The sequence below is a fragment of the Dendropsophus ebraccatus genome, chromosome 6 (genome assembly GCF_027789765.1).
Source record: "Dendropsophus ebraccatus isolate aDenEbr1 chromosome 6, aDenEbr1.pat, whole genome shotgun sequence".
Lineage (NCBI taxonomy): Eukaryota > Metazoa > Chordata > Amphibia > Anura > Hylidae > Dendropsophus > Dendropsophus ebraccatus.
In genome coordinates, this window is record NC_091459.1 from 124,046,999 (window position 1) to 124,177,404 (window position 130,406).

At 43.3% G+C, this 130,406-nt stretch overlaps 1 protein-coding gene across 2 annotated transcripts; it reads right to left on the reverse strand.

The window, feature by feature from the left end:
• Positions 1-224: 224 nt before the first annotated feature.
• On the reverse strand, positions 225-54,123 carry OPN5 (opsin 5). Of its 2 annotated transcripts, none has more exons than XM_069974006.1 (7): positions 53,916-54,123; positions 26,664-26,815; positions 10,131-10,250; positions 6,218-6,388; positions 4,360-4,694; positions 2,458-2,684; positions 225-950 (listed from the first exon to the last, which is right to left on the reverse strand). In XM_069974006.1, exons 2-7 carry the CDS (start codon positions 26,791-26,793, stop codon positions 881-883), a joined length of 1,053 nt encoding a protein of 350 aa, XP_069830107.1. In that variant the 5' UTR covers positions 26,794-26,815; positions 53,916-54,123; the 3' UTR covers positions 225-880. The 2 variants fall into 2 exon arrangements, with proteins under 2 accessions (XP_069830107.1, XP_069830108.1); XM_069974007.1 differs by lacking the exon at positions 53,916-54,123 and adding an exon at positions 51,483-51,552.
• Between the last annotated feature and the right edge of the window lie 76,283 nt (positions 54,124-130,406).

Here is a 130,406-nt window from a genome sequence, read left to right on the forward strand (position 1 = left end):
ACATGCGCAGTGAAGGGCGACACCTAGTGAACATATGTATAATGTTGATTTAAACATTTAAAAAAAAAAGAGTATTTTGCAAAACTGCTTGCAATCACAACTCATTGATTTATTTAAAAAAAAATAATAATAATAATAATAATAATAATAAAAATTGTGTCAGTGTCTCTTTTATACGTTATTGTGGCTACAGACCGAACACCATAAACATTAGATCCCTATAACAGAATTGAGTTTTATTTTTCATTCAATCACACAAATATATTTTTTTTCTCAATACAACTAAACAATTAAAAAAAGACTTTATAAATATAAAAAAACCTTATATGGCTTTCTTTAAGGAACAAGAAAAAGTAATGGCTCTTCAGGGGCAGGCTTACAATGCTCCAGAAAAGTAAACGCTGTGCTGTGATTGGTTGCTTTAGGAAACTAGGACTTTGATTTTTAAAAAAAATAAAACATGGAGGAGATTCCACCATGCAGCCAATCAGGTCTCATATCATAGTGTAACCTGCACAGGAAGGGTAAACGAGACAATCTGATTGGTTAGTGTGCAGAACTGCCCCCACACTTCCCCAGTTCTTTTCTTCCTACGTGACAACTACTGTGATAGCTCAAGATTATCAGCCACAAAATGGAGACACATAGGGGAAAAAATGTAATACTCAATCACAGTCAGTGCCGGACCCCGGCCAATGGATGGACTCGGAGTTAGTGTGCAGGTCTTCAGATGGGAACCTCCTTGTGATAGACATCAGGTCCAGTGTTGAGACTGAAGAAAGGACAGATCTTTACTGGGCGGTACCCCGAATCTAGCTGCTCCCCCAAAGGCAACGCCCTCTTGCGTGACTTACTCCTCTTCCTCCGACACAGATCATGGTTACTCGTTCCTTCTCCCGTTTTCTTCCACTGATGGCAGCGATCTTCCGCATGAGCTGATACTATACACCCTGTGACACAACGAAAGGTCCTTAGAATAGGCAAATATTCCTGGACACCAACCAGCCATTCTACAACTATACTGTCGGGGCCGCATAGGATGAGATAGGTGGAAAGTACCACGCACAATGTTGGAAAATGAAAGTTCATGATGGCTTAAAGGGGAACTCCTGGGGAAAATATTCTTTCAAATCAACTAGTGTCAGAAAGTTATATTATATATATTTGTAATTTACTTCTGTTTAAAAGATCTCAAATCTTTCAGTACCTATCAGCTGCTGTATGTCCTGCAGGAATGGGTGTATAATTTCCAGTGTGAAACAGTGCTCTCTGCTGCCACCTCTGTCCATGTCAGGAACTGTTCAGAGCAGGAGAGGTTTTCTGTGATTTGTTATTTTTTTTTTTGGACAGAGGTGGCAGCAGAGAGCACTGTGTAAGACTCGAAATAATACACCACTTCCTGCCGGACATACAGAAGCTGATAAGTACTGGAAGATCAGATTAAATTAATGTAAATTGTAAATGTATATAACTTTTTTTGCACCTATTGTTTTGCCATGACCTACTGCTAGGGAAGGTGCACTAAACTAAATAGGCTGACACTATGCTTTGCTGATGTTGTATACAGTACACTATAATAGATGGCTTTTGGAAGAAGATGAGATTACTGATGCACTGGATTTACAAGGGCTATGCGAGCAGAAAGGAACGAAACAGAAGCAGCACAGCAAGGAAGAGGTTAACCACTGAACTACTGCTGCTGAGAAGCCAAAAGCAGAGGGAGGAAGGGAATTATACTACAGCACTATAGCCATACATCAGTGGCTACACTGGTATTTTAATAATAAAAAGCTGCCCTGAATTTAATAGTTGGTGAGAAATGAGGAGGAAGCCTTGATTTACCTTTCAGGCACAGTGTGGATCACTTTGAGCAGGCAAACTAGCTCAGCTTGTGAGTACAAAACCCTGACTCTGTCCCTCTCTCCTGCAAGTAGCACAGGCTATGCCCTGCTCTCATTTCCTGTAATCTGTACTGATCTAGCTGTTACTAAAGACAGATTTCCCCTCACAATAGGCAGTGGACAGTAGATTGCAGTGCAGGGAGACACATAGTGGCCAGGACTTCAGAGACTTTTCTCTGGGGTAAGGAATATTTTTTAGTAAATGAAAATAGAAACAATTAGACACAATAGCTCATTCAACACCGGATTCTAAACTTTGGCTGCTCTTACTGTAAAGAACCCATTCCTATATTTATAACAGAACTAATGTAGATACTATATAACAGGACACTGCACTGCCACATGAACATCTGACATTCCCCTTGTTGCTTCAACACTACCACAACGTTTCTATAGCAGGCTGCACATGTGACATGCATCTTCTTAAAGGGCCAGGTGCACATTGGGTGTTTGTCTAAATCTTAATAAGATCTCCTGAGAGCTGAACAAGCCTAGATTCATAAACCCTGCATATAGAGATAAAGAGGAAAAAAACAAAACATAAAAACTGCTATACCTGGAATTGGATTTCTGCAGAGTTTTTTCTTGCCGGCAGCATGGGAACTTGTAATCAACCACCTGATAAATAATTGGATTGTACATAGGGGAGGATTTAGCCAGCAGAGTCGGTATCACGGAAAATTCTATTGGAACAGAATCAGGTCTCCCGAAAGCCGACCAAATCGACACAACTGCATATGGAATCCAGGCAATAAGGAATCCTGTACAGATCAACATTGCCACCTAGTGGTAAAAAAAGGAAGCACAGCTGACACCCTTTTTAAAAAAAAATATGTATAACATCAACATCTTCTGCAATAGTGAACATTACGTTACACATCTAGCACCATAGACAGCAAGGACAGACATATGGTATGTGCAACATTTGCAGCCATTTGATACCTAGGCACCCTCCTCTTTGCAGGTCAAGTCAACCAATAATGTCCATTCACATTAATGGACAACAATGGGGAGCCATGAACAAGGTGGTCTATGGCTAGCAACCCACTGTCATCACAATAGCAGCTGTCTCATTGATAAAGTCATAGAGCCCTAACACTGGAGTCCGTCCCTGAGTAAGCGGTGTGGTCTCGCAACAGTGTTTCAATCGCAAATGTCCAGTTATGACATCACAAACATCTTTCTGGTATGCAGCTGTGACGTCACAAATGTATTTCTTTCAAGTAAGTTGCTTTGAAATCACAAGTCAACTGATGCCAGGAAAGCTGCTGTGACATCACAACTGATTTTGTGAGCTATGCTGCTGTGACATCACAGGTGAGTTTAGGTTATGCAAGTTGCTGTGACATCACACCTACATTCTTTGAATTACTGTGACATCACTTAGGTTTCCGTTAGGAAAGTTGCTGTGACATCATTAGTGAATGTCTGCAGGTGAGCAGCTGTGACATCACAGGTGGAATGTCATCACGTTGCTGTGACATCACAACAGGCTTTCTATCATGACATCACACCTAGTTTTCTTTAGTTAAGCTGCTATGACATCACAACTGTATCAGGAAGCTACTGCACAGTGACATCACATGGGTTTCAGCTAAAAAAGTTACTGTGACATCACTGGTTTATTTCTGCAGGTGAGCGGCTGTGACATCACTCAAGTTGCCACAACATCACACCTAGTTTTATTAAAGAGGTACTCCAGTGAAAAATTATCTTTTTTAAAATCATACAGATTTGTAAATTACTTCTCTTTGAAAATGTCAAGTCTTCCGGTACTTATAAGCTGCTGTATGTCCTGCAGAAAGTGGTGTATTTTTTTCCAGTCTTACACAGCCCTCTCTGCTGCCACCTCTGTCCATGTCAGGAACTGTCCAGAGCAGGAGATGTTTTCTATGGGGAGTTGCTACTGCTCTGGACAGTTACTGACAGCAGAGAGCGCTGTGTCAGACTGGAAAGAATACACCACTTCCTGCAGGACTTACAGCAGCTGATAAGTACTGGAAGACTGGAGATTTTTTTAAATAGAAGTAATTTACAAATCTGTGTAACTTTCTGACACCAGTTGATCTTAACAAAAAAGGAGGTCCGGTGTTGTAAGTGCGGGAGTGCCTCTTTAAGCTGCTGTGACATGACGACTGTATCTGTAAGCTACTGCACCATGACATCACATACATTAGTGAATTTCTACAGGGGAACAGCTGTGATGTCACCGTTGGGTTTCCATCAAGTTACTATGACATCACAAGTGAATCACAGCGACTGCTAAATCATGTGACTTTTAGTTTGGAAAGTTTCAGTGACATCACTAGTGACCTTCTGTAGGTGTTTTTTTCTGTTCTTCTCCTCCCTGTTGGCGCAGGTAAATGTATATATGACATTATATATAGATCTTGGCTCATCCCATTGGCTTGTATCAGATTAACCCTAGTCACATATATAAGACCGGGGGGTCCATCACCTTGGTCAGCTTTATTTCCAGCGTGTGGTTATTCTGGTTCCTGGTATCAAAGTGCGCCACCTCCTCGGCAGACGACTTGACTTTAGCGATGATCTTTGCATATGAAAAGACGATGACGACAGTGGGGAGGAGGAGGCAGAAGAGGAAAATACTGAGTACAAACATCTTCCCCTTCAGTGAGGCCTGTGCCAGCCACCAGTCCAGAGTGCAGGTGGTGCCGAATGGCTCCGGGGCATAGTTCCCCACACCAACCGCTGGAAGAGTCGCCCAGAAGGATGCATAGGCCCAAACAATGAACAAGCTCGTGAAGGCGTGACTTCTCTTAAGCCAGGTACCTGCAAAAACGTGATAGACAGAGGGTGAAGACTCCATTGTCCAAAGAAGAAATCTATTCATCTATTCTATTCATAAGTTGTTCCATAACCCTCTACCTCTCCCAACTCCCATCAGTCACTCTGAATCCACTAATAAAGTCCATATAGCACAGAGGAGCAGGATTTTCCTCTTCACTGAGAGACCAGGTTACAGCTCTCTATAGAAGTCTATGGGAAAGGGAAGGAGAAAAAGAGATGTTGGTGAAGGCTCTAGTAAGTATTTTACTGTTTCCCCCAGTGCTGGATGAACAGCTCCTTACTGCTGTATAAAGGAAGCTACTGATTGTCAGAACTGTGGTAAGCCAGTAAAACACATACAAGAGCCCTCAATAGCATCTCTATGCATCTGCCTGAAGTAGCTCCCTCCAACTCCCACTTAAAGGAGTACCCCAGCAGAAAAATCTAATCAACTGGTTTCAGAAAGTTATATAGATTTGTAATAGACTTCTATTTAAAAAAAAAAAAAAAATCAGTCTTCCAGTACTTATCAGCTGCTGTATGTCCTGCAGGAAGTGGTGTATCTTTCCAACATGACACAGTGCTCTCTGCTGCCACCTCTGTCCATGTCAGGAACTGTCCAGAGCAGGAGAGGTTTTCCGTGGGGATTTGCTGCTGCTCTGGACAGTTCCTGACATAGACAGAGGTGGCAGCAGAGAGCACCGTGTCAGACTGGAAAGAATCCACCACTTCCTGCAGGACATACAACAGCTAATAAGTACTAAAAGACTGCAGATTTTTAAATAAAAGTAACAAATCTATATAACTTTCTGACATCAGTTGATCTGAAAGAATAAATAACCGAGTACCCCTTTAACTCTATAACTAGCATGCAACCGATGCCTCTTTCAGGTGGTAATCTGGCCAGTCAACATTTTGCAGTGATTGAATGTAAGTGATAGGCATATGAGATCAGAGAGAGGGGGGGAGGGTTGATAAAAAGGGAAAAGAGGATTTTTTTGTTCCGATAAGATTCATTATAATATTTCTTATAGTCAACTATAATATTAATTTCTTTAATTTTTCCTGTTGCTTTCAGGCCAAAAAACAGGTTCACCCCCGTATGATTCTAATAGATGATATTAAGATCATATGATTATCTAAATCCGGTTTACTAGACCATGAGACAATGGGGGAGATTTATCAAACATGGTGTAAAGTGAAACTGGCTCAGTTGCCCCTAGCAACCAATCAGATTCCACCTTTCGTTTTCCAAAGAGTCTGTGAGGAATGAAAGGTGGAATCTGATTGGTTGCTAGGGGCAACTGAGCCAGTTTCACTTTACACCATGTTTGATAAATCTCGCCCAATATGGCCAAACTGACCTTATGTCTGTCAGTCATGAGATGGTAAATCACTTAGCTTCCATATTTCGACAAACCAATTCCATTACAGATTACTATGGAAAATTACATATCGCATAGACAAGCCACACGACAAACTCTACTGTGCTACATCCAGCACTCATGATGTATCTGTGCGCTTACCATATCGCATATGGCAGATCTTGAAGTATCTGTCCAAACTGACCACCGTCATGGTTATAAGACTCCCACAACCGAAGAAGAAGCTAACCCATCCGTACCACTGGCAGACGCTCCAACCAAACACCCAGCGGTGGCTGAAGAAGGACACAATGGCGAATGGCTTCCCTGTCACTGCAATGAGAGGCCAGAAGTCAATGTAGGGTTAACAAATACGTTTTTCATATTTCCTTTTTTATATATATATATATATATATATATATATATATATATATATATAATATATATATATTTTTTTTTTCCCCAGTAACTTTTTTGAGCAGCAACTGTATATATATATATATATATATATATATATATATATATTTATTTATTTATTTTATTTTTTTTTTCAATATAAACAGGTGTCAGATTTGTAATTTCCTTCCATTTAAAAATCCCCATACTTATAAGCTGCTGTATGTCCTGCAGGAAGTGGTATTTTATTTACATTCAGACACAGTGCTCTCTGCTGACATCTCTGGCTGAGACAGGAACTGTCCTGAGCAGGGGAGGTTTCCTATGGGGATTTGCCATTGCTCTGGGCAGTTCCTGTCTCAGCCAGAGATGTCAGTAGAGAGCACTGTGTCTGAATGTAAATAAAACAACACTTCCTGCAGGACATACAGCAGCTGATATGTACTGGAAGACTTGATATTTTTAAATAGAAGTAAATTACAAATCTATATAACTTTCTGACACCAGTTGATTTGAAGGAATTTTTTTTTCGCTGGGTAACTCGTTTAATGGGGATTGCATTCAGCTTTACCCCTTGTCCTGTACTACATACAGAAAATACAGAGCAGGATTGTATGTACAGAGAGGACTGTGTCTGGAAAGTGTCCCCTGGAAAGTTTGGCTCAGTAATGACTGAAGACGGGAAAGGCTTCGTCCGCAAAGGTCCAAAATAAGGACAGTGACATTGTCAGCATGTGATTCCTCTCATCACCACTTGATGGCAGTGTTGTAACAGTGAGTCACTACATCGCTCTCTGATATAATCCTGTATAATAATCCAGTTTTTTTCTACAAGTGAGCCGTGTATTATGTTCCAAATATAGAAGAGATAGCTGTGGTACTAACAAGGCTCGGGGGACTGTATTCCTGGCCGGAATAAATCTTTAAGATATGTAACATGTCAGTAACTTCATGACTTTTGAGGAAATGAGCGAGTCTGAGGCCTAATGCATAGAGCCATATCATGCGTCCATGTGGTATAGATACATGATGCAGTGCCAGTGTTATCCCGTGGAGGTTTCTGTACTGTCATGTCACAGGATTTTTATAGGATCATGGCTTAAAAGGGTTATCCAGCGAAAATCTTTTTCTTTCAAATCAACTGATATCAGAAAGTTATATAGATTTGTAATTTACTTCTATTAAAAAATGTAAAGTCTCCCATACTTATCAGCTGCTTTATGTCATGCAGGAAATATTGTTTTATTTTCAGTCTGACACAGCGCTCTCTGCTGACATCTCTGGCGGAGACAGGAACTCTGTCTCAGTTTTCTATGAATCCCCATAGAAAACCTCTCCTGCTCTGGACAGTTCCTGTCTTGGCCAGAGATGTCAGCAGAGAGCATTGTGTCAGACTGAAAATAAAACATTATTTCCTACAGGACATACAGCAGCTAATAAGTACGGGAAGACTGGAGATTTTTTAATAGAAGTAAATTACAAATCTATACAACTTTCTGACACCAGTTGATTTAAAAGAAAAAGATTTTTGCTGGACAACCCAGCAGCAGTTTGAAGTATTATATGAGGACACCGATACAATATGTGATGAATCAGAGTTTCAGGCCCTAGAGCTGACATTGACATTTTCGGTCTCGGCTATAACCAGATTGACTGAATCCATTAAGACTTTATCTGATATGAGGAATAGATGTTTCCTGATGGTCGATATTGTTACAACAATCAGACCAGAGCAGAAAACTTCATGAAATAGCATACAGCACAATGGATATTACCGACACCCCTCACCACCCTTCAGACCACTCCGGATGTGATGTGATATAATACATGTAGAAACTAACAAAGAGCGTCTTCTGCCTTGGAGGACCCAAAACATCCATACAGGACATGGACATCCTACTGATTATAAAGACAACTGTGTAATGCTCCATTTCCCCTGTGGTGGCGCTGTAGAGGAATTTAACACTTGTGGGGAGATTTATCAAACATGGTGTAAAGTGAAACTGGCTCAGTTGCCCCTAGCAACCAATCAGATTCCACTTTTCATTTCTCACAGGCTCTTTGGAAAATGAAAGGTGGAATCTGATTGGTTGCTAGGGGCAACTGAGCCAGTGTCACTTTACACCATGTTTGATAAATCTCCCCCTTGCTGCCTTGTTCCCTCCAGGTGGAACACCCCATAATCAGGAGAGCTTAAAGGGAAACTCTGGCGAGAGCTTTTTCTTTCATATAAACTGGTGCCAGAAAGTTATAGAGATTTGTGATTTGCTTCTATCTAAAAATCTCCAGTCTTCCAGTACTTATCAGCTGTTGTATGTCCTGCAGGAAGTGGGGTGTTCTTTCCAGTCTTGAAACTCAAAATATGTCCTGTACTGTGATGCTGTATCCTAACACTCATAAGACATAGCCAGGGGTACACTGCAGATACCCCTCCTATGTTTCATACCATACTAGCCTCTATATACCTTACCTAGCTGTAAAGAATGGGTGATGTCTGCAACAGGAAGACAAATAGTAAAGCCCTGCAGGAAGTGGTGTAATCTTCCTAGTCTTACACAGTGCTCTCTGCTGCCACCTCTGTCCAAGACAGGAAAGGTCCAGAGCAGGAGAGGTTTTCTGTTTCAATCTTTTTATTAAATTTTTCATATAATAAATGTCAGAATTACAACATCATATTAAAGTTGCATCAAAGATATTTGAGCTAGGTTTTCTATGGGGATTTGCCACTTGCTCTGGACAGTTCCTGGCATGAACAGAGGTGGCAGCAGAGAGCACTGTATCAGAATGGAAAGAATACACCACTTCCTGCAGAACATACAGCAGCTGATAAGTACGGGAAGACTGGAGATTTTTAAATAGAAGTAATTTACCAATCTATTTAACTTTCTGATATCAGCTGATTTGAAAAAAAAAAAAATATATATATATATATATATATATATATATATATTTATATATATATATATATAAAATTCCCAGACTACCCCTTTGATGGACCACAGTAGACATCCCCTTTAACAGGGTTGCCGATAATTGGTGTGAAATTAGAAATCTTCTTTATTCCTCCCAGAGAAATCCCTGTCTTGTAGCTTAACAAACTGAGCAAATTAGCTTGTGTGCCTCGGGGACACTGAGATACACGCGGCTCTCAGGAGCCAATATCTCTGGTTGATGGAGATGAATACTGGATCAATAACAACTACAGATCTTCTGGCTTGACCTCTGGCAGCTGAAACAAACACGGCCATCCCCGGCTTCCCATGTCATTCACTGCACGACACCAGCGCTGAATTCATTAAATGGACTTAAAAAGACAATACAGACAAAATGGAATAAAACAGGAGTCTATAGGGCAAGGACTGCTCTGCGGAACAACCGTGGGTCAAATAATACGTACCCAACCCCCTAAGCTGCCAGTCTTTAGCAGAACGGTATAGCTTTAAATGGATTAAAGGTGTTGTACAGGCTTAGAAAAACATGTCTGTTTTCTTCCAGAAACAGCACCACTCTTGTACTCAGTTTGGGTGTGATATTGTATCTCAGTTCCATTGAACTGAATGGAGTTGTAACACCACACACAACCTGAGGACACCACACACAACCTGCACCTGTCTCAAAGCGTTTACATTGCTCTGGATCAGCTATCTGGATTGTTTAGAGGGGAGCTCCATTTTTTTACCTGAAATTCCCAGGTCACAGATGGCTAGGTTCACCGTCATTAACTCGGCCGGCCTCAGCTTCTTCTTTCTTCTACACGCCATATACAGGACATAGCCATTGCCAACCGTCGAGAGGACACCTGAAAGGAAAAACAGGTATAATCACGAAAAGGTTATTGAGGCCATGTACAATCAGGGGTGGAGCCTAAGATTCATGTGCTAAAAGCTCCCCATGTATTGTCTTATAGACAGGCGGCCTTCATGTAGTGTCCCTGTACGGGTGCTTCAATAAGTTGGTAAATGCCTTTGTGAACGTACCTCTGTCAGGTGCCACACCAAGAGCTGGGAGCTGGGAGCACTCCGGCCACTAGGTGTCTCACCTTTCCCCCTGTGCAAAGCTGCAGTATATAAAGCTTTAGCTTAAAGTGTACCTGTCGTTATAACTTTCAAAATCTAAATCAACAATAGATTTGATATAAAGCAAATTTGCAATTTACATTAATTACTTTTTTTTTTAGTTATCATGGAGAACACGGCACTTCCTGTTTTCTGACTGTTTTTTTTTTTTTCTCATAAAAAAGGAAAGTCAGAAAACAGGAAGTCCTGTGTATCCCAGGCCATCTGAGGGCTCACAGAGAGAAGGGAGTCATGTGATTGACGGACATATTGAGCCGTGACTCTCTGTACTGGCCGCAATTCCTGTGTTTAGTCTGGGTTTTTTTAACCAGCAAAATCTGCCTTCAGGAGACTGGACCTGGATTTCTGGTAAGTACAGCTTTGTTTTACAGCTTGATAACAACAGCAAAAATAATGAATGTGTATTGCAAACTTGCTTTATATCACATCTACTGTTGATTTAGATTTTGAAAGTTATAATGACACTGACACTTTGACTGTTGTGGTGACCAATCACAGCTGCAGATCTTCTGCTTTACAGTCCTATAGGGGAGGGTTTCCTGTTTTAGGTTCAGTCTAGTCGGGAGAGAGAGCAGTTCAGTAGAGAGACTGAGACTATAGTATGCAGTGCTACATCCTTAAAAGTGGGGTAACCATGAGCATGATAAACACATGTTTACGCCTGGGATCACGCTTATTGTCAGCACAGTCACCCCCTAAATAAAAGCAATAGGGATTGATCCCCAGTAGGACAAAGTTGCAGATAGCCAAAGTATCCTACTCACTACACTCACTAATGCTTGACTACCTGGGGAAACCTTCAGGAGGTAACTCTACCTAGAGACAGAGACGTAGGACTCATACTACCCAGCCTGAAAGTTGACAATCTGGTAGGGCAGAAGCAGTCATATATGCAGAGCTCATATATATATATATATATATATATATATATATATATATACATACTTGAGTACAACATTTTTCTTTTTTCAAGTTTCAAAATAGCCTAGGCCAAACTATACCCCTCCGGGACAGAATATACCCCAGGGTATAAAATAGCCTAGGCCAAACTATCCCCCTCCGGGACAGCATATACCCCAGGGTATAAAATAGACTAGGCCAAACTATACCCCTCCAGGCCAGAATATACCCCAGGGTATAAAATAGCCTAGGCCAAACTATCCCCCTCCAGGCCAGAATATACCCCAGGGTATAAAATAGACTAGGCCAAACTATCCCCCTCCGGACCAGAATATACCCCAGGGTATAAAATAGCCTAGGCCAAACTATGCCCCTCCAGGCCAGAATATACCCCAGGGTATAAAATAGCCTAGGCCAAACTATCCCCCTCCGGGCCAGAATATACCCCAGGGTATAAAATAGCCTAGGCCAAACTATACCCCTCTGGGCCAGAATATACCCCAGGGTATAAAATAAACTAGGCCAAACTATACCCTCCAGGCCAGAATATACCCCAGGGTAAAAAAAAAATCCTAGGCCAAACTATCCCCCTCCGGACCAGAATATACCCCAGGGTATAAAATAGCCTAGGCCAAACTATACCCCTCTGGGACTGAATATACCCCAGGCTATAAAATAGACTAGGCCAAACTATACCCCTCTGGGACTGAATATACCCCAGGGTATAAAATAGACTAGGCCAAACTATACCCCTCTGGGACTGAATATACCCCAGGGTATAAAATAGACTAGGCCAAACTATACCCCTCTGGGACTGAATATACCCCAGGATATAAAATAGACTAGGCCAAACTATACCCCTCTGGGACTGAATATACCCCAGGGTATAAAATAGACTAGGCCAAACTATACCAGGGGTATATTCTAGCCTAAGCCACTTTAACCTCAGGTATAGTCTGGACTTGGAATATACTTTGGCCTGTTATGTCGGATAGACCCAAGCGTGCTCAAGTTTCGCACATTTCTAATCTAGACATATGATATTGTGCCTTTATAGTCACATTGCGACAAAGATTGTGCCCTCCTCCCCCAGAGTACCACCACTCTCTCCTTGCTTGCATGATTTACCATCCTTAGCAGGAGATGGGGAGAGGAGGATACAGTATACATGGATGAGCGTTGTCTCCTATATACAGCCGCACACTGATCTTTACTTCACAATAGTTTCTTTATGCTGCACAGTTTTGTCTTCATCATGGTAATTTCCTATCATTTCCCTTCCCATTATGGAGCTATAAAAGTCATCATACTGTAGTAGCAGGCGATGCCGTATGGCTAATGCTCACATAACACACTGGGAATAGACTCTATATTCTACATGTTTACTCAAAGACAAGAGAGCAGAAACCCTGTCATCTCCAATGGCAAGAAGTAATGTGCCGAGTATATGGGGGGATTGGAGATTATGCCTGTTATGATTGGGTAGCTGGATGTCTGGGGAAGCCGGCAGAACAAGAACACAGCCAGGACCAGAACATCACAGAACAGGGGCGCAAAGGGGGAGGGTAAGTATGGCTCATTTATTGTGTAATGCAAGGGGTAGGCTGTAGGAGACCTCTAGAGGGGTACTAAAAAAAAATGCAAAAAAAATCAACTGGTGTTAGAAAGTTATATACATTTATAATTTACTTCACTTTTAAGTACTTATCAGCTGCTGTCTGACACAGTGCTCTCTGCTGCCACCTCTATCTAAGACCTAGTTCACACTGAGCAAAACAGGCAGAATTTCGAGCGTAATCCGAGTAAATTTTCTGCCCACTCTGTTTGAAATTCCACCTAAAAAATAGCTGCAGATTGATTTCCCATTGATTTCAATGGGATTTCCGCTGTACTGTTCACACTGCGGAATTGCACAGAATTCCGCGCAGAAAATTCTGCCGCGGATGCGCTTTCCGTCCAAAAGAATTAACATTTCAATTCTTTGGGCAGATTCTAAATGGAGATTTAATTTTTCGCCTTGTAAATATTCAGCGTTGAATTTAGCGCTATTTAATTTTAAAAGGATTTCACACTGAGCAAAACAGGCAGAAGTGAAGAGGAAAGTTTACTGACTGAAATTCTGGCGTACTAATTTTGCGTCTAATTCTGCTCAATTTTTGCACGGAAATTGCGTGGAATAACGCACAAAATCAGTACGCCAGAATTTCTGTCAGTAAACTTTCCTCTTCAATTCTGCCTGTTTTGCTCAGTGTGAACTGGGCCTATGTCAGGAACTGTCCAGAGCAGTAGCAAATCCCCATAGAAAACCTCCTCTCATCTGGACAGTTCCTGACATGGACAGAGGTGGCAGCAGAGAGCACTGTGTCAGAGTGGAAAGAATAACGCTTCCTGCAGGACATACAGCAGCTGATAAGTACTGGACGACTTGAGATTTTTAAATAGAAGTAAATTACATATCTATGTAACTTTCTGGTTCAATAAATTTTTATTGAAGAAAGATTTTTTCAAAATTATTTTTAAACACAACAAAAATGCAGAAAGAGTGGCACCATATCAAATACAAGGCAGTACAATAAGCATAAGAAATGCAAGTGCTAAGCTATACAGAGAACATGAAAGGTGCAGATTAAACGCCTAGCCAGATGGTGTAAAAGCGATGCAAGCAAACACACACACAGACATGGACATAAACACATGATAGTAATATGCTGAATATTCCGCAGTGGGGAATGACTTAAAAAGGGAAGTCACAACTATTGCGAATAACATTAAGCCTAAACATATAACCAATGTATGTTAGAGAATCTGCAGTGAGAGTATTAAAAATAAAGAGCTAGATACAATGCTAAGTGATGATGTGACAGGGAATATACATAAAAGAGTATTGTTTTGCCATACATAAAATCCCTAAAGACCAAATGCCAAATATAAGGTTGCATTCACCCACACATGAATGAAAAGAAAAGAAAAAGAAAAACGTCGCGGCGTAGGCAACAAATAGTTAGCCAATACGCCGAGAAAAGAATGGTAGAAAGGGCAAGCAGTCCAGCCCAAGCCATGAGAAGGAGAGAGTTTGTAAACCTTGTTTGAAAATAAGTTTAGGCAGAGTTCCATGTGTCCAACAGACGCTGTCCATCATCAGGGCTAGTGACATGGTGATTTGCGTTCCGATACGAGACCAGTAGATGAACAGAGTTGACCCATTTATATGTAATTCGTCTCTCCCTGAGGAATTTTGTAACATTGGAGAAGGCTCGACGGCTTTGTAAAGTCTCTGGTGACAAGTCAGAGAAAACTTCTATTTTCTGACAATCCTCAGGAAGATACGCTGTATTCCTCATCGCTGCCATGAACCGCGATTTGACATAGGAGTAATGAACTCTTGCGATCACATCCCTTGGAGTATCAGAGGTCAGGTGGCTAGGTTTTGGACGTCGCTTCACCCAATCCAGAACAATATCCCGAGAAGGACAATCGGGCAACCTCTTGGCCATAAAAGAGCTAACAAACGCTGGCAGCTCAGAAGGGCCAATGGATTCTGGCACATTACGGAGTTTGACATTCTTACTCCTATGTCTGTCCTCCGCCATCAGAAGCTTGTGATGCAGGAGTTTGGTTTCAGCCTCTAGTCGTCGACACGTGTCCATCAAAGAGTTATGTGCACCCACGACCTCTCCAAGTTTAGATTCCGCTAATAAAGCCCTATCCTCCATCTCTCTCACCGAGGAGGACAGGGAAGTAAAGATGTGGTCGATTTTGCACAGGAGTGAGTCTCGTAAGGCTAAAACCATGCCTTTGACAGCATCTACGGACAGTTAAGCAGTATGCATAAGGAGATAATGAAGCCGATTATCAGGGTCACTGTGTACATCAGCCAGCATAGAGGGAGATGAGGCATCCACAGTATTATGATCAGGCAAAAGGGATCCCCGGTGGTATGGGGACGCCACAGGAGTGTCACAGTTATTAATAGAGGAAGGTATAGGAGCCGCAGCACCCTTCCCCTGACGGCAATGAGCACCGCTGACAAATACTGGTGCAGTAGGAGAGAGATCGCTAGACACCAAGCTGGCCGGAGGAGTCAAAGTATCCTGTCGCAAATCCACTGGTTCAGTAGTGCAAATACAGTCCGGAGAATTAACAGTGGTAGCAGGCATGTCAGTGGCGAACAGCGCAGGGAGGCAGAAATCCGAGCTGGACAGAGAACATGAAAGCTGTTCCCCTTCTCCCACCGTGCTCCCCGTATCTGCTTTGACCGCCGCTACTCTGAGCTTCCTCCGTCTCCTCTTAGCTGCCTTAGAAGAAAGCGGTATATCTGGGCTCACCGTCCGGTGTGTATCCAATGGTTCCGATGCTGAAGAAGCCTCCCACGCCGCCCCAGCATCCTCCCTGAAAGCTCGAAGAAGATAGTCCAGATGTAAGCCGGCACCATCTTGAATCTGTGGGGCCGTAGGGGGATAGATTCTTGCCTTTCTCCGTGCGGCCGCAGATGATTTCCTGGACGTGTGCCTCATCTCAGAAGAGTCCAGGGAGGTTCCGAGAGGTCTCAGGATGAAGGATATGGAGAAAATAGCTGGTGAAATTGCTGAAAGAAGGCTGTAAGGACGGAGCTCCTGCCCGACGCGTCCGCTCTCCTCGGCTGCAGGCCACGCCCCCCTATGTAACTTTCTGAAACCGGCTGATTTAAAAGATTTTTTTTGGACAGAGTACCCCTTTAACCCCTAGACGACCCTGGACGTACAGTTACGTCATGGAAGTCTGTCACCAGACGACCCTGGACGTAACTGTACGTCCTGGGTGTTTCTCCCGCTATGAAGTCCCCTGTCACTTACCGATTGGGACAGTGTGGTCCGATCGGCGCTCTGGTCACTGAGCCAGCACAGGCAGGCTCAATGAGCAGAGCGCCGATAACAGAGCGCCTATGGCATAGCAGTGATCAGTGTAAAAATCAAACAAATGTATGTAAAAGTCCCCCAAAGGGACTTCAAATGTGTAAGAAAAAAAAGTTAAAAACACTATTACACTACCCCAAATCCCCTCCCCCAATAAAAGTTGAAATCACCCCCCTATCCCATTATATAAATAAAACATATAAAAATAAATAAATAAACATATAATATACTGTAGCGTGCGTAATTGTCCAATCTATTAAAATATAACAAGCGTCATTGCCAACGGAAAACGGCGTACACGAAAAGAGGGGGAAAAGTGCGCTGATTACCGATTTTATGTTACATTATATATAAAAAAATTTATAAAAGTGATCAAAACGTCCGATCTTCACAAATATGGTATTAATAAAAAACTAGAGATCATGATGGAAAAATGACACCCCATACAGCCTCGTAGGTGAAAAAATAAAACCGTTATAAGCGTCACAATAGGGCTATTTTATTAATAACTAATTGGCAAAAAAAAGGATTTCATTAAAAATATATATAACATTAGAGAATCTGTGTAACCTGCATATGGTTGTGTTCGGGCTGACCTATAGAATAATGGTATTATGTCGCTGTTACCATATAGTGCATTACGTAGACACAGGAGCCCCCCAAACGTTACCATATTGCATTCTTTTTTACGATTTCATCTGTTTATATCTTCATAAATAATATATTTGGGGTTCCATCATACATATTATGGTAAAATGAAAGACGCCATTACAAAGTACAACTATTCCTGTAACAAACAAGCCATTACATGGCCCTGTAGATAGAAAACTGAGAGTGCTAGAGCTCTTAGAAGGGGAGGAGGGAAAAATGAAAACCCTAAGATTAAAATTTGCGCGGTCCACTGGGTCATTTTGGGCCTGGTCCTCAAAGGGTTAAGCTTCCCCCAAACAACCACTTTTGCTGCCCCAGACCACAAGAGATGTCAGCACTAACCCTTTCACTGCCCTAGACCCCAGTTGCTATTCAAGCATTATATTCCTATACACCCAAGGAATACGCCCTGGGCACTCACTACATCTTTAAGAGGCGTACAATTTAACACTGTAAACATGAGATAACAGAGATCATACTATCCTTAAGGAACCTCCACCACGTAGCTTAGGGCAGTGACAGGCCAGTCATCTGAATACATTTACTTCTTCACTGATTTACTGACCTCAATTAAAACATTTTATGGTATATAAATGCTAAGCAGGGTATGACGTCTTATGGCATTCTTTAGAGTTCAGGGATTTATGTGATATTACAGTATTGAGGCTATTTAGAACATTAGAACCCTACCGGCCCCACATCTTATTTCCCAATAAGGAAGTAAATGGGTTTCGACGTGTTTCTCCTAGTCAAATGTGAAATCATCAGGGGACAAAAAATAAATAAATAGAAAATATTACTGATATAAAATGAATTCCATGGATGATAACAAGCACCATTAGGTCAGTAAATACCGATAGGGACATTTCCAGAACCCATGCTGATGATGGCGAGGAGAGAAGTATGGTAGGTACATACAAAGTGACTGTATCATGCACCAATACTAATATTAACCCTCTTACTGCCCCAGACCAGTGTGTATGAACAGCTCAGAGGCTGCAGAGGTAACTTCATCCCCAATGTCACATGAGAAGATACCAGTATTATAGATGTGTTGCCCTGGTACAGACTATGCATTGTCGCCTAGAAGCCTTATGTTGCGCCTCTGGCTGCAACTACCATTGGTATAGGTCAATTTTGCAATCTCAGACTAACTAATGGTTAAGAGGATGATAAGCGATCAAAGAGGGAAAGAAAGGACACATCTCATCCTGTGCTAATCTTTTTCCTATGAATGGAATCACAAGACGATCACTGCTCCTCCCGGCACACCACAGCAATGCGTTAGTGTACATGTGAGAGGAAAAAATGTCTTCTCACTTATATACTGATAAAGCAAAGTCTTCTCATATGGGGCAGGATAAAAGCACAACAATGGCTTCTGTTATTCTGAAGTGGGATCCAATATAACCAACAGCAGAGAAACATCTACAGTTTAAAGAAAAACTAAAAACACTGCGGAATCTGTTGGCGCTATACAAATAAATATTATTATTATTAATATTATTATTAATTATTATTAATTAATTTATTTAGTTTTTTTATTACAGTTTTAGGCTGCGTTCACACTACGTATATTTCAGTCAGTATATGTATATTTCAGTCAGTATATTTCAGTCAGTATTGCAACCAAAACCAGGAGTGGATTAAAAACACAGAAAGGATCTGTTCACACAATGTTGAAATTAAGTGGATGGCCGCCATTTAATGGCAAATATTTGCTGTTATCTTAAGTCTACAAACCCACTTGGCGGGTCTGCAGCGAGTCTCCTTGCTGCGTTTTTGCAGCGAGACTCGCTGCAGATCCCAGCCCTATACTTTCATTAGCAGAGAAACTCGCAGCAGGGATGTACAGGGCGCCACAGCGAACTGATTGGCCGGGCGGGCCTTGAAGACACCGGGAGCCCCGAAGCAAGCAGGGGGGGAGGGGGGGCTGCAGACAAAATGTACATCCCTGCTGCGAGTTTCTCTGCTAATGAAAGTATAGGGCTGGGATCTGCAGCGAGTCTTGCTGCAAAAACGCAGCAAGGAGACTCGCTGCAGATCCAGCAAGTGGGTTTGTACCCTAAAACAACGGCTGTTATATTGAAATAATGGCCGTTATTTACTGTTATATGGCGGCCATCCACTCAATTTCATCATTGTGTGATCAGATCCTTTCTGTGTTTTTAATCCACTCCTGGTTTTGGTTGCAATACTGACTGAAATATACGTAGTGTGAACGCAGCCTTAAAGTGGTACTCCAGAGGAAAGAAAAATTCTACTACAAAAAAGTTATACAGATTTGTTAGATATTTCTTGTTAAAAATCTTGCCTTCCTGTACTTATCAGCTGCGGTATGTCCTGCAAGAAGTGGTGTATTCTTATCCAGTCTTTCACCTCTGTCCATGTCAGGAACTGTCTAGAGCAGTAGCAAATCCTCATAGAAAACCTCTCCTGCTCTGGACAGTTCCTGACATGGACAGAGGTGGCAGCAGAGAGCATCGTGTCAGACTGGAAAGAATGTATCACTTCCTGCAGGACATACAGCAGCTGATAAGTACTGGAAGACTTAAGATTTTTAGCTAGAAGTAATTTACAAATCTGTAAAACTTTCTGCCACTAGTTGATTTGAAATAAATTTTTCTTCGGAGTATTCCTTCGAGTTACTGCCAGTTGCCTGAAATTGTTATTATTATTATATTTATTTTTTATGTAAGTTAGGTAAAATCTCGTTACATCCCATATTTTAAACAGCTTTTCTATAAATTTCAATGTACATAATAGCAATATTGAAGTATATATGAGAACAGTACACTCAGGTGACACATCACAAATGAAATTTATGGGGCTGTATAGAGTCGAACCATCAGGATACGGTGGGGATCAACACAATTTACTGCTACGTAAAGAAATGGAACTGATCATAAAGACAGAAGCCTTGGGCCCACGAGGCTTAAATGAACAATCTGATATAAATATAACTGCATAAATCTTGATTCTATTTATTGCTTCCCTAGAGATTTGCAAGCTCTCTCTATATGTATCACATATGTATGACTTTATATATCACATATATATGACTGTATATATATGTTTTAATTTTCACATATGGTTTTCCTGTTTATGGGTGTATGTACCTTTAAGAGGTTTTGTTAAAAGACCAGGTGAAGGATATGACATATAGGCTATGACAAAGCGCGTTTGTGCGTGAAACGATCGTCGCCTTTCTGTGCATCTCTTTATTATATGGCTGAATAAATAAGTAATTTGGATCGCATACGAGTGCCGCACTACTTTTTACTTCAATATTGCTATTCCAAGGACTTTTCCCCGTGGGTTGCTGAGCACCGTGGATCCAAGCATTGTGTCCAGGTGAGCCAGATCTGACTGCTTTACTCTGTTGGTGGGGAGACAGTGCCGTGTCTGTAAAAAAGTTCCTTATTGCAATAGACATGGACTTAGTTTCTGGAGCACAGAGCACATCTCAAGCCATGCTTAATGAGGATATGGAAGTATTGGCAGAGGCTGCGTCCTCCCTGGACATTCACTAGAATACCAGCGCCATTACACAAGATAGAGATGATGCAAACAAATTTTTTCTACAATGTGATACAAAAGATGAGCTGCAATTGCTGGGTGTAAAACCATTGGAGCAACGTATCCAGTCCTTGGCAGACAAAGAAGTGAAACTATTTTGGACAGTAAGTTCCCTAAAATCGTATATCAACAGCAACCGTACACCATGAGGTCTCCGTGTGCATAAAGACATTTCACAGTTTAATGATGATAAGGAGTTCCTGAGGGACTGGAATCAACTCCACATGCAACATGCGTCTAATTTAACCGCACTAATCCTCAAGCGCACATACAAAGAATATGTGAACGTTACAGAAAATCTTATGAAATCTAAAATGGAACTTAAGACACGTTTATCTGATGTGGACTTCCAAGCGTTCCTTAAAAAAGTGGAAAAACGCATTGCTCCTGTTCAGACTGAGATTAAGGAGCGGAAACGCATCAAATTTTTGCGAGATCAACAAGATTATGCACAGGATAAAGTGTTCACCTGGAATCAAAAGGGAGGAAGACGCCAGAGACGCAGGAGAAATATACAGAAAAAGGACTATTGGACAACCGACTCTGGGTAGGATTCGAGCACTGGAGATGATGGACGTTCCCAATCGAGAGTTACTCGTAACCCCAACACTCCAGGTGGAGCAAGAGGGGGAGCCCCTGTACAAAACGCACAAGAAGGGGTCGCAAGACCCAAAAACGTAGGTGTGAAGAGGAAACAGGTCTCTTGGAGACAGTAGATGACCATGCCCTCTGCAACACCACAAGTAAAGAAAATTCAGATTTATGTACTTCATTCAATCAAGTGGGGGTTACTGCTGATAATGTAGAAATTCTTAATTTAACTGATTATGTGCTCTCATCAGACTGCATTACACTGCTTAAGAAGGGGCTGAATTATTGTTTGTATCAGGAGTTCGATTTTACTGAATTTTTCATAGAGCTACATAGGGGCATCAGGAAGCTTAATCTTAAACGTTTTTTTGCTATGAAAGAGAATAGTGAGGAAAAGGATAAGCTAATAGGGGAGGAACCAGTAACTATTGGCCCATTGGGCTTCAGTGTATGCCCCTCTTTTAGCAGTCAGGACTATCATATAGTAGATCTCCTAATGCAGCTACAAGATGGAGGTGGAACAGAATCTGAGCAAGAATCGACACCTTTTGTGGGAGGTATTCCGTCTTCGTTTAATCCTCCCTTGCCCGCTGGTACCAGTTTAGATGTTTTTGTTTCCAATGTCCTTAGTGAGGTACGGGTTCTTATCTATCCCGCAGATAAACCCAATCTCACTAGGGGTGAACAACAGGCACTTTCATGGTTAAAGAGTAAAGAGGACATTGTGGTAAAACCAGCGGACAAGGGGGGTAACGTAGTGTTGATCCCCCTTCAGTACTATTTATGGGAGGAAAATCGCCAACTCAGTGATGAAGTTACATACATGCACTTGCAAAAAAATCCCATGTTAGACTACAAGGAAAATGCACGGACACTACTCAGAAAGGGGGTGGAGCTAGGAATTTTTTCCCGTAGGTTTGCAGAAAAACCTTTGGTTGAGTATCCAGTGAACCCTTATTGGTACTGGATCCCAAAAGTGCATAAATCGATTGATCGCCCACCTGGGCGACCGATCGTAGCAGGACGGAATTCTGTTACGGAACCTATTTCCAAGTACTTAGATTGGGTGCTCCGCCCACTCCTTACTACTATTCCTTCATTCCTGAAGGATACGAAGGAGTTGTTGAATATTCTGGAGATGTTTCCGTGGGACCCCTCTTTTTCATTAGTTAGCATTGATGTCGAGAGCCCTCAGGATGCGGGTGTACAGGCAGTGCGACATCGATTGCTCAAATCGGATTCACACAATGCGGTTTTTGTGGACTATATGGCAGATTTACTTCATTTTGTTTTATCCCATAACTCATTCCAGTTCGCTGGCAAGTGGTACTGCCAGCGAGGTGGAACTGCGATGGGTACTCCGGTAGCCCCCACTTTTTCAAATATTTTTTGGGCCGAATTAGAAGATGAAAAAGTTTTCAATGTGAAAGGCCTTTGCAGCCTATATATCTCTATTTTTGAGATATATAGACGACATCTTGATAGTCTGGTCTGGTGATAAATCGTGTTTTCTACAATTTCTAGATTATATGAATAATAACTCTCACAATATGCGCTTCACTCATGTATTTGGAGGTCATAGATTGGAATTCCTTGACGTTAGCCTAGAGGTGGTGGACAATTCGCTCCGTATCAGCGGTTATAGAAAGCCTACAGCTACTTATTCATTGCTGCGATACGATAGCTACCACCCTAGACACGTCAAGGATGCGGTACCGTATGGGCAATTTGTCCGCATCAGAAGAATCAATAACACAGATGCACACTTTGAGATACAGGCAAAAGAACTAAGTGACAGACTCATTGCCAGGGGCTACCCCTCAGACTGTGTGAATAGGGCCCTTGAAAAAGCAAGAAATCTCACTAGACATCAACTTATGTGCAAGTCTTCTAGAAACAAAAAACAGCATAGATGTGTGTTCAGTTTCTAGCATAGTCCGATGAACCAAATAGTCTGTACAGCTTTAAATAAAAACTGGCATATTCTACAAAAAGATGATATACTGAACCGGTTCACACAAGAGCGACCTTTGGTAACGTTCAAAAGGTGTACGAATCTACGAGATCAGTTGGTCCGGGGACGAATAGAGAAAGATAAAAAAAACGCCAAGTGTGAACTGGTTCAATAAACAACCCATGTCAGGGAATCACAGATGTGGACACTGCAATCACTGTGCCCATTTATATAATGTGAAATGGATATGTTTAGGAGGTTCAGAAATCAAAGTAAAAGGCTTTATTACATGCAGAACACCCTATGTAGTTTATGCAATAATATGTGGCTGTGGTTTATTCTACATAGGGAAAACGATTAGACCCATGTGCAAAAGATTTGTGGAGCATCAAAGATCGGTCAGAACAGGCAAGGGTTGCCCACGACTTATAAACCATATGAGAACAGAACACTCAGGTGACACATCACAAATGAAATTTATGGGGCTGTATAGAGTCGAACCATCAGGACACGGTGGGGATCAACACAATTTACTGCTACGTAAAGAAATGGAACTGATCATAAAGACAGAAGCCTTGGGCCCACGAGGCTTAAATGAACGATCTGATATAAATATAACTGCATAAATCTTGATTCTATTTATTGCTTCCCTAGAGATTTGCAAGCTCTCTCTATATGTCTCACATATGTATGACTTTATATATCACATATGTATGACTGTATATATATGTTTTAATTTTCAGGAGAGGGAATCCTGCTCTTCCATGTCTTACCCTAAGAAGCCATAACAGCATTGGGGACATTATAGAGCAGCAGTGAACAAACTAAACTGTGGCTAAATCCCCAGAGTGAGATCTCTTACACACAGCTAACATTGGTGTAGTAAATTCTTTGCAGTTTCTCTGTGTATTTTTGGGGGGCTTCTTCACTCCACTTTGCATCTCCTTTTTCCCCTCCCCTCTTCATAGACTTGTATTGACAGCTTGTAATATGATCTCACATGGAGCTACAGGTCTGTCTTGTAAACACAAGACAGAATTGAGCTGTTTTTCAGGGTGAATGGCAGTAGTAGATTGGGGCAGAGGAAAGAAGCATTTTCTCTGATAAGATGTATTATATAAGTTTCCTTTTTCCACTTCTACTACTGCACATAATTGAGTTGATGCAAGATTCCACTTCTATAAGACCATAGATACCCAAAGAAGCAGACGTGGGTGTTATAGGGTCACTGGTCCCAGTCTCAAAACCTGAGCAAGACTCCCCTCGCTAAAGGAATTAGAGGCAATCAACTCTATAAAATGGGGAAAAAAACACAATCATTACTCCAGGTCTCCCAATCAGATCTATATATACATTGTAAAAAAAGAATTTACTTTACCAAATTAATGATACAACTAGAGATGAGCAAACTGAACTTTACAAACCAAGATTAGTTAGACCAGATCCAGCTTTTCCCAGCACTTGGAAGAAGAGCGGCACAGTGTGGAAGTGAGTTATAAGGCAGCCGGCTGATGAGCGGATTGCCGAGATAATAGAGCGTTTAGCGTCATAATTACTGTAAATTCGCCCATCTCTATTGGTAACTAATCTCAGTTTGTAAAGTTCGGTTCGCTCATCTTTAGTTATATCATCTGTAATTTATATTATTTTAGGGGATTAAGCCACTGCATAAAGTAAAATTTCTGTATGTTAGATTTGTATTATTATTATTATTATTATTATTGTTGCTTTCTCCCCCGCCAGCTTCTTTTGTATATATCTTCTTATCACAGCATATTTGCATTTAAATGTTGCTTTTTTCTTTTTTTTTTCGTTTCTGACAGCAACATTGGAACAAAAACATGCTCTTTTTTGTGCAGTTCAAGGCTAAGTTCTGATTAATCCGAACTTTGCTTCAAAGTTTGGTGAACCTGCCGAATAGAACTTCTGAAAAGTTTGCTCATCTCTAATTCCGACACTATCATACAGTTGACCACCACGTTACAATGGTCTCACATTGCAATATTTTTGACAAAATTGACTCCCTTCATTACAGTGGGTATTACATTTCTCTATTCTTTCTGGCTTTTATACTTACTTTTTATGTGTTTTATCATTTATTCCCGCTTATTGACAATTTGGGGGTTCACAACCAATTTTTCATAAAGTGTCGGTCTTTATATACAATATTTTCATTGTATATTTACATTGGTCACCCTGGAACCAATTCTTATTAGAACTTGAGATACCATTGTATTACATGGCAGCCGGTACATTCCACCCCCTTTGTATCCAGGGAAGGCTGATACACAACTTTTAATCATCTTTGCAATATCCGCATCCAACCGCATCCAACTATCCAGCCAGGAATCCCTGGAGGAAAATTTATTTCAGACATGTTATTTTATGACCGACTATAAATATATATATATATATATGTATAGGCCAAAGTAACAGTGAGAGCCCACTGACACCATATCCAACGTGCCGCCTCTCGCCAACCGGATGAAAGTCGTAAATAAAACTTTAAGCCTCTGGCAGAACAACATCTTAAAAAAAATATAAAAATAACCGAAAGGATTTAATAGAATAAATGATGAGAATTCACAAACAATTGTCTTTTATAGAAGTTTAACATCTATAAAAAATTGTTATGGCGCTCTATGATAAACATTGGACATGTTTCAAATGAACAGCACACCGTGTGGCGAGGTGAGGAACTGCAAGGAAAGGCCCACTTTACTCACTCAGACTCACTCCCTTATAAGCAACGTGATTGAAATGTATTGAATTGTAACTTCTATCATGGTGTGTCTATAGCTCAACATTTCCCTCCAAAATTCCTTAAAGGGGTTATCCAGCACTACAAAAACATGGCCACTTTCTTCCAGAGACAGCCCCACTCTTGTCTCCAGCTTGGGCGGGGTTTTGCTGCTCAGTTCCATTGAAGTGAATGGAGCTTAATTGCAAACCGCACCTGAACTGGAGACAAGAGTCGTGTTGTCTTTGAAAGAAAGTGGCCATGTTTTTGTAGCACTGGATAAGCCCTTTAGGGTATATTCACACGGACGGGCTTGCAGCGAGATTCTCGCTGCGAGCCCGGCAGCTCCTGGCAGTTCCCATACACTACATACTTGCTGCGGTCTAAACGACCGCAGCGAGTATGTAATTCTGCCGCCCTTAACCCCTTCTGCTCCCGCCCGGCTCCCCCGCTGTAAGCATACTTTACCTGTCCTTGCTGCACGGGTCCGGCGTCCTGCTCTCCCGTCCGGCCAATCAGTGGCTGCGGCTGGGCAACACACTAATTGGCCGGACGGGAGAGCAGGACGCCGGACCCGTGCAGCGAGGACAGGTAAAGTATGCTTACAGCGGGGGAGCCGGCCGGGAGCAGAAGGGGTTAAGGGCGGCAGAATTACATACTCGCTGCGGTTGTTTAGACCGCAGCAAGTATGTAGTGTATGGGAACTGCCAGGACCTGCCGGGCTCGCAGCTAGAATCTCGCTGCGAGCCCGTCCGTGTGAATATACCCTTAATCTATATTGTGCTTATGAGCCTGTACAGTGCATAGAGCTACCAGACAGCACACTTACCAATGACCAGTAGGTATAATCCAGCAATAATATCCGCTTCCTTAGAAAGCTTAGATTCAAATAGATCTCCTCCCCTGTTGAATAATGGAAGAATGCCCTCACCGTCGAAGACGCTTTTGTTGGTTGCCATTCTTTTTACGTGTCATTCGTGCCTGTGAACAAAACCAACATGTCAATGTAGTCAAGACCATAACTGAAGCAATATAACAGAAAATTAAATTATATCACCTATCCTGTACTGATCCTTAGTTACATCCTGTATTATACTCCAGAGCTGCACTCACTATTCTGCTGGTGGGGTCACTGTGTACATACATTACATTACTTATCCTGTACTGATCCTTAGTTACATCCTGTATTATACTCCAGAGCTGCACTCACTATTCTGCTGGTGGGGTCACTGTGTACATACATTACATTACTTATCCTGTACTGATCCTGAGTTACCAACCAGATAATATTAGACTATTCACTGTGTACGCCATCATTGGCTATGGTGTTCAGTTCAGTATCTGATGCTGTTTTGTACATTGTTTATATTGCGTGAAATAATGGAAGCAGATTGGATGTATATTCCTTCTATAACTGGGCTCTCTATATGCTGCACTATATAATTGTGTTAATTAAATTCTTCAGATTCAGTAAAAACCTAAAACGTCCCGGGGCTGTCAATTAGAATTGTAAGAAGAACAAGAACTCAATCATTTTAGCCACACGGAGGTCCTATAGACTTTCCAATGTTTCCGCTCAAGTTATCAGGTATTCTTCAGTCACTGTAATTCCATTTCTATTTAATAGGTTCCTTTCACTTATAATTGTATTTATAATTTAATATATAGTGCATCTCTATGCAGGTCAGGTCTCCTGTAGGAGAGTCCATGCTCTGTTGCCTGGTTAACCCCTTATAAGACTGTGAGCCAACATTTAATTATCAGGATGGGAATAGGAAACTGCCATATACACATAGACAATGCTTTATTATTAGAATTATTGATATTGGGGTCTTCAGTGTGTGTCGTACAACTAAGCCATAGTGACTGTTCTCTGGTGTGAAGCCCAGCCATGCCATGTAGCCGATAACAGGGGTAACCTGGATAGGTACCTGGTTCTTAGAGGGAGCCCAAGAAGAACAAGAAGTATTACCAGCCCCTATGTATTGCTATGGGCTTCTTGGGAGTCTAAGATGGCACCTAAAGTGGCCACATCAGTCCGTGACTACAAGGCAGGTCAAGGGTGAGTACTTGGAAGAAGGATATGCAAAGCAGCTCTATGACACCACGTGACATCAATAAGAAGCCTTAGAACATTGCTGGAGAATTAAGCCAAGCCAGAAACCTCTCTAAAAGGAGAAATTACCCATCTGCAGAAAGCTGTTTTAGGGTTTTTGCCCCTCATCATTACAGAGAAGGGTCAAGAGAAGGGTTCAATCCCCCCAAATTTATCATGTGTAGTGTCCCAGTACAGGTGTGCCACTAACTTGTTATTGCACCTGGGTAAAGTAACTCGGTTCAGGTTCTCACAGTGGGATATGGTCAGAGGTGTTCTGCGTTTTCCCCACTAGGTGTCACTACTGTGGTTTTTGTATGCCTTGTTCTATGCACAGCTGAAGGAAACGTTGGGTTAGAGTAGCTTCACACATACTGGATCCGCAGCAGATTTCACGCTGCGAGTTTGCAGCGAAATCTGCTGCGGATCCTGTAGTGTGAAGCTGAATGGGTCCCATTCAGCTACCTGATTGGCTGATGGGGAGCCAGGGGAGGTGAGAGCTTCACACACAGCCGCTGCGCCAAGCAGGTAATGAATGCTTGGGGCCGGGGCTGCTTGTGGCTGGCGGCGGGGGGGTTAAAGGGGCCGGGTCCCATACACCCAGCAGATCTGCTGCATGTATGGGACCCATTCAGCTTCACACTACTGGATCCGCAGCGGATTTCGCTGCAAACTCGCAGCGTGATATCCGCTGCGGATCCGGTACGTGTGAAGCTACCCTTAAACTGTATATGTCACATAGTTGTTTTCCTCCTGTCACAGATGCAGGTCTGTTTTCCCTCTTTTTTTGGTCCTATCCTCCTGCTCTTCTCTCCTGCACACACAGCCCCACCACTCACCACTCCAGGCTACCGTGACAAGTGCCCCAGTGACTCACACCCACCTAGCTGCCGCAACATCACCAAAGCTACCCAGATCAGCAGGCCAGGCATCACACCATCTGCCGAGCCTTTGCCGCACATTAATCTATTTATAACTGTAGTCTCCCAGGACGGTTGGTACAGTTTTATACCACCTGGGTAAAGTGCCTCTGTAAGGTATCCCACAAAGGGGATGAAGGTGCTGGTTATGTTTTTCCCCACTAGATGTTTTAACCTTCAGGAGGGGTAAACTTCCTCTAGGGTACACCTTGTTCATGTCAGAAATCCTTCTCCAGTATTCTCAGGACAGTTACCACAGCAAGGAACTGATCCCTAGTAAGACAAAGAACAGCTGAAGTATCTTACTGACTCATGCATGGCTATCCTGGGAGGGGCTATCCTGGGAGGGGCTATCCTGGGGCTCTTGCTGCAATGGTCAGGCAATAGTCAAGTAGCTAAACGTGAGTACCAGTATTCTTCTATACTCTTGAACACTACAATCCTGTCAGAGTACAGTACTGATTGGACAAGGCCTCCAGGACGGTCCCTACACCTGTACTAATCCTTTCTACTCCTCTACACCTCTGTCTCCTGCACCTGCTGAGTACACTACCATATTATTTTTGTATTGCACTGAAGTTTTCCTAAGTACTGGACTATTTTTGTGTCGCCGCACCTGCACCTACACTTGGGCTACCCGTGTGTCCAGGAGTGGGTCATACCACTCCTGGCCACCATGACAAGTGTCCAACTGAACCCCATCCCACCTACTGTATACTACCCTCCAGCACCCCAGGTCACGGCAGGACCACACGGATGATGCTAGGCCAAATAAGCTGAGACACAATCTAAATTACTACAAGAATAGAGACACAAACAAGAAAGAGTTCCTAGACCCCAGACCACACTTATGGCAGCACCAATGGACACTATGCTATGTCCCAACGCTGGACTGGACTGGACCGTATGAGGGACTGGAAGAAGAGCGAGCAGGAGAGTATCTGTGATTATCTACTAGGTTTCTCTAATAGTGTCCTAGATTTAACCCATGGTCCTCCTGACAGTAACTGGTACCAGTGGCACTCCTAGACAGGACATGGAAATGACTTTCTCATGGCGTGTTCACACATAGTAACCTGCTGAGAACAGTATACAGCATGCGTCTTACTCTCTACAATCATACAAGCTCTCTTATCAAACCCTTATCCAATCTGTGGAACATCTGTCCGTCCATTCGCTGCCAAAACATTCCAGGACAAGTATGTCTGTTACCAAAGAGAAAAAGTTTCCTTATGCTGCATGTTTTATGATGTTTATATAACTAATCATTAAAGGGGTAGTTCCCCAAAAGAAAAAAAACACAACAAAACATTTCTTTCAAATGAACTTGTGCCAGAAAGTGCAAGAGATGTGTAATTTACTTCTATTAAAAAATCTCCAGTCTTCCTGTACTTATCAGCTGCTGTATGAGCTGCAGGAAGTGGTGTATTCTCTCCAGTCTGACACAGTCCATGTCAGGAACTGTACAGAGGCAGTAGCAAATTCCCATAGAAAACCTCTCCTGTATATCTTTTAAACACCAGCGGATTTTAATTTTTTCTCTGGAGTACCCCTTTAAGTTTTCCTGTCTTCCCTTACACCTCTTTGTGGATAGTCTCTATCCAAACTAGGGATTTTAAGGGACAGGTTCCAGCACAGTATCACCTTTTATAGGCCGAGAGCTCTGCCATTAGATAGGTAGGGTCAACCAGGTATTTCCAGGGAGGGTTCAAATTAATAGACTGTGTAGGGGTGTTAGGGTCCTATTAGACAAATCGATTTTTAACGATTAATGATTGCAAATCGTTTAACGTTAACTTGAATTCGTTTACCATATTACACAGAGCGATAGTCGTTAGTTACGTGAAGGAACTGCCGTTCTCTGCAAAGATCATCCCGGCCGGTACTGCAGGATGATCTTTCCTGCCGCAGTGTTCTGATGCGGGCGCATCAGCGTGCGCCCGTTTTAGAACTCTCATAGCACACTGTGGAGCGAGCAACCATAGCAGCTCACTTCATTGTGTGAACTGACAGAGCTTTCTGCAGCCGCTGTTCACTGAATTGCGGCCGCAGAAAACTGACATGTCAGTTGTTTGCGGAGCCGCATGGGATCCCGTCCGGAGCGTATACTAAGTGTATACGCTCCGGCCGGGATCCCATAGAAGAATAGGCAGTGTTCGACTCTGTACAAAGTACGGCCGTTACTGCGGGGGTCCCAATCATTTTAATTGACCGCCGGAGGTCTCTCACCTGCCTCCGTGTGGTCTGTTCGGCGATCTGATGATTAAGTCTACCAAAGGCAGGCTCAAAGAGCAGATCGCCTATCACACTGATCAATGATCAGTGTGTATAATCTAATAATTGTACAGTATGTAAAAGTCCCTCAATGGGACTTAAAATGTGTAAAAAAAAAAAAAGTAAAAATGAAATGAATAAAAATAAATAAATACCCCAAAGCCCCTCCCCCAATAAAAGTTGAAATCACCTCCCTTTCCTATTATATAAATTATACATATAAAAATAAATAAACATATAATATACTGTAGTGTGCGTAATTGTCTGATCTATTAAAATATAACAATCGTCATCACTAACAATGAACGGCGTAAACGAAAAGAGGGAAAATAGCGCCAGTATTACCGATTTTTTGTTACATTATATATTAAAAAAATTTATAAAAAGCTATCATAACGTCCAATCTTCACAAATATGGTATTAATAAAAACTAGAGATCATGGCGGAAAAATAATGACACCGCAACAGCCCCGTAGGTGAAAAACCGTTATAAGAGTCACAATAGGCCCATTTTAAATATTTTAAAAAGGATTTCATTAAAAAAATATATATAACATTAGAGAATCTGTGTAACCTGCATATGGTTGTGTTCGGACTGACCTATAGAGTAATAGTATCATGTCGCTGTTACCATATAGTGCATTACGTAGACACAGGAACCCCCCAAACGTTACCATATTACATTCTTTTTTACGATTTTACCTATTTATATCTTCATAAATATTAAGTTTGGTGTTCCATCATACATGTTATGGTAAAATGAAAAATTCCATTTCGAAGTACAACTATTCCTGTAAAAAACAAGCACTTACATGGCCTGTAGATAGAAAACTGAGAGTGCTAGAGCTCTTAGAAGGGGAGGAGGGGAAAACGAAAACACAAAAATGAAAATTTGCGCGGTCCACTGGGTCATTTTGGGCCTGGTCCTCAAAGGGTTAAAAAATTGTTATTGCGATCATTTTAAGATCGCTGAAGTCCATCTCACACATAGGGTGAATCTGACTGTTTACACAAAGCGATCTGCGAATTTTTAGCGAACGACCAACAACGATTTGAGAACATTTGAGAACAGATCAAAATGAACGAGTTCTTGCTCATCGCTTGATCGTTCGTTGTGTCTACACGAGCCGATTATCGCTCAAATGTGATCATTATGGCGAAACTTATAACGATAATCGCTCTGTGTAAACGCAGCATTACTATGATCAATTACTCCGTCTGATCCCAGCAAATGAAGGGACAATGTGGAATTACATTGAGTGATTTGTGAACAATTGTCGAACTACAATGAACGAATGTGGAATTCAAACGAACAATTAACAATGATTTCGGTGTCAGCACCAAACGAACGATATAACGATATAATTTGAACGATATAACGATAATCCACATGATAACCGTCCCACGTAATAGGGCCCTTACACAGGGCCCTTGCATAGAGGCCCCACCTCTATCCAAAATCCCTCTCTGGACATTAGGTTTCTCTTCTCACCCTCAGTATACTCTTATACTAGGCCGGAGCTTCTACTATGGGGATTTGGGTAGAGTAAGAGGCACAATCATTTGCATTGTGCTTTTGCTTTTCTTGCTGATAGCTTGACGCAGATTGACTTATTATAACCAATTCTCCATGTATGGATTCTCTCCACATCTTAACCTTACTATATAACCTTCCTGTCAGTGACAATTGGTCTCACAAAGTGATTTATGTTCGTCCCCTGACGAACCGTCAAAATACGTAGAAACACGCTGGGAGGTCTCCTTTATGCATGTTGTATCAAGCTGATTTTGCAATTTTTTTTCTTGTGTGTCAAACAAGTGTGACCCTGATCACAGTCGATATCTAATTATCAAAACGACAGTCTGACATGTCGTCATATTGACTTTCTATTATTGCCTGGATAATCTTTTTTTAGTATGTAATTATACGTTATTATAAGCCTATTATAATCATAAGTGATACTGTACATCTCTATGAGAGCGATTATTCTTTACGCATCCAAGTTCGATGGTTTAGCTCTTCAACTTCTGGGCACTTATCCTAGTGTAAGGCTCTGTCACCCACGTGGGGTCCACCATTTAGGGTTGATCATCCAAGTCGGTGAGGACAATAGATTGAGTGAGAGCAGGGCTGCACTAATCCTTACTAGTGTTAAGTGAGCATTATAATGCTTGAGTGCTCGAGTAATAAATCCCATTAATCTCAATGAGAGACTTTAGCATTAAAGAGTCAATGTCGTTTTTTTTTTTTTGTTGTTTTTTTTTCAGAAATCAATAGTCCAGACGATTTTAAGAAACTTTGTAATTGGGTTTATTAGGCAAATATGCCATTATCTGCATTCAAAAAGACTTTTCCCAGCCCCCCCCCCCCCCCTCCTCTATCTCATTCACTGCTTATTATCAGGAAATTGTGTCTTGTTGCATCAGACACAACCCTGTCTGTTCTATAGAGAGGGGAGGGGGGAGGAGGAAGGAGGGAGATAAGAACAAAGGATTATACAGCGGGACCTGTGTGAAGACGGTATTCAGAGGTCAGAGAGGTCAGTGCTGACTGTCAGAGGAGATAGCCTGTTGATGTAGCTGTAAATTAACTCTTTGTTGTCCTGTTTTGGTGCCTTATCTCCCTCCACCCCTTCCCTCTCCATACACAATGATGAAGACAGGGGGGAGAGCTTCAAACTGCTTTTTCATGATAAAAATGCATTTTTTGGCTAATAAACCAAATTACAAAGTTTCTTAACCCTTTCCCGCACGAGGACGTAACTGTACGTCCTCGCGCGGATGCGGGCGTTCAGAGCGGGCCACGCGGCAACCCTGCTCTGAACCGCGGCGGTCCCGTATGCCGCTTGTAGCCCGGGACCGCCGGTATTAGCGGGCACGGTCCGATCGCCGTGCCCGCTAATACAGTAATCAGATGCAGCTGTCAAACATGACAGCTGCATCCGATTACCGGATACAGTATTTCCCTGGTGTCTAGTGGGGGAGATCGATCCTCCGGGACGTTGTCCCGGAGGAGCGATCTCCCTGTCTGATTCCGGCCGGGGACTCGTCCAAGATGGCGCCGTCCCCGGCTTGGCACTCGTTTGTATTCGGCTGCAGCAGCCGAAAGCAAACGAGTGCCGATCTCATTGATCTATACAGCAAAGATCTCAATGAGAGATCAAAGTGTATATACTAGAAATCCCCCAGGGGGGCTTCTAGTATATGTGTAAAAAAATAAATAAAGTGTTGTCATTAGTAAAAAGCCCCCTCCCCTAATAAAAGTCTGAATCACCCCCCTTTTCCCAGGTTATAAATAAAAGTAAACATATAAAAATAAATAAATAAACATGTTTGGTATCGCCGCGTGCGTAATCGCCCGAACTATTAATCACATTCCTGATCTCGCACAGTAAACGGCGTCAGCGCCAAAAAATCCCAAAGTGCAAAATTGCGCATTTTTGGTCGCATCAAATCTAGAAAAAAAATAATAAAAAGCGATGAAAAAGTCGTATATGCGCAATCAAGGTACCGATAGAAAGAACACATCATGGCGCAAAAAATGACACCTGACACAGCCCCATAGACCAAAGGATAAAAGCGCTACAAGCCTGGGAATGGAGCGATTTTAAAGAACATATATCTGTTAACAATGGTTTGAATTTTTTATAGGCCATCAGATACAATATGTTATACATGTTATATATCGTTTTAATCGTAACGACTTGAGGAACATGCATAACAAGTCAGTTTTACCCCAGGGCGAATGGCGTAAAAACACATTCCCCCCAAATAAAAGAAATGCGTTTTTTTTTTTCAATTTCACCACACTTTGAATTTTTTTCTGGTTTTGTAGTGTACCAAATGCAAAAATTCAGCCTGTCATTGCAAAATACAATTAGTGACGCAAAAAATAAGGGCTCATGTGGGTCTGTAGGTGTAAAAATGCAAGTGCTATGGCCTTTTAAGCACAAGGAGAAAAAAACTAAAACGCAAAAACGAACATAAGCCTGGTCCCGAAGGGGTTAAAATCGCCTGTACTGTTGATTTCTGCAAAAAAAATTTAAACGACAGGTACACTTTAAACCAGGTGCCCCCTGCCTGGCAGAGAGGAGAATGCCTGGTTCACCTACGGGGAAGTGATAACAGAGAGAAAAAGGCAGCTCATTCATATTCAATGTGTAGTATGGCTGCTGTAATTCCTGTAGCTCATTCATAAATCTTGTGACATTATGGGGAAATTATCTCATTCACAGCACTGAAGTAGCTTTACAACATACAGTATAATTAAGTAGTGCAATTAGCAATGCTGGTATGGAACGCACTAGAACTGTAAGGCATGTTACACAGTTCACACATTTGGATGCACGCTCAGGGAAAAAAACAAGTAAATTAGAACACTAAGACGTGATAATAAAAAATTTCCATTTGCCCTAAAATGATATGAATAAGAATTACAGCTCAGGCTATGTTCACACTATGTAAGTTCTGCAGAAATCACAGCTGTTGATACAAAGTCCGTGATTTCTGTGGTACTTACGTAGTGCTGCAGGCTAAGGAAATCCCAGCCGGAGTGTATGCACATAGGGGGACATTTATCATTTGCACCTTTTTTTGCGAATATTTTTATCACTGTGCACTGGCTTATATGTTTGCAGCCTAGTAAAGTATTTATGAATATTCGCATGTCGGTTCATAAATCACCTGTCATAGCTTCCCTGGCGCTGCGCATTTTACTGCAGGTATTCATGAATTGACCTTGGATAGGAAAGTTCCGCTACCCTGGGACTGGAATACAGATGCGAACGAAAATGCGAATATTTCAAAATTCTCACATGATAAATCACGGCTAAGAAAATTCTTACGAATAACCACGTCCACAAGTCATATTCACACATACACCAAGCTACACTGTAAGCAAATCTGACAAAGGTCTGTGCACATGACACATACGCCAAAAAGGAGCACAAGGTACACTGCTTGATACATGTCCCCTATAGTATACACTCCGGCGAGCATTCCTAGCCGCACGGTAGAAAACCCTGTCAGTTTACACAATGGAGCATGTGGCTCTGGCCGCACGCTCCATAGTGTGCAGTGGGGAGTTCTGATGCGGGCGCGCATGGATGCGCCTGCATCAGAACTTGGCGGCACTAAAGATCCTCCGGCCGGTACTGCAGTACTGGCCAGGATGATTTTTCGTGAGACCGGATTGGTAACAAAACTTTGGTTTGCAAGCTTTTTGGGGCTTGTTTTTTGCAGGTTGAGGCAATGTTCACACTTGGTAAGAGACCAGCCGTTCCGTGACCCAACCTGCAAAAAACAAGCCCCAAAAAGCTTGCAAACCAAGTTTTTGTTACCAATAAAACATAAGCAAAAGTATACAGTGGGGAAACTAAGTGTTGATACGCTGCAAGTTTTACCCCCTACAAAGAAGTGTGGAGTATGTATTGTAGGTACACATCACCTGTGAGAGACAGTATCTATAAAAAGAAGTCCAGAAAATCACATATGATTTATAAATGCTAACAAAACGAAAAGGAAAGGCCTGTCATATATATTCACTGGCACACCGAACAAATAAAGACGAAAATATGTATCTTTGTTTCACATAAATCAAAGTAACAAACATCACACTGGGACATAAAGAGTTAAGAACATCTAAAAAATACATCAAGTTGGCCCAACTACATATAGGTAAAAGCCCCCAGGACACTCCGACATGGCAAGGACCATCCATATCTAACCAATGACAAGTAGTAAGATGAAAGCAGATGGCACAGCTCCAGTCCCACTCACGGTAGGTGTTCCGACACACCATAAATACTACAAGCCCCGGTGGTGCTCAATCTTACACAACAGTGTCAAAACAATGCAGATACAAAGAGAAAAGATGGCACTCACCCGCTGGGTGTTTAATCATCCGGCTTTATCGAACATGTGAGGATCGGGGGAGGAAGGAGTCGGGTGACCACAGTTTCGTGGCTGAACGCTGCTTTGTCTAAGGCCTAGTTTACACATATCGGGAGATCCGGCAGCGTTTCCCTTCAGTGCAGGAGAGAAGCACCAGATGGAAACGCATCTCTGAACTGATCCCATTGTTTTCAATGGAACAGTTGGGATGATCCGTTCTACAACTGATGCCGCCGGACCGTCGGACAGACATGCAGCATTCTGACGTACGGCCCATTAGGCTATCCGGCACCGCATCCACTCAAGTCTATGGAGCGCTGAAGGCATGCCGTGTGCAGACGCATGCATTATGCATCCTCTGGCTTTTGCCTCCGGAGCTCCATAGAGAAGTCCCTGTCCCTGCCCCCCCCCCCCCTGTGACCCTGGCTCTGCAACAGTGTGCCCCCTTGCAGGGGGGCAGCCCCCCAACTCCTCTGTACTGGTGCAGCACTATAGGACAGGGGTAGGGAACCTTGCCTCTCCAACTGTTGCAAAACTACAACTCTCATCATGTCTGGGATATCCAGGCATGATGGGTAGTTTTGCAACAGTTGGATAGCCAAGGTTTCCTACCCCTGCTATAGGGGATATCCCCAAGTCCTGCTGCCCAATGTAGAGGGCTCTGGTGTGCTGCTGCCCCCCTACATCAATGGAAAAAAACTGATGACAACTGATTAATAAACGTATGGCGACTGGTGAGTGCCATCTTTTCTCTTTGTATATGCATATCTAACCAATGAATCTGAAGTGATAACTGTGCCCCACTATTGTAAACAATGAAGATGAGGTAGAAAAACTACAAAGAGATGTGCAAAACAAGCAAGGGCAGGTACAACCAGAAAATGACCAAAATATCACCAAATAATCAGAAGGTCCATGTTTATCTGTATAAAAAAACACCTATCCACACACTCCAACCTCTCTACTATGGCCAAGACCAAAGAGCTGTTTAAGGACACCGGGGACAAAATTGTAGACCTGCACAAGGCTGGGATGGGCTACATGACAATAGGCAAGCAACTTGGTGAGAAGGCAGAAATTGTTGGCGCAGTTATTAGAAAATGAAAGAAACACAAAAAACTGTCATATCTTGCCTCGAGGGGGAGGGGTAAGGATGATCCTGACAAAGGTCAGAAATCAGCCCAGAACTACATGGGAGGGGCCTGGCCAATGACCTAAAAAGAGCTGGGACCACAGTCGCAAAGAATACTGTTAGTAACACACTACACCGTCATGGATTAAAATCCTGCAGGGCACACAAGGTCCTCCTGCTCACACCAGCACATGTTCAGACCGTCCCGGTAGGAGTTCAGCAATGACTATTTGGATGATTCAGAGGAGACATGGAAGAAGGTCATGTGGTCAGATGAGACCAAAATAGAAGGGAGGGCTTCTAGTCAGCTGGGAGTTGGGGAAAGAAAGAAGTTGTTTTGTGAGAGTCTGTAAGAAAAAATTATGTAGTGCTAAACCAAAAAGTGGGATACCTGTCACCTGGGGTCAACCTTGCCTACGCCTGGGATGGTAATCCATCTGTCTAGGACCGCAAAAAGTTTAAAGGGTTGTCCAGGATTTTTCAATAAACTAGCATTGCACTGACCTCTGTGGGGGTTGTATATTCTACATACACTTCAATTTTCTATTTAGAGCCCTTATTGTGTTGTCAGGCTCAGTCACATGACCACTCTGCCTGTGTTTTCTTTACTTCCTGTGATGTCACGTTCCCTTTCTTTTTCCTGTTCCTGCCAATAAGGGCACAGTGAGTCATCAGGTGGGTGGGTTTATGCTTCCACATTTTATTAGCCCCACCCCTGTAGGAGGAGCTAACATCTGAGCCCAGTAGAAACTGCAACAGTAAGGGCAGCATGACATGAAGGAGACTACAAGCTGATAGCTATGTTGTGGGGAGCACAGAGGTTAGCCATGTTGTGGGGAGCACAGAGGTTTGCCATGTTGTGGGGGGCACAGAGGTTAGCCATGTTATGGGGGCACAGAGGTTAGCCATGTTGTGGGGGGTACAGAGGTTAGCCATGTTGTGGGGGGCACAAAGGTTATCCATGTTGTGGGGGGGAACAAAGGTTAGCCATGTTGTGGAGGGCACAGAGGTTAGCCATGTTGTGGGGGGGGCACAAAGGTTAGCCATGTTGTGGGTGGCACAGAGGTTAGCCATGTTGTGGGGGGCACAAAGGTTAGTCATGTTGTGGATGGCACAAAGGTTGGTCATGTTGTGGGGGGCACAGAGGTTAGCCATGTTGTGGGGGGCACAGAGGTTAGCCATGTTGTGGGGGGCACAGGGGTAAGCCATGTTGTGGGGGGCACAGAGGTTAGCCATGTTGTGGGGGGCACAGAGGTTAGCCATGTTGTGGGGGGCACAGAGGTTAGCCATGTTGTGGGGGCATAGAGGTTAGCCATGTTGTGGGGGGCACAGAGGTTAGCCATGTTGTGGGGGGCACAGAGGTTAGTTATGTTGCGGGGGGCATAGGGGTTATCCATATTGCTTTGTAGTGTTGGGGTCCTGGCATAATAGCTACATGTATGTCCCCCAATGTTTGCATGGATTTTATCACACTCTCCAAAACAATGACCAATATGAGTGACCAACAGTGACCAATATGAGTGACTACAATCTCTGTACAGCTCTGCAGAATAGGTTGGAGCTATATAAATAAAGGAACTATGGGGGTTATTTATCAAAACTAGCACAGAGGAACAGGAAACAGTTGCCCATAGCAACCAATCAGATTCTAGGTTTCATTTTAGAGGCCTTTTTAAAAAAACGAAAGAAGCGATCTGATTGGTTGCTATTACCAACACTCGGCGTTCTGTTTGTAGTCCACGGGATTCCAGTGATGTTACTGTCTTCATCAACACATTATATCATTTGTTATAAATACTTCTTTTCCCCACCTTATAAATCTAGCAGCGCTATGATAGAACTGACCTGCAGAACAACAAACACGTCACCGCACAGAAAAGATGTAAAAACGTCATAAAACTCTATTTCGTCCCCTATTTCTCACATTATTACAGTCAAAGAGTTTGCACAATTTTGTTAATTTGAACAGAAAATGTTAGGCGGCTCCATTAACAATTTACTGCACAGGCTGCAGAGAAGAAAACAGCGGTGTGAAAGGATTCCTGGCGGTTCAGCGCTGGTCTCAGAGCAACAAATGCATTAAAACTCTCCGACCACATATGAGGGAACTAAAGTAACCGGCAATTCTGCTGCCAAGTAGAATAGTCATACACAGTAATACACCTGGTCACTATATGGGGGATGGCATGAAATGATGCGGAACAGAAGATTACATGGGAAGGTAATCACGCAGAGACATAATAGTCACCGGTGTGATGTGGTGCAGGAAATAGGCCAAGAACTGAATAGAAAGGTATATAACGTATAAGGGTATATGAGGTGTAAGGGTTACATAAGGTATAAGGGTTATATATATATATATATATATATATATATATATATATATATATATATAAATAATAGACTTAGTCTATATATACTGTATATGTATATATATAGGCTTTTATATACAACTATTTTTTTTTAAAAAAGTAGACTTGTGGTTCTAGTTAACACTATGGGCAAAACTAATAATTTGTGTGTCTAAAACCACTGCTGAGGGTGGGGAAGAACATCAGAACAACAGCCAGGAACTGCGACACACGGCTATTTGATGCGATCAGAGCTGAAACTGAACAAAAAGCAGCTTTCTTTTGAACTACAATAAATATTAAAAATCTGATGGCAGCAATCGATTTCTGAGACGATTCTAGTATTCTGTGATATGCTACGTGACCTGCCCTTGTTTCAATATGGTGGCTTTCAAGATGGTGGCCATGTTGTGGGCGTAGCCTAAAAGATAGGCCTTCTCACCCATTACCTGCTGGAGTATTCAAATATGTTATTTCCCTTTTTGTTTTTGTAATTTCCCTTTTTGTCCTGAGACTTTTGTGTATTGTGTATTTAGCTATGCTATATCATAGAGCATATAAATGAGCGTACCAATTAGAGATGAGCCAACTTCTCAAAGGTTTGTCACTTTACCTAACTGTGATATAAGGTTCGGGTTGTCCAGACAGAACCTTAAACAAACCGCAGTGAAACAGCTAAACAGTTGCAGGTGCTTTAGCTGTTTTATTGCGGTTCGAAAAATTTGCTCATGTATACTTACCTGTCCTGGCTCCCCTGGTGTCTGGTCTCCCCCGCAGCTGCAGTGCAGACAGGTGAGAAAACTTTTTTTTTTTTTTTTTTTTTTTTTTTTAGATTTGTGGCCGCCATCTTTTCAAACTAGATCAGATCTTTGCCAAAAAATGTTTGCAAAGTTTGGAAATAATCTTGGTTCGGGAACTTTGGTTCACTCATGTATAATACCAAGATTTATCATCGTAAAAGAACAAACAACACTCTTTTGGCCTCTATCAAGTAAACAGTCCAAACACATAAATCACTGCTGTCCAGGCATGATGGGAACTGTAGTTTTGCAACAGTTGGAGGGGCGCAGGTTCCCCGCCATCTCTATTATACATGATAGTCAGTGCACATATCCTTTCCCACTGGTAAGAGGGGTCATAACCTGAATATAACATCCTCCATCTCCTCCAGGGATCATATAGAGGGAGATGGCGCCAACAGATGTCATCTTCCCCCAATGCTATTTGCAGTTTTTCTTCTCAATTATAGAAACAAAGAAGCAGGAGATCAAACACTTCACGTATCACCTAGATCTCCTTCTACTCATCGGATACTGTTTTTTTGTTTGTAATTTGTTTTATTTTATTTTTTTGCACATGATTATATAAGAAATCACCAAAAATTATTTTAAAAATATGTGTAACATAAAAACTTGAATGACAATAGGTCATTTTCTATGAATACATTCCACTTAAGGGGGTACTCCGGAGGGGGAAAAAAGTTTTAAAACAATGTCAGAGAGTTACAGATTTGTAAATGACTTATATTCATAAATCTTCAGTCTCCTAGTACTTATCAACTGCTGTATATCCTCTAGAAGAGATGTATTCTTTCCAGTCTGACACAGTGCTCTCTGCTGCCAACTCTGTTCATGTCAGGAACTGTCCAGAGCAGTAGCAAATCCCCATAGAAAGCCTCTCCTGCTCTGGACAGTTCCTGACATGGACAGAGGTGGCAGCAGAGAGCACTGTGTCAGACGGGAAAGAATCCACCACTTCCTGCAGGACATACAGCAGCTGAGAAGTACTGAAAGACTGGAGATTTTCAAATAGAAGTAAATTACAAATATGTATAACTGTCTTACATTAATAGATTAAAAAAAATGTTTCTCAGGAATACTCCTTTAAACCTAAAGTTAATTCAGTATTTTGTACAAGTTAACCAACAATGCTTACACACACTATGTACCTACGTAAATTCTCCAACCTCCGCTAAACTAACAGTACCAGCGTGTAAGATGCGCTGTGGTTGAGTGGAAAGAGTGCAACAGAAGAGGGGAAAGAAGAGAGGCGATAGGACAGAAGAAAGGAAGGATCCTACTGTTTAACAGAATCTGGTACACACACATACAAATAACCCTTGAGATACTTCAGTCGTGCAGCTTCCATACTTCAGTTACACAATACAGCGACATCTAGTGGTCATCTCTAATAACACTGTAGCTGCAATAAGACCACACAAAAGTACCGACTTAGGATGAGCTGCTCCTTTGAGCACCAGGTGAGGGCGGCTTCATTTTATTTTTCTTGGACCCTGTGTGACCTGTACAGGACCCTGAAGACGCTCCTATCTTCTACTTAGAAAGTAATTTACAGCTTTCAGTCACTATTTCTGATTGTTGTATGTAAGGATTCACTTTATACATATTAGTTATATGCTTATTTTCCTTTAAATCTAATTTTTTTCTCATTTTGGGATGAAATTTTGGGGGCTTCAGAACCAGTTACCAGTTTTCCATAGAATTTTGGTCTCAACATACAATATTTTAGACATACAATGGTCATCCTGGAACCAATTAATATCGTATGTTAAGGGATCACTATATAAAGGTTTCCATCATGTCTCCCCCTTCCCTTTTTCCTCCTGTAAGATATAAAAAGGTTTCAATTATGCCCCCCCCCTTCCCTTCTACCCTTCAAACTATAATTGTGACTTTTTTTATTGTCACAACAGTATTTCACAGTGTTAGGCCATGTTCACACGGGGTATTGTACCAGCCATTCCGTGACCCTACTATGTGTACACGCTCCGGCTAGGATCCCATAGAAGAACATGCCTTTTACGCTGTGTGAACATAGCCTTAGAGATTGTATCTTTAAAGCAGCACTACCAGCAGGTTCTGCCCAGAGAAGCTGCTGATATGCCGCAGAAGCCGTTTACCTTAGGAGTTGATCGCTGTTATGAATGCTCTTCTGCAGTCTTCATTAAATCACTAATTGCTCTATGCAAATTTGGGGCTTAAGAGCATTTGGGGCGTCGCCTCCATCCCAGAGCACCCCTGCTTCCTGCCCAGTCCGCCCCCATCTGTACAGCCCCCCCGCCCCCTTCCCTCCTGCCCAGCTCGCCCAGCTAGCCTCCTCCCGTATCACCCTGCCTGCGTTCTGCCCACTATGCATATTCATAAATGCCTCTTCACTCCGCATGCGCGATTCGGCCGGCCATCCTGACATTGCTACAAGAATCCTGCTGCAACCAAGTTGTCATCATCCCCAGGGTTACTGACAAAAGTAAGTATGATGACAACTTGGCTGCAGCAGGATTCTTCTCACTATGTCAGGACGGCCGGACGAATAGCGCATGCGCAGTGAAGAGGCCACTATGCATATATGAATATGCATAGTGGTTGGAACTGGACGGGGTGGGCCGGGCAATACGGGAGGAGGCTAGCTCTGCGAGCTGGGCAGGAGGGGAGGGGATGGGGGGGCGGACTGTGCAGGATGCAGTGGTGCTCCGGGATGGATGCGACGACCCAAATGCTCTTAACCCCTAAATTTGCATAGAGGCAATTAGCGATTTAATGAAGAATGCAGATGTGCAGAAGAGCGTTCACAACAGCGATCAACTCCTAAGGTAAAGGGCTTCTGCGGCATATCAGCAGCTTCTCTGGGCAGAACCTGCTGATAGTGCCGCTTTTTATGCTTTTACTTACTTTGTGCTATCTTTGACTACATAGAGCACACCGACATTTCTAGAAATAAAAGAGTTACCAAAGTGTATGACAAAATCACTCCTTTGTATGATATATTTCCAAACCAAATAACTCATATATCAGGCACTAATGTTACTTTACTAGGTCACACTCCATACACACAGCAGAAAATAACACACAGCAGTGCCCTTCTCTCATACAGTTCACAATTAAGTACAGCTAAAATCCTTTCAGCTCCTCCAGTCTATTCAGACCCTTAAAACAGCTTCGCCCGACACCTACACAGCTATATATCTATGTCATTTACAATACGCAGAATATGTGCTAAGCAAGATGCATCAGATATCTGGCTCTAATTGTGCCTTAAAGGGGTACTCTGGAGAAAATAAATCAGCTGATGTCAGAAAGTGATGGTGTGTTTACACAGAGAGATTTATCTGACAGATTTTTGAAGCCAAAGCCAAGAACAGACTTTAAACAAGGAACAGGTCATAGAGAAAAGAATGAGATTTCTCCTCTTTTCAAATCCATTCCTGGCTTTGGCTTCAAAAATCTGTCTGTGTAAAGGCACACTGACACAGATTTCAGTACTTCCATTACTTATCAGCTGTGGTATGTCCTGCAGGAAGTGGTGTATTCTCTCCAGTCTGACACAGTGCTCTCTGCTGCCACCTCTGTCCATGTCAGGAACTGTCCAGAGCAGTAACAAACACCATAGAAAACCTCTCCTGCTCTGGACAGTTCCTGACATGGACAGAGGCGGCAGCAGAGAGCAGAAGAAAAAATATGTCTAGCAAGGTGAACACTGTGTCATCCATCCGGCTCCTGTCCGGTCTAGTTTTATGCTGTCTACACTATTAATAGATTTATTTCTGTTATCTCACCTTCTGATGCACAGTACCATAAAATTGATTATTATAAGAATTACTATAATAAGCAGCACACAGTAAAGTGATTGGAAGCGACTACTTATTCTCCATCCAGCTGAGCTCCCGAGGTTACAAGGAGCCGGTCTGGCTGGAGATGGATAGAGAAGTAAAGCGGCATTGTCACAAGACTCTGTGGTGTGGTACTATTAGCGGCATGCCAAAGACCTGGCAGTGCTGTACAGTCATAGAGAATAACGTCCCAGGAGGTACAACGATACTGATCACAGATATATAGGAAAACATGCTACATAGCCTTATACTGTGCCGGCAGATTATATAGAGGCCGCCTTGATTATCATTGTAGTAGGGATATGGCAGACTCTATTCCAACAATGAGAAATTCTGGCAAATACTATGGGGGACGTTTATTAAAACCCGCGCCCATTCACACCGCATGGCAGATGCAGAACTGTATATCTGCTCCAGATCAGTTGTAGATTTCTGCCACTATTTACACCTGATTCCAGACATAAACCATGATAACACACAAACAAATTTGTTGGATGATCGGAATGACTATAACAATCATTTTTGAACATATTTTCGAACTTGCGAAAGTTCGCGACCTCATCATTTGCACAATGCTCCTAATAATCTGTATGCATGTGCATAGAGCGAAACGTATGCTTGTACTGTACATTCGTTATTTGATCGTTTAATAGGTCGGGCGATTCTGCACGGGCGATACCAAATAGGTTTGTTTATTTATTTATTTACTTATTTCATTTATAAAATGGAAAAAGGGGGGGGGTGTCAAAGTTGACTGCATCTGAATGGCTGATTAGACGGGAGCGGCAGAACGGGGTCACAGCATGACCCCTCTCTGAACACCACCCACTCGCCACAGGACAATGTCAATTATTTGAGTGGAGAGCCGCAGAGAGCAGAGAAGCCCTATACTTAACATTGAGACAAAGAGGCAGGCGGCATTCCACAGTGAGGATTCCGCTTGTAATTTCCACCTGTTTTCCTCAGTGTGAACAGGCCCTAATGCTGGAGGGGGTTAAAGTGGTATTCCCATCTCCCTGATATAGTTATAGGGGTACTCCGGCGTGGGGGCTATTTTGGGATCTGGCCAGGGAGGAGGTGGCTGAGAGAAAAGACGTCCACTCACCTCCCCGGATCCAGCGGCGGGTCCTATATCGCGGCGCTCTGGTCCCCGGTGCCCGGCTGCTTCCTGGTGTCTGACGCGGGCTCGAGATGTGACGTCTCAAGTCTGCTCAGCCAGTCAGTGACAGAGGCGGGATCTGAGCGGACTTGAAACGGATCCCGCCTCTGTCACTGACTGGCTGAGCAGACTTGAGACGTCACGTCTCCTTCTCCTGATATGCTGCTCTGTCCCTCCCATTGTTGACAGCTCATTGTCTGGGTTACCGACCACCACTCGGTAGCCTAGACAACAGCTGGCTTGTGTATGTATAGCTATAATGTAGATATATATAGTGAATATACTGTATAATATATATATATATATATATATATATACTCACATATATGTATAATATAGCTATATACACAGCCAGACCACTGTTTTAGAGCATTGCTGTAGTCGGTAACCTAGACAACAGGCTGTAAACAAAGAACAGAGCAGCAGATCAGAAGGAGGAGATAAGTTTGGTAAATGATTGTATTTGCATTAATATTTTACTCGACGAGTCCTACAAGTATAACTACAGTATATAGTGGAGACTGGAGATTGGGCAGTGCATTGTGTCCATGTCACAGTTGAGTAAGAGTAATAGAAATATAGGAATGACTGTGGATCCTTGGGCAGGACGCACACATATCATATCTATGAACCAAAGACATACTCTCCCATCATTTATAGGTGAGCTGCAGCTATTACGTGTCATCAGTCCGCTGTCATTAATCCTAAGGAAAACATGTCCAGGACCGATCGCCTGATTCACTGATTGATTAGTATATTGATTAGTCCCTAAGAGTGATTGACCCCAAGAGAGGCATGTAATGTGACAAGGTGTCATGTGACCACAGAAGAAAGTGGCTTCACGTAAGAGCCCTCCGCAAATTTATTGAGAACCTAAAAAAGTAGCCCATTGCCTGAGGCTGATACATTTCCATTTTTGTCTATGTGTATACGCTCCTGTCGGGAATACATTCATTCTAATGCAACGTATGCTTTGCATAAATCACGGCCGTTGTTGCAAATTGCAACAACGGCCGTGATTTATGTAAAGCATACGTTGCGTAAACATGACGTTATACAGAAAGATTTATCTTCTCTGTTAAGAAATGTATAGATGATTTTATGTTAGCAGACAACCTTTTCTATTACCATCTGATAATCCAGACTACTGATAATCCAGTATCCATTAAAGGGTTTATCCAGCCAAAATCTTTTTCCTTCAGATCAACTGGTGTCAGAAAGTTATACAGATTTGTAATTTACTTCTATTTAAAAATCTTAAGTCATCCCATACATATCAGCTACTGTATGTCCTGCAGGAAATGGGGTATTCTTTTCAGTCAGACACAGTGCTCTCTGCTGCCACCTCTATCCATGTCAGGAACTGTCCAGAGCAGCAGCAAATCCCCATAGAAAACCTCTCCTGCTCTGGACAGTTCCTGACATGGACATAGATGGCAGCAGAGAGCACTGTGTCAGACTGGAAAGAATACACCACTTCCTGCAGGACATACAGCAGCTGATAAGTATGGGAAGACTTGAGATTTTTAAATAGAAGTAAATTACAAATTTATATAACTTTCTGAAACCAGTTAAGGTATATTCCCAACAGATGTTCTGTACACAACCACCCCCTGCCTGACCATTCAGGACACTCCAGGTTATATTCATTGCAGTCAATGTAGGACGTTTTAAAGGGAATCTGCCAGCTGTAATTTGTTATAAACTACTGACATTGTTAGATAGCCGTTATGTCAGGGAGATACATGGTACCTTTCATATACCTGTCTGTGCTTCCAGAATGTAGAAAAATGCCTGAAGAGTCAAAGAGGCAGAGCTCCTGTCTAGCTGCCAGATAGATTGTCTCCGCTCTCCTCCTCCCTGTTTGATTGACACCTGATAGCAGAGTCGGGTATGGGAGGGGGAGCAAGGAGGTGTTACAGCTTGCTGCCCTTGAGAATAATATAGAATAAAAGCATTTTTCTACATTCTGGAAGCACAGACAGATATATAAAAGGTTCCATGTGTCTCCCTATCTAACAGTTTGGAATGTGACTGGCAGATTCCCTGTATACAGTCTATGTCAAAAATATATTAGGACATGGCATAACTAAGGGCCCTACTTGGCCGATTACTGGCCGTTCTCGCCAATAACTGTTTGGTGTATTGGCTCATGTTAAAAGGCAACTATCAGCCAATATGCACAATGTCAGCTGATCACTGTCTCTGCCGCCCGTCACTGTGTGTAATAGGAGGCTGCCGCTGACTTCAGGATTATCCAGACAGCGTCTGCAGCAGCTCCACGGCCTGCTGACTGTATATGAGGGAGGATCGTGCCAGCTAATTCTCTATATATACGCTTAGAGCTCCCAATAACAGTCCCGACAGGAGCTCTCAGCATAACAGGAGCTATACATAATAATATACTGATCTCAGACTACGCAGCCTCCCCTGACTCTCCGACCTCCAATGTCTTCCTGCCTCCCCTGACTCTCCAACCTCCAATGTCTTCCTGCCTCCCCTGACTCTCCGACCTCCAATGTCTTCCTGCCTCCCCTGACTCTCCGACCTCCAATGTCTTCCTGCCTCCCCTGACTCTACGACCTCCAATGTCTTCCTGCCTCCCCTGACTCTACGACCTCCAATGTCTTCCTGCCTCCCCTGACTCTACGACCTCCAATGTCTTCCTGCCTCCCCTGACTCTCCGACCTCCAATGTCTTCCTGCCTCCCCTGACTCTACGACCTCCAATGTCTTCCTGCCTCCCCTGACTGTCCTACCTCCAATGTCTTCCTGCCTCCCCTGACTCTCCGACCTCCAATGTCTTCCTGCCTCCCCTGACTCTCCGAGCTCCAATGTCTTCCTGCCTCAACTGACTCTCCGACCTCCAATGTCTTCCTGCCTCAACTGACTCTCCGACCTCCAATGTCTTCCTGCCTCCCCTAACTCTCCGACCTCCAATGTCTTCCTGCCTCCCCTGACTCTCCGACCTCCAATGTCTTCCTGCCTCAACTGACTCTCCGAACTCCAATGTCTTCCTGCCTCCCCTAACACTCCAACCTCCAATGTCTTCCTGCCTCCCCTGACTGTCCTACCTCCAATGTCTTCCTGCCTCCCATGACTCTCCGACCTCCAATGTCTTCCTGCCTCCCCTGACTGTCCGACCTCCAATGTCTTCCTGCCTCCCCTGACTGTCCTACCTCCAATGTCTTCCTGCCTCCCCTGACTGTCCGACCTCCAATGTCTTCCTGCCTCCCCTGACTGTCCTACCTCCAATGTCTTCCTGCCTCCCCTGACTGTCCTACCTCCAATGTCTTCCTGCCTCCCCTGACTGTCCTACCTCCAATGTCTTCCTGCCTCCCCTGACTGTCCGACCTCCAATGTCTTCCTGCCTCCCCTGACTGTCCTACCTCCAATGTCTTCCTGCCTCCCCTGACTGTCCTACCTCCAATGTCTTCCTGCCTCCCCTGACTGTCCTACCTCCAATGTCTTCCTGCCTCCCCTACCTTTTCTAACACTTCTATAAACCCTGATTCTCTCTTACTCTTCTGTCCCCCCCGACTCACCTGTCCATGTCCACTCACCTCACCTGTCTGCCTCCCCAGACACTTTTGTTCCCCCTGGATTTTCTGTTTATTACTTTACACATCTCTTCTTCCTTCCTCATGACTTTCCTTTTGCCCTTCCCCTTTGATCTTCTCTCCCCTGACACACCTGTCTCTGTTGACCCCTCTGACTTACCTTAAGCCCCTATTCCACGGGTCGATTAAAGGAGTAATATCGTTCGTATTCGGCCGATATCGGCCGCTACGAACGATATTCGTCCCGTGGAATAGAGTGCAACGATCAGCCGACATCGTTCATGTCGGCTGAACGTTGCAGTCGCTTGTTTTTCAACATGTTGAAAAACAAGCGACTGATATAGCAGCGATCTGCTGCCGTCGCTCCGTTGAATAGGAGCATCGGCAGCAGACGCTGCTGTATCCTATGGGCTGCCCGGACGATCAGCGATCCCCCGGGCTAATAGCGCTCGTTTGCTTCTCCAAACGACTCGTGGAATAGGGGCATTACTCTGATGACTCTCCTGACTTATCTGTCTCTGCTCACTCTCCTGACTAATGCCCCTATTCCACGAGTCGTTTGGAGGAGCAATTAGCGCTCGTTTGCCCCTTGTTCCCTGCTCGCTGCTGCCGCTATTCAACGCGGCTGCAGCGGGCGGGTGAGTGCGGGAGGGGCGGTGGGGAGCTGCGGGGGGGGGGGGGGGGCTGCCCGGGTGATCGCTGATCGTCCGGGCAGCCCATAGGATATAGCAGCGTCTGCTGCCGATGCTCCTATTCAACGGAGCGATGGCAGCAGATCGCTGCTATATCAATCGCTTGTTTCGGCCGAATACGAACGATATTGCTCCTTTAAACGACCCGTGGAATAGGGGCTTTACCTGTTTCTGATGATCCCCCCCCCCCCCCGACACACCTGTCTCTGCTGACTACCCTGACACACCTGTCTCTGCTGACTCTCCTGACTTACCTATCTCTGCTGACTCTCCTGATTACCTGTCTCTGCAGACTGCAGACTCTTCTGACTTACCTGACTCTGATGACTCTCCTGACTTATCTGTCTCTTCTGACGCTCCTGACTTATCTGTCTCTGCTGATTCTAATGACTTTCATAACTCTCTAGTCTTCCCTCCATGTATTGCCCCACCTGACTCACTTGCCCCCCGTAACTCTCCTCCTTCCCCTGTATTCCATGACTTCTCTTTCTCTTGTTTCCCCAGCCTCTTATGTCTCTACTGAGTTTCCTTCCTCCCCTGACTTACCTGTCTCTGCTGACCCCTCCGACTTACCTGTCTCTGCTGACTTCCCTGACTTACCTGTCTCTGCTGACTTCCCTGACTTACCTGTCTCTGCTGACCCCCCTGACTTACCTGTCTCTGCTGACCCCCCTGACTTACCTGTCTCTGCTGAATCTCTACTCCTTACTCTTCTGCCTCTCTCATCCTCCCAGGGTATATAACATATCACAATCACTTGTGTTAGTTGCAGGTTATCGGCAGATTATGTCAGGATTTAGGCAAGGAATCCACATCTAATTCCTGGCAGAAACCTGAATGTGTGAACATGAGCTCAAGCGTTTCCCTCTATCTGCTCTTAACAATTTATTCAGGTACAATGGAACAGGTGCATCATCGGGGGAAATCACTGCTAGACTGCTAGTTACCTTATGTTACATAAGAGGCTCAACCATGTCTCAGCTTTACACCTAACCTTCATAGCCAGACACTGGAAGATTCTAGATCATCCGACTGCAGAAGACACAACAAAGTTATATAAATCAGCCATACATGGTGCCCCAGCTTTAGGATTCCATGTTATGTGTCCTTAAAATTAAAAAGCGACGTCAACTTAAAGGGGGATTTAAAGGGATACACAGATCTCTACAAACATAGTTGTACTTGTAGGACTTGTCAATTTTAATATTTTTGCAAAAACATTAAAGGGGTATTCCGGCAAAAATATTTTTCTTTCAAATTAACTGGTTTCAAAGTTATATAGATTTGTAATTTACTTCTATTTAAAAATCTCCAGTCTTTCAGTACTTATCAGCTGCTGTATGTCCTGCAGGAAGTGGTGTTTTCTTTCCAGCCTGCTACAGTGCTTTATGCTGCCACCTCTGTCCATGTCAGGAACTGTCCAGAGCAGTAGCAAATCGCTATACAAAACCTCCCCTGCTCTGGACAGTTCCGGACATGGACAGAGGTGGCAGCAGAGAGCACTGTGTCAGACTGGAAAGAAAACACACCTTCCTGCAGGACATACAGCAGCTGATAGGTACTAGAAGACTGGAGATTTTTAAATAGAAGCAAATTACAAATCTATATAACTTTCTGAAACCAGTTAATTTGAAAAAAAATTTTTTTTTTTTTTGCTGGAGAACACCTTTAATTTAGCAAATTATATATCCACCAGCTATACCACTTTTTTTTTAGAGTAGCAGTGGTCGGTAACCTAGACAACGAACTGTCAACAATGGTTGGGAAAGCCTGCAATATCAGGAGGAGACAAGTTTACCAGCTAAATGCATAAATGTTTGCAAAAACTATTAAACTTGTTGAGACCTACAAGTATAACTATACTATAGTAGAGATAGGAATAGCCCTTTATATAATATTTAATATACCTCATCTATCTATGCATCATCTCTCTCTCTCTCTCTCTCTCTCTCTCTCTCTCTCTATATATATATATATATATATATATATATATATATTATATATATATAGCCACAGTTAAACAGAAAAACAGCTGATTTCTTCTAGAAACAGCACCACACCTGTCTTCAGTTTGTGTGCGGTATTGCAGCTCAGTTCTATAGAAGTGAATAGAGCCAATACTGCACACAACCTGAGGACAGGGGTTGTTTTTCTAACCCTAGATAACTTTTAATATACATTCAATAATGCACACACAAAACACAGAGTGATAACTAATATAGATGCAATCGGACCAATAAAAGTGTATTCTTACTATTACATTGTCTGTTCATATTGGATATTCTTCATGTAGCAAACTATAACCCTACTGTTACAATGAATGATGTACTGCTATGATTCCCAACCTGTGGCAACCTATTTAACTATAACTAACTACTGTATATAAACATTGGTCCACAACACCGACCCCCCCCCCCCCCACACACACACACACACACACACACTATTTCCAGAAGTGACATATTCAGATTTGCTACATCTACAGTATATACAGTATGTAGAACTTCTATGTCTTCTATTAGCACAACTCTTATTGTGTATTTCTTATGTTTTCTTTTTGTTTTTATTGTTTCTAGGTTATCGCCAATTACAGACATCAGGCACCGCTCATTGTGGTGCTAACTATCCCATATCTATCTATCTATCTATCTATCTATCTATCTATCTATCTATCTATCTATCCTTCTATTTTCTATCATCTATCTATCTATCTATCTATCTATCTATCTATCTATCTATCTATCTATCTCCTATCTATCTATCTATCTATCTATCTATCTTCTATCTATCTATCATCTATCTCCTATCTATCTATCTATCTATCTATCTATCTATCTATCTATCTATCTCCTATCTATCTATCTCCTATCTATCTATCTCCTATCTATCTCCTATCTATCTATCTATCTCCTATCTATCTATCTATCTATCTATCTATCTATCTATCTATCTATCTATCTATCTATCTCCTATCTATCTCCTATCTATCTATCTCCTATCTATCTATCTATCTCCTATCTATCTATCTCTCTATCTCCTATCTCTCTATCTCCTATCTATCTATCTATCTATCTATCTTCTATCTATCTATCTATCTATCTATCTCCTATCTATCTATCTATCTATCTATCTCCTATCTATCTATCTCCTTTCATCTATCTATCTATCTATCTATTACCGATCATCCTATCACCTCTCTCTCTCTCTCTCTCTCTCATCTATGTATCATATATATATATATCTGCAGGTATCTACATTACAGGTTACCATTCACGATAAGATACATTGTAACTCAGCAGAAACATGTTAGAAGCTGATCCCAGCCACATTATACAGTGTCCCATGCAGCAGGGCAGAGAGGTGACAGTAGATGGATTTACCTGGACTGGAGAGGTCACATAGTCCCAGGGCAGCAGCCAGGACTGGCAGTCACGTCTGTTTCAGCTCAGGGCTCCTCTTCCCCCCATGCATTGGATGCAGCCCCTATGTCTGGGTTACAGGTTGCTGCTGGTAACTTCTATAGACTCCTGGAGCTCCTTGTGTCTTGCAGACAGTGCAGCCTCCTTATATAAGATCCAGCCCAGCAGTGATGAGAGAGAGAGAGCAGCAGCTGAGGACTCCTCAGGGAGACAGGACAGGGATTGTCTGCTGGCAGGGCAGTGCAGCTGTGTAGTGATATGTGCTGGGCGGTGCTGCTGATACTACAACCCCAGCCTGGAGGAAGAGGAGGAGGAGGAGGGGGGTGATCACTGGGATGTACTGACCAAACCACACACATCACCCTGCACAACACCCTGCACAACACACATCACCCTGCACAACACACAGAACCCTGCACAACATACAGCACCCTGCGCAACACACAGAACCCTGCACAACACACAGAACCCTGCACAACACAACACACAGCACCCTGCACAACACACATCACCCTGCACAACACACAGCACCCTGCACAACACACAGAACCCTGCACAATACCCTGCACAACACACAGAACCCTGCACAACACCCTGCACAACACACATCACCCTGCACAACACACATCACCCTGCACAACACACAGCACCATGCACAACACACATCACCCTGCACAACACACAGCACCCTGCACAACACACAGAACCCTGCACAACACAACACATAGCACCCTGAACAACACACATCACCCTGCACAACACCATGCACAACACACAGCACCCTGCAAAACACAGAGCACCCTGCACAACACCCTGCACAACACACAGGACCCTGCACAACACACAGGACCCTGCACAACACATAACACCCTGCACAACACACAGCACCCTGCAAAACACACAGCACTCTGCACAACACACAGCACCCTGCACAACACCCTGCACAACACACAGGACCCTGCACAACACACAGTACCCTGCAGAACACCATGCACAACACACAGCACCCTGCAAAACACAGAGCACCCTGCACAACACCCTGCACAACACACAGGACCCTGCACAACACACATCACCCTGCACAACACACATCACCCTGCACAACACACAGCACCCTGCACAACACACAGCACAACACACAGCACCCTGCAAAACACACAGCACTCTGCACAACACACAGCACCCTGCACAACACCCTGCACAACACACAGAACCCTGCACAACACAACATGCAGCACCCTGAACAACACACATCACCCTGCACAACACACAGCACCCTGCACAACACACAGGACCCTGCACAACACACAGCACCCTGCACAACACCCTGCACAGCACACATCACCCTACAAAACACACAGCATCCTGCACTACACACAGGACCCTGCACAACACATAGGACCCTGAACAACACACAGCACCCTGCACAACACACAGGACCCTGCACAACACCCTGCACAACACACATCACCCTACAAAACACACAGCATCCTGCACTACACACAGGACCCTGCACAACACATAGGACCCTGAACAACACACAGCACCCTGCACAACACACAGGACCCTGCACAACACACAGCCCCCTGCACAACACACAGGACCCCGCAAAACACACAACACCCAGCACAACACACAGCATCCTGCACAACACACAGCACCCTGCACAACACACAACACCCTGCCCAACACACAGCCCCCTCCACAACACACAGGACCCTGCACAACACACAGCGCCCTGCACCACACACAGGACCCTGCACAGCACACAGCGCCCTGCACAACACACAGCGCCCTGCACAACACACAACACCCTGCACAACACACAGTATCCTGCACAACACACAGCCCCCTGCACAACACACAGCCCCCTGCACAACACACAGCACCCTGCACAACACACAGGACCCTGGACAACACACAGAACCATGCACAACACACAGCACCCTGCACAACACAGAGAACCCTGCACAACACACAGCACCCTGCACAACACACAGGACCCTGCACAACACACAGGACCCTGCACAACACACAGGACCCTGGACAACACACAGAACCATGCACAACACACAGCACCCTGCAGAACATACAGGACCCTGCACAACACACAGGACCCTGCACAACACACAGGACCCTGCACAGCACACAGGACCCTGCACAGCCCCCTGCACAACACACATCACCCTGCACAACACACAGTACCCCGCACAACACACAGGACTCTGCACAGTACACAGCATGTGGGACATAGGAAAGGTGGTTGTCAATGTTTGGTATGGAAAAATAAAACAAACAGAGCAGAATATTAGTAATAATAACAGTAGTATGAATATTATTATTATTATTATTATTGTTGTTGTTGTTGTTGTTGTTGTTGTATAAGTAATAGTGAATTAATGATACTGAAGAAAGAGAATAAAGACCTGTGATGAGTCAGTATCAAATGAGGTGTTGTAATATAGCTGTATAGCCTGGAGACCAATAATTTTATTGTTTTCTTGTTCTTGCTATGTTAGCAAGAAAGTAAAAACACTATTGGAATCAGGGTGCCCAAAGGGCTATAAAGTGGTATATATATATATATATATATATATATATATATATATATATATATATATATATATATATATATATATTGTTATGACTGAGCACAGGTCAGCAAAGGATGCATATAGTGAACTAATAGAATATTATTAATAATACCTGAAGAAGAATTATAGAATAATATTCACATTAATAAATAATAGATTAAGAGTAAGAATAATGTAATAATGTAAATATATTAATCAATAGGCATAGATTAATAATTATATCCTAGTCAGCTAATGAGAATAAGAAGAAAAAAATAAATAAATATATATATATATATATATATATATATATACATATTAACAAAACACAACAATCACTGAGCTCGGGGTGATCAGTGAAAAAAATCCAATGGAGTACTCATCTAAGAGTCTCCACTGATTGTCCCCTACAAAATTTGAATATGCAAAGAAGGCGTCTGTAGAGCCTCAGGTGCAAGACCAAAGCGCTTACATTGTTTCACCTACAGACCCACATGAATGCTTATTTTTTGCGCCATTAATTGTACTTTTCAATGGCAGGCTTCATTTTTGCAAAAAGTACACTGCAAATGGGTGAAGAAATTGAAAAAAAAAAAACGCTTTTTTTAAAAATTTGGGGAGTATTTGTATTTACGCCGTTTGCCCTAGGGTAAAACTGACTTGTTGTGCATGTTCCTCAAGTTGTTACGATTACAACGATATGTAACATGTATAACTTTTATTTTATTTGATGGCTTCTAAAAAATTAAAACCCTTTTTAATAAATTAATGTTCCTTTAAAATCGCTCTATTACCATGCTTATAGCGCTTTTATCCTTTGATCTCTGTGTGTGTTCTTTCTATCGGTACCTTAATTGCATATACGCAACTTTTTGATCGCTTTTTATTACAATTTTTCTGGGTTTGATGCAAACAAAAATGTGTAATCTTGCACTTTGGAATTTTTTTGCACTTGCGCCATTTACCGTGCGAGATCGGGAATGGGATAATTTAATAGTTCAGGCAATGACGCTCGCGGTGATACCAAATATGTTTGTTTATTTATTTATTTTTATTTATAAGATGGGGAAAGGGGGGTGATTCACACTTTTATTAGGGGAAAGGATTATGTATTAATAAAAAAATACATTTATTTACTTTTTTACACTTATACTAGAAGCCATCCTGGGGTTAGGGTTATTCCCCCTGGCGTTAGGGTTATTCCCCCTGGGGTTAGGGTTATTCCCCCTGGGGGACTTCTAGTATAGAAAAATTAGGCTAGTATAAAAAATTGGCTAATAGTAATATTGTCATAATAAAAATATAATAAAAACAACAATGGAATAGAAATAATGATGATCATGATAAAAATAAGACTTATAGTATTCATAATGTCATAATTGTTACAGGGTGTTAATGAGAGTAAAATAATAAATATTTTTAAATACTACAAAAATAATATCAATAATGGCAGTAACCATAGAAAAATGTATATAATAATAAAAGGATAAAAGTAATAAAATAGAATAATAACAATGATTATTATAATACTAAAATAATATTATTATACTACTACTACTAATAATAATAATAATAATAATAATAATAGAATATTAATCATTATTTACATTATTTATCATTTATTCTTTGATATTTTAACTATTACCATTTCCCCCCATCTATTATTAGGCTCTAAAAGGAAACATAATGCAATGATAATATACTTAGTATTATATATACTTATTATTTCCCATGAATGTAATCCCTATGCTGTATGGCACTTACATCAGCAGCATATGAATGTGCCGTGTGATTGCCATGGGATTTCCTTAGGCTAGGTTCACACTGCGTTTTCAGCATCCGTTTAACGGATCCGTTTTTTTTTAACGTCCAGAAAAATAGAGTCAGCAACGTTTTTTGGTCCATTTTGGTCCGCCAAAAAAAACGGATCCGTTTTTTTTATAATGGAAGTCAATGGAAAAACGGATGCACACAAATGAATCCGTTTTTTGCAATCCGTTTTTCATGCGTTTTTTGCAAAAAACGGATGCGTTAAACGGATGCTGAAAACGCAGTGTGAACCTAGCCTTAGCCAGTTACTCTCTGCAGCAGGGACATCAGCTTGTATGAAATATCAAAACTAAGGCCATGTTCCAATAAACTATTTAATGTAACTTTCTGCGTGTTTTCGCCATCATCTGAGTTGCAGTAGTAGCAGAACCACAATAGTAGTAGCAGGTATATTTTTATACTCCTTTTCCTGGACTAGTGTGGAGAGTACCTGTACTTCCCTGACAGCTCCAGATTCCACATCATGCTCATTCAGATGAATGGAGGATTATATAATACATTGTTGTGAGGAGTCTGCCAGTCTTTTTAGGCGCTCATAAAGGGGGTGGGGACCCCCCGTGAGTCATATTCATGCTTCTGCCCCTTACCCTGCACTGGACTGTGTATTTTTCTGTAGTTCTCCAAGAAGAAGATGGGGGGCAGCAGTGTGCTTACAGTTCCCCATTCTACATCACATATTCCCAGCCAGTGGCTCAGGAATCCCTTGTGGCTCTCTAATTTCTTACATGTGTGAGATTAGGAAGATTGTGAAGCAGCAAATCCGAAGACTCATTCCTTGTCCTCTCATTGTGTCATAAGAGACTTGGATGGTCCCGGTCTCCACAGCTGCTGCTTGTCATCTATGGCAGGAGGAAGTCATCTGCACGTATCACATAATCTACAGCCAATAACCCCCACTTGTCCACGACAGAAGGGCTCAAGGGTCATAAGTGATGGATGTTCCTGACTGTCTCCCTATAAATATTATACAGGGAGTGGGCTGCCATCAGACATTACATAGAGCAAACGCCACTATCCACCAGGGCTAGCACTATCCCACCAACTGGCCTTGTCACAAGGGTCAGAGCTATGTGATTGGCGTAAAACAAGGAGGAGCATCTTTACTTTATTAACCTTAGCCGCCATGGCATCATTTATACATTTGGTTGTCTACAAGACACCTTTCCATAGGTTCACGAGGTATACCATGGGTATATAGTGAAATGTCTTAGAGATCACCACCCAAAATGAATATAGACTTATGACTCTCAGATTTATACAGGAAGTAGTGGATTGTATTTTGAACCCAAAGCTCAAAGGTGGCCTATGTCTACCAAAAGTGCCCCTAGTGCCCTATGTCCACCAAAAGTGCCCATAGGTGTTGTACTGTAACATTTGCAACTTTATAATGGTGGCAAACTGCAACTTGAATATTACATAAGAGTACATGGCTTTCCTGGTTTCAAAGCTATTTGACACACTCGTTTCTGCCAAGTATATATGCAGAAGCGTATGAACAGTAAAGTAGGCATGCTTTATGCATCCCTAGCTTACTGTTAATAGTTTCCCTGAACCAGATGCGGCACCAAGCATGGACAACATTGGGCTAAGGACACATAATTATGATTTTTCTTTTTTAAATTGTTTAATTTTTTTCTTACATGAAGAACACCCACACTATTACTATTTATTTAAAGGGACAGTGTCACTTTTTTTTTTATTTATTAACAAAATGTAATTATAAAAGATAAGTGGTTTAGTTATTTTTGTTTTTTTATTTACATCTGTCATCAGTGTTTTAAAACACTGTGATGCTTGCACAGGGGGCTGCCATATTGAACAGCATCTGTGTATGACGTCATTTCACGACACTTACACAGATGCTGTACGGCACACACATAACATTGAAGTGAACGGACGGAGTCCGTCCCGTTCACTTACATTGTGTTTCAGAAGCTGTGTACTGCACATGTCCAAAGACATGCGCAGTACACAGCTGTGGGAGGGAGGGGGCGCCATCTTACAGAAGTCCACTACTTACAGAAAGTTCTGTGTGCCGCCGGCCGGCCTGAAGTGCAGGGGGGAGGACATCAGTGCCGGTGATCGTTATGTGCAGCCAGACAGCGGGGGGCAGCAGGCAGAAGGGGAGAGTGATGGACGGGCTCCCCCTCACAGTGTAAGGAGTGCTGGAGCCTCTTATCATAGGTGCCCCCTGCCCCGGGTCCCTGCTGCTCTGCCTAACCTAACCTGTGTGTCAGTAGCCGGGCAGAGAGTCTCCTTCCTCTCTGGAGCCGGCCTCCTCTTCTCACATGGATCAGCTCGGGGGATGGGAGAGACCGGCAGGGACGGGAGTGTTGCTACGGAGCTCTGTGCAGCCTGGTAAGCAAAAGCTCCTGCCTGAGATCTGTGACCAGAGCTGCAGTGTTGTCTGTCAGGTCAGAAGGGGAAAGAAACACACACACAGGTCCTGGCTGTATATACCCCCCCCCTGTCCTGGCTGTATATACCCCCCCCCTGTCCTGGCTGTATATACTACGCCCCCCTGTCCTGGCTGTATATACCCCCCCTGTCCTGGCTGTATATACCCCCCCCCGTCCTGGCTGTATATACTACGCCCCCCTGTCCTGGCTGTATATACTACGCCCCCCTGTCCTGGCTGTATATACCCCCCCTGTCCTGGCTGTATATACCCCCCCCCTGTCCTGGCTGTATATACTACGCCCCCCTGTCCTGGCTGTATATACCCCCCCTGTCCTGGCTGTATATACCCCCCCCCCCCTGTCCTGGCTGTATATACCCCCCCCCTGTCCTGGCTGTATATACTACGCCCCCCTGTCCTGGCTGTATATACCCCCCCTGTCCTGGCTGTATATACCCCCCCTGTCCTGGCTGTATATACTACGCCCCCCTGTCCTGGCTGTATATACTACGCCCCCCTGTCCTGGCTGTATATACTACGCCCCCCTGTCCTGGCTGTATATACCCCCCCCTGTCCTGGCTGTATATACCCCCCCCCCTGTCCTGGCTGTATATACCCCCCCCCCCTGTCCTGGCTGTATATACCCCCCCCCCTGTCCTGGCTGTATATACTACCCCCCCCCCCTGTCCTGGCTGTATATACTACCCCCCCCCCCCCTGTCCTGGCTGTATATACTACCCCCCTGTCCTGGCTGTATATACTACCCCCCCCCCCTGTCCTGGCTGTATATACTACCCCCCTGTCCTGGCTGTATATACTACCCCCCCCCCCCTGTCCTTGCTGTATATACTACCCCCCCCCTGTCCTTGCTGTATATACTACCCCCCTGTCCTGGCTGTATATACTACCCCCCCCTGTCCTGGCTGTATATACTACCCCCCCCCCTGTCCTGGCTGTATATACTACCACCCCCTGTCCTGGCTGTATATAACACCCCCTGTCCTGGCTGTATATAATAGCCTGTACATATATACACACACACACACACACAGTATTATCCGGCGTATGGTCGCCCCATACGGTGTGGGGCTCAAAAATTGCCCCATCCCCACTGTATGGGGCGACCACTATAAAAAAATAAATAAATAAATAAATTGACTCTCCTAGGGCCCTTTCTTTGCCTCCGCATGCCTCCGGTACTGTTCCCGGCGCAGGCAGTGTGACGTACACTAGAGGCTCGGAGACGCTCAGCTGCCGGAAGAGCTTCGGGAGAATTAGAGAGGCACCGGAAGTTCCCGAAGCCTCTCTCATTCTTCCAAAGCTCTCCCGTCGGCTGAGCGTCTCGATGACGCTCGGCTGCCGGGGAGAGGTTCGAGTATCTCAGTCTCCGGTGCAGGTAGTGTACGTCACACTGCCTGCGCCGGGAACGGGCCCTAGGTGAGTTAAATGTTTTGTTTTTTAATTTAGCTGCAGTTAACCCCTGCAGGGCTGCGGTCAGGCAGGGGTTAACATTTTCCGTCATATAAGGCGAACCCCTGACAATCTGCTTAAAAGTCAGGGGTCGTTTTATATGCCTTATACGCCGGAAAATACGGTATACCTCTCCGACCTGTCTAATGTGTGACACAGCTGACACCAGAGAGCAATAGCCTGTACTCTCCTGTATGTGTGTGTGTGTGTGTGTGTGTGTGTGTGTGTATATATATATATATATATATATATATATATATATCCTACCTGTGTAATGTGTGACACTGCTGACACCAGAGAGCAATAGCCTATACTCTTGTGTGTATGTATGTGTATATATATATATATATATATATATATATATATATATATATATATATATATATATATATATAGATTGATAGATAGATATATATATAGTGATACTTTGGTATAAGAGTAACTTGGATTAAGAGTAGATTAATTAGTAGTAGATTAGTTAGTAGTGGACTAATAGTGACTTGGTGTTAGAGCATTGCTTTGGTGTAAGAGCTCCCTGTACTGGGTGGGAGGGCGGGTGGAGGAGGGGCATGGTCTGCATAGCGGGGTCTACAGGACTGTACTCTGACCCAGGATGTCTCCCTCACCTTCCAAATCATAGCAGATCCACCTCAGGCTGGGGCTTGCATCAGGGGGCAGGATTACCCCATCTCTCCATAGCTGTAACCCCTCTCTCCCCGGACAGAGAGTGCTGCATGTATGTGCCCACATCTGCCCCGCTCATTCCTTCCTGCTCCCTGCGGTCTCTGTCAGCCCTTGTGTTTCCCATCCTCTCCATTACTGTACAGTAACTTATCACATATTCTGCTGTTTCTGAATGTTTCATCTGTTTTACATGTAATTCAGAATAATAAATCACTATTTTTGGGGTGTCTGAATTTCTATGATTTCTTATGGGAAAATTTGCTTTGGTTTAAGAGTGGATTTGGATCACAAGCACGGCCCCGGAACAAATTATGCTCGTAATCCAAGGCACCACTGTGTATATATACATATATATCTTCCCTACCTGTGTAATGTGTGACACTGCTGACACCAGAGAGCAATACCCTGTACTCTCCTGTATTATGAGCAGTGAGAAGTGCGGGAGGTGAGTGTGGACAGGCGAACTGTATTTGGTTCTGCAGCAGGTTGAGCAGAGGTGTATTATGAGGTTCTGCAGCAGCTGAGGTGTATTATGAAAAGCTAGGGACACACTTGTACTTCTGTGCAGACAACAACAAAATGGTGCTGCCCAGCAGTACACATATCACCTTCCCCCTCTTTGTTCTCCTGTGAAAAGAGGAGGGAGGTGATGATGTCACAGCAAATGAGCAGAGACTGACTCTTTTTTCAGCACAGCCGTATATCAGGTTACTTTTACCAGCAGTTTTCCTCCTGGAGCTCCCCCTGGTGGCCATCACTGGGAAATATGGAAAATTAGATAGTTAATTTTTCATATTTCCTTACATGTAAAAAATAAAAAAATGCACATATAAATTAGCAAAAAAATAACACATTTAATTTTAAGACTTTCATGTTTTTTTTTAACTTTGTGACACATTCCCTTTAAAGAAAGGCTCAACAAGGGGGTCTTATGTTGTTATGTTTTAAACCTGGTATGTGTGTTTTTCTCCTACTTATTTCAGCTTAGAATTCAAGCCATTTGATGGACAGCATCCAGTAGCATCAGTAGTAATCCAGGGTTTAGTGTTAGCCTTTAAAAGGGTGAACCCCCCCCCCCTTCTCCATGATTAGCCCAGTACCTAGTACCAGGGATGTCAGGAAAACTCGGGCCTGTGATAATGTTAGGCTCTAGACCTGGCCAGTAGCAGGCTAGTATTATTAGGCCAAAAGAGACCAAAATGATTGGTTCTTTCCCCTTAGTAGCACTAGGCTGTTGCTGTTACTTGATTTGCAGCTGGATGATTGTGGAAAAGAGGAGGGATCTCTTGCTTAAAAATAATATTTTAAAAATGTGTGGTGTCCATCTTTTTCTTACATAGCTAAGTACAATACAAGCAGCAGAAGAAACCAGGGTGGAAAGGGCCATTTACTTTGTCCCTACCTAGCCTAATGATACCAGCCTGTCACCACCCAAGCCCGGGAGCCTTATTTTGTGATTACACACAACTCTTCCTAGCAGTCCTGGTAGCAGGGGTGCTGTGGGAATAATGGGGGGAGTATATGGCTAGCCATTTAATGGGTAACACTAAACTAAAGAAAAATCATGCTAGCCTATCCTCAAATCAGCATTGTTTATGCATAGTGCTACAGGATCTCCTGGGCAAAAAATTGCGTGCATCAGATTTTGGCACACAATGCAACATGTATACCTAAATCTGGGGCCCCTTCTGCTTTTCAGTCAGGAATCCTCATGACATTCAGTAGTAGTAGGTAAGCCATGGCTCATGTAACCATCACCCGCATAGCCTCTCCAGCGATATAAATTTTCAGCCTGATTAATGCAGTAAGCGAGTGCCGATTTGCTCGATCATTGTTAGCTATGTCTGTGCAGCACGTTCTGTAAGTAGAAAGTAATAAAGTATATACTTACCTCTCCATGCTCCCTGGCATCCTTTCACACAGTCAATCACTAGCTAAGACAGGACAGCGCCATGGCTAGTGATTGCCTAAGAGTCCTGTCACTCCAGAGATGGGTTTAGAAGCTTCAGAAGTGGCTCCAATCAGTGGGAAACAGGCAGGAGGACAACAGGGAGCATGGACAGGTAAGTATACATCTTTATTATTTCACTTTACACTGCCATTAGCTGTTAAATCATGTTGAAAGCAAATGATCAGCCGATGACCGGCTCTTCTTTATTGTATGGAGCAATATCTGCCTGAATTAGCCTGATTTGGCAGATCATTACTTTGTATAATAGGGTAATAACTTTATAAATCTACTGCTTCTCCTGCGATTATAAAGACAATGGCATACTCAGGGGTAAACTTTACCCCCATTGTGATACAAAACCAATCCTTACAAAAACAAATTCTCTTTGCTCACTTCTAACAACTGGATCTCTATTTATGACTTTATCGGACATAACTCCTCTTTCACTGGGGATTATAATACACAATGAAGCTACATCAGTCGTCCATATAATTAGATTTATATTTCATCTGACCGAAACTTTGTGTTTCTTCAAATGAATCTTTCAAGTATGATGCTATCTGTTCAAAATAATCAATCCATTCACTCAGGTTAGGAGATTGTTAAAGCCCGGGGGAATACATTGATGATTATCTGCAAATACATGTTAAGCAAATGTTGTCATACTTGAAAGATTCATCAGAGGTAATTAGTAGACTTGGTCAGATGAAATATAATTTAATCTGATTATTACGATGATAAATCCCCCATGAAAAAGGAAGTGATAAATAATCATAATAAATAATCATAATAAATTCATAAATAGAGATCAAGTTGTTTATACTGATCAAAGGAGTTTTTTAGGGATTGTATTATTTTATATAAACCCAACATTCATATTTGGTGCAAAGGAAACCTTATTCTTCAGTACAGCCATGGGGAAAAACTTCGCCCCCAGCTACCTAATCTCTTTATGGTGTTGTGGAAATACACCTTTCATATTGCTGCTGGTGACGTTACATAGATGACAGCTTTCTTTTATTAGAAAGTCATTCAAAAGACATTAGAAAACATTCTACTTAGAACAACTGGAATGCGAGACTAATGTGAGCGATCAATACCTGCAAAGTCAACTTCTACAATCTCGCAATTTTTAAGAACAGATCAGTGCTAAAACACACTTTCACCAGATAGATAGAAATGGTTTCATCAACGATCAAAGCTGTCATAATCCCTGGCTATATAATATTCTAAGAAAAACAACTATTGGGAAAAAGTCAAAATTGTGCAGTCCTAAAGCAAAGGTTGAGAGGACTGAATTATCCAAGAGGAATAATAGAAAGGGTGCACAGTGAGGCGGAATAAATAGACTAGGATTCAATTCTAGCTTACAAAAATAGTGAAGAAGATAACAGATTTGCTTTTCCTTCCTTTCTCGTATAAGAGATGGAAATAATGTAAAGAAAATTCTCAGCAATATCATATTTAGAGATGAGCCAATCGAATCTTATGAACCGAGATATGTTCGGAACTTTGCAAAAAGTTTGGTTAGGTACTGTACCGATTCAAACTAAACTTTTTGGAGAGTTCTGAACAAGATTGTAAAGATGTTCATCGCATAATTTAATACACATTAAAAAAAAAACACAAAAAAGGGTATGCTCACCTTCTCCTCACTCCTCCGGTGTCCTACTGCACATCCCCCGCTAATCACAGCCACCTCCAGCCTGCTCAGCCAATCACTGATGGGGAAGTGCTGTGGCCAGTGATTGGCTGAGCAAGCTGTCACTCTCGTCTCAGTCAGGAAGTGGAGGTGACAACGGGGGAACGTGGACAGGTAAGTATTTATACACAAACTTGATAAACCACATCGAAACAGGTTCAGTTTGGATTAACCCAAACTTTTCTTCAAAGTTCAGCAAGCCTGCCGAACTGAACTTTTAAAAAGTTTACTCATCTCTAAAAAAAAATAATAAAAAAAAAATGTTTATACCATATAAAGAAGATTTTTTGAGAAGTGAGAAGTGGTGCAATAGAAATTAAAGTTTGTAAATGGGGTGCCCATTGTGGTATAACAATTGTGTTGAAGTAAGCTTGGCAATACAAATACAGTGGTACCTTGGTTTAAGAGTAACTTGGATTAAGAGCGTTTTGCAAGAAGAGCTCACAGTATTTCAAAATTGTAACTTGGTTTAAGAGCATTGCTTTGGTTTAACAGCTCCCTGTACTGCGTGGGAGGGGGATAGGAGGAGGGGCATGGTCTGCACAGGTTGGTCTACAGCACTGTACTCTGACCCAGGAAGTCTCCTTCTCCTTCCAAATCATGGCAGATCCACTTTAGGGAGTGTAATCTCTTCATAGCTGTAATCCTCTTTCCCCAGACAGAGAGTGCTGCATGTATGTGCCCACATATGTCCTGAAATCTTCACTGATTGACTACCGGTGGATGAGAATTGCGTAAAGATGCAGTGGTACTCATGAATGCTGAGCTGCAGTTTCCTATCACAGGATGCAGGTCTGTATGGTAATAGGGAATGTTATCCATGAACACTGATCCTTGCAGGTACCAGAAGAAACAAAGATGTTTTTGTGAAGTTTATCATCCCTGACTTGACAATCACTTACTCTCGGAGGTAGCAGAATATATGACTCCTTCTCGGAGACAGAGAGAATACTTTGTGGGAAGGTCACCAAGACTAGATACTTTGCAGAAGTCAGTGAGCTAACCCCATACTAACTGATCTCCAACACAGGGTAGCAACATGTGTCCTAGAATGTATATAAAATGGCCAGAACTAGCGCTTCTCATGTATACACCCAGGACAGCTTAATCCAAAAAGTTACCTGAAATACAGGTACACATTATATTAGTTTATTACATACAGACCTTTTAACCCAGCATCAAAATAAAGTCAATCTGCCTGCAGTCATAGCAAACACAAGGGATACCCTGGAAACATGTAGGTATAAGATGTTGAGATGACCCCTTTGGTACTGCTCAGTCTGTGATCCTGCATATTACACAGAGTTTACAAGTCACAAACACTGACGTCTCAGACTGACACCTTGTAATAAACCTTGCTGGATGTGAATAATTGGGATTAATGGAGAAGAGGAGCTCTCATGAGTGTCACAATATATTTCATTAATAACCAGACCACTTCAGGTTGGCTTAGCGTCTGCTTCCATTTAATGCCCCTGAACACTTCATTAACTAAAAAGGAAACTTATAAAAAAATAATACAGCATTTAAAGGGGTACTCCAGCCATTTATGTTTTTTTCATACATGGCATAGAAAATATAAACATCTTATTCTAACCTCACCACGCTCCCCTGGGGCTCCCCCTGTGGTGTCTTCAGGTCCCCACTAAACGCTTGGGTCGCTAAGATGACTCATCTTGACAGTGACAGCCTGCTCAGCCAATCACTGACTGAAGTGAGACAGGGCTGCTGGCAGTGACTGGCTGAGCAGGCTGTCACTGCCAAGGCAAGTAACAGCCAAAGTGTTCAGTGGGGGACCCAAAGACATGACAGGAGGACCCCAGGGATACATAGTTAGGTAAGAATAAGTATGCATCATTGTATCACAAAAAATAAATGGCTTCAGTGTCCCAAACTCTTGCAGATAAGTAAGCGTCACAGTGCACTGCTTTACAAAGTTTGCACAGAGCTGTGTATGAGATTACCAATGTAGACCCATATCCCGACACACAGAGGTTTCCGTGGCCCCCTACACAACCAGTGTAGAAGGCCAAAGAAAATCTCTTTGCTGGAACAGGGACATCTGTCAAACATGACATGAGTCCTTGCTCCTTGTGCATAACATTGAGCCAGCAATGCTTTATACAGCACTCTATTACTTCCTGAAGACTCTTTGGTCTGGATACCCTTCGCCTTGCTCAGTGAATATGCCAGGTCAGACTTCACTGTACCCGATCCCATAGAACTCCAAGCTAAGAGTGTGGGGTGCCAAGGAAAGTGCGTGAAGGAGCATGGACTCCTTGGGTTAAAGGCCTAGGTAGTGATCCTCAAGAAACCCAGAGAATAACCTGCTATAACCAGATATAGAAGATATAAAGAGGGCTCGGGAGTTGGGCCTTCTCTTCACCCAGTGGTTCCCAGGATGCTATCAACTGCTACCTCTGCTAATATCCAGTACAGAGCTAGTTTACCTGTTTAAATGGCGCTGTAATTCTGACATTGGTATTTAAACATTAGAGGAGCACATCATTGGTGGTGCCATAGATGGAGCCGATCCATTGTCATGGCAGTCCAAAGCCTCTGCTAGCCCTCCATGGCTGCCAGGACTATTGATAGAGTCTGCCTACAGCAGGATATACCAACAGAGCGCCCATCTAAAGGATCATTGCAGTACTTGTCTACTGCTCATACAAGTGCACAGGAGGATTATAAAATTCAATTAAAACACTAGAATGTGTCATTGTTACCGCTTTGTTCTGTTCCTAATTTCACTTGTTTTTATTTAGTTTTTATTTTGTAGCAATTTTGTATGGTAAAATAAAAGGTGTCATTACAAAGTTTGATTCGTCCCGCAAAAAAAAAACAAGCCCTTCTATGGATCCATAGCTGAAAAGATAAAAAAAAGGAAAGGAAAGGAAAAAATGAAAAAGCAAAAAAAAAAAAAAAAATTCTGCAACGTGAAATACTTTTTTTTTTTTAAGTAATAAAGCATGATGGAAACTATCCCGATTATAATAGTTGTAATTGTACCAACCTGAGCAATACAGGTAACATATTAATTTTACAGCGCAGCAAACAGTGAAATTTGCTAAACTACATGTTTATTATGAAATTTTTTTTTTCTGTTTTGTAGTATTATGGTAATGTGAAGCGTGTCATTAGAAAGTACAAATGGTTACGCAAAAAGCAAGTCCTCATATTACTCTGTAGATTATGAAATTAAAGAGTTTTAGCTCATAGAAGGAGAGGAACTGCTCAACCAACAATTTTGGAGAGGACATGGTAGGAGAGGATTACAGACAGATGAAATAAATGGATTTGTTTGTGGTTTTAGAACTGGGGCAGACAGGTAGGCAATGTCATATGCTTTTTTACTGTTGAAATACCCCTTTAAAGGAAACTCCAGAGAACAATGTTTTCTTTCAAATCAACTGGTGTCAGAAAGTTATACAGACTTACTTCGATTTAAAAATTTCAAGTCTTCCATTACTTATCAGCTGCTGTATGTCCTGCAGGAAGGGGTGTATTCTCTCCAGTCTGGCACAGTGCTCTCTGCTGCCACCTCTGTCCATGTCAGAAATTGTCCAGAGCAGCAGCAAATCCCTATAGATAAACTCTACTACTCTGGACAGTTCCTGACATGGACAGAGGTGGCAGCAGAGAGCAATGTGTCAAACTGGAAAGAATACACCACTTCCTGCAGGACATACAGCAGCTGATAAGTACTTGAAGACATGAATTTTTTTAAATAAACGTAAACTACAAATCTATATAACTTTCAGACACCAGTTCATTTGAAAGAATAAAAAATTAATGTAGTTTCCCTTTAAGGCAGGACCCTAACCGATCGTACAATGCATTGCCTACCCAAACAATACACCTTCATTTTTACTATCCTAAATATTGCCTGTAGCATACACAACACTATGCATTATAAAAGCAGTAATTTAACAAATTCAGCTCTGCTACATCTAAACATTTAGTAATACTTACTCCACCTTGTCATTACCATTCCAGTCCAGTGCTGCATTTCCATATAATGTACAGCTGCCTGCATTATCCATGATAACCATCCACATCCAGTATAGCGGTGATTGTGGATGTGCATAGGAAACCATTAAGGTGACAGTGATAAGTGATGAGCCCAGCAGACCGCACAGTATATAAAGATGATTATAGCAACTTAACACCAGGGATACCGTGTAAGGATATGAATTCTGTTCATCTCCCAGCGGTATTCACTAATCTCATTCATTACGGATGAGCAAATAACTTTATAGAAAACTGGAGCAGCTAGTGCCAGGCTGCTGCTGCAAAGGTGTCATGTAGTTCTATCTGTATACATGTAAGACCCCTGTGTCCTGACCTCTGTAAGCAGGGGTCTTGTAGTTCTCACCTCACTCTGTCGCTGTGCCTCGAATCTTGCAGGAGCTCTTCAGGATGCAGCAGGGGCTTCCTCTTCTGCCAGGGCTCTACCCAGGAAACCCCCCTTCCTAATCACAGTACACACTCAAAAGAAGTCAAGATAAAACAACTTAGAGGCTTAATTTTTTAGACGAATGCAGGATACAGCTCTGTGGAGTCTGGGAAAACATGGATACAACCATAGGCTATACACTGCATCCATGTTTTCTTGGACTCTAGGGCTGCATCCAACTTCTTCAGCCACCGGTATACCAATGCAGAATGATCAGACAGAGTTTTGTTCATCTCTAGTTCACTAGGGCTTTATGCTCGGCCTGGCTGGGGAAGCAATATACAAAATTCCCTTAGTATAATGCTGTACAGAAGGTAGTGAAACAACTCGTAACTAACTGCAACAAATGCACAATTTACGATAGCAATATAATAAACTCAGTTTGGTCATTGAAGCCCAAATGCCATGGATGGTGACCACTTCTAGGTGCACCTTATATGAACCAGAGATTCCTCTTAGTAACAGTTCCCTGACAGAAAAAGTTCTTGCATTGTCTATTGAATCCTGTGTTACAGGTAGGGAGCGACCAAGGCCAGACTCATAGTTGGAACAGAAGGTGGACTAGTGTACTGTAGGTAAGTCTTGGGACTCTGGATGATCTCAAGAGGTGATGCTGCTTCAGGATTATTGTGGTGACCCAGGGGCTCTAGGTGGTGTTTCCAAGGGCTGATGGTCATGGGTCTCGGAGTGGTAATAGTCCTTCCTAGGTGCCAACAGAACATAGTTCTGAACAAGAACATAGAACAGAACAAGAAGGTAGTTGTCCTCTGTGTCCCCTGAAATTTGGTTGAGCAGTAGATAAAGGCACGTGCTAAAAGTGACCACCTTGGAGTCGGTGGTGATAAACTTGAAGACAAAACCTTTACTCATGGTTATGACAATCCATCTATTGCTGTATAAGGGCAGTGAGTGACACGTCCAGCAGTACAGGCTCCAGTTAAGGGTGAGTCAGCCTTTGATATAATCCTCAGGTCCTGGTAAGTTGCAGGGGTACATCGGCAGATATGCTCTTCTGCAATCTGCTGCCTGGAGAATGAAGCTCCTGGGGGATGCAGAGCTCGTACAGAACCGGATAGCCCCTCAGCGTGGATAGGTTTTAGATCCCCTGTTGGTGGTAGCCGCACCCAAGGTGTACTAGCCCAACATGGCTTGTAGAATCAGGATACACTTGATTCAACTTGATTTCCACCTCTACGTATAACCTTTGGGGAACCTTGCTATTGGTGGAGAGAAACCAGAGAAGTATCTTTCTGTGAGGTAACCTGTGCAGGGCTTGGTGGACAAGCCAAGTCTCTTCAGGTTAGGTGGTGATGAAGGTAGTATTCTATAGTTTCACCACTAGATGTCAGCATTTTGTATGTATGCTGAAGTTAGCCAGTTGTTGTACCATGTTCTCAGTGCTGACCTATGGGAGAGGCTCTTTCTTCTTCTGCCTATCCCTGCTCTCCACACACACACAGCCCCTGTGGGAGTAGCTAGTTAGCCCCATGTGGGAGGAAGTCAGTTCAGACAGTGTGTTTAGTGAGTTGAGTCTAAGACATGCGTGTATGCAGATGCAACTACAGACACTCCGCTCTTTCAGTATTCCTACTATATCTATTATGCAGTGCTAGAAACTACAGAGGGAGAAGAGTCTGGGAATATCCTAGCCCACGCCATGAACCAGTCTAAAAGGTGCAGGGCAGTATCCTGATATACAAGAGGAACTAACCTAGGATAGGACAAAGCTACCAAAGGGTCTACGTATCCTATCTCGCAGTGCAGGTAACTGGGAAGCTTAGCTTCACCCAGATAACCAAGGCTGTGGCTTGTATTACCCTATTAGGACGAGTCCCTCAACACTGTAGGACAGAAAGTGGTCAGACTATAGTCTATACACGGGTACAAGTATTTCTCACTCTCAAGTATTCTCTCAAGTTCCGGCAGAGTACAGTTCTACATTGGTTTGGGACTCCCTTGACAAACTCCTCTCCTCTACGCTGCTGTACTCTACTTTCAACTCTTCAAGCACCACTACAACTACCTCTACTTTACTTCTTTAAGTATCTCCTCAGCACAGGCAAGTTCAAGCACTACAGTCCGTGTAAAGATTTAGCTATTTGCTGCTAAAGTGTTCTGTATTATCAAGAGACTGTACAGTTAAGCTGTTCGATTTTTACATCACTGGGACTCAGTCATCCTTTCCTACGCACCAGCACCTATACACACTAGCCGTACACCTTGGGGTATTTTCCCCCTTTCTGGGATAGTCCGGGTGGGTCAATTGCCTCTCAGGACTACCGTAACAAGAGCGCAAGGGACCCATTTCAACCCAGCAGGTTACCGACCATTTGTCGAACACAGCCAGCCACTATACAAACATCACACCTGTGTTCTGGACTAGCACTGGCATCACAACAGTACCATCTCTGGCTTAGCTGTATCATCATACCACTGATATCCATCAAACAGTGGCATCCCACCACATATTTACAGTGTATCCTTCACTGCCTAGTAGGGTCCTTGCAGTGCAAGAAGCTCTATATTGTTCCTACAAATTATATTATACATAATGGTGCTTCTATAGGACATATATATTTATAAGCCTTACATTTCTAACATCGGCTGCACATTTGGCTGTGATTTTCTTCTTTGTATTTTTTTTTTTTTTTTTGTAGAGGAAGAGAATGTGAGAGAGGACCAGCTGACTGCGGCCAAGATGCTGAAATATTTCTATATAATAGATGCTTGTATTGTTTAATGCTCCTCTATAGAACACAGAGCTCCTTCATTCCTATGGGATAAAGCAGTAGGGCCGGTTATTTATTTTGGCCTGGAGCAAAAGTAATTGTGGGGCCCCAAAGGGCACGTTGTGTACACGGATGCTTACTAGTGACATGAGGATGAGGCAACTATGGAAGTTTAAGGCTGCGTTCACACTACGTATATTTCAGTCAGTATATGTATATTTCAGTCAGTATTGCAACCAAAACCAGGAGTGGATTAAAAACACAGAAAGGCTCTGTTCACACAATGTTGAAATTGAGTGGATGGCCGCCCTTTAATGGCAAATATTTGCTGTTATTTTAGAACAACGGCCGTTATATTGAAATAATGGAAGTTATTTACCATTATATGGCGGCCATCCACTCAATTTCACCATTGTATGAACAGATCCTTTCTGTGTTTTTAATCCACTCCTGGTTTTGGTTGCAATACTGACTGAAATATACGTAGTGTGAACGCAGCCTAAAGGAAGTTTCCCACCATATATTGAGACTAGTGACTGGATATGCCATAAAGATGTAATAGAGGGAAAAGTGACCCCATACTCAGGATCAGTGGTGGTCAAAGTCGGAGAGTCATGCCATATTAATCCTGGAGGACCTTCATCTATCATCTCCGTCATTACACACATAACACTCATTGATTAGAATGAGCACCATGTAATACTGCATTCTCCCTGTGGAGGCAGTGCAGCGAAGTTGAGTACTTGATCATAGCTGATCACAGGAGGTCCCATCAATGTGCTTAGGCAATAGTATAGATATATACACCACCCTCCTGTAAGGTGCATGTGTGGTGTCCCACCACTGGTGTTCTTTTCTCTTCTCTTATGCAGCTGTCGTAATGGCTTCTTTCTCCAGGTTAAGTGGTGATGTAGGTATTTTTACAGTTTCACAATTAGATGTCAGTCTTCTCTGTTTCTATGTATTGCACAGCTGAAGGTCCTAATGGGTTAATGTTTTGTTAAATGCCATGTGTTGTTCTTGCCCAATAGGTGCTTTCTAATTTTGAGCTATCTCTATTGTTTTCTCTTGTGCACACACTCATCCCCACCACTCACAGGGTAGATAACTTAACCCCTGTAGGAAGTTAGTTACTTGGTGGAGGAAGTACAAGTTAGTTCTTATCAGATTCTCCTAGAGTAAGGATGCAAAAACCTATGGTTCCTGCTGTAGTTAAGCCAGGGCCTGACAGGGAAAAAGAAGAGTCTAGTCTAAGACAAAAGTGTATTCAGATGCAGCTAGAGACAACCAGTTCTTTTACTACTTATACTATATCTACTATGCAGTGCTAAGCACTTTAAGGGAGAAGAGTCCAGGACCACCCTAACCCATGCCGTGAACCAGTCTAAAAGGTGCAGGACAGTATCCTGAAACACAAGAGGAACTAGCCTGGATAGGACAAAGCTACCAAGGAAGGTCTACATATCCTATCTCTCAGTGCAGGTAAGTGGGACACCCCCGGGAACTTAGCTTTACCCAGATAACACGACTGGGGCTTGTATCACCCTATTAGGATGGGTCACTCGACACTGTAGGGCACAAGGTGGTTAGACATAGCCTACACATGCGTACAAGTACAGTATTCACTCTCTCAACAAACTCTTCTCCTCCACTCTCAACTTTCCAAGCACTGTTACTACTACCTCTCTTCTCTACTTCTTCAAGCAGCTCCTCAAGCACAAACAAATCAAGCACTAAAGTCTATGTTAAGATTCATCTACTCTACCAAAGTGTTTCGTATTACTGAAAGACTGCACAGTAAAGTTGTTCTATTTTTATATCACTGGGACTCCGTCATCCTTTATACGCACCAGCACCCATACACACTAATCGCACACCTTGGGACATTTTCCCCTTTTTGTGGGTGGCGGTACCGATAGTCTGGGTAGGTCAATTGCCACTCAGGACTACCGTGACAAGAGCCCAAGGGACCCATCACAGCCTGCAGGTCAGCAAACATTTGGGGATTACAGCCAGCCACAACACAAAGCAGGTACCCGCATCACACCTGTGTGCTGGACTAGCACTGACAATACCAAATCTGTCTGAGCTGTATCAGAAGAACCTCTCTACCACACCTATCTATATAGCGTACCCTCCCACACATGCAATGTGTGCGGCATACCGAGGGTTAAATGACTGGCTTGTGTTTCGCATAGATTGTGCCTGTAATTTGCACCATTCTTCTGTCTTACTTGCCCACGTGTCTAGATGTATCCAGGGAAGATGTATACACGGATTAGTGTGATAAATAGACCTCCCCCTGAAGGTAATAATGTGAACCTGCTATATAACCTCTACGTCTCTATGGAATAGGAGTTGTGTAACATGGCTGAAGAGAAGGTGAGAGGACGGCAACATGACGTCAGCATCTGCTGTTGTGTAAGACTTATTGATCCGCACTTGGAGCCATTGATTACCTTATAAGTGATCACATCTACAACCGTTATTCCACTGTCACACAACAAGCAGGATGGATGCGTCCTCTTACAGCAGAGAGGTCCTCATACCTATTCACAAAGAATGGATTCAAACATGCTTAAAAGGGGATGTCCTCCCCTGAAACTAATTATGTTGGCCAAAATATGGCGCAGAATTCTTCCTAAATACAGCTTTATGTCAGGATTATGTTGTTATTCTCAGGAGTGACCACTAGTGGCTGCTGTTTCACTGCAAGGATTTGTGCCGCACTTTTTACACTTAACCACTACTAGAGGCTACCATTTTGCCTTTAAACTTGCCCTTTACCATAATGGCTACTGATGTGGCCAATGAAAGCTATTATACTAATAGAGTAGTTATATTCTTGTACATAGGAGCAGTATTATAGTAGTTATATTCTTGTATATAGGAGCAGTATTATAGTAGTTATATTCTTGTATATAGGAGCAGTATTATAGTAGTTATATTCTTGTATATAGGAGCAGTATTATAGTAGTTATATTCTTGTACATAGGAGCAGTATTATAGTAGTTATATTCTTGTACATAGGAGCAGTATTATAGTAGTTATATTCTTGTATATAGGAGGCAGTAATATAGTAGTTATAGTCTTGTATATAGGAGCAGTATTATAGTAGTTATATTCTTGTACATAGGAGCAGTATTATAGTAGTTATATTCTTGTACATAGGAGCAGTATTATAGTAGTTATATTCTTGTATATAGGAGGCAGTAATATAGTAGTTATAGTCTTGTATATAGGAGCAGTATTATAGTAGTTATATTCTTGTATATAGGGGCAGTATTATAGTAATTATATTCTTGTATATAGGAGCAGTATTATAGTAGTTATATTTTTGTATATAGGAGCAGTATTATAGTAGTTATATTCTTGTATATAGGAGCAGTATTATAGTAGTTATATACTTGTATATAGGGAGCAGTATTATAGTAGTTATAGTCTTGTATATAGGAGCAGTATTATAGTAATTATATTCTTGTATATAGGAGCAATATTATAGTAGTTATCGCGGAAACTGGAGAGAAAGGAACGGCTGCACATCCCATCTATGGCTGATACTAATGCCGCTAGGCCTATATTAAAAATCAACACCAGAGTGTCTGTATATGAATTGATCAAGCCATATTGCCCCGTGTACCACCGCGCAGGTCCTCTGGTCCACACGGGTCCTTACGCTGACTCCACACCGTGTCGGTCAGCGACCGCCAACCCCGCAAAGCGTGCACAGTCAGGGAAGGGAGGCCATGGAATGGCCCTGCAACCCCAATGTCACAGGACCAGACCCAAAAAGCCCCACCAAAACCCAGCCAGCACCACCGGCGGGGAAGGCTGCCCCCAAACGACACAAGTATGGACATGGTATTACACTTACCATTGCTGCTCTCACAGAATGGGGAAGACATAGGGTCCAGACATGTGAGCACAGGCATATCCTGCATATCCTGTGACATGGGGGTCGCAGGGCCGTCCCATGGCCTCCCTTCCCTGACTGTGCACGCCTGCGGGGTTGGTGGCCCCTGACTGGCACGGTGTGGACTTAGTGTAGGGACCCATGTGTATCAGATACCTGCACGATGGTACATGGGGCAGTATGGCTTGATCAATTCATACACAAAATTCTGATGTGTTTTTTATTTAGCCTAGGGGCACTAGTATCAGCCATAGGTGTGAGGTGCAGCACTCTTTTTCTTCTGTGAACCGCATTATAGTAGTTATATTCTTGTATATAGGAGCAGTATTATAGTAGTTATATTCTTGTATATAGGAGCAGTATTATAGTAGTTATTTTCCTGTATATAGGAGCAGTATTATAGTAGTTATATTTCTGTACATAGGGGGCAGTATTATAGTAGTTATATTCTTGTATATAGGAGCAGTATTATAGTAGTTATATTCTTGTATATAGGAGCAGTATTATAGTAGTTATATTCCTGTATATAGGAGCAGTATTATAGTAGTTATATTCTTGTATATAGGAGCAGTATTATAGTAGTTAGGTACTATAAATAATAGTGAAACCTATATAAAAACACTGAGATTATTTTGTTCATTGAACCCTAGTGGATATTGTTTGTTTTGGATATGTTTTATACGTTTTGTATGTTATATAGGTACCCCACTGACTAGATGTGCTGGTCAGCTGTATCTCCATCCACCCATTACAGTAGTTATATCCTTGTAAATAGGAGCAGTATCATCTATCTAAGGGTACATTCACACATATCTAATCATACTGTGAATTTAATCAATATAAACAAAGAGCTGAAATCTGAACCATCAACTTCGCAGCATGAAATACGCTGCGGAACATACAAGTTTTTTAAGCAGAATCCTTGAAAACAGTCTCCAGATTCCTAGTTTGCCAGATAAACAGAAAGTGTAGTGATGCAGATGGAAATATCTCACATGATCTGTCTGCGTCTCTCGCCCAGCGGGGAGAAGAAAAATAGATGCTGAAGGCTACGACTAACTGGATTCTGGGCTGCAGTCTACAGTATTTTACTATAGTAGTTACACTGTGGATGGTCCTGTCCACTGTAACTGCAATATGTCTATATGATAGATAGATAGATAGATAGATAGATAGATAGATAGATAGATAGATAGATAGATAGATAGATAGATAGGAGATAGATAGATAGATAGATAGATAGATAGATAGATAGATAGATAGATAGAAAGATAGATAGATAGGAGATAGATAGATAGATAGATAGATAGATAGATAGATAGATAGACAGACAGACAGACAGATAGATAGATAGATAGATAGATAAATAATAGATAGATAGATAGATAGATACAGTCTGAAGAATCATGTAAGCAGCACTACTTGTAGCGTAGATTGCGGATGCCAGCAGATGGTTGTGACCAGTAACCTTCTCATATATACTCCAAGGAATCGTCCACAGCACTCCAGATACGGTGAAATCAAACGTGATTTATTTCAAATCATAGTGATACAGCACAGCAATAACAGTCCATAGCAACGTTTCAACAACCACTGTCGTCTTTTTCAAGCATGACCGCACTACAAACAACAGACCTTCTTATACAGGTGAGATAATCAATGTGAGTGAGTGATTGGCGTGTATAGTGCACGTGATAAGAGTCTCATTAGCAGACATAGTAGCTCTTGAATATGGAGGTAATTCCGAGAAGGGCCTGGAGTGGCACAGGAGAGCGAGAGGATGCGGTACCGGGATCACTAATAACGTTAAGTAACCTGGGGTGAAGCAGCCTCCAATATGATTACCTATACAGGAGATCAGGAGGATGCGGTACCGGGATGGCGTACAGTGACCTGGGGTGATGCAAACTCTTGGTGGATCCTCCCAAGTAACGGATCGCCTCCGAGCTACTTTGTTTATGTGTTTTCTTTATGCTATGTTCACCAACCAATGAAGTAACAGAGCGCGAGTATGCGCAGTTGCTGCTAAGGTTCGGGAATCCTCTTCTATGGTGGTGAGCCGGAATTGCTGTGAACAATCAAGGACTATGTTTCTTCTTGTATAATTTTGAATAATTTTGCTCTGCCGTCTAGCTTGAGCGTTGATTTTAATTACCACACATTGCACTTATATATTGTAACACTTATATGCATGTATTAACAATGTATACTATGTCTGCTAATGAGACTCTTATCACGTGCACTATACACGCCAATCACTCACTCACATTGATTATCTCACCTGTATAAGAAGGTCTGTTGTTTGTAGTGCGGTCATGCTTGAAAAAGACGACTGTTATTGCTGTGCTGTATCACTATGATTTGAAATAAATCACGTTTGATAGATAGATAGATGATAGATAATAGATAGATAGATAGATAGATAGATAGATAGATAGATAGAAGATAGATAGATAGATAGATAGATAGATAGATAGATAGATAGATAGGAGATAGATAGGTAGATAGATAGGAGATAGATAGATAGATAGATAGATAGATAGATAGATAGATAGATAGATGGGAGATAGATAGATAGATAGATAGATAGATAGATAGATAGATAGATAGATAGGAGATAGATAGATAGATAGATAGATATCATGTGTTAAAAACTTTGTATAACTAATGCATTCTATACTGCACCACTACTTTCTGCAAGACTATTTCCAGGAATGAAGTTCATACTTTGAACCTCCAATAAAAATGACCACTAGGAGGCGAGCAGTCTAACACTATATTGCTCTGTGTTCCTATAGATCACACTAGAGGAATTTATTAGGGGAATATTAAACACAAATATAAACTGAAATACTAAAAAGGTATTTCAGGTTAAGAAAATAAACATGAGTCATAGAAAGTTATAAAAATTAACTCTTTAAGATCTCGGCTTTCAGTCCTTATAGGAGGGATTCCCATCTGAACTTTTTATTTCCTATCCATATGGGCAAAATATGTTCAATTCCCCTGCAGCGCCACCAAAGGGAAAATAAGGGAAGTGTTTGTCATGACCCTGTCATAGCGGCTGCCTGCAAGCTCCAAAAATTGAGAATAAAATCTACAGAATACTCCCAGGCTGTGATCCGTTACATCAAGACGGCTCAAGTGGCATCAAAACAGATGAAGAGGAACTAAGTGAATTAATCGCGGCTTCTAGGCAGAACATAAGACGACAGAAGAGATTATTAGAAGGACCGCAGCCTCCCGCTACTGCAGCCTACTGTAAATGGAGTCACAGGGATCATCGTTCAGGCTTTCCTCCTTCCATCTTCCTTAATTCTTCTAATCGTGCCTGATTATCCTGTCTTGTCTTATACATACGGGTTTCTCTCATGTCTCATCCTTCATCATAAGGATGAGAAGTATTGGAATGTGCATTAAAGGATTTGTTCTCGGAATAATTTTAATGTGCAGTGGGCTAAGGCCGAGCTAAAGCAATAAGTAATGTGTACTCACCCTCCCTGCCCCTCACTGTTGATCCAACCATAGTGCATGAACTTAACCCAAAGAAGTGGGTTGACCAGTGATTGCAGCCATCTTAGCCTGAGGGCAGCAGGGGCTGTTCAGTGAGACCAGGTTCCATTGGAGTGATGTGGGGGAGTGGGGCAGGTGAGTACATCATACTTATTTTTAGCACAGCCTCAGTCTAAAAACTTCCTCAGATATCTCCTTTAAGTTAACGTTAATCAATTTTTGATGTCAGTTCTTAAAGCTAAACTCCACATTTTATATTTAACACCAGTTAAATCTGCTTTATGGGTTGAGTAACTATGTACATTTCTTTCTTACCAATAAATCCTAGTTACAAGTTTTCTGTGTTTTGTTTGTCTAATTGTAATTACCACTAGGGGGAGCTCACTGCACCTTGGCTTACATAGTTTCTGTGAGCTCCCCCTAGTGGCAGCTGAAAATAAACAGAATATTATTTTTAACTCATAAAGATATAAAGGAAAGAGGCGTAATACATTCAGTATAGGATTTATCATCTTGGAACTATAGTACTGACATGGATTAGATTTATTGGGCGTATGTCCCTTTACTTTGTGTGTTAGCCTGGACCCATCCTGACCCACTAGTGGCAATGATAGATCCTTGGACTTTAGCCCTCACTCTTAAAAATTTCTTTAATTTATGTAACTAGGATTTGCATGTATAACAACAAAGTGAGATAACTCCTTATGAGTTCACTACAGTGTATGAGTAAACCTGATAGCAGATGTTCAATTTCCCTGCAGCACCCCCACAGGTCAAATAAAGCATTACACCGTTTTATAACTGCTTGTCCTTGGAATGCATGGACTTACTGATTCCTCCAGAGAGAGGAAGACTCTACAGCCGTTCTTCACTCTGATTTGTTTGTTTTTTCCCCTTTCTTTCCATGTGTTATTTCATTGTTTTGCCAGAAATGATCCTGGATTCTCTCTATTCTTAGACTTACCCAACATCAGAAATCTCTTCAATCAGCAGATAATGTCTCCCCGCAGCACATTAAGCTTGTGAGGATTATAAAACACTCTATTATTATAAAACTGCTCTTCATCTAAGAATTTAGGATTACATATGCTGAAGATAAACCTAATGGAAGGACAATGTTGGTTCCAGCCCTGAAGCTGTTTATTTCTCATTATATTGCCAGTATATTCCAAGGTCCGGGGGGGGGGGGGGGGTTGGTAATGGTGCTCTCAAAACCCAGTTTACAATTCCGCCCACCTTGTGGCCTTTGTATTCTTGATGCTGCTTTCTCATCAGTGTGCTGAGCCTCCCGGAAGACAATTGTTGGTCGGGTTACTTGAGCCTCAAGGCAGATACAATTGTTGGGTGGGTTACCAATGGGTTACCTTTTACTTGTCTGGTCCGCTTCTTATCCTCATCCCATTCCTTTAGCTTCTTTCAATATTTCCACTTTTGCCTCTTTGTACACAATGTCTTGGCTTCCTAAATGGTCAATGTATAAACCCAAAACCTTTCATTAGCCAGTCCTATCTAGCCATTACCTATATCGGTCAGCTTCATTCCCAATACGCTGCTGGAGCAAAAAGGTTCCTCTATTGTCCCAGTAAACACGTTCCCTATGTCCTTCTGTCATCATGTTTGACCCCATCTTGCATTCCGACTTGATTTCTATCTGCCCTATTGTACTGTTTTTCTCTTAACTACAAACCCTACAAACCTGTGCTGTCCCCCCTGACCTGTTCATCTGATTTACACTGACAGCTCTAGTCCTCAGCCACTACTCAGACCTATCCCTGCTTCTTGCCTTGTACCGTTGTCTCTTGGCCTGTTGGATCAGCTTCCAACTATGCTTCAGCCAATCCGGTAGCCCCCTACAGTGAAGACCAGATTCTCACCTCAATAGGGTAAAGGTTAAACACCAGAGACCACACTGTCAAACCATTTTATTACTGGTGTCTTCTAATGCGGCAGATGGACAACTGGGGTCCCCAATGTAACTTTGCCTGGGTGCAAATGGCCCCCTATAGCTATGCCCCTGATATTACTGCCATATACAAACAAGCTACTCACATGAGTGCCTATTACCAATGTGTGGTGTTATTAGATTTTACACCCCTTGCAAAGGTCTGTACTTCAAGTAAACGTTGTAATGAAGTAGTACCTAACTTTTATCACAAGACTATTATCTGTATATTCACTTGTATATTGCACAGCTGTGGTGAACAAGGGGTTATAGTTTGTTATAATCTGCGCACCAATGAGAGCTGTTCTTTCCTTTCACCTATCTCTATCCTTCTTTCTCTTTACACTTTCTTCTCCACCACTCACAGAGGACATTACACCTCCTGTAGGAAGTTGTCACATGGGGAGAGGAAGTACAAGCCTACACTTAGTTAGTCTTACCCAAGTCTTGGTGGAGAGTATCAGTATCCTGAAACAAGAGGAACTGATTCGGATAGAGCAAAGTTGCTACAAGCCTACATACTCTATCTCGCAGCGCAGCGCAGGTACAAATGATCGAGCGCATTGAAATACAACAAGACCTGATCCTTCTTTCCTCGTCATTTGCCCATAGACATTAAAGGGGTTATCCAGTGCTACAAAAACAGGCCTACATTTTTATCTTTTGTAACTTTTTATATGACTCATAATAAAAACAACAAAACTTTTTTTGGACGCTGTGGATCTTCTCCTCCTTCTTGCTACAAAAACATGGCCACTTTCTTTGAGAGATAACACGACTCTTGTCTCCAGTTCAGGTGCGGTTTGCAATTAAAAGGGTATGTTATTACATAAAGAAATACAAATCCCTAATATACACTAATTATAGGAAATGCACATATAGTGTTATTTTCCTCAATTTAGTAGATCAGGCAGGCTTACTTCCTCAAAAAAAAAAAAAAAAATGTGACGTCACATCTCAAGTTTATCCACCAGCAGGGGGCACATGTAGACATATAGAAATGGAATAGACGTCTATTCTCCTTCCCCCCCCCGTGCGGGTAATGTCCCTCTGTCCCATCCCCCTGCCCGGTCCTATTACAGCTGCTGCAGCGGGGTGAGTGCTCCTTATCTGACGCTCACCCCAACTAGCCGCCCGTCCTCTTAGCCCGTCTCCCCCCTACCCGGTCCCGTGCAGGAGTGCTCACCCTCTGCCAAGTCCCAACAGGGATAGTGGTCCTGCACCGCCCCCCAACTTGCTGCCCCTGATCTGAACCAGCTGCCCGGTCCTGGCCACGAGTGCTCACCCGCCGCCCGCTCCCGTCAGGGGGAGTATTTGTGCATCTTTAAACTTGCCGCCCCTGATCTAAGCCGGCCGGGTTGAGTGCTCGTACATCTTCTCCTAAGCAGCTGCACCTTCTGCCAAGCAGCTTGCTTCATTATGCACGGGACCGGGCGGCGGGCTGAGATGAGCTCAGATGAAGCAAGCTGCTTGGCAGAAGGTGCAGCTGCTTAGGTAAAGATGCATGAGCGCTTCCCCCCGCCGGGACCGGGCGGCTGGCTCATATCAAGGGCGGCAAGTTGGGGGGCAATGAAGGAGCACTCTCCCCGCCAGGACTGGGCAAAGGGTGAGCACTCCTACACGGGATCGGGTAGGGGGGAGACAGGCTGAGAGGATGGGCGGCTAGTTGGGGTGAGTGTCAGATAGGGAGCGCTCACCCCGCTGCTGCAGCAGCTGTAATAGGACCGGGCAGAGGGAGGGGGGACATTACCCGCACAGGGAGGGAGGGAGGGAGAATAGATGTCTATTCCATTTCTATACTTCTACATGCGCCCCCTGCTGGTGGATAAACTTAAGAAGTGACGTCACTTTTTTTTTTTTGAGGAAGTAAGCCTGCCTTTAAGCTCAATTCATTTCAATGGAACTGAGCAGAAAAACCCCGCCCAAGCTGGAGACAACAGTGGTGCTGTCTTTGAAAGAAAGTGGCCATGTTTTTGTAGCGCTGGATAACCCCTTTAAAGCCTATATTGTGGTTACAGTTTTGGTGCAGTCATAGCTTGGACCTCTGGATATCAGAGTCTATAAGAGAAATCAAGTGAGGACAATGGACGCTATGCTCAGCAATGGAACCCATGCATTTATTTTCTGCGTCCTGATGATGTGGGGGTTGGGATTAGAATTCTCTCCTACTGATGGTCTACACTTCTGTCCATCCATCTGGAAATTACAATGATGTGCTGTCTGATTTGAGAGCCTCCCTGCACTTCGCCCATCACCAAACTCACTTATAATAAGGAATAAGAGCACAATGTCATCCCCGAGGATCAGACTATTGGTGTTCAATGAATATTATTATGTATAACAGGCTCATTTAGTACACTGCATTGTTGTGATGAACAGAGGTTAAGAGGGACATTGCAAATAGCAAATTACACTTATAACAAAGATTGTAATCAAAGTGTGAACACAAATGTGATGTATACATGTGTAACATGACTCTACCTGCCTCCTTATATCAGCTATTAAAGGGGTACGGCGGCGAAAATCTTTTTCTTTCAAATTACAAAAAATAGATTTGTAATTTACTTTTAGTTAAAAAATCTTATTTCTTCCCATACTTATCAGCTGCTATATGTGCTGCATGAAGTGGTGTATCCTTTCTAGTTTGACACAGTGCTCTCTGCTGCCACCTCTGTCCATGTCAGGAACTGTCCAGAGCAGGAGAGGTTTTCTATGGGGATTTGCTACTGCTCTGGACAGTTCCTGACGTGGACAGAGGTGGCAGCAGAGAGCACTGTGTCAGACTGAAAAGAATACCCCACTTCCTGCAGGACATAAAGCAGCTGATAAGTATGGGAAGACTTAAGATTTTGAAATAAAAGTAAATTACAAATCTATATAACTTTCTGAAACCAGTTGTTTTGAAAGAAAAAAGATTTTGGCTGGAGTTTTATGAATTCTTTGAAATGTCTTATTTGTATCAGAATTAGATTATCAACAAGTTTAACAGAACACCATGTGATCAGGGGTGGAATTACACACACACACACACACACATATATATATATATATATATATATATATATATATATATATATATATATATATATATATATATATATATAGCCTTGAGTACTTTTAATTCGCTGTCCTGTGTTATCTACACCAGACTATAGTAATGGTGTCTTCTAAACTTTCCAGCTCACCACAATGGTCCTGTCCACATCATGAACCACCGAAAAGATGTTATAAATGTCACAAGCCATCAATCACACTGATGTAATACATGTCACAAGCCATCAACCACACTGGTGTCATACATATCACAAGCCATCAACCACACTGATGTCATACATGTCACAAGCCATCAATCACACTGATGTCATACATATCACAAGCCATCAACCACACTGATGTCATACATGTCACAAGCCATCAATCACACTGATGTAATACATGTCACAAGCCATCAATCACACTGATGTCATACATATCACAAGCCATCAATCACACTGATGTCATACATATCACAAGCCATCAATCACACTGATGTCATACATATCACAAGCCATCAATCACACTGATGTCATACATATCACAAGTCACCACACTGATGTCATACATATAACAAGCCATCATTCACACTGATGTCATACATATCACAAGCCATCAATCACACTGATGTCATACATATCACAAGTCATCAATCACACTGATGTCATACATATCACAAGCCATCAATCACACTGATGTCATACATGTTACAAGCCACCACAGTGATGTCATACAGTACATATCACAAGCCATCAATCACACTGATGTCATACAAATCATAAGCCACCACACTAATGTCATACAAAAGTCACAGTTCAACCCAATAATGTCAGTCACATGTCTTTAACAACTGTGATGTGCCCCATATTAAAGCTATAGATTTTACATTTTAGGTAGAATAATTCTTCAAAGATTTTATATTTTCTGGAATCTGAACAAGCTGTGCCCAACCGAACCCCAGGACTGCACCACTTTAACGGCCGTATTACATACAACGATTTCCTGGAGAAGCAAGGGCCAAACTGTCAGGTCAGTGCTCACTGTGGGTACTGTGAGCTGTTGCTACCATGGAGGCAGACCACACTCTGTCAGGGGAGACCCCTGCCACCCAGGCCCTGTAGCAGTTGGATGGTCTGCCTCCATGGTAGCTATGTCACTGTATAGTCTGTTATATAAAAGAGAGACAAGCCCACATAACCACAAAGATTAGGGGTACAAAGGGGTTTGCAGATTTTTCACTTGGTGACTGGTGCTTGGTTCCTAGACGCATGACTGAGCTCATGGTGCATGGTGCATTTCTGTATTTAAGCGTATGTTTTCACAGGGTGTTCTTTGTGGTTATGTGGCCTTGTCTGAAAATTTTCATTTATTAAATAACAATTTAATAATAAATTTTAATAATAATTTTAATAATAAAGTTATTTTTCTACTAGCATTGTGTGGAGGTCCTATAGCACACTGCTTTTGTCTGTTCGTCTTATATGGTTTGTGTGCGCTGTTTGCCCTCCATTTGGATTTATAAGAGGTGCCCGCTGGTCCTTAGTTTGTTTCTATTATATATAGGAGATATGAGGGAATTCTTGTATGTGCGTCATGTAACTTTTCACACACAAGGTTGCACTTTAACAACTTGAAACGTCTTGATCCGCAGTATGAGAGAGGGATTATATAACCACATTATAAAGCCAGGTATCTGTAGAAACTGTGCACATTTATCACCCAAAAGATGTTAGGACTGGACTCTCTTGCTCCTTCTAATCTGTTTTATGACCTCATTTGTCTCTTGTCATGGAATCCAAGGAGTCGCGGCTCCTCGGAGAGCTGTGCTTATTTGCAGTAACCTGGGGTTACTAGGGGTTGTGATTAGTGGCCTAGGTGGTGGTGTTTTGATTGGACACTTGTCATGGTGGCCAGGAGCGATATGCCCACCCCCGGTTATACTAACCCTAGGCTTTGAAGGTAGAACCAGGTGTGTGGGAACAGGTGCAAAATAAGAACAAACTCCTGCACTTAACCAGGTTAACCCTTTCTTAGAATCTTTGGTCACAAAAATGGGCGTACAACAATGTTCTTTCTCCTAATGGAAAACACAGAGAGCTTGGCTTAGGTTCTTGTCGTGAAGGTATTAGGTGTTACTTAGGTGTAGTAAGATTAAAGGGGTTATCCAGCGCTACAAAAACATGGCCACTTTCCCCCTACTGTTGTCTCCAGTTTGGGTGGGGTTTTGAAACTCAGTTCCATTGAAGTAAATGAAGCTTAATTGCAAACCACACCTGGCAACAGTAGGGGGAAAAGTGGCCATGTTTTTGTAGCGCTGAATAACCCCTTTAAGGGGCTGCCTTGGGGCCTTGCCTGGTAGTGCAGAAAGAAGAAGACTACATTATGTCAGAGAAGCCCACAGAGTCCCAGGTTGAACAGATGGGTGTAGCTAACCCCTTAAGGTTCCCTGATTTTTAACTGAGTTTGTCGGCTTAGGCACTTTGCTCCACTGCCGATCAATCCTTGATTGGTGGATTGTCCTGAGTGTCTGTAGGATGGTTATGCCAGGTGTAAGCAAGGTTTTCCCAGGTGATAGTTACCCCACCTCTAGGTTTAGCACTGCATAGCTTTTATCACAATTCTCAAACCAAAACTATTGCTTCTTTCTCCAAACTCTAACAGACTAGAAGAAGACCCCCCACAGTGTTACACCTGACAGAGATACCTTTTGTCAGGTGGAATAATGGCCTTGTGGCACACTTGTACTGGGACACTACATATTTATCTTCTAAAATTATTTACTGTAATGGGACTATATGTGAGACATTCAGTGTATCCTTTGTTGTTCAATGTCCTTATGATAGAACTCCCTGCTACTGCAATTTGCCTGAAATAAAATTTTTAAAATTCTAAGCACTCTTCAGGGGAAATTCCAAATAAATTTGTCTTGTTCATAATCTCTGTCAATGGCCTTGTTTCTGACCAGCATCAGAGAGCTCTTTGAATTTAAAGTACAGCTTTGTTTTTTAGCATGATGACAACAACAAAAATAATGAATGTATATTGCAAATTTGCTTAATATCACATCTACTGTTGATTTAAATTTTGAAAGTTATAACGACAGTGACACTTTAAGCAAAAATAAAAAAAATAAAATGGTATGTCGTAATGTTTGAATGCTTATAAGTAAATGTACATGTTCTAGTTCTTTGTGAACATCCATAAACAATCATTGAGGAATAATTTACATTGCATGTGTATAAAGTGTTGAATAGATCAGCCGTGTGAATGCAAAAAGAATGAAGGAGAGAAAATCAGATATACTTAGTATAGTAGAGGCACAGCTTTACAGCAGCTTTGTTTCCTACTGAAGTGAATAGTAGCAGAGACTGTCGTAACCCAGCGCAGCCACTACAAGGAGTATGGAGCCAACTGCATCTGGCCTCCTTCTCCCAGTATTGCAAGCACCAAACAGCTGATAGACGAACATGCCAGATGTCAGCACCCCGCCGATCAACGATTGGTATTAATGATGTTCTCTTGGACAATCTTTATAAAAGCTGTGAGGCCGTTTTTCATCAATTCATTTGTAAGTCAAAGCAGAATGTTAAGAAACCCTCCATCTGGGCTGATCCTGTCCATGTATTCAATGGATGACTAATTACATTTGGAATAAAAAAAGGTGTAATACTTCATTTCCCCTGCGGAGGCACTGCAGGGAAATGAAACACTTGCTAGTAGGTTCTACCATAGACTTCTCCAGCTAGAGGATACCATGTAATCAGCTTAATATTAGAGTATACTTCTATTAAAGCATAAAAGCCCTATATTTGTTTTTCATGGCATTTTGCCCTACCAGGACTTTATACTAGCGAATATTTGGTCCCATCTTGATACAACACAAATCAGTTCTGCTTCTTACTCCACTTATAAATCTTTTCGTTAAATAATCCTCAGCATCCACGCTGCTGAAAAAGGATCTATTAAAGTATGTGATTTACCCACAATCCTTCACCATCCCATCTCGCATCATATCTAAGTCCATTAACTGTAAATTGTTGCAAACAAGAAAACTCGCATGATGCTAATGTAAGGAAAGGTTCCACCTTATCTCCTCCTCATGAGTAGAAGCATGACCTAATTTCATGGCCGCTCAGCATTAGGAGCGCGTTGATGTATCAGTGAAGACCGCAGGCTGCCATTAAATGGATAAAGATAGGCCCATTTATATCATGGACTCCGCTCAAAGCTTCTTTATGGTTCTATAAAGCGAGGTGAAGTGTGTCATAAAAATATTTGTCCAGTAATAGTTACACATGGATGGTGGTGGTGGAGACACCAGACAAGGTGGAAACTATTACACGAGTCTATTTAACTATGGAAACAAGGCGCACGTTCTTTCCATTTTGTGCGGAACAGGAACGGACAACAACTCCATACTTGTATAATATCCACATTGTTTTTTATTAAACCGTGGATTTAATTAATTGTCTGATTGTAAAGGAATAAACTGTTATATAGGAGTTTAGGCTCAAGACCAGACTTCGACCTGTGGCTCTCAAGTCGTAACAAAACCACAAATCCCAGCATGTCAAGACTGCTCTAGACTCAGAATTCTGTCCTGTGTAACAGGTGGTCTTCCTTCAGTCCTGACTATCAGGTGGTCTCCTTCAGTCCTGTCTACCAGGTGGTTTCAGCCTTTTCTAACAGGTGGTCTTCCTTCAGTCCTGTCTATCAGGTGGTCTTCCTTCAGTCCTGTCTATCATGTGGTCTTCCTTCAGCCCTAATAGGGGTTCTTCCTTCTCTTTTGTTTATCAGATGGTCTTTCTACAGTCCTGTCTATCAGGTGGTCTTCCTTCTACCCTGTCTGTCAGGTGGTCTTCCTTCTACCCTGTCTGTCAGGTGGTCTTCCTTCAGTCCTTTCTAACAGGTGGTCTTTCTTCAGTCCTTTCTAACAGGTGGTTTTTTCCTTCACTTCTGTCTAATAGGTTGTCTTCCTTCAGTCCTGTCTACCAGGTGTTCTTCCTTCAGTCCTGTCTACCAGGTGTTCTTCCTTCAGTCTTGTCTAATAGGTGGTCATTCAGTCCTGTCTATTAGGTGGTCTTCCTTCAGCCTTAATAGGTGGTTTTCCTTCAGTATTTTCAAACAGGTGGTTTTACTTCAGTATTGTCTAGCAGGTGGTCTTCCTGCCGTCCTGTCTATCAGGTGGTCTTCCTTTAGCCCTGTCTATCAGATGGTCTTCCTTCAACCCTGTCTATCAGGTGGTCTTCCTTCAGTCCTGTCTACCAGGTAGTCTTCCTTCAGTCTTGTCTTATACAGTAGGTGGTCTTCCTTCAGTCCTATCTAACAGGTGGTCTTCCTTCAGTCCTATCTAACAGGTGGTCTTCCTTCAGTCCTATCTAAGGGGTGGTCTCCCCTTTGTTCTGTCAAAAAGGTGGTCTTCCTTCTGTCCTTTCGAACAGGTGGTCTTCCTTCACTCTTGTACAAACAAGTCGTCTTTCTTCAGTCCTACCTATTGGGTGGTCTTTCTTCAGTCCTATCCAATAAGTAGTCTTCCTTCTTATCTAACAGGTGGTCTTCTGTCAGTCCTGTCTAATAGTCTACAAGTTGAGGGGAGGTGACAGTACATAGGGGGAGCAGCTGGTCACATTTCAATTAGATGGCAGCTGGACTATTGTAGGTAGTAGCCTAGTCTGAAGAGATGGGTGTCCAAGTTACTTTGGAAGGTCTTGATTCTGACTGAGAAATGATATATTGGGATAGTTAGTTCCAAAGTATTGAGGGAGCTTGGAAGGAATCTTAAAGATTGTTGTCTGTGGAGAGGACAAGCGCAGAGGACAGATGGAGGTCTTGTGAGGATTGGAGATTATATAAGGGGAAATCAGGTCAGAGATGTATGGAGGATGCAGGTTATTGACAGCACTGAAAAATACTAACAATTTAAACTGGATTAACTGTAATACTAAAATGGCAGACTAGATGGACCAAATGGTCTTTTTTTGCTGACAATCTTCTTTTTTAACTGGGCAAGGGGGAGCCAGTGAAGCTGATTGGCAAAGGAGAGAGGTGGATTAGTTGAACAGAAGTGGTGAGTTGGCGGGAGGGGGGGGGGTCTATAGAAGGTGTTGTAGTGCAGGCTAGTGTCACAGCCATGTCACAGGTCAGAGTCTTACACTAGTAAACCTCCAGATCCACAAACACTTTTACCAATAACAGTTATCCCTGTGGTGCAGTGTGTTGGCGAAGGACTTCAGTCACACAGTTCCTTGAGATAACTGAAAACTTTACTAAGCAGTTCTTTAAAGCGAATGTACCATTAGGTACATTCGCTTTAACATGACCCACAGATAGAACAGAATAGGCGCAGGGAAGTCGATGCCACGTTCCAATTTTTTAACTGCAGCCGGGTTCCAGTGTATGGCGCCGTCCTATTCACGGGCTGGGGCGAAGCACTGGAGGCAGGCTGGCCCACCCCCAGTGGGAGGAAATCCCCTCCCCTCTATGTCAAGACTCTATGAGAATAGACACGGGAACCGGGCTATGGTTAAAGAAACTGACCGTGGCTTCCCTGCGCCGACGCCGTTCTATCCGTGGGTCATTTTAAAGCAAATGTACCTGATAGTACATTTGCTTTAAAGACAGTTCAATAAAATACAATTCCTTTATCACAAAGGGTAAGAAGACTTGTTAGCCTGAGCATTAGTATGCTGGTCACTTTTTAGTACTTTTTAGTGCCACTACAGCTAGCAGGTAAACTGAAGATTTTAATTTTGAAGAGCTTGAGATGGGAAATTTGTATGTGGTGGTGAGGCGACTTGAGCTGAGCTGTGTGACTTTGTAAGGTTTGCTCAGTCCTAGTCTAAGTAGTCCAGTTTTCTATGCTGTGTGATGAGAGGAAAATTGTACTCAGAGGGAATTCTGCTAAGACTGTCACACTACACCCATGGCGCGCAATGCAGGAGCATGATCGTTAGTGTGGAAGTCAATCTGTACCATCTGTAGCTAGAAGCCTGAAGGAAGATGGTGAACCAGGGGACACATAGGCCAGAACGCAACTTCTCCAACCTGGGATGAAGACGTGAAGATGAGCAACAATGATGGACCTCGTAACTTGGACTGGCAGATTAGCACTGCATAGCTGATATAGAGGAACACAGGTACACTGGAACAGAGCTCACTGAAGTGACTTTGTCTCTTTCCACACTTGTAGACTTCTGGAGCTTTTTCCCATTGGTGGCGAGAGGCCTGAGGTAACTTGACCACTGTTTGGCAAAGGAAGATAAGGATATACTTGGTACGCTCTAAAGAGGGAGGTGACCAGGCAGGTGGCACAATGAATCAGCATAAACACATGAACAATAATTAACCCTTTCATATCTGAATAGGAAACGATGAGGGCATATACCAACAGTCAAAACTGGGCAAAGAGCTGATGGAGGAGAGGTCATATAGAGGGCACAACAGAGACAGTCAATGGGACACAACATATATATGCAAACTCTTCCACTTTATGCCAGGGATCCAATTTCAGTCCATCTGTCCTATCAGGGTAACCTATTTTCATAGATGCCTCTGGTGATGATAAACTATCCATGACAGAGAGTCATAGCTGCCACTCTAGGGGACTTAGAACACCGTCACAACATAATCCACCTCAACTGAAAACATAATGGTTCCAGCTGTTTGCTAAACATCATGTGCTCAATAATCCATCAAATTACTTGTAATTGGATTATATCTTAACCTTAAAGCCTACTGATTTCAATGGAGAATCGTCTCTCAGTCTCTGGGGGTTGCACATGATCGGAATCTCCACCCATCGCCAGTGTAATGCCCGGTGAGCTCTTCCTGTTGGCATTGTGCATGCTATGTCTGCCACTCTATTTTACAAGTCAAAGACAATACATCGATGGACAAATGATGACTGACAGATATGACAAGACCCAATCATACATAATGCCCTAAAGTTGTTTAAATGATACTATATTGTAAATGGACTGGCACCAAGGAACCAATCAATAAATGAGTGCAAGTCCTAACAGCCCAAAATATGCATATGTACCACGAAAAGAAAGACTGAAAAATTGGACTGCACCTCACGAAAAATACGAAAAAATTGAAATTTTATTGTGCATGAATGCCGGGAACAAACAAAGACCATAAAAAGAATTAAAAATACCACCAAACCACCGGCCCAGATTCGGCCAAGTGGCACCCAGCCCACTGAAAAATATGTTAGGTGATGACCATACCCTCCATCAAGAGATAAATAAATATATAAATGAATAAACAACTATATCCTTAAAAAAGGAAATGTATACAATGACCAGACACAGTAATGTGCCAAATCCCCTGTGCTGAAAACACACTAAATCATATGAGTTAATACATCATAGCAATGCAAACAATCAAAGTGCACGTGCAAACAAAGTGCGAAAAGGAGGGGGTTAATATAATACAACCACTATGGCCATCACTCAGAGGGTAAGGGAAAACATCCCACGCGTTCCGTCACGTGGACTTCCTCAGGGATGAATGCACATGTCCCCAATGCTACTATATATAGGCAGTAAAGCAAATCAATACACCTGTTTATTATGTATTGATTTGCTTTACTGCCTATATATAGTAGCATTGGGGACATGTGCATTCATCCCTGAGGAAGTCCACGTGACGGAACGCGTGGGATGTTTTCCCTTACCCACTGAGTGATGGCCATAGTGGTTGTATTATATTAACCCCCTCCTTTTCGCACTTTGTTTGCACTTGCACTTTGATTGTTTGCATTGCTATGATGTATTAACTCATATGATTTAGTGTGTTTTCAGCACAGGGGATTTGGCACATTACTGTGTCTGGTCATTGTATACATTCACTTGTTTCAAGGATATAGTTGTTTATTCATTTATTCATTTATATATTTATTTATCTCTTGATGGAGGGTATGGTCATCACCTAACATATTTTTCAGTGGGCTGGGTGCCACTTGGCCGAATCTGGGCCGGTGGTTTGGTGGTATTTTTAATAGTTTTTATGGTCTTTGTTTGTTCCCGGCATTCATGTACAATAAAATTTCTATTTTTTCGTATCTTTCGTATCGTTGTCTTTCTTTTCGTGGTACTAAAGTTGTTTAAAGACATCTAAGTAGAGATCTAAGCAGAATATGCCGACAATGTAATTCTTATGGTGCCCGCCTGATGGGTGGTCACCCAATGTGTGCTATCGTAGGAAAGAATTGTACTATATGGATTGATTTTTTTATTTTTTTTGCTCCTTAATGAGATTAAAGTCAATGGTTTTCCACTATGTATACTGTATGGGGGCTTCCTGACTCTAGCCTGACAGCCGATGTTGGGATGATAAGGATTGGGCTCCTAGATATCAAAAAGATACAGGTGAAAGTGGCTAAAAACAGCATCTTCTGTCTCTGGAGGACCCAGCATGTCTGTATATTACAGGGACAGAACATTCATTTTAATGTGCACTGTGTAATTCATTATTTTTCCTGAGGTGGCGCTGTAGCAGAATGAGGCATTAGCCACTGTGTTCCCTAGAAGATTACAACTGATCCCTGTGATAAACCAAATCTCTTTTTTTTTTTCTTTTTTCTTTTTTTAAGAATTATTTATATTAAAGAGGTTTCCTGGCATCATGAAAAATGACCAATTGGCAGGGGATGGTAGAAGTAAAAGACACCATACCCACCTCTCCGCTCCTTCCTTGTCCGGTAGTGCCCCAATGAAATCACTGTACACTGGGCAAGGGGAACTGCAGACAATCACTGGCTTCAGCGGTCACAGGAACTTCCTGTTGCACATTACCGCTGAGGGCAGTGCTTGGCTCAGTGTACAGTGATGTCATCAGGACATTTCCACCAGGGACTCAGAGGGGCACTGGACCAGAAACAGGGGAGATAGTTATACCATGAAGCCATAAAAACCCTTTAACCCCTTAAAGACCGATAACTTACCCGTACATCCCATTCAGGGAGGGTAACGCTTTAACTCTGTGTGGCTGCGGCTGCATTTAAGTGGCTTTTCTGTGCAATCCTTGTTGGTATAGTGGATGGATCGTGTCACCCCCCCCACACACACACAAACACACACACACGCAATCGCTGAGGGGCAATGCTCTACTTTGCGTTGGGCCGGGCCTCAGCACCACAATCATCTCGGCTTGGCATTCGATTGCTATGGGCTCCAGCAGCCCACAGTAATCAAGCTCTGATCTCATTGATCAATGCAGTATATATGTAATGCATTGATCTCTATGAGAGATCAGTGTAGTTAACACATAAGTCCCCCAGGAGGACTTCAAATTACAATGTAAGAAAAAAAAGAAAAGTTTTTCCAGTGATAAAAAATCCCATCCCATAATTAAAGTTTTAAAAAAAAGTTGAAATAAAAATAAATAGGTAAACAAAAAAAAACATATTTGGTATCGCCGCTTGCAGAATCGCTCGAACTATAAAATTATCACATTCCTGATCTTATACAGTAAAAATGACACCTCACACAGCCCCATAGGCCAATAAGTAAAGGCGTTATAAGGATGGTAATAGAGCAATTTTAAGAACATTTAGTTTTTTTAAAAAAAGGCTTTTTTTTTTCAAAGCTGTTTAATAAAATAAAATAAAATTGGCTCTGTCCTTAAGGGGTTAATGAAGTATTAACGGTTGTGTAAAATTCATTATATATCCATAAATTTCTTCCCCTACTGCTTCTCCTTCTTTATTATCACTATTATTATTATTATATTTATTTATTTAGATATTAGTATATTTTATAACCTGTATGCTTTTTATTGCTTTAGTTTTTTTCCGTTATCATTCCTATTTTATTATCTATTATAGTATTATTATTATTATTATATTTTAAAACCTGTATGCTTTTTATTGCTTAAGTTTTTATCATTATCGTTCCTATATTATTATCTGTTATACTATTATGATTTTTATTATTATTTATTTGATTTTTTTGCCAGTCTTGTTCTTGCTGTTTTTTTCTCCTATCATAAGGATTTTGCAGTTTTCACCCCTGAATAATGAACCAATGCTGAAAATCATTACTGTTAGCTGTGTGCACTGGGGAATGTAGCACTGAGGAAGCTGGGTGAATAATAAGCAGAATTATCATGTTCACACAATGAACTATTAAGTAGTCTACACCGATAAATCACCCTTCTCTCCACTCCCCAGATCCTGCAGTCTCCGATCTCCTTGGATTTATATATTAAAAAAACTCCATAAATAGTTATTCTCTACCATATCCCTATTAGTGCAAACACATAATCTGAAGATCCTGGGCTCCAGTGCAAAATCGTTCAAATTTAAACGATAATCGTGCTGTGTAACTGCGGGCAAGGATCGAAAAATGGTTTGTGTGTCGTTGCTTGTTGATTTAGATCTGACCCTAAATTCATAGTTAATCGTTCACTAATCGCTGTAGTTCCACATTTGTTCACTAATTGTTCCGTGTAAATCCACATTTTTGCTTCTTTTGCTGGGATCAGATGGAGTAAACAATCGTAGTAAAGATCATAACTAACGACTAGTGTTCTGTGTAATGTGGTGAACGATTTCAGGTTGACAATAAACAATCTGATTTGCGATTGTTTATTGTTAAAAATTGCTTTGTCTAATGGGACCCTTATACCAGTCACAGAGCTGAGCTGCAATAACCTAGAATGACCACTACACAGTATATGGCGCTGTCTGCTTCCTGCTCTGTTCTCTGTATACACAAGCACTGTGGCTATGGCAAACAGCTGATCGACATATGTGAAAGCCTTGAAAGCCCCTTTAAATGTTTAATTCCATCTAAAGAAGTTATCCCCTATCCACAGTATAGGGAATAACAAGCTGATGGGTGGAGATTGACCCACTAATCCTAAAAACAGGGACAAGATTCTGAACTGAATTGATCACACAGCTCGTCTCCATTGATTCTCTTTGGAGCTGTAAAACTTTGCAGAGTTCCCTATTTGGCACTGTAGACTGGAATAGATGAGGTGCAGTGTAGGCTCATGTAAGTGGCTTCCTCCATTGTAGTTTATGGGAGTTACAAAGCTTTGATGGCAAGAAAGATGTAGCAATATTGACTGTCCACTAGATGGTAGAACCGGACCCCTTCTGCCATGAGGCGGATTGAGCGTCCCGCCTCAGGTGGCAGATTCTGCGGTCCTAAAGAGGGCGGTATAATGTTCCCCCTGCTGTTGTTTTAGTTAGAGGAGTTGGCAACTTTATAGTAAACTAGTTCAGTATACAGTATTAGTAAGTGTACTCACTGTATATACTGACACCAGCTGCCTGTGTACCTCATAGAGCTAAAATCAGACTCCCTTCTTCAGGCTGGGCTGCCCTGCTCTGTTTTGTTTCTGTCCATTAAATGGCCGACATAGAGGAGCATGTGACCGTGCCCCACCCCCCAGTGAGCCTATATATGTCTATGGAGGACACAGGGGGCGGGGCATGGTCACATGATCCTCCATGTCAGCCATTTTATGGACAGAAACAAAACAGAGCAGGGCAGCCCAGCCTGGAGGAGGGGAGTTTGATTTTAGCTCTATGGGGTACACAGGGAGCGGCTGTCAGTATATATAGTGAGTACTTTTACTAATACTGTACACTGAGCTATTTTACTAAAAAGTGGCCAACCCCTTTAAGTTTCACTAAACAAAAATGATAGCAGCCACTCACCTGTCCCCCCGCAGCTGTCCCCCCGTCTCCGCGTCCCGCTGGGCTCCATCTACAACGTCACCTGGCAGCTGTCATCACCCCTGCCCTACACTCTAGGCTGTGGTGAGTACCCGGGGTCTGCGGGGGCCATGCCGCAGTGGTCAGGCCACTGGATAGGGTCACTGCCGGCCACTGGGTCAGACTGCCAGAATCGGCCCTGGGTAGAACTGTGACTTACCTTTAGTAGTTGCCTTCCTAAGAACTCTCCAATTGGGTTGGCAGCCAGGAATGAAACAGAGAGTGACGAAAGAGAGACACATGCAGGATCTGGCCCCAGTGTCAGACTGGGGTATCTGGGGCCCATCAAAGGAAATGATCCTGGAGGCCCACCAATGAGGAACCAGTGAGAAATCACATGTCAGTCATTGTTAATGCAAGTTCTAAAGCTGGGGGCCCATAGCAGGATCCTCCGGTCCTCTTTGGCCCTAATTCTCCCTAATCTTACCCTAGAACTTTCCCTAAACTCTAACCAGTAAATCTCCCCATCCCTGCACCATCCCTGCAACTGCCCTAGATTATAAACTTTATAAATCTTTATAAATTCTTGGGGTCCGGAATGAAGAATCTATATGACTCCATTGCCAAATATGCGGAAGAATTCCATGTATATCACACAGAAAGGCATCAGTAAAATACTCAAGGATACAAGAGACCTTGTTACCTCTTTAGAACATCAGAATTGAGATGTCTCAGAAATGACTGAATTTTGTTCTTTTCAGCCCTAATAACCATGAAACAACATAATGTGCCGCCACAGTTGGACGTGTAAGACGTGTGACCTATATTTTAGCATAATGGATGGATTTATGTGTGCCCCGCTCTTGACCCCATCATTGTTAACTGTTTCATTTCAATATGATAAGAAAAACCATAGGCATCATAGACACTGCTGTAGAGAAATGATGTCGGGGAATTAGATGTCGGTACTGTATATATGCGGCCCTTCCAGACCTCCTTATTCTTAGCTTATACTCTACAATCTCCACATACTATCTACCTTCAGGTCAAAAATCTGCTTTTCGGATACAACAAAGTGGATAATACAATTGTACAAGTGAAAAGAATTATTGCATCGGTATAAATGTAGGGGATATTTAATGGAAGGTTTCACAGAGTAACAAGGCGAGATCACTGCGGAAAATGGGGAAATGTTCAATGGATCAATAACAGTAAAAACAGCACAATGTAACTACAGGAGGATGGATGTGTGTAATGGCTGAATCCTTTCACTGAAGTGCTGATAATCCCTACTTGATGTATTTGAGAGCAGAGACTGCGGCATATAACCATGCACCCCGGGAGGGAGGAACAGTCAGGATGCTTTTCATTAGACAACACAAGTTGTGTATTATGTATTGATCCTGGTATATACAATACTGATGGCAGCGCCTTGTTCCCTGTAATGTTTATTCTTGGGTTACATGATGACGTTAAAGGGGTTATCCAGCGCTACAAAAACATGGCCACTTTTCCCCCTACTGTTGTCTTCAGTTCAGGTGTGGTTTGCAATTAAAGAGAACCGGATGAAAGTTAAAAATTTTTTATTCTTAATTAGATGTAAATCATAATTTTATTGACATTTGTAAATATAATTCATTATTTTTATTGCCACGTTTTTTAATTATTAACTTTTTAATTTCCTGTCTCGAGCCGGCTCTTTTCAAAAGAGCCGGCGCGAGACAGGAAACTCCCGTCATGCAGAGCGTCAGGAAAGGTTCCCATGATCGTTTGCCTGCCGCTCTGTTAACACACAGTGATCTCGCGCTATACAGCGCAAGATCGCTGTGTATTATGTAAAGTCCCTCTTCTCTAATCTATTTATGAAGATACAGACTGCCTCTGCAGTCTGTATCTTATACTTTACCTAATCCTCTTCTTCGGTGCAGCAAGGCCGGCGCCGCCATCTTGATTACGTCACTTGCATTCAAGCGGTGAAACACAAGGCCCGTAATCAAGATGGCGGCGCCCAGCCTTGCGGCACTGAAGCAGAGGATAGGTAAAGTGTAAAGATACAGACTGCAAATTCAGTCTGTATCCTCATGAAGTCTATCTATGAAGATACAGACTGCCTTTGCAGTCTGTATCTTTATACTTTACCCGATCCTCTGTTCCCTGGCTGTTCCGGCGGCGCCGCCATCTTGATGACGTCACGCTGAAACGCACCGCTGGAACACAAGTGACGTCATCAAGATGGCGGCGCCCACCGGAACAGCCAGGGAACAGAGGATCAGGTAAAATATAAAGATACAGACTGCAAATGCAGTTTGTATCTTCATGAATACACTTAGGGAGAGATGTACTTTCATAATAGGGACAGTTACATTTAGGTGATTGGTTCTCTTTAAGCTCCATTTACTTCAATGGAACTGAGTTTCAAAACCCCACCCAAACTGGAGACAACAGTAGGGGGAACAAGGCCATGTTTTTGTAGCGCTGGATAATCCCTTTAATATCTATCTATCTTTCTGCAGTATTCCTCCAAGGAGTTATGTCGGAAGAACGGACGGTTACTTGCTAGATCGTGAGGTGTGACGACACGTCTGTGGTGGTTGGCCGAGATGTAGCCGGACCCTGAAATATTGTGTTGTGACACCAGTGCCAGTTGGGCACACAGGTATGGTGGCACACCTGCTTTTATTTTAAAGGACCGGTTACACCTTGTTACCCTGTGGTCAGTGTCCTGCCGGGCTGCTATGGGGTCCCTTGGGATGATATCACAGTGGGACGGAGTGGTGTAATGAACCTCCCGGACTATTGGAACTGCCACCCACAGAAAGGGGAAATGTCCCAAGGATGTAGTGTGTGTATACTGTGCTGGTGCGGGGCACAGAATAACAGAGTCTAAAATAATAATCTCTTGTTTACTTTAGAAATACTGAAGTACAGCGGAATATACAGCTGTGCATAGACAGGATACATTTCTCTTGATAAAACATTTGATAATACACTTGATAATACACTCGGTAGTACACTTAGCAATACAGGATCCCGTTTCTGTGATAGGAATACAGTGAAGAGTATACTCGTGTTGACGGAGTTGCGTGTTGAGAGACACAAAGAATCAGAGGAGCAGATGTTGTGAGAGTCCCAACCCAAGTAGTACTGTGCTCTGCCGGGATGTTGGAGGATGAGTCAGAAGAATACTAGAAAAAAAGAATACTTGTGCCTTTGTTTTGACCTTTGGATCTTCGCACTACCTTATGCCCTACAGTGTCGGCTGAACCGTCCTCCTAGGGTGACACAAGCCCAAGACCCTGTTACTTGGGACAAGCAGAATGCTGAAGTTTCCCTGCTGACAATCGAGCTGGGAGATAGAGTTCCTAGGCTCTTAGCAACTTTGCTCTATCCAGATCAGTTCCTAGCTTCTTTGGCTTTTGTGTGCATACTGTCCTGCACTGTGACTTTCCTAGTCCACGGCGTGGGTTGAGATGATCTCTGACTTGTTCTCTCCTGTAGGAATTTAACACTGCATAGTGTTGTGTAGATTAAACTGAGGAGAAACTTAACTGTGTCTTGTCTTGCTTCCTACCCATACAGGGAACTAACTAAGACTGACCCGGTAGGGTCAGGGGACCTGGCAGAGGGCCAGGGCCCAAAGGGACCACTGTAGGGAACGTCCAACACAAAAGACCTTCACACTTCCTCTACCCATGTGACTTCCTATCGCCAGCGTATCTAAAGGGCGCTGTGAGTGGGTGAAGAGTGCGAGAGAGTAAAGCGAGAGACGATAGGACAGAAGAAGATGAGACTCCTATAGGTTCACGGAAGTAGTGAAGTGTATATAGTGACTTGAAGAACTCCTCGTACTCACATATAGATGAGTCTCAGTTATTTTATCTGACCGTCTTCTGCCACTTAGGTCATGTTCACACTGAATAAAACAGGCGGAATTCCGCAGCGGAATGAATTCTGCCTGTCTTAGTGTCATGGCTAGAGATGGGCAAACCTCAAGCATGCTCGAGTCCATCTGAACACGAACTTTCGGCATTTAATTAGTGGTGGCTGCTGAAGTTGGATAAAGCCCTAAGGCTATGTGGAAAACATGGATATAGTCATTGGCTGTATCCATGTTTTCGAGACAACCTTAGAGCTTTATCCAAGTTCAGCAGCCCCTGCTAATCAAATGCCGATCGTTCAGGTTCGGATCGACTCGAACCCGAACCCGGTTCGTTCATCTTTACCCATAGCCTGTCTATGGGAGAGCACGCACTCCTCCGAAGCCGGCTCTCTCCGCTAAAAGAAGTGACATTTCACTTCTTCGAGTGGAGAGCAGTGGCAGCGGTGGCAGCAGAGGAGCGCTCTTGAGATGCGGCGGGCAGCGCACTGATTGGCCAAGCGGGACGTGACGGGAACCCCCGAAGCAAGCCGGAGCAGGGAGCAGGTGATGTATACGCTCCGGAGGCAGGGGGTTAACGGGGCGGGCTGCTGACATACTTGTAGCTGGATGTCTATCCTGCTCCGAGTTTGTCTGCCCATAGAGTGTACAGGGCACAGATACGCAGCGGGTCTTTTTGCTAATTGGCAGCGAGAAATCCGCTGCGGATGCGCCCAGTGTGTTTGTACCTGTAAAGAACTTTTCCAGTAAAGTTTATGTTCTGCAGTTATCCTTGTGATTGTGTCCTGCACCAAAACCTTGTAGAAGGGGGAATAGGAACATATCTCTGAGATAAGCTACCTACCATTCACACCCTGTGACTAGTGCAGCAGTGGTACCACAACACCTGCTAGGTCTGCACATAACACCTTGCAGCCCTTTGGTCACCAAATCTCTATATAGTATAGTGTGTTTCAATACCCAGCAACATCATTGTCATTTGATGGGCCTATTCACTTAAAGGGGTTATCCAGCGTTAGAAAAACATGACCACTTTCTTCCAGAGACAGCACCACTCTTGTCTCCAGTTGAGGTGTGATTTGCCATTAAGCTCCATTCACTTAATGGAACGGAGTTACAAAACCCGCACCCAAACTGGAGACAAGGGTGATGCTGTCTCTGGAAGAAAGTGGCCAGGTTTTCTAATGCTAGATAAACCCTTTAAATATGCATCAAATCTTATGACCATCCATATCCCATGGGTTTCTGCACCTCTAGCCACATGCTACAGATAATTACCATATCAATTTGTAGCTGCATCACAGAAAAGAATCTACCATAGGAATAAGTAGTATTTTACTTATTTTCACTGGTTCAGCTATAGAAGTTCCAGGAGTCGCAACTGCAACCGGGCCTATAAATCAGGTGACCCAGAGGGCTCTTGCCATCTCAAGATTGACTGCTTATGCCTGATGTGCTCCTCAGTATTTGGAGGTCTGTAAATGTATTCTCTATACACCACGAGGCTCATCCTCATGCACATTTGTGACAGAAAGCCCATTGCGGGGCCCCAGTGTCTGCTGGTGGATTTAACTCAACAACTCAAAATAAAAATTCTTAAAAACATAACATAAGGTTTAGTAGAAAACGAGTTAATGTCACTTATAATCCTGTTATACTGCTCTTTCTCAAGTACATGTAATAGGCAAAGTCCCGTCGGTAATTCAACTTTCCCATGACCAGGGAGGATGGACAACCACACGTTCTCCTCACCAGATTCTCATTTTCTACAAGTTCTTAATGTTCATCATAATTCAGTCTTTAACTTTATTTTCATTTTAAGACTTCAACAAAGTAACTCATTGTTATGGAGAATTATAGGAATTAACTTATGATGCCTATGACGGATCCAAGTTCTTCTGGCAACCTGGGAGGGAAGCGGGTGTACATGTATTTGCATCCCACTTCAGGAACATATGGGGGAAGGCGGCCTCCTTATAATAAAGATGGCCTCTAATAATGATCATGAACATTATTAGCGCACATCTGTATTATGAGATGGCCACCTTCCCTCACTATGTTCCCGAAGTTGGAACATAGCCATAAAGAGCAAATCAGGACCAGAGAACCTTCTAGAGACATAGCATCTACCCTACCTATGAGGAACATGTACCAAAGGTTAAGAACCTAGGATCTGGACAACCTTTTTCCATTAAGGGTTAGAGGGATATCAACAGGATATGACATGAATATCCTCTAGATCAGTCCTGTCAAACTCTGGCCCGCAGGCCAAATCTGGCCCGTGTTGCCATTATTTTTGGCCTGCCATGCTTTTCCATTGCTGTGTTAAATTTGGCCCACCTGACGTTGCAGCAGATTATAATATGGGTGGTCTGTAGAGCTGCTTGTATTATAATCTCGTAGACCACAGGCAGTTTTTAGCCCGTGGCCTAGAAGTATCACAGTAGTGCCCCAACGCTGCCAATGTGGTGAATAGGGAAGAGCGAACCGGCCGATGTTCAGGTTCGTATGAACCTGAATTATCGGCTTCTGATTCCCGCTGTCTGCCCGCTACGTGGAGAGGGTGGATAAAGCCTGAGAACCGCCTGGAAAACTGGGATACAGCCATAGCCATAGGCTGTATCCCAGTTTTCTAGGTGGTCCTCAGGCTGTATCCACCCTCTCCATGGAGCGGGCAGACAGCGGGAATCAGAAGCCGATAGTTCAGGTTCATACGAACCTGAACCTCGGCCGGTTCGCTCATCCCTAGTGGTGAAGTTATTGCGCGCATCCTCCGACGGGCGCCTCCTGCAGCCTCTGGAGCCGCAGGAAGGGTAAGTCCAGGCTAAGGGGGCAGTCATGAACAACTACAGTAGGGGCTGGCTTCTATTTTAGAGACTATTCTTGAGGACTGGCTTCTACATAAGAGACTGTTGGGGAGGGCTGGCTACTATATAAGACTACTGGAGAGGGCTTATTACTATAAAAAAAAACCTATTGGGGTGGGCTGGCTACTATATAAGAGATTATTTTAGGGACTGGCTTCTATATAAGACACAATTGGGGGGGCTGGCTACTATATAAGAGACTATTGGGAGGACTGGACTTATATAAGAGACTATGGGGGAGAGCTGGCTACTATATAAGACACTATTGGAAGAGCTGGCTACTATATAAGACACTATTGGGAGGGCTGGCTACTTTATAAGAGACTATTTTGAGCTCTAGCTACTATATAAGATACTATTTTGAGGGCTAGCTACTATATAAGACAATATTGGGAGGGCTGGCTACTATATAAAACACTATTGGGGCTGGTTACTTTATGGGGCACTATCGGGCTGGCTACTATGTAGGTCTCTAATAGTAGGCCTGGCTGGTATGTGGGGCACTATTTCGGGTGGCTACTACATGGGGCACAATAATGGGATTACCTACTGCTTGAAGGATATAATGGGTAACTTTCATGTCGGGAAAATTACTTTAGGATAGGCAGTGCCAGGAACGCCGTACGCTGCTCTAACAGTGCCAGAATCTTTAGTAAATATCATGGTTGGCCCGCGACTTTGCCAAATTTTTTAATTTATGACCCACTGTGTTTTTGAGTTTGACACCCCTGCTCTAGATACTGGCTCCCCAGCCCAGACCATCCTCTCCTGCTCTTATAGCTGTATAAAGAATATACAGCTTGATCAAAAACTAGCAGGGCTACACCATTTGTACAACTCACATTAAAGGAGAAGTCCGGCCAATTTTAAAATCTGGCAGCCGACAGGGACAGGGGGGAATTTGATTAGTAGTATGAACTTACTTCTCCCCGTGCCAGTGGTGAGCGAGGGACCGGCCTCGGGACCCCCACCAGAAGGGATTTTCCCCCAAGTTGTGATGTCATATTTCGAAGGGAAATGCTTGTCCTGGCAGATGGACTAGCCGCTCAGCCAATCAGTGACTAGAGCGGTGTCCCGCCACAGTCACTGATTGGCTCAGCGGCCAGTCCATCAGCTGGGTTGTGACATGTCAGCGCAGGAAATCCTGGTGCCCTGTGGGGGTCCCGAGGCCAGTCCCGCCACTCACTGCAGGCACAGGGAGAGGTAAGTTTGTACCCCTAAACAAATTCCTACCTTACTCTGCTGGCTGCCGGATCTTAAAATTGTCTAGTCTTCTCCTTTTAGGCTATGTTCACACTACGTAAGTTTTCCGGCGCGTTCCGTGATTAAGCGGCCGGAGACTTACGTAGTTTGCGTATAATGGAAAGTATACAAAGTACGGCTGCACAGTTCACACTACGTACGAACTTACGCCCGGATCGTACGCGGCGGCGTAAAAAATGAACCAGACCATTGTTTGTGGACGAAAATGCCGTAACTTACGCCCGTAGCGTAACATGCGGTCCCGTACGTAGTGGTGATTTCTTCATTTTTGCAGCTTTATCTGCCGATCCAAAAGGTTCTGTGGGGTGTCCGGGGCTAGGCGAAGATTTCCAAGTAAAAGACCGCTGTCAGATCGCTACGTAGGGCGCTCAGGAAGCATAAGTAGACTTTGGGCGTAAGTTCGCGGTCCGTACGTAGCCGGCCGCAAGTAGCGTAAATCTCCGGCCGGAGTTTAACGCGTATATGTCCGGCCGCGAAAATATGCGGCCAGACATATACGCAGTGTGAACATAGCCTTAAAGAGAACCAATCATCGATGAAAAAAAAAAAAATGTTTTCCCTAATTAGATGTATTTACTTATTTTATTAATATTTGTAAATATAATTGATTACTTTTTTGGCTGTGTTTTTAAAATATTTACTTTTTACTTTCCTATATCGCGCCAGCTCTTTTGAAAAGAGCCGGCGCAAGACAGGAAGCTCCCGTCATGCAAAGCGGCAAGGCCGGGCGCCGCCATCTTGATGGCGTCACTTGCATTCCACCGCTGGAACGCAAAAGACTAAATCAAGATGGCGGCGCCGGTCTTGCTGTAGCCGTCCAGAGGATCAGGTAAAGTATAAGATACAGACTGCAAAGGCAGTCTGTATCTTCATTTTGTCTATTTATTAAGATACAGACTGCCTTTGCAGTCTGTATCTTATACTTTACCTGCTCCTTTGTTCCGGTGCAGTAATGCCGGGCGCCGCCATCTTGATGACGTCACGCTGGAAGGCACCGCTGGAACGCACGTGACGTCATCAAGATGGCGGCGGCCGGCATTACTGCACCGGAACAAAGGAGCAGGTAAAGTATAAGATACAGACTGCAAATGTAGTCTGTATCTTTATAAATAGACTTCATAAAGATACAGACTGCATTTGCAATCTGTATCTTATACTTTACCTGCTCGTTTGTTCCGGTGCATTAATGCCGGCCGCCGCCATCTTGATGACGTCACATGCGTTCCAGCGGTGCGTTCCAGCGTGACGTCATCAAGATGGCGGCGCCCAGCATTACTGCACAGAGGAAGAGGAATTAGGCAAAGAATAAGATACAGACTGCAAAGGCAGTCTGTATCTTCATAGATAGACTTAGGGAGAGAGAATCTTTGATAATAGGGATAGTAAATTTTAGGTGATTGGTTCTCTTTAAAGTCAATAGAAGTTACACAAACTGAATATCTCACAACTTTCTGTGTTTTCGACTTCCTGACGGACTCCAGCAGTACACAAGGTGAATAGGGCCGGGGGCCATGTATAATCGAGGTAGGAACACCCTTTTAAGTGTTAGTAGCCAGAGCCTAAAGACACTACAATGAGGGGTTCTTGCTCTGTTGGACTATGCTCAACAACTATCACATAGTAACCTGTTTGTTGTATAACTGTCATGTAATAATATCATACATAATTGCCAAATATTAAAATCAGGACATTTGAGCTCCACTCCCAAGACAGCCTGGGAATGCCCCCCCATGTCAAAAGAGACATGTGAAAAATGTGATCAGTCTGGGTCTGAGTGTGCAGACCCTGACCAATCGTGATGACAAGCAAGGAGAGGACCGTGCTGCAGCAGCAGTGAGAAGAGACGGCTTCATAGGCTTACTATAGGGGAGTATTGGATAAGTGACGGTTAAAATATAAGGAGTGTTTACTGCCCTGGGCCGGGGCCAAATCAGATAAAACCATAATGAAAGTTTATTTCTCTTTATATTAGGAGCATAAAGTTGCCAGAGGAGACAGACAAGAGGGGCCTTGTTGGGGGCGTCGTATGACCATCATTAAGAGACCTTATCTAATGTTGACTTGTTTCTGGATAAGAGGAGAATTATTTATCTCCGTTCTGGTTTTCATATGAATTCATTCATTGTTGGAGTAAGTGGCGTTACTGCCACCCCCAAAATATAGTTGTAACGCCTGGAGTAGTGGATCCACTGGACCGTCACTAGCGATGACACTAACCTCACCAGGGAGCGGAGTCTAAGGGGACGCTGGTTTTCACCAGAGATGGACTTTCACCGGGATGGACTTGCTGCGGCAGGCGACCCCCAGGTCGCTACCCCTGGCTTGGTTGCTAGTGACGGCAAGCGAGGCGTGGCAGGAGCAGTAGGCAGGAGATGGTGCTGGCAGAGGTCTGTAGGCGTAACCGCAGGTGACAGGCTGAACACAGGAGCAATAGTGTAACAGAGGAGCAGGAACCAGGAACGAGGACTAGGGACCAGGTAGCGGACAGGAATCAGGAACAACAGGGAGCTGGGCCAAACGCTATGGGAAGCATGTAGAGGCTCCAACACCTGTAGTGGGGCAGGGCTGGAATTTATAGGAAGTGACTGCACCTTCCAATAAGGGGTGGACTGGCCCTTTAAATCTGAGACAGCCGGCGTGCGCGCCCTAGGAGGCGGGGACGCGCGCGCCAGCCGGCACAGCAGGTGACAGGAGCGGGGCGAGGTAAGGCGCCCCCCGGGGCCGAACTAGTGGCAGCGCTGGGTCCCTGCACATGGACCCCGGCAGCTGCATGGAGAGGTCGCGGCGGCGGTCCGGAGCACGGGACGCCGCCGCAGCTGTGACAGTACCCCCCCCCCCCTTTGGTCTCACCCTCTTTCTTGCCTGCAGATGGAGGCAAATCAGTGATGAAGTCCATCCCTATGTGGCGAGGGGTTGTGGATTTGCGGATGAAACCCTTCTGTAAGTTCTCCCAGATGTAAGACATGGCCTCAGTCTCGGGCACTGAGAGAGGGTACACCCGACCTTGTGGAGGAGAAGTTCCAGGAAGGAGGTCTATGGGATAATCGTACACCCGATGAGGTGGTAGAGAGTCCGCCTCCGTGGCAGAGAAGGCATCAGACAAGTCTTGGTATTCCGCCGGTAGGCCGGATAGAGGCTTGGCGGGGTCGGGTGACAACATAGAGTACTTGGGCTGAGGTGACCTCAGACACTGGTTGGAACAGTCCTGACCCCAACTAAGAATCTTCCCGGTTCTCCAGTCCAGCTTAGGGGCATGTAATCGCAGCCAAGGGAGTCCCAGGAGGATGGTGGAAGAAGAATGGGGCAGGACGTAGAAGGAGATCTTTTCCTGATGTGAAGTGCCCACCTGGAGGACTAGAGGTGCGGTCTGGTAATGCACATGGTCGGTAAGAATCTTGACCGAGGAGATAGTCAGGGGTCTGGCTAGTTGGGTCACGGGTAGCCGCCATCTTTGGACCAATGTAGCTGCAATAAAACTGCCTGCTGACCCAGAATCGAGAAAGACAGTAGTCTGGTGAGTTTGTCCTGAGGGTGTCTGGATGGAGACTGGCACAGACAACCTTGGAGAGGTGGAATTCACACTTAGGGAGACCTCTCCCACCGAATCTAGGTGCTGTCGTTTCCCGGACGCTTGAGGACGTTGGGGACATCTCAGCCGAAAGTGATCTGAACCACCGCAGTAGAGGCAGAGATTCAGCTCCAGACGACGAATTCTTTCATCAGGCGTCAGGTGAGCCCGTTCCACCTGCATAGGAATCTCAGGAGTTGACTGGGACACCGGAGCGTCAGGATTCTGGAAGACCGGAGCCAGCTGGTGATGGCGACGGGACAGGCTTAGTCGCCGTTCATGCCAGACCTCCTCCTCTCTCTCAGAAAAACGAGTATCGACCCTGGAAGCCAGTAGGATGAGTTCGTTCAGGGAGGTAGGTAGGTCTCGGGCGGAAAGCACATCTCTCACCCGACTGGACAGGCACTTCTTGAAGGTGGCTATTAGAGCGGCCTCATTCCAGTCTAATTCTGCCGCCAGGGTGCGGAACTGGATGGCGTAGTCACCAACAGAGGAGCTCCCTTGAGAGAGGTTGAGGAGAGCAGTCTCAGCTGAAGAGGCACGGGCAGGTTCCTCAAAGACGGAGTGAAACTCGGCCAGGAAGGTACGGAGATTGACAGCAGCAGGGTCATCTCGGTCCCACAGCGGCGTGGCCCAAGCCAGAGCTCTACCCTCCAATAGGGTGATGATAAAAGCCACTTTAGAGCGCTCGGTGGGAAACTGACTACTTAAAAGTTCAATATGCATGGTGCACTGAGTCAGGAATCCTCTGCACAACTTGGAGTCACCAGCGTATTTGCTTGGGAGAGCCAGTCGAAGTGTCGAAGAAGCAGCAGGAGATGGTGTGCGCTGGGCTGTAGTATGCTGCTGTAAGGCGGCCGTCAGTTACTGAATCTGCTGCGACTGTTGCTGGATTTGTAGAGCCTGTTGGGCGACCACTCGGGCTATGTCGCGGATATCAGGCACCTCGCCGGGATCCATGGTTGGAGCCTACTGTAACGCCTGGAGTAGTGGATCCACTGGACCGTCACTAGCGATGACACTAACCTCACCAGGGAGCGGAGTCTAAGGGGCCGCTGGTTTTCACCAGAGCCCGCCGCAAGGCGGGACGGACTTGCTGCGGCAGGCAACACCCAGGTCGCTACCCCTGGCTTGGTTGCTAGTGACGGCAGGCGAGGCGTGGCAGGAGCAGTAGGCAGGAGATGGTGCTGGCAGAGGTCTGTAGGCGTAACCGCAGGTGACAGGCTGAACACAGGAGCAATAGTGTAACAGAGGAGCAGGAACCAGGAACGAGGACTAGGGACCAGGTAGCGGACAGAAATCAGGAACAAGGACTAGGGACCAGGTAGCGGACAGGAATCAGGAACAACAGGGAGCTGGGCCAAACGCTATGGGAAGCATGTAGAGGCTCCAACACCTGTAGTGGGGCAGGGCTGGAATTTATAGGAACTGATTGCACCTTCCAATAAGGGGCGGGCTGGCCCTTTAAATCTGAGACAGCCGGCGTGCACGCCCTAGGAGGCGGGGACGTGTGCGCCGGCCGGCACAGCGGGTGACAGGAGCGGGGCGAGGTAAGGCGCCCCCCGGGGCCGAACTAGTAGCAGTGCCGGGTCCCTGCACATGGACCCTGGCAGCTGCATGGAGAGGTCCCGTGCTCTGGACCGCCGCCGCGGCCGTGACAATAGTCAACACTGTCCACAATACGCTTGACCCGAGTGTCCGCACCCGAGCTTGAAATCCATTGTGCACTAAATAAACCAGCAAATAGGGGCGATCAAGAAAACTAAGAGGCCATGCAAAGCAATGCCCACATAATATTACTATTGTTCTAGTAGAGTCAACCACATCATCTTTCTTCCTTATCATCTTCCCAGCAAACCTTAGCCGGTGTTCAACGGGTTGCCTGTTCTGTAGCAAAAGTTATCAACACAGAAAGTTGCAACAACAACCAGGAACGTTCCCTGTGATGCACAGCTATTTGACGTGTTCAACATATTGCATAGCATTGATCAGCTCTCTGCTAGTAGAATATGTCTGAGGACAAGATCAGCAGATCACCTGTGGCCAGCACAGAGGCCTTTGAAATATCTCTTGACCCCAGATAAACCCTCCCAGCATTACAAAGAAGCTATAAAGTTTCAGATACAGCCTGCCAGGGACTTGTTTACATCAGCCATCTGGAGAGAAAAGATCACACACCATTATTTGTGCCTTTGCAAGAAAGCAGAAGCTCAGAACTGGGGGAAAGAGACTGAATAGATAATAACATGTATGGAAGGAATTCTTCGTCTCACCATGGGCAGCAACATATGAAAAGTTATGTTTTAGCGGGATAACCCTTTTAACCCCCTCCCACAAATTCAACATCACATACATCCCGGGTTGCTGCCGATAAGCGCAACTCAACATACATGAATGTAAAGGTGTTAAACTGACTGTAACTAATACTGTCTCCTTCCCCTTGTTGCTGTATATGGTAATATACCCTGCCCCCTGTTGCTAGATGTGATAGTTTCCATTGTCCTCCATTACTGTACCTATAGTCACCCATTTGTGAAGCGTATAGTCATCCCTGTCCCCTGTTGCTGTACCTGATCTTCCTTCCTGTTAGAGTAACTAATTGTTGCCCCTGTTAGTGTATTTGATTTTCTCCACTGCCAGTGTATGATTTTGTCACTCCTGTTATTGTACCTAATTGTCGTTCCTGTTACTGTACCTGATTGTCACTCCTGTCATTGTACCTAATCGTCGCTCATGTGACTATACCTAATCGTTGTTCCTGTTACTGTACCCAATCATCACTCCTGTTACTGTACCTAATCTCAGCTCTTGTTTTTGTACCTAATCGTCACTCCTGTTACTGTACCTTATCATCGCTTCTGTTACTGTACGTAATCATCTCTCCTGGTACTGTACCTTATTGTCACTCCTCTTAAAGTACCTAATCGTCACTCCAGTTACTGTACCTAAACGTCACTCCTGTTACTGTACCTAATCGTCACTCCAGTTACTGTACCTAATTGTCACTCGTTACTGTACCTAATTGTCACTCCAGTTAAATGTGCCTAATCACTACTCCTGTTACTGTACCTAATCGTCACTCCTGTTACTGTACCTAATTGTCTCTCCTCTTACTGTACCTGATCGTCACCCCATTACTGTAAATAACCATCACTTCTGTTACTGTACATATTCATCACTCCTGTTACTGTACCTGATCATCTCTCCTCTTACTGTACCTAATAGTTGCTCCTGTTATTGTGCCTATTTGTCACTCCCCTTACTGTACCTGATCATCGCCCCTGTTAATGTAAATAACCGTCACTTCTGTTACTGTACATAATCATCACTCTTGTTACTGTACCTTATTGGCTCTCCTCTTACTTTACCTAATAGTTGCTCCTGTTACTATGCCCGCCTGTCACCGGTTACTGTATGTGAAATTTTAATGATTTGCTAATAAACTTATGAGCTCCATAACCAAATAATAGAGTAGACATATTGTAAATGTGAACTATTATCTTATTTGTGTTGCATGACTATTTTTTTTTGCTGCAGAGGCAAGGGGTTAAAGAGACTGTGTAAGCAGTTTTAGCCCCAGACCCTGCTGACAGGACAACATGTGCAGGCTGTATAACATTGATAATCTTGTTTTGACATCCTGGCTGTAAATATCACAAGTGCCCTAGAGGCGGGACCCTTATATTAAGTGCCAGCCCCTCCTCTCAGCTCTGAGTAGTGGATCTACTGTCCAATCAGGAAACAGCTAGAGCTGTCACTCAGGACTCAGGCTGAGGAAGCTGGGTATCACAGCTCTAGACACTCAACATGGTGGGTCCGCATCCTGGGCAGTTAGCCTACTTGTTCATTTTTAGGGACCAACAAAATAAAACATAGAATTTTTTTTTTAACTAGAAAATTAAGTAAGAAATGGGATACCCAACCAAATCAGTGCACTATTGCCTTCTGCACTGTTTCCTATGTTAGATGCGTGTATGCATTAAGGGGATTAATGGGTCTTTTCATAGGGATTTTAAGTGCGACACAATAATGTTATTTTTTTTTTATAAATCTTGCACAATAAATCTGTCTGTTCATTTCACAGTCCATTGACAATTTCCCAGCAGTCATCCTAAAGTCATGTGTGAGGGTCTCCTTTCCAAGCACTGTCAATAGTTTAATGGAAAGCCTTAGGCTAGAGAGTACAGATCCCTCCTTGTGCTATGTGTCATACGTGGAAGATGTTTTTCCTGAAGAAACTGAAAAATCAGCAGATTCTCATCCGATCTAGGATTCGCCTCGTGTTCAGTTCTTAGAATAAAGGCATTTAGGACCCCGGTCCTAAAAATCATAAATGTTGTTTATGCTTCTATATGTGACGTGCATATGCAGGTCATCAGTACATACCTGACACTGACCCATTGACTCATTGAATACCACTTCACATTGGCAACTTCCATTGGTTCCATAATGGCTTATTGTTGGCACATTGCATTTTTTTTTTGTTTTTTTTAACCTGGTTTCAGAGTGCCCCTTTAAGACTGAAGTATGAAACACCGGTCTTATCCATCTATTAATCTAAGACCCAATTTTTTGGTTCATGAACTATCGCTTTTCCAAAACTTACGTTATCTGTGAACTTTGTAACCTCAGTTATGGAACCTAAAAAAAAAAGAAATCTAACAAATAATAAGTGACAGTATAAAAACCACAAGAATGAAAACCATTTAGTAAAGGGTGAATGTGAATGTCAGATGGCATTGACATAATCCTGGCATAAAACAGCCTGGGGGGGGGAAGAGAATTATCATCTCAGTGCACATCCAGGATAACATTTCTTTTAAAATGTTTTTGTTCATATTCGTTCATTGTTATTTAAGAAAAATATTTAGTTTTTTGTTATCAGTTGTGTTTTCAAATTTAAAAAATTCAAAAACTTTAGTATTCTAACTGCCAGACAGTTCACTATTCTCCAAGTGACCAAATAGGAATTTTGTCCCAGGTAACTGTGGTCATGGAGGGGTTAATGTAAATTTTTTGCAGTTTTGACCTTCATCATAGAAATACTAAATATTAATGCTGAAATATATTGATTTCTTTTAACTTTAACACAATCTCACTGGTATTGACTTTGGCACTTAACGCCCCTACGCCGGACCATTTACACATTTCTGGCTGAGTGAGGAAAGAATTCCTGAGGAGGAGAGGAGCAGCCCCGGCATCGGACGAGTTCATCCTGATAGGAGGAAGCATCTATAGGCCCTAAAGCCCCTCTATGTAATGAATATCTTCTACTTGTTAGACTGTCTGAAGACGTTAATCAGAAACATAAATGCAAAATTCTCTGTGACCTTTTTATACTATTATGACGAAGAAATTGTTTCTGGATGTTGACATTTTAAAGGAGAAGTCTGGGGGGGGGGGGGAACTGGGCATTATGGGCAGGGGGTGGGGGGACAATAAAAAAAAACACACTACCGTTCCCAGTGCCTGCGCTGTGCCGCTTCCCCGAGCTTCCGGACCCCACCGGCTGTCATCTTCTCTCAGGTTCCGGGTGCGTCACAACCTGGGTTCAATGGCACAGACTAGTGAGAGTTAGCCCACTCAGCCATTCAGTGTCCTGCCCTAGTCGGTGACTGGCTAAGGGGGGCATTCATTTGCCGGGTCATGGCCTAGGCTATAACTTTCCCCCATACCTCTAATGATTTTTTGTCCCTTCACCTCCTCATCAGGGAGGAGGACATACGGAGCAGGAGCCTATTCAATGCACCACTCACAAGGCAAAACTCATGGGAGTATTTGTATGATATAATCAACATATAAAGATACAGCCCAGAGGATGCTGATTCTCATTGAAGAGACCTTATAATCAGGCAATGCTCCATGGGAAAATATATGCAAATGAACTCTCCTCCAGAGGGAATAAGCTATATCACTAGCCAGACTAGCAAGAACCCCAAAACAGCTGTCTATAGATGGACCAGAGTTTCTGATTGGTTAATATGACATTTTTTTCCATTCTGGAGGAAAGCTAATTTGCATAATATTTTCCCATTCAGCACTGACTGAAAAACGTCATCATACACCACTGAGTCTCCCCAATGAGAATCAGTAGCCATTGTCTTGTTTTGAGCTGTGTCTAAGCTTTTCCATAGAACTGAAGGCAATTCTTTGGGTAACAGATGGATGGCCACACTTTTCCCTTTCTTTAGTAATTTCTCATATTCTATTATTTTTTCAGGGCCATCTTGGTTTTCAATGGCCATTTTTCCATTATCAGTTGAGTCACGTGGTTCATTGCTCTAGTTCATGGGTCTCCAAACTGCGGCCCTCCAGCTGTTGCGAAACTACATTTCCCATCATGCCTGGACAGCTAAATCTAAAGCTTAAGCTTTCCAGGCATGATGGGAGTTGTAGTTTCGCAACAGCTGGAGGGCCGCAGTTTGGAGACCCATGCTCTAGTGTAATGATGGTCACCAAACCTGGAACCTCTAGTACCACAACCAGGATGGCACTGGCATCTGAAAGATCCACCCTGCAGAAGAAGGTTTTACTTTTAAAGGATTTTCAGTGGATTTTTTGTGGGTTTTTAAAAATGTATTAGCATATGGTCTCCCATAAAAACAACTATACCATATACTTTACACATGGATTTCTCTACGACAATACATCTTAAGGCTGGGTTCACACACTGTATACTTCAGGCAGTATTTGGTCCTCAAGTCAGGTCCTCATAGCAACCAAAACCAGGAGTGGATTGAAAACACAGAAAGGCTCTGTTCACACAATGTTGAAATTGAGTGGATGGCCGTCATATAACGGTAAGTAACTGCCATTATTTCAATATAACAGCCGTTGTTTTAAAATAACAGCAAAAATTTGCCATTAAATGACGGCCATCCACTCAATTACAACATTATGTGAACATAGCCTTTCTGTGTTTTCAATCCACTCCTGGTTTTGGTTGCTATACAGCCTCACAAATACAGCCTCAAATATACATAGTGTGAACCCAGCCTTAGTAAGTCTTGCATGCATACCTCCCCTCCCCCCCAACCTCAATCTAGGATAACCTTTGAAGATTGTGTGCAGCCATAACTCACAATGAACATCCAGACACGATCAACTGGGAAATCCATGTGATCCTATGGGGAAAAGTCAAGATCATTAATGTTTTATCTGACCATATATAAGACCAGACTTACTGAAGGTGACCAATTTACTTGGCCTTTAGGTAATATACCTTAACAGCTTTCTCTATATGACTTAATATCTTTATTGAAGACAGTGTAATACAGGAAATGATGAAACACTACCAGGTATAGTGGAAAATCAATAGTAAGCTGAGGATGATCAAGGGACAAGTGTGATCATCTAGAAATGACAGGATCCACCATGCTGGACATGATAGACAGATAGATAGATAGATAGATAGATAGATAGATAGATAGATAGATAGATAGATAGAAGAAAGATAGATAGATAGATAGATAGATAGATAGATAGATAGGAGATAGATAGATAGGAGATAGATAGATAGATAGATAGGAAATAAATAGATAGATAGATAGATAGATAGATAGATAGATAGATAGATGATAGATAGATGATAGATAGATAGATAGATAGATAGATAGATAGATAGATAGATAGGAGATAGATAGATAGATAGATAGATAGATAGATAGATAGATAGATAGGAAGATACATAATAGATAGGAGAAAGATTTACATTACCCCCAGGCCAGCAGATGGCTTTAACGCCAAAGTGTACACCAACCTTGAGGGAACTAGGACCCAAGAGGTAAGTAGTCATGTGCCATTGCTAAGAAGGGAAGGGTTGTCATGTGCTGTGGGAAGCAGGGAAGGGTTGTCATGTGCTGTGGGAAGCAGGGAATGCAGCTGATTCTTCCAGGAAGAAGGATGTACACAGAGCCGGCTCTCCCACAGCAATGATATAGGTTCAGGTGGAAACATACAAGCTGGAGAGACAGGAGATCCAAGGTGGGACGTGAGTAGTCTGGTAATTGTATGTGTATAAATCACAGGTGGCAAGCAGAACTTTTCTCTAAACGAAATAAATGCAGTTTAATGTATGAGACACATTCCCGCCTCTTAAAGAAACTTGTTACTCAGTTAAAGGGGTTGTCCAGAAAGTTTTATAGATTTGTAATTTACTTCTATTTAAAAATCTCAAGTCTTGCCATACTTATAAGCTGCTGTATGTCCTGTATGAAGTGTTGTTTTATTTACATTCAGAAACAGTGCTCTCTGCTGACATCTGTGGCCGAGACAGGAACTCTCCTGAGCAGCAGCGTCATCACTTGTCTTCTTATGTTACAATCTCCATGTAATTTTTCTTGATTAGATGTACACCATTCTTAATGTACCGAATTAATGCTTGTACAGTTATAACAAAAAAACCTTTAATAAAATATCTTTAAAAAAAAAAAAAAAAAAAAAAGAAAACTTCTCCTGCTCAGGACAGTTCCCGTCTCAGCCAGAGATGTCAGCAGAGAGCACTGTTTCTGAACGTAAAAAAAAACAACACTTCCTGCAGGATATATAGCAGCTTATAAGTATGGGAAGACTGGAAATTTTTAAATAGAAGTACATTACAAATCTATATAACTTTCTGACATCAGTTTATTTGAAAGAAATTTTTTTTTTACTGGACAACCCCTTTAAGCAGAAATTTTCAGAACAGTCCCCAGCCCCACTCCTTGTTGTGTGGGACACTATAGACTCTGTAACCCTGGGTGACATGCGTGCAAGAGAAGCAGGCTCTTTCTATACAGGGGTCTCTTTAGTCTTCTGTACGTGTCCAGCACAGTATAGATATTTACAGCAGTGCTTGAGAGTTTCTGAAACTGCATTTGATTTTGCCACAAATCTGAGAGATAGAGAAAGGGAAACATATCCAACAAACGAGTCTAAATTATTAGATATTGGTTATTTATGGAGGGTAATGATCTAGTATCACATATCTGTGAGTGGTAAAATCTTGTGAACCTTAAAGGGGGTTATCTGAGAGCAGAAAAGGTCCTATCTGTTCTGCTCTCTATTCTGCTTTCGGTGCTCCACTTCCAAGGTGAGCACACAATGTCCTATAGCTGCCCAAAGTTGTCTCCACAACAATGCATCCACCTCCTCTCATCTCAGAAGATAACTTCCAAGATGGCCAGAGGGAGGAAGTGGAGCACCAAAGAGCAGGACAGGTAGGACCTTTAAGGATTAGTAGATAGTTTGAAGGTAAAATTAGAGTCACATGTTTTCAGTCAATGGGATTGTGGTACTCCGCCAGCTACTGCGATTTTGTTTGTCGTGATGCCAGCACTTAATACAGGTAGTGCTAATCTTGATAAACGTCATTGCTGACAATAGAATAAACCAGTGCTTCTAGAAGTAGGTGCTTGTTTTAAGTGAGTGCTTGGTGAAGAGAAGGAAGAGAAGAGGAGTTGCCAAAGGAGCCCTGCTCAAAGTAGAATATGTGATACTCATACTCATGTATACACTATAATCTGAGCGCCTTCTGCCCCCTAGTTGTGTAAAACCCGTCCTAGGTGGGTAGCACAATCCCCAGTCATCGGTTATCTGGGTGTAGTAGACTTCCAAGGTTACCCGGTTGTCTTGCACTGCGCAGTAGGATACGTAGACCTATACTGTTAGCTTTGACCTACTGGGGTCAGCTCCTCTCATATCAGAAGACTGCCCTGTAGGTTTTTGAGAGGTTTCTGGAGTGGGCTAGAGTGATCCTAGATAGGATAGGTCAGAAAGAAAGAGCACCTGTGACTGGTCAGCAAAGAAACACATGACACAAAACAGTTAGCCCATTACTCTGCAGCTGTGTACATAGAACACAAAGACAGTAGTGACACATAGTGGAAAACAAGGCACTTAATCTCCCGCGTGTTAAACCTGAGTAAACTGCATATACAACACGTGGTGGGACACCACAGGATGACGATCAAGTATGATGGGTGTTATAGTTAAAGGACAAAGATCTAATGACACAAACCAAGGATATTTCTGATGACCTCAGTACAAGTGTTTTTGATGCTCCTTAGGCTGGAGAAGGTCACATAACTAGAGTTTTCACTCCACCAATGTACTGTCAGACAGATAGAGAAAATTCAGGACCATTATTGCCCTCCCCAGGAGCGGTTGACAAACAATACTAACTTGAAGAGCAAGATGTAGGATAGTCCTCAAGATCACCCAGGGAACACGAGGTCACCTCTGAGCAACTAAAGCACACTCTCACATAAGTTAATGTTAATTTTCATGACTCCACCATCAGAAGGACTCAAGAATAGTGTGCATGGCAGAACTACCAGGAGAAAGCCACTGGTCTCTAAAAAGAACATTTCTGCCCGTCTGCAGTTTGCTACGATCACCTGATAAAGTCAGAAGAGGACCCTAACCCTCACATCATCGGAGACACGCGGAGGGGGTAGGATCACGTTCTGGGCCTGTTTTGCTAATTCTGGGTCAGGACGGCTGCCATCATTCATGGAACAATGATTTCTGAATTATACCAGCAAATTCTCAGGGAAAATGTCAGGATATCTGTCTATGAGCTGAATCTCAAGAGAATGTGGGTCATGCAGCAAGACAACCACAAGTTCTTCTACCAGAGTGGTTAAAGAGGCAAATGGAACAGTTAACCCTATGCCTCCCAATGCAATAACAAAATAAATGCCTGGATACTCACCTCCCCCACTCCACTCTCCCAATCTTCCAGTTTCTGTTCTTCCTACTTCCAGGATGTCATCAGATTTAGGCTGGGTTCACACTACGTATATTTCAGTCAGTATTGTGGTCCTAATATTGCAACCAAAACCAGGAGTGGATTAAAAACACAGAAAGGCTCTGTCCACACAATGGTGAAATTGAGTGGATGGCCGCCATATAACAGTAAATAACGGCCATTATTTCAATCTAACAGCCATTGCTCTAAAATAACAGCAAATATTTGCCATTATTTTAGAACAATGGCTGTTATATTGAAATAATGGCCGTTATTTACTGTTATATGGCGGCCATCCACTCAATTTCAACATTGTGTGAACAGAGCCTTTCTGTGTTTTCAATCCACTCCTGGTTTTGGTTGGAATATGAGGACCACAATACTGACTGATATATACGTAGTGTGAACCCAGCCTTAAAATGAATGCACCACCAGGTACATTGCTATGGATTTTTTTTTTTCCATTAACAGACCAGTACCGGCATGGGGATGCCAGTGTCACAGTCCTTTTTTGCCTGGTTTCCCAGTGTGATGATCTCTTCTCCCCTCTGTGACGTGGCTCCTTTGACTCTCATGAAGCTGCGTTACAGAGGGGAGGGGTTCTCCCCCAGCTCTCCACGTCAGACTGGTGACCAGGAATGGACGGGTGCCATGCTTGGGAAATGGGCAGTGGTTCGTAAATAGGAAGGCACCACCAGCATCCCCACGCCATCCTCAGGTTGTGTGTGGTATTACAGTTCGGCTTCATTCACTTTAAGACAACAAGAGTGGCGCTGTTTTTGGAAGAAAGCAGCTAATGTCTTTCTAATCCTGGATAGCCTTTTTAAGGTTTACACAACCAGGTGAAATATTCTTAAAGGGGTTATCCAGCATTACAAAAACATGGCCACTTTCCCCCTACTGTTGTCTCCAGATTGGGTGGGGTTTTGAAACTGAGTTCCATTGAAGTAAATGGAACTTAATTGCAAACTGCACCTGATCTGGAGACAACAGTGGGGGGAAAAATGGCCATGTTTTTGTAGCGCTGGATAACCCCTTTAATAAGGTCCAACTACTACCTCCATATAATGCTCAAGATAAAGCCACCACATGGTGGCCCGATAATAATACAGTGCACAATACACAATACAGACCAAATTGCTATTATAATCTTACATCCTAGCTTCTACAATGTGACAGTGATCATTCAGCAACAATAGATTTAATCCCCTGTCAGCTCTTCCTATATGGCAGTAATAACCCGCCACCCCCCACCACCCCGGAATAATGAATGTGTTCTGCGCTATGCTGATGTCTGGCTGATGTAATATTGTCCCCGGGTGGAATACTATTTGCTCTTTCCGATCTTAAGGCAACAAATCATCTCAACAATGTAAACAAAGTCTGGCAGCATGCCACGTCCCATCACTGGTGAGGAGCCTTCCGGGGCACAGGAGTCACATTTCCTCTCAATCTGGTGTTAAAATGTGAACCTGGATCCCGGCGAAGGATAATGGCCAAATTCTATGGGCTTTGTGTTGATATAATGAAAATCGGATAAATGTTATTAAAGTGAACATATTCTCTTATGTTTTGGAGATTTACTGCACAGCAGGTACCTGGATGTACAAAGACAAAGAAAAAAGGAAGACTTATTGACTAAAATAGTGTAAAGTGAGTGTAGTGAGCATGCTCTGTGACCTGTACTGAGAGATGGAAGTGTGGTGCCTGCACTATGGTCGACCAGTCACTTTCCAGAGGGTTCTGTGCGACGCCACTACTGTGGTGGTTGGTCAGAATATAGCTCAGCCGGATAGTAGGTTGTCGTGACGCCAGTGCCGCTTGGGTACACAGGTATGGAGGATACTTTTTCCCCTGTGGTCAGTGACCTGCCAGGCTGCGAGGAGGTCCCATGGGCACTTATCACGGTGGTCCGGAGTGGAGTTGTGACCCACCCGGACTATCGGTACCGCCACCCACAGAAAGGGAAGATGACCCAAGGATGGTGTAACTGCTGTGTACCATAAACCTTCTTTACTGCAGGAATACTTAATACACTAGCTGACAATAGACTGCTGTCTTGACTGGAAAGAATCTGTGCTGAGAGCTTCAGAGGTAGAATAGTGGAGTTGAACTGGAGAAAAGGAAGAGCTCTCAAATAAACAGTAACCCCTTACTTACTACAGCTGTGGGCAACATACAAGTACAATAGATAAATAGCAGCGACATCTAGTGGCAAAACTTAGGCATAACTTCGTTAACACCTACAGTACAGGCTTTTACGAGGGGTGTAAAAACTAGCAACACCCGTAGTGGGACACCACGGAAGGAGGAGTAGAATCTCCTGTTGCAACTGAGGATGCCCCAAAGGAGTCTAAAATTGCATTTTTTGCAAGCCTGCATAAGCTTTACTCCTGTACTAGTATAGGGCCTCGAAAAATGTAGTAAACGTGCTCTGAAAGGCCACTATTTATTTTCAATGGTTTAACTACTGAAATTCTATCTATCTATCTATCTATCTATCTATCTATCTATCTATCATCTATCTATCTATCTATCTCTCTATCTATCTATCTATCTATCATCTATCTATTATCTATCTATCTCCTATCTATCTATCTATCTATCTATCTCCTATCTATCATCTATCTATTATCTATCTATCTATCTATCTATCTCCTATCTATCTATCTATCTATCTATCTAGATATATCCATATCTATATATCTATATATATTTATATGGTTTGTTGTTGTGTATATATATATATATATATATATATATATATATATATATAAATATATACAAAAACAACAAACCTCAGCTTGTGGCTGAGGATAAGTTTTATCTTTTTTCCTGTATGGAAGATGTTTTTACATTTCATAAATATCATTGTATGAAGCTTGTGCGTAGTCCTCATATAATGAGTCAATTTCCCCTTTAGGCTACAAACCCACTTGCCGGATCTGCAGCGAGTCTCCTTGCTGCGTTTTTGCAGCGAGACTCGCTGCAGATCCCAGCCCTATACTTTCCGGGGGGCTGCGGGGGGCGATCGGGGCTGCAGGGGGCTGCGGGGGGCGATCGTGCGGCCGGGGGCTGCGGGGGGCGATCGTGCGGCCGGGGGCTGCGGGGGGGCGATCGTGCGGCCGGGGGCTGCGGGGGGCGATCGTGCGGCCGGGGGCTGCGGGGGGCGATCGTACGGCCGGGGGGTGCGGGGGGCGATCGGGGCTGCAGGGGGCTGCGGGGGGCGATCATGCGGCCGGGGGCGATCGGGGCTGCAGGGGGGGCAGGCAGGATATACATTACCAGGTCCCCGCTCCTGCTTGCTTCGGCGGCTCCCGGCACGTTCTGCCCGGCCAATCAGTGCGCTGCCCTGCCGCAGGACACTGATTGGCCGGGCGGGCCGTGAAGACACCGGGAGCCCCGAAGCAAGCAGGAACGGGGACCCGGTAATGTATAATGTCCGGCGGCTAGGGGGTTAATGGGGCGGGCTGCAGACAATTTCTCTGCTAATGAAAGTATAGGGCAGGGATCTGCAGCGAGTCTCGCTGCAAAAACGCAGCAAGGAGACTCGCTGCAGACCCGCCAAGTGGGTTTGTACCCTTAAAGGAACTTTGTTGTCAGAAGTTAGGGCCCTATTCCTCAGTAACGATAATCATCCGGATCGGCCCCATTTGGCCCAATTCGGACGATTATCGTTCGGTGAAATAGAGAGAACGATCAGCCGATGATCGTGTCATCGGCTGATCGTTCATTTAGGGCCAGACCTAAAATCATCGTTCCCCCACCGGGCATGGCTACGGCTGAATAGCGATGAGCGGCGACCGACCGACGATGTCCCTGCAGCCCTCGCTCAGCCCTCCCAGGTAACGATGTCCCTGCAGCCCTCGCTCAACCATCATCGTGCCGTGGAATAGGCACAGTAAACGAGCGGCGATCTAGCAGATCGCCGCTCGTTTACATAGTTGATCGGGCCCTCCTCGGCCCGTGGAATAGGACCCTTACTTTAGAGGGTTGTTGCCATGTCAGCTTCTTATCTCCTTTTCATAGGGATAAGTGATAACAAGCTGATATATATATATAATTGACTCATTATATGAGGACTACGCACAAGCTTCATACAATGATATTTATAAAATGTAAAAACATCTTCCATACAGGAAAAAGATAAAACTTCATCCTCAGCCACAAGCTCCTAAATGTCCTGCAGAATCAGATTTATTTAGATGTTTTATTAATAAGTTTGGGCACTGGGCTCTTGCCTATTGCTCGGCATAGAGAATGTTGGTTAAAACTTTTACTTTTGCATAAAAAAGATCACCCCCAAAAGACAAACATTTTTTAGTGTATTGTAGGCTTTAAAGGGGTTATCCAGCAAAAAAAAAAAAAAAAAAAAATCTCTTTTAAATCAACTAGTGTTAGATATTTGATTTTATTTCTATTAAAAACATCTCAAATCTTACAGTACTTCCAGCTGCTGTATGTTCAGCATGATAGGGTGTATTCTTTTCAATCTGGATAGCAGGACAAATTATCTTTAGGGATTTGGTACTGCTCTGAACAGTTCCTGACATGGACAGAGGTGGCAGCAGAGAGCACTGTGAGAGAAAGGAAAGAAAACACCACTTCCTGCAGGACATACAGCAGCTGATAAGTACTGGAACACTGGATATTTTTGAATAGAAGTAAATTACAAATTTCTGCCACTTTCTGACACCAGTTGATTGAAAGAAAAAGTATTTTGCTGGAGTATCCCTTTAATGTCTGATCGGTGGTGGTTCAACCGTAGGACACAGACTTGTCTGGAAAAAATGAAAACCACCAAGTGCTTAATTGACATTCCGGAGGTTATATTCTCCTTTTCTTTCCCTATGGTCATGCAGGCTGAGATGGTCAATCGCTGCAATGGTGGAATTGGAGTTGGGGCTTGAAGGAGGTATAGAGGAGTCCCCAATGTGATCTCTATGGGTGAATCTCTAATATCTAGCTACTACTATATAACTTATTTCTATGAATCTTAAGTTGCATGCTGGGGCTCTTGAGGATAATTTCTGTACATCTACAAAGATAGGCATATAAAAAAAGATTTTAAAGAATTTCAACAGGAACAACGTAAGTAACGTAATGTGATGTGATTCTCTCCTACATTCTGGCCGAGCCGTCACATGTAAAGGGTGTTGGTGTAGATATAACACTTCCGCAGTCCACTCTACAGCAAAAGACGTCCATCTGTAACCAGTGCAGTCAACCGATCACTGACCTTTGAGGTGCATCCGTGTGAATAATTACATCTGATGCGTCTTCTTATGCCCCACTTGTAACGGTATTAGCCTCTTCATGTTAATATGGTGCCTGCTGTTTTCCTCAAGAGCAGCATAATAAAGAAAACTATGACTACATATACAATTCTGTTGGTAATCTATTGCCATATTCTGCTTCCCTTTTGCTTCCTACAATCCTATAGAATCTTGAAAACAGATTACAGAGTAATTTCATGTAGTTGTACAGAACGTGTAGCACAGGTGGAGAGTTATACAATACATGTAGCACGGGTGAAGAGCAGTATAGTGCATGTAGTGCAGGTGGGGGGCAGTACAGTGCATGTAGTACAGGTGGAGAGCAGTACAATACATGTAGTACAGGTGGAGAGCAGTACAGTACATGTAGTACAGGTGGAGAGCAGTACAGTGCATGTAGCACGGGTGGAGAGCAGTACAGTACATGTAGTGCAGGAGGAGTGCAGTACAATACATGTAGTACAGGTGGAAAGCAGTACAGTACATGTAGTGCAGGAGGAGTGCAGTACAATACATGTAGTACAGGTGGAAAGCAGTACAGTACATGTAGTACAGTTAGAGTGCAGTACATGTAGTACAGGTGGAGAGCAGTACAGTGCATGTAGCACGGGTGGAGAGCAGTACAGTACATGTAGTACAGGTGGAGAGCAGTACAGTGCATGTAGCACGGGTAGAGAGCAGTATAGTACATGTAGTACAGTTAGAGTGCAGTACATGTAGTACAGGTGGAGGGCAGTACAGTACATATAGTACAGGTGGAGAGCAGTACAGTACATGTAGTGCAGGAGGAGTGCAGTACAATACATGTAGTACAGGTGAAAAGCAGTACAGTACATGTAGTACAGTTAGAGTGCAGTACATGTAGTACAGGTGGAGGGCACTACAGTACATATAGTACAGGTGGAGAACAGTACAATATGTATAGTACAGGTGGAGAGCAGTACAGTACATGTAGTACAGGTGGAGAGCAGTACAATACATGTAGTACAGGTGGAAAGCAGTACAGTACATGTAGTACAGGTGGAGAGCAGTACAGTACATGTAGTACAGGAGGAGTGCAGTACAATACATGTAGTACAGGTGGAGGGCAGTACAGTACATGTAGTACAGGTGGAGAGCAGTACAGTGCATGTAGCACGGGTGGAGAGCAGTACAGTACATGTAGTACAGTTAGAGTGCAGTACATGTAGTACAGGTGGAGGGCAGTACAGTACATATAGTACAGGTGGAGGGCAGTATAGTACATGTAGCAGGGCCGGGACAAAGAGTAGGCAGGGGTAGGCGATGGCCTAGGGCGCCAAACAGCAGGGGGCGCCACCAGGCCGAACCCGGAAGCAGCATACAGGAGCTGATTACATCAGCCCCATGTCGGGAGATTCACAGCCTGTGAGTCTTCAGCTGCTGCTGCTGTACATAGGTGGGGGGAGGGGCGGCCTCCTGCTGAGGACACTGCTGTGGCTGAGCTCCCACTCCCAGGAGGCGTCTGACCTGGTGCAGGAGGGCAGCATGGGGGAATGTGCAGCATTACTCATCCCCTGCTGCACATCTGCCTGCCTGTGGGAGCTGCTCAGCTGTCGGGCCAGAGAGGAGGAGGTGAAGAATGGCAGCCTGCAGACACCACACAGCACATGGGGACCAGGAAGTGTCTGCAGCTCTGTCTGTCCTGGGCCTCTCATCTGCATTGTTGTCTTCATCACCAGCAGACCCCTCCATGACAGTCCCAGAATGGAAAGAAGGTGCAAGCGCCACACACCTAGATGGGAGGTAGCTGTTTTGTGTGTGTGTGTGTGTGTGTGTGTGTGTATGTGTGTGTGTGTGTGTATATATATATATATATATATATATATATATATATATATATATATATATATATATATTGTACATAAATGTGTGTATCTGTGTGTGTGTGTATACATAAGTGTGTGCCTGTATACATGTATATATACTGCCTGTGTGTGTATATATACTGTACATAAAAGTGTATGTATATGCATAAATGTATGCGCATACATAAGTGTGTATACATAAATGTGTGTCTGTGTGTATATACATAAACATGTCTGTATACAGTATGTAGTTTTTTGTCTATGTATATTACTGGAAGGTATATATAAGCTCAGGTTCACACTGCATTTTGTGTTCATGTTTCACAGTTTGAATAGAAAAGCGTAGGTGACTATGCTATTGTATATACAGTAATATAGGTGACTATGCTATTGTATATACAGTAATATAGGTGACTATGCTAGTGTATATACAGTAATATAGGTGACTATGCTAGTGTATATACAGTAATATAGGTGACTATGCTAGTGTATATACAGAAATATAGGTGACTGCTATTGTATATACAGTAATATAGGTGACTATGCTAGTGTATATACAGTAGCATAGGTGACTATGCTATTGTATATACACTTTATATACAATAGCATAGTCACCTATATTACTGTATATACCAGGGGTACTCAACAACTTTTAAGTGAAGGTCCGCTTACCGGGGTCTATTGTCAGTTGAAGGTCCGAGCTGAACATCAGTAGGAAACGTGTTTTGTTACTTTTCACAAACGTTCAACTATTTACATATAGAATTGCTGCTTATTAGTGGGAAAACTGGCATTTTTTCTCTTTTACCAGCCCTTTGATATTAGGTACAAAGGGGGTGACTGCTCTGGTAGTATATAGCCCCCCTGTTGCTCCCCCAGTAGTGTATAGTCCCCCTGTTGCTCCCCCAGTAGTGTATAGCCCCCCTGTGCGCTCACCCCCTGTAGTATATAGCCCCCTGTGCGCTGTCCCCCAGTAGTATATAGCCCCCTGCGAGCTCCCCCCAGTAGTATATAACCCCCCTGTGAGCTCCCCCCAGTAGTATATAGCCCCCCTGTGAGCTCTCCCCCAGTAGTATATAGCCCCCCTGTGAGCTCTCCCCCAGTAGTATATAGCCCCCCTATGTGCTCCCCCCAGTAGTATATAGCCCCCCTGTGAGCTCTCCCCCTGTAGTATATAGCCCTCCATGTGCTCTACCCCTGTAGTATATAGTCCCCTGTGAGCTCCCCCCAGTAGTATATAGTCCCCTGTGAGCTCCCCCCAGTAGTATATAGCCCCCCTGTGCTCTCCCCCTGCAGTATATAGCCCCCTGTGAGCTCCCCCCAGTAGTATATAGCCCCCCTGTGAGCTCCCACCAGTAATATATAGCCCCCCTGTGCTCTCCCCCTGTAGTATATAGCCCCCATGTGAGCTCCCCCCGGTAGTATATAGCCCCCCTGTGCTCTCCCCCTGTAGTATGTAGCCCCCTGGGAGCTCCCCCCAGTAGTATATAGCCCCCTGTGCTCTCCCCTTTTAGTATATAGCCCCCTGTGAGCTTCCCCCAGTAGTATATAGCCCCCCTGTGCTCTCCCCCTGTAGGTATATAGCCACCCCGTGCGCTCTCCCCCCGTAGAATATAGCCCCCTGTGAGCTCCCCCCAGTAGTATGTAGACCCCCTGTAGTGTATATAGCCCTCTGTGAGCTCCGGCCAGTAGTATATAGCCCCCGTGCTCTCCCCCTGTAGTATATAGCTCCCTGTGAGGTCCCCGCAGTAGTATATAGCCCCCATGTGCTCTCCCCCTGTAGTATATAGCCCCCTGTGAGCTCCCCCCAGTAGTATATAGCCCCTGTGAGCTCCCCCCAGTAGTATATTGCCCCCCTGTGAGCTCCCCCCAGTAGTATATAGCCCCCCTGTGAGGTCCCCCCTGTAGTATATAGCCCCCCCTGTGCGCTCTCCCCTTATAGATGGCCCCCAGTCAAAAAAAAACAAACCAACCACAACTCACCTATCACCTCGCTCCCCCGCCGCGCCTGTCTTCTTCTCCTCTCCTGGTCCGGCCCCCGGCTGATACGCGCTCTCTGGGGATGTCCCGGGGATTCCCCAGCAGAGCGCGCACCAGTCACCTCAGTGTACGCCGCCGGCCTGTACTTCCGGGAAGTTCAGGCCGGCAGCGTACACTGAGGTCTGTGGTGCGCGCTCTG

What these genes read in the sequence shown, in the direction of transcription:
- OPN5 (XM_069974006.1), bottom strand. Translation starts at nt 26,793, where the DNA reads ATGGCAACCAACAAAAGCGTCTTCGACGGTGAGGGCATTCTTCCATTA. An exon ending in ATTATACCTACTGGTCATTG is followed by an intron (nt 10,251 to 26,663) that starts GTAAGTGTGCTG and finishes TTTTCCTTTCAG; the next exon opens with GTGTCCTCTCGACGGTTGGC. An exon ending in TGGAAATAAAGCTGACCAAG is followed by an intron (nt 2,685 to 4,359) that starts GTGATGGACCCC and finishes TTTTACCACTAG; the next exon opens with GTGGCAATGTTGATCTGTAC.